This window comes from Urocampus carinirostris, chromosome 7 (assembly GCF_059441175.1).
Source record: "Urocampus carinirostris isolate Australia breed hairy pipefish chromosome 7, RoL_Ucar_1.0, whole genome shotgun sequence".
NCBI lineage: Eukaryota > Metazoa > Chordata > Actinopteri > Syngnathiformes > Syngnathidae > Urocampus > Urocampus carinirostris.
This window is the reverse complement of record NC_142355.1, coordinates 31,135,421-31,279,599: the sequence shown is the minus strand read 5'-3', so window position 1 is coordinate 31,279,599 and position 144,179 is coordinate 31,135,421. Positions and strand designations below refer to the sequence as shown.

At 39.5% G+C, this 144,179-nt stretch overlaps 1 protein-coding gene and 1 non-coding gene across 5 annotated transcripts; both read left to right on the top strand.

The window, feature by feature from the left end:
• The first annotated feature begins 37,627 nt into the window (after positions 1 to 37,627).
• Positions 37,628 to 130,330, top strand: mef2aa (myocyte enhancer factor 2aa). 4 transcript variants are annotated; one of them, XM_088340557.1, is made up of 11 exons: positions 37,641 to 37,774; positions 49,370 to 49,405; positions 71,093 to 71,358; positions 80,080 to 80,283; positions 102,022 to 102,153; positions 102,223 to 102,357; positions 105,152 to 105,368; positions 116,447 to 116,631; positions 125,238 to 125,367; positions 125,449 to 125,572; positions 126,142 to 130,330. In XM_088340557.1, exons 3-11 carry the CDS (start codon positions 71,305 to 71,307, stop codon positions 126,521 to 126,523), a joined length of 1,563 nt encoding a protein of 520 aa, XP_088196683.1. In that variant the 5' UTR covers positions 37,641 to 37,774; positions 49,370 to 49,405; positions 71,093 to 71,304; the 3' UTR covers positions 126,524 to 130,330. The 4 variants fall into 4 exon arrangements, with proteins under 4 accessions (XP_088196682.1, XP_088196684.1, XP_088196685.1 ...); XM_088340556.1 differs by lacking the exon at positions 49,370 to 49,405 and having other exon boundaries at positions 37,628 to 37,774; XM_088340558.1 differs by lacking the exons at positions 49,370 to 49,405; positions 102,022 to 102,153 and having other exon boundaries at positions 37,628 to 37,774.
• trnai-aau (transfer RNA isoleucine (anticodon AAU)) lies at positions 113,206 to 113,277 on the top strand. Its single transcript has one exon. It is a non-coding gene; the product is annotated as a tRNA-Ile (tRNA).
• Positions 130,331 to 144,179: the final 13,849 nt, after the last annotated feature.

The window sequence follows — 144,179 nt, the reverse complement described above, 5'->3', positions numbered from 1 at the left end:
TAATAGTGCTCTGTGCAGCCCTTTAAAACGTTTTGTGATTAAGGGCTATATAAATAAACATGGCTTGACTGACTTGACTCTCAATGTTAGGGCTGCACGATTAACTGAAATCGAATCAATATCACGATGTAACGTAGTGCAATCGTGTAACCGCAAAACACTGCGTTTTTTTCAAGGTATTTTTTGAGTGATGGAGTGTTCGGCCTACAAGAATTGTCACTTTTTGTGGTTTAACAGCTCCGGCCAATCAGGCGCAGGTTTTACTGACACCAGCCAATAGAGGCGAGGCAAAGTTTGCAAGACGTGTGTCCGCGACTTTGATAGGCTGGTCATTCAAACAGGTCTTGCACAAATGTCTACCAAAACAAACGTGGCTCGTTACATTGAAAATAATTTCATTAATTAGATCAGCCTCCGAGGTCTGTCAGAGTCAGACAAAAGTCTGAAAGGCAGAAAACCGATTGCCTGCGGGTGCTGCCTGGATTTTTATCGTGTCTGGGAATTACTGAGGCGGCATCAAAAAGGAAAGATAACAGCTAGGCTAACAACTCTTGAGCCACAGCTGCCAAATCTGGCTAGTCACAAACGCCTGCACCTACACACCAGCAGGTTTCTGGAGGTCCAGATGGCGTCCTTGATGGCGGCGAGAGTGAGCCAGTCCCTGGCAAAGTCGTTCCGAGACCTCCTCGACCGTCTCACCCCGTAAAGCACGTACTGTGCATCAGGGACCTCCCCTGCTGGCAAGTCCGGGAACTTTCCTAGTTGGTCGGCCATTGTCCACAAGACCTCGGCAGCGCTGCACTCACAAAAAAGGTGCCTCACCGACTCCTGGGCGCCACAGCCAGGTCGAGGGCACGTCGAAGTCGCTGACATTCCTCGGTGGTGCATTACGGCTCTGACTGGGAGAACTTCATGAGCCACCATCCATGACAAGTCTCGTAGTCTGTTTGGGAGGGCAGGATGATTCACATTGCTCCAAACCGATCCATTATCCACAAAACGGGCGACTACTCGTGAAAACCGCTACATTTGTGACTCGAGTATTTTAATCAACACGAGGACCTTACAGAAGTCTTGGTTACCTGACGCTAGCCTGAAGCTAGCTAGCCTTTCTCTAAATCGTTTTCTTACACGAAACGGAGTAACCCTCCGATTTCATTGTACGTTTGTATAATGACAATAAAGACAATTTATTCAACTGGAATTCTGGTTTTATTTGTACATCTGCAATTATTTTGCTATAGTCGTATTCTCCCAGTCTTAAAGGACGTCATCTCAAGGTGAATTCGCATGCCACTATGTTGAAGTACAGAAATGCACTTTTCTTGTAAAATCAAAAATTGCATCGAAATTGCACTACAGGTCTGAAAATAGCAATTAGGTTTTTTCCAAAATTGTGCAGCCCTATGTAAATGTATAAAACCACAGAAATGCTTTACAACACCTCACCAGTTTATCATAGATTGGACAAAAGTCTCCAATACCACATCCTATGACAATCATCTTCAAAAAAAAACCTTTTTTACAATTTCAAAATGACATCGCCTACTTCTCAGGAAGCCCTAACTCTCCGTGACCTGCGCCATGGTCTATCAGAAGTGGCGGAATGCATTGACTTGATAGAGCAAGACAGGCTGGGAGCCCAAAGCAGACCCAGAGTGGAGAGCTGGGATTACTTGTGACAATAATTTATGGTCCCCTCTGATTGAAAGCGCTAGATGAGGACAGAGTGGAGTCAAGGCAGCACCTGAAGACAGAGTGCGAGACCCCAGCTGCTGTCAGGTCCACCTCTGGAGGCCAACGACCAAACCAAAGATTTCCTTTAGTACCGCTCATCTGTCTGGGATCTCGTCCTCCCTCGATGTAAAGGACCAGTGCCGAACATTGCAATGGTTTCCGTGCCGAAAAGTCTTTGGAGAGCTGCTTTAGCAAAGGAAATATTGTAAGATATTGGAATGTATTCTGAAATTGTTATTATATAAACATTTCCTCCCTCGAAAGTTTTTTCCCATTTTAATAACGTTTTGAGGAAAGATGGAAAAAAACTGATCACGGAATGAGGAAAAAATATCTTAACATGCAAATCAAGCATTGAAATCTTACGAAAGGACACTGGAAAAAAGCAAATTTATTAAATTTAAACATAAAAATATATATATGTTTTAAGTTTTACATACGTGTTTTATACATGTATATGATTATAAACATAAATAAATGTATGTAAAGGAAAAATGATCTCATTTGTGGTGTGGCTTTAGCTGGTGGAGTCGAGCAATGAGTGAATGTGAAAGATGGCAGATTCAAATTAGAAATGATTTTACACCTTTCATTTGGAGGATTGTCATGCCATTAGGCGACTTATTTCTTAATTGGCAGATTGTCAATTGGTTATGGCCATATTCCTTGTCTGAATGTGTTTTCTTCATATTTCTCAATCACCATAGAAACAAGCTTGTGATTATTATGTTTTTGCTTCTCCCTTTAGCATCTCTGCACTTTGTGTCCATTCTTTTGCAAAAAAACAACAACAAAAACAACCTAATTCCAAACATGATCCCTGAAAATATGAGTAATAGATACCAATTTATTGCTCAAATATTGTCCAGCATGTTCTTTGTACAATCAACAAACCAGAAATTGATAAATTATAAGCAATGTAAGTCATTCCTTTCTTCCACCTGAATCAACGTACTGTATATTAATAAGACATCTGTGTGATATGCCTGAGCCATGCAACAGCTGCGGCACCAGGGCGTGACGTGACGTCTGACTGCCACATTATCTAGTGTGATTCTTCCCACGACATATTTGCTTTATTGTCCTCAAACCCCCAAATTATGATTCAAATCTCAATTGGTTGGAGATAATGTCAAGACAAGAAATACATCTAGAACTTGTGACGAAAACGCTCTTTTTGATGGACGTGATGGAACGTAATTTTTACTGGACGTCCTGTTTTCATTTGTGGTTGAGCGACATCGAGGCAGTTAGCCGTGCTTTGCAGCATCAAAACATGTCAGACTAAACAATGTGTGCCTTCTACTTGGCAACAAACAATGAGTTTAAGCATTCTCTTGAGAGTGGGAGGTCACCGCAGCTTCGCTGAACACAGGAACTCAACTAAGGATTACGACCACCTGAAGGACTTTCCTGGTGGCCACAATGCCACCCTGAATTCTTTTCTACAGAAAGTGATGCATATTTCTCTACCTCTATAAGGTCATGTCCAAATATTCATTTTTGGAAATAGAAATCCACTATCCTCCGTGTAATAATTTAGGAATGCACACTAATTAATAGGCTGATAAAGACCAAACATAATGTCAGTTATCAAGTTATGTTTATTTGTGATGCCCTTAATCACAAGGAGCCTCAAAGAGTTGTTTAGACCACAGACTATTGCAAACTACAGACCATTATTACACCATCCCCTGATCTAAAACCTGTATGAGGGCAAGGAAAAACTCAATAACTTCAAAGTGAGGAAAATGAAGAAACCTTGAGAAGGGACCACACATGAGGTAATCCTGCTTCCAGGATGACCAGGCTGCAATGGATGTTTCAATAACAAACAATACAATTTACCCAATTAAACTTAGACATAACTTTCTAAGCATTTATGTTCCCCGTTAGAATATATGTTTTTTTTTTTATTGAAGAAGTAGCACAGCTTGGTCGCGTCTCCTCTCAATCTCTTCATGATGTGGGCGAGGGACCGGAGAGCGTGGCCATAATCAGACGCATGTATACAGGCTATTTTCTGCACTTTAGCAAGTACATTTGAGTTTTGTTCATACATGTTTTCTCTTGTTTTATTCATTATTTATCTAAAGAACAGACAAAGCATATTATAATGAATCTTGGTATATTCCTATGGGGAAACAAACCTACAAAATCTATTTCATGGGTGTTTTTACTCTTTAAATATAATATTTTACTGTCAAGCACAACAATATTTAAAATGAGCAAAATGCTTTACCATAGCAGAAAATTAGGCCCATTTTAAGTATTTTTTTAATAAGAATAACAAATGCAAATATTGTAATCTTTGATTGAGTCATTTGAAGGATTATTTTTCCGATTTAAAATCATTACCTACATTTCAAAGAATTATTTTTGTTAAGATGCTACGAGAAAATACTACTTTTCTTATTTCTCCTTAAGAAATATTTTGTTCAAATATTTTTTAAAAAGTGTAAATTTTATTTATAAATTTTAACTTTGAAAAATAAATATAAAATCTCAATTACTAATAAAAGATAACTATGGATTTAACTTGTTGTTTAAACCAATAAAAAAAAAAAAAAAATAGTACTTAGAAAAGAGCTTAAACATCTGATATGGCACGGATTTTGGTCATTTTAGATATTTAACATTTTAGTCAAATTTAATAGTTGAAAATGTATGAAAAAATTGTTTTAATTTAATATATATTATACAGTGTACATTATATTATATACAAAATCAAATTATGTTTTTATTCTTTTATTTTGTCTAGGAAACACCATTGTTTTATTTAATGTTAATATCGGGTCAGGGTGACACAACACACTCTTTTGTTCAACAGCGGGGCCCGACAGCTTTCACTGGTTTACCCCTGCCGCATCATAAGGGTGCCCTACCCATCCTTTAGAATGCGTCCAAAACATCCCACTATCCTTTCACAACACTTCACCACTCTTTCCGATCACCAACAAGAGCTCTCACTTCCACTATATTTACACCTCTTTCCTGCAGTGCACTCATAACACCATCTATCTACATCAATCGCGCCCTTCCTCTTGGTCTCCTTCCATTTACTTCTGCTCTGTAGATCCTCTTCAACATTCGCTCCTCATCTATCTTCTCCATGTGTCCAAACTAACCGAGTAGTCTCTTATCCACTCGCTTGCTCAGTTCCACAACTACTCCAGTTCTGTCTCTCACGATTTCATTTCTCAATCTATCCAATCTTGTCAATCCTAACATACTCCTCAAACACTTTATCACAAAAACATTTACCTTCTTTCTCGAATCTACATTCAGGCTCCAAGTCTCTGCACCATACAACACTGTCGGCACAGTCACACTCTCATACAGTCCCCTCTTAACGGCCATACTTTTGTTGCTCATCACTCCTCAGAGCACCCAAAACCTTTCTTCCTTGATTCACTCCGTGCAATTCCTGGCACTCCATTGCATCAACTGCAGCCACATCACAACCCAACTACCTAATGCTCTCAACTTCCAGCACCTGTCCTTCCAATGCCATGCCCACTCCATCACTTGAACACTAACCAATAATAGCTTAATTTAAATAAAAATAATCTGCAAAAAATAAATTTGTCTTTTTTTCTGTCAGACTTTGTCAAAAACACCATTGTTTTCTTAACTGTCTGTATGATATCATGTATATTATATAAATGATAATGACTAAATTTGAAATATAATCTGCAAAACATACTAAATTTATGTTTTTTCTTGTGTTTTTATCACTACCAAAGTCTTACAGAGACTTTGGTATGAAAAAACATTGTTTTTATTTCATTTCTATATTATACAATGGATATATAGTATTTATTATAACACAATTGTTTCCCTTGTAAGGTTTAACAGGAATAAAATCATTGTTTTTATACGTGATTATTGTTTTATCCACTAATCTATTAGAAAAACTGCCTGACACTTGTGCACGGTGGTCGCTCATGATTTTTTTTAACGAAGTAAAGGTCAAACTTTTGCAGCCCCCTCGCTTGAGAATCTTTTCTCTCTCTTAATCTCCCATGATTACGCTGCGTCACAAGGTTGTGGTTATTAATCCCTTCTCTTATAGAGGCTGACAATAATTCTTGCACTCTGTCCTGGAGACAACTCAGCCATTCATCACTCTGTCACCTCTCACGAGGGACCCGCTGGTGTACATTTATCTGCCTCACAAACTTACGGCTCTTGACTGGAGGCAAAAGGAAACAAAAAAGAACTTGAAGCCTAGACAGTCCACTGGAAACTGGCGCAGTATAAACGGCGCTATGTATGCAGACATCAAGGCAGTTATTCATATCGTTTTTTATTTAAAAAAATATATATTGCGCATGGATAAAATCGCTAGTATTATGCTACCAAAGAAAGGAAAGGGAAACCTTCAATTACAGTATGCTCTAACTACAGAACCATCAATCTCATCAGCCGTTCAATTAAAGGTATAATAAGCATCCAACAGAACAGACTCAAACCACCGACTGAAAACATCATGGCCAGAGAACAGGCAGGTTTTAGGGAGGGAAGATCACCACAGGACATATATTTAATCCGTACATCCTATGTGAGAAGTTTCAATAACATCAGAGAAACATCTAACACATCGTTGAGGATTTCAAGAACAGACACAATATAGCAAGCCCCCTTGTAGAACACTATGCGGAAGTACAACATTGACTGCTTTACGCCAATGCCAACAGTGTGGTCGTGATCAATGGTAGCTTTGGAGCATGCTTTCAAACCACAGTCTATGTAAGACAAGGCTGCATTCTCTTTCCATCTTCCTGGAAAGGATCATGACCAAAGCCCTGGACCAAAATAAAGGTACAGTAAGCGGGGGGCATTATGTCACTAATCTCTCTTTTGTTGATGATATTCCTGGGCTGGAAGGAGAAGAACAGAAACTCAGATATCTCAAACGCCTGGACAAAGCACTAACCAGGTATGGGATGGGAATAGGCATATAAAACAAATGTAATGACCAACAATTTACAAGGCACAACCACAAATTTCACCATCAACAACCATGAGCTTGAACCTGTCGCTAAATTTAAATACATTGTGGAGGTGTCATATCAAAACAGTCAGAACCAGAGCCAGATATTATGTTTTCTTCTATCTTACTCCACCCTTGCGAGACATGGACTCTCACAGCAAAGCTGGAAAGAAAAATCCAGGTCAAAGAGATGCGATATTACAGAAAACATCTAGACGTCGGCTACAAAGCCTAAAAGACAAATAAAACAGTGTTCAACACCATCATAGCGCGCCTTGGACCTTACAAGTAACTGTTGACCTTTGTGCGCAGACGGAAACTGCAGTAGTATGGTCACGTCACCATATCATCAGGACTGGCCAAAATCATTCTCCGTGACACAGTTCTAGGGGGCAGGAGAAGTCAAAAACAAAAAAAGAACTGGGTTGACAACATCAAAGAATGGAGTGTTGCCAACCTGTCCGCAGCCCAAACTCAGGCCAAGCACTGTCAGCCCCAAGTGGTTAAAGGATCCGCGAACTGTGAACCGTGAAATGTAGTCTATCATTTTCTAGATTGGTAATATCATCCATGGTTTGGTGGAATTCAGATTTTTACAAACAGAAGTTCCTCCCACTGTGTATGCAGCGCCGAGTTAAAAAGCGCATTTGTATATTTTAGAAGCTGTTGCCCGTCTGAGCGCTTATTCTCCAGAGACCCGTTCTCTCCCAAGTTCCCCGTGTAACCCAGCGGAGTCATTAGTCTGCTTTCTGTGTTGAACTCTTTAATCATTTGTGTGTGTTACTTTAAAAGAAGACTATTCCTATGCGACAGTATCGTCAAATCGCTCGGGTCTCCCTTTGATGTGCGAGCAATGTTGTGCAACGTTGCACCATTTTCTCTAAGGTGAGCCAAAATGTGTGTGAGACCCCCAGGGCTAGCGTTGCTTTACAAACATATCTCCCTGAGTTTGTTTTTATGCTGTAGCATTGTGTGTGAGAAGCAATACTATACGAAAATTGACAAAATATTATAATTCATTATAAGATGACAATTCATTATTAGATGACCAATGTAAGAGTTTGAGTTTGTAATTTGTAATTCATTTAGGGTTTCCTCCTTGATGCTAAAGATTCTGCATGTTTTCCTACTGTATTACATCGTGATGATAAGGATTACTATCAGGCTTTTGTGGATGCAAACCAAACGTTTTATCTATTACAGTCTTTCCCTGCCATTTGGCATTTTACAATAGTAGATCTTTTTTCTATTGAGTTACACAGATAGATATGGATTTTGTGAATTTCGATGCTAGTTTCTGGCGCACTAGTAAGATGATGCTTGTTTTTAGTAAATAAGGATAGTTTCTGGCATACAATATAAATATGACACTACTGTAGTATCCAGAATGAGAAAAAAAAATATTTTTTGTTACTTTTGAAGCAAACAAGTAAAACAAGTTTGTGATTTTACACACACACACACACACACACACACACACACACACACACACACACAAAAAAAAATATATATACATATATATATATATATATATATATATATATATATATATATATATATATATATATGTATATGTGTGTGTGTGAGTGTGTGTATATTTAAATATACAGTGAACTCTTGTTTATTGTGGGGGTTGCATTTCAAAAGGAACACATGACAGTCAAAATCCATGAAGGAGAAGCCATTTTTTTTTACAATTATTATAAAAGAATATGCTTTCGTCCCTCCAGATGAAACAGGACACTAGAAAGCGGCCATGCCACTCGGGTAAGGGTGACACAACACACTCTTCTGTTCAACAGCAGGGCCCAACGGCTTTCATTGGTTTACCCCGGCTGCATTATACAGGTGCCCCGACCATGCCTTAGAACGCGTCCAAACATCCCACTATCCTTTCACAACACCTCTCAACTTCTTCCTATCACCAACACGAGCTCTAGCTTCCACTACATTCAGAGCATGACCAACTTGGGTGCCGAGGTGCTTAACTTGTTTGGGTGTTGGCCATGATCAAATTTTGGGTGCAACTTTTTCCTTTTTTCTTTTCTTTGTTTTTGTGTATGTGTTTGTCTTGCTGTCGGTTACCCTTCTCGAGGGATATGACTCGGGTAGAGACAAGAAAATAGTCGCTTATACATATAAATCAAACTCTTTACAGGCCCAATTATTGGTTAAACAAATATGAGTACTGTACCTGTTGGGATTTATTTATGTTCTATTTGCAAATATCTACTCTCTTAGGGCCCTGTCACACAGCCGTTTGCGTCTGTATCGAGGCTGAATCACGGCCAAAAATTTCTGCCTGTGAAGCGGACGCTATTGGACGCTTTGAGATCGCCATACAGACGAGATAGAGCAGTGCTTAACACGCGGTCGGAAATTCACACGCGGTTGGCTGCGTGAAAAAATTTTGCGCTGCTCAAAACTCTAAGGCCCGGTAACACAGCCTTTCACGGGCGTATCGAGGCTGAATCACGGCCAGAAATTTCGGCCCGTGAAGCAGATGCTGTTGGACGCTTTGAGATCGCCATATAGACGAGATACAGCAGTGCTTTACTCGTGGTCGGAAATTCACACGCGGTTGGCCGCGTGAAGATTTTTTGCGCTGCTCAAAACTTTAGACCACGTGTTAACCGCGGGCGGCACACGTGGTACACACGAGGTAATGACGCGGAAATGACGCGGAACGACGTGCTATGGCCGCGGCCAGGGCGTGGTTACACGTGGGTAGGACGCGAAATTTCAGCGGGTAATCGTGGGTGGAGCACGGTCATAGCATGTTCTGCGCCTGTATCGCGGTGTTATTACGTGAAATTAGCGTGTTAAGCGTGTGACGCCTTTCTCCGCGTATATACAACGCGATTTGCCGAGCACACGTCAGTTGTGCTCGAGACGTCAAGGGGTGAACATGGATCCCCGTCACCGTAGTGACCTCGTCTTAATCCATTTTTATTTCTTGACATTTATTTTCATTTCATAACAAGATAATAAAATCAAAATGAAAAAATATTACAATAATAACATATTGGCTTCTTCGGTGCCATAGCTTAAAATCTTGATCTTCACGGGACTGTGTCTTGAGCGGTTATGATTTCTACAGCCCGATGTTATGCCGAGAAATGCATCCCTGCCGAGATTTGCATCCCCTCGCTACTACAACCACTTTTACCTTGTTTTTGGTAGAGTGCATAACAGTTTCAATACGAGCGATTTGAATAGAAAAAGGCAAAATAAACATGTTACCTGCTCAATAGTGATTTGTATACGCGTGCATTACCGTTCAATTACATTCACAACAAATACAAAGACGGAACGGTTTAAGTTGTATTACATTCCCAACAAATGCAAGACGAAGTGGTTTTGGTTATATGTTCGCCATTAAATTCCCTAAAAGTGATATAAAAGTTAGATAAAACGAGGTAAAAGTGGCTGTAGTAGCGAGGGGATGCAAATCTCGGCAAGGATGCATTTCTCGGCATAACGCCGGCTCGGCAGCTTTTATACCCGTGGTCCACATGAGAAAATGACGCGGAAATGACGCGATGAGGAAGCGGAACAGTCGCCGGCGTCTGTTTTGCGGGCATACCACCGATGAACAGTGGGTTGGCCAATTTTGCGCATTTCCCATCGCGGGCAACCACGGGCAAAAAAAAAAACGAAAAATTTTACTCGCAATACAGACGCAAACGGCTGTGTGACCGGGCCCTTAGGCTAATCAGAATGCAGAACACAAAAGAAATAGAAAATACGTGAAGTAGTGTGACTGTGAAATGTGAACCGCATTAATGCGAGGGGTTACTGTAAATGACATTGCAGTAACAATAAACTAATAAAAAATAATCAACTCTTATAGTCCATGAAATCCTGCCAATACATTGCATTTAAGGACCGTCTCCTCCAAACTGTGATTTACAATTGTTATAACTTTTTTACTGCTGCATTGCTAATTCCTTTATTTACTGGAAAGAAACAAGATAAACATTTGAATTTGTAGCTCATATCCAAGTGTGCATTTTATCTGCTGCATGCATGTCCTTTAGGGATACAGCAAGCCTAGTTGCCGTGGTATCGCGTTGTACTTCAGTCTGACACAATGGCGAGGAATCGCCCAGTGGCGGCAGACTCGAACAATACAATTATTTTGCACTCCAACTCATCTGTCAGCTTGGTCAAGCTGTACAAACTGCATTAGGTCTTGCAACACTTCCTCCTTCCACACACACAATGTGAAGGTAGTAGGTCAAGAGCGGCAGGAAATAGAGGGAAATTCCCAGCGTGTTATGATCATGTGTGTTGGTGGAGATCGGACAATGCACATATTTATTTTCTGAGTTGATCCACTGGGCATTAATTATGGATTTGAAACCTAGATTTGCTTTATTTATTGGTGCATAAGGCACTTTTTTTTACCTATAAAGAAAGTTAGTGAATAACCGTATTTGTGAAATTATCGATCATTTGAAAAATATCACTGACTGCAATCATAAAATATTGAATGCAACGGGAATCAGACCCAGGTCGCAGAGGTTAGAGTGCCGAATCCTAACCACTTGACCACATAGAAAAAGTCATTAGATCTTATGTCATCATCACACTTTTTACTCACAGTTACATCTAAGGATCAAATCATACACATTCTCACTTTAAATCTGGTGTGTTGTTTGGGGTGTCATGAAGAAGTTGAAAGTTGAATATTTCCAATCTGCTTTTTCTTACTTTTAGCACCGCTGTTCCTGGATTAGCAAGACATTAGGAAGCAGGAAACAGGGTGGTGGAGGAGCGTAGAGTGATTTCATGCTTATTCTCATTTTTGTTAGTGTAGCCTGAAAATGGTTAAATTAAGGAAAAGTATTTTTCAAATGTACAGTACAAACCCCAACCCCTTAAAAGATGAAAAAAAGTACCTTGAGTACTTGAGGAATAAGGTGACTGAGGCTGCGATTGTTACTTTAGGCCAGGAGATGGCAAAATTTCAAGTTGCGGACACATTTAATGCTCATTTAACTGCATTTTTAATGAAATCCAAAACGTTTACCTCCAGTAGCTTTTTCTTTAGTATTTAAAAATCCAAATCTCAATTATTCTCTGCTGTATCTGTGTAAACGAACTCTACTGTCTTTTTCAATAGTGTGAAATAGTGGGTATTTGGGCATTTTCACAGTCTACTATTAGGGAGTGTAATTGTTCCTCAGTTGTTGTTTTTTTCTTTGCATTATTTTGCCATGGCAAGGTTTGGCGGGCTGCTGAAAATGCGACGTTGACCCACTTTTCGGTTGCAACCCAGAAGTTTAGAAACTATGCTAAACTCTTCATTTAAAAAAAATGTCAACATTTAATCAGTGCAGCCCTAGGCTTGTAGCTTTATTTTTTTTGTTATATTTGGTCCCTCCATCCGTTTGAAACCCCTGTTCCAAAGCATGGCTGCACAGTGTTCTGTATCAAACCCTGCGAAAAAACTGTCACTAGACTACATGGCTACTTCATGACTACAAGAAGCTTGTTTGATGTTGAGGTCATGGTGCAGGTTTTCAGCAAGGCAACATGGAATTCTTGCAGGCAGCTTTTCTATATTTGGAAACGAAGGAGGGCAGGCAGCCAGATTTTATTCAAGCTTTCAAAACGCCGCAGCACTGCAAACACTCGAAGCACTTGGATGTGTCCGAAACGGAGTGGGCCTGCCTAACAACTCTGTTATTTCACACACCCGAGCGTATGGTGCCTCTCTGATAGCCCCAATTTGTCAGCCAAATTTGATATAGTTTTGCAAACATTTGCCCAGGCACACATCAGTGGCGTTTGCACGGCGTGTAGGAACAAACAAACCGCAATGGTGGATGCCGAATGTCTCAAATGTTTAACAGTGAGCCCAATTATGCTCTTCGTGTAACCGACCCTCTGCACTGAAAGAATGCCTCTCTGGATGTGTGTTCTATTTTTATTTGTTATTTTTTTTGATAGACTGTTATTTGCACTTCTTGACCACCTTAAGCTATTTTTGAGGCTCTGCGTGGCGATGATTTTGCCACGCTCCTGTGGCCGGAAAGTATCGAATCCTGTGTGAAATCACACACTGAGAATAAGATACATTGATTTCAACGGCTCCATGTAGATGTTGTTGATAAAGTGTGCATTATGTTCCGGACCCGTTGACTCGATGACATCACCCTGTCAACTGTGACTAATAAAAAATCGATCTGATTTTGCAGGCAGTTTTTCTTGCAATGTTTACAAGTAGCCTGAGGCGAATTATACAGGACTTCTTTTTACAAATTTACATGACAAGTCTGCCTTTGAGGTCTAATTAAATGTGAATGTCAAATGAAATAAACATACGCAGTACCAAATAAATATGCTTATTAAAATCCAACACAGTTTTCTTTCTATGTACGATAAGCAATATCAGTGAATAAGGTAGTATAGAACACAGCAAATTAATGTATGTTTGCCTAAAAGCTCACTAAACTATAGAAAAAGTACATATTTACAGCATGACATGGAAAACTTATGTATGTTACACACTGAATATCATATGTGTGTCAATTGACTCCAAAAAGAAAAAGAAAATGTCACACTTTAATAGCTATAACATAACAATGACTGCAGGAAAAATTAAACAGTATTCAGCGTGCTATCTTGCTTGGTCGTCTTCTACGCCAAAAACTAAAATAACAGAAAATAATGGGTCATTTTGCTTTAACAACCCTTCAAAATTGAGACGGTTTATAGAAAAATAATCAGAAAGCAATCCACCTCTCTGAAAAGTTTATTCAAAATAATCCACTGAGTAAAAAGTGGTTGAAAAGCCTTTGAAACATTTTTAAAAAGCTTTGGTCCAAAAGACGGTTTTACTTGGTGGACCATACACTGTGGACCATAATATCTTACTAGAACGGTTGGAAAAATGGATTGGTCTCTCAGGAACCGTCCTCTTATGGTTTTGTCTCAGGAACCGTCCTCTTTTGGTTTAGATCCGACCTCTCAGATAGGATGCACTGTGTTAAATATGGTGAAAGCCCTTTAGTGTTACCTGTGGTGTTCTGCAGGGTTCAGATCTTGGCCCCCTTCTTTTCAGCATTTACATGCTTCCATTAGGTGATATTATTCGCAAGTATAATATCAGTTTCCAATGCTACACAAATGAGACTGAACTATATCTTCCGATGGCAGAATCTGCCATGCTAAACTGTGGAAATTTGGAAGCCTGCCTCACTGAGATAAAAGAGTGGATGTCACTCAATTTCTTGCGTCTTAACTCTGAAAAGACCGAAATGTTAGTTATTGGTCCATCTAAATGCCGTGACTTGTTCTCAAAAACTGTTCTGAACATTGACAAATGTAACATAACCCAGAGTGACTCAGTCAAAATGTACAGTAGGTGTCATATTTGACCCCAATCTGTCCTTTCAAACACACGTTAAGAATATTACTAGAACAGCTTTTTTTCTATCTTCGCAACATTGCTAAAATTCGCCCTATCCTGTCTTAGTCAGATGTGGAGATTATAATTCACGCGTTTGTTACCTCATGTCTCGATTACTGTAATGCACTACTCTCCGGTCTCCCTAAGTCCAACATCAAGAGCCTTCAGCTGGTACAAAATGCTGCAGCAAGGCTTTTAACTAAGACAAGAAAGTTTGATCACAATACCTCGATTTTACCTAACCTGCATTGGCTCCCTATTAGTTTAAGATGTGATTTCAAGGTTCTTATAGTATGATACAAAATCATGCATGGACTTGCTCCCTCATATCTGTCAGATTTAACTTCCCCCTATGTACCGGTCCGGAGCCTTTGCTGTGTAAATTCTGGTCTACTAGTGATCCCAAGAGCCAAGAAGAGATCAGCAGGTTCGAGAGCGTTCTCCATTCAGGCCCCAGTGCTTTGGAATGCTCTTCCCCTGAGATTCAATCTGCAACCTCAGTGGAAATGTTTAAATCTAAGCGTAAAACACACTTTTATTCTATAGCATATGAATAACCTATATTTGATGTTGACAAGATCTGTGTATTATTTGTTATTGCAACATCCATTGCAGCCTGGTCATCCTGGAAGGGGGATGATCTCATGTGCGGTCCCTTCTCAAGGTTTCTTCATTTTCCTCATGCAGAGGTTTTTGAGTCTTTCCTTGCCCTCATGTAGGTTTTGGATCAGGGGAAGGTGTAATAATAAACTGTAGTTTGCAATAATCTGTGGTCTGTGCAGCCCTTTTGAGACTCCTTGTGATTAAACTTGACTTGGTGCTTGATCAAGTACAATAGAAAAACAAAAACGGCATCAACTCAACGTAATTCTTGATAACAGAGCAGGTTGCATTCATTTCCACGTGAGCAGTTCCAGATCAACCAACCTACGAGACCAATCTGACACTCACCAAACCCAGGGCCCCACCTGCTTACCAGCCCCCCGCCCGCCAACCTTCAAACCCCTCACAGCCGAGCGCACCCGGCACGTTGCCGTCGCCATAAATCAACCTCAACAAAGCCGCTTTAATCTGTGACGCTCAGGCCTGACATGCAAATGTATTACCTGTTGTCGGCAAAAGGGAGATTGCCCCCGCTGAGTGGATCCACCGTTTACCTTTGTGGAAGCGGGAGGATACCGTCCAGACAAAGTCGTGCACAAAAGAAGTGACGCCGCAATCGAGGAGACAAAAGCCGCTCGTTCCCCGACGCGCCCGTTGCCTTTTCATCCCGGATGACATGCTACTGCGACTTTGCCAGACTAGATTTAGGGATTTTTCTTCGGCACATTTGTAAAACACGGATAGCAAATGATCTTCTGTGAATTGGAGTTTGGATATGCTTGGATTGAGTCACAATGCGCACTTCTGATGTTTTGAGTAAGAGGTTTTCAGAAAGGACAACTTTGTTGGGAAAATGTCAAGTATGAGTCTTGATAAAAGCTAGCTTTCAAAAGTGCTTGGCTAAACACGATGCAAGATTTGGTGTTTGATACCTTTCTCGTAAAGTTGTTAAAGCTGTCGCTTCACAGAAAAATGTAACTTTAACATAACTAGCCAAAATGGCCCTAACTCATTCAGTGCCATTATTTGCAACACTTATCCTCAGTAGGGCCGGAGGGATGCTGGAGCCCATCCCAGCCATCTTCGGGCAGTGGGCATGGGACACCGTGAACTAGTTTCCAGGCAGTCGCAGGGCATACAGAGACAGACAACTCACTCGCCCATTCACACCTAAGTACAATTTGAACTGGCCAATTAACCTGGCATGCATGACTTTGGAATGGGGGAGGAAGCCGGAGTGCCCGGGGAGTACATGTAAACTCTGCACAAGAAGCTTGGTAGATGGATTTTAACCCATGACCTCAGAACTCCCGCGTACGCGTTAACCACTCAGCTGGCCTGCTGCCCTCAATCAGTGCCATAACTTATAAATACGTTTTCCGATGCATTGTCCCTGAGTGCTAAAACATAAAAACATGTTGTCTTTTTTTGGTTCATTTTTAAAAACAATTCTATTAACTCTGCTGATCAGTAAGTACCAGGCCTTCGGGAATGAGTTCAGTTTGATAATTCACCACTAGGTATCAGAAAATGGCATTGATCAGATTTTTTTCCACACACCGAGGAGCCCCCACTTCTTAGTGTTGCTTTGCTTCCTCTATCCACCGATTGAGAGTGTGTGGGCGGTCCCAGAGTGACCAAAATCGTGTAGTTACGTCACTGAAAACATCAGGTGCTGAGAAGTTCTTGCAAAGTTTATGCATAAGTTTAGTGTTCTTGCGCGTGTTTTTATAAAAAGCATTGTTTAGCTATTGGAGGTATTACTAATGCAAAAAGGAAATGATAATTGAAGCGAAAGTTCTGCATAAAATGCATACTTTCACAAAAAGATGTTTTTCTCTGAAGATTTCTTGGAAAAGAGTATTTTCAAGAAACTTAGTAATGTTTAATTGTTTTAGACTAAACAATGGTAAAAGCTAGACACATACTTTTTTCTCAGGAAGGCTGAGGGATAAAAGTTTCTTTGTATATGTCCTTACCTATATAGGCTTTCAAAAATGAGTCAAAATGGAAAAAATTGGCCGCCACCCGCACTTCTCATTTGAAAGAAACATATGGCCCTAAATTAGTTATTTAAGTTAAAAGAGTTGTACGGAATTTGGAACTTATTTCCTCTGAAGCCATCTCCTGCCTTATGTCATCATTGCTTCCCGTATCGGCTCGTTTGTGATGCGCGTGCAAGTACGTGCATTTTTTAGATGTACTTTAATAAACTCGTCTAACTTTAAATGCTACTTTGACTTAAGTCACTGACTTACTGGCGGCTAGTTAAAGCTTTAAAACTGCTCTAAATTAAGTTAAAGCTTTAACTATCACGCAGTGTTCTCGTTTGCCCGCGTCCCTGCGTCCTGGACGCATAATTTTGGCTGGGGACGCATAGTGTCAAATCAACCTGCGTCCCCGGGACGCAACTTTTTCGACACATAATTGTCATTATTACCCGATTACTTTTTTTAACAAAGATTTACCGCACTCCAAACTTTTCGTCAGGCAGATTGTTGTTTTGGTCTCGCGGTTTGAGTTTTCGTCTGCACGCTGATCTCGGCAAACAAGATCTCGTTGCTTCGGGATTACGTCATTGTTGTGGTGCTTGTCGTCCAGTTAAGGTGAAAATCAACACAAAATTGGTAATTTCCCCACAATAAGTGTCAGTAATAAGTCGAAACATAATGCAGAAACTGATAACAACGGCAATAATTCCGGCACAAAAAAACGGCGGAGAAATTTTTCGGAAGATTGCGCAGACTAGAAAAACGTGTGCTGAAGCGAACGACTGGACGAAAGAAAATAAACAAAAGAATACTCCTAGCAAGAAAAGGACTTTTCTGCCAAAATGGACTAAATTATATTCCTGGTTACGCTATGAGAAGGATGATAATGGATTGGACCTTGAGAAGGCATTACAACTGTGGCGGGACCCCCCATTTCCCGTAAAATAAAGGCTTGTGTGAGAACGTCACGCGATTGGGTCCTGATCCTGTTCTGGCAGGTATTTTGAGGGCATTCTCATTAATTAAAAACACTAACTCTTAGTTTTGGGGGGGTTGTATAAATTAGGTATTATAAACAATGTACACCCTACATGTTCAAGAATATTTAGTAAACTGAGTTATTACCTGCGTACAACTCTAGTGCATTCAGTTTGAGAACAAACTGCTACCAAAACTAGGATTTTATCAGTTTATTACACCAACTTAGTTTGGTATCTAATTCACTGATAAAAGTATTACTGTCTTTGTCGTTATTTTATGAATAGGAATTTGCAATGTGTTACTTTGCTTGTGAGCTGAGCTACTTTTTCTTCCATTTTCTGCTGTGTAACTGTTTTTAACATTGCCTCTTCTTTAAATGTTTTATGATGCAAATTTTTAAAATCAAAGCAGTCCGGCAGTTTATTTTCTCTCTTCGATTGCAGAAGTGTTTTAATCATCCCAAGAGGCGTTTAATGACCATTCGTACGGATTAAAGTCTCCAGGAAGTTTATATGGAATCTGATAGATTGTTTAAAATTTCAAGTACTGCAAAACACTTGAAATGTTGTGAGTCAAGAGCGGTACATAGTTGGATTTTTCGCAGTACAGTCTGACAAAATACATTACACAGCAGAGTATTAGCTTGATGTGGAGAAACGGATAAAATGTCACAGGAAGGCAGAAACGAAATCCGCCCACAAGTTCCTCCAGGGCATTTATTCTTGAATGTGCTTGGCCCCTGTGTGGAATTTTTTATTTTTTTCAAACACTGAGGATTAACAGATGCTACCTGATGCCTGTTGAACTACATCACAAGTCGATGATGCAATCATTCAGTCAGATGTGTAGGAAAAAAGGCAATGGTGATGAAATGTTTTTTGTCAATAAAGTTTTCTACTTTCTATAGAATGGAATCGTAGGATTTTCATGTTCCGTACATTTTGGATAGTCGTGTTCCTTGTTGCTCTTTGTCTTAAAGGTATAACGTCAGAATATGTTTTTTGGAATGTAAAATGGCACTTAAAGCTGTCTGGTAAATTGGTTATTTCAATGTCTCTGCGTTGTGGCTCCCTCACTTTTATTATACCCACGTGTGGAGCTATATGTTATGTTAATTGTTCATGTAATGTAATTGTTAACTATATATTAAGGCCATATAATCGTGTGTTTTTTCTTTCATGTGCTTTTAGGTTATAGCCCTTGACCCATTTTCATGCCTGAGGGTGGGTTCGCCATATCTCGGGGGGCACTGTGTTGTTTTCTATGTCTCCCCTACCTTCTTCATGCCTTTTGTCTGGTAAATTCTGTATTTCATCATCTTACCATCATGTCTGAAGCCCCACTCATACCGAAATTCTGGTCTTAAATGACAATCATTACGTACGGGTTTGGGCCGGACCAGGCTTCTCTCTTGCTGACTTTTTAAAGAAATATTCCACCTGTCATTGTTCTTTGTTACTTTTTCATTTTGAAGGATCTGAGCAATGGATTCTATTCCCTTCTCGCACAGTTGTGAACAGAATCCATCGCGCGCATACCCCATAAAGATAAAGAAACAAAAATAAATGACGGGTGTATAATCATTTTAAAAAGTCAGCGAGAGAGGAGCACTCCTTCTCCCTCTTCACACAGATAAAGTATGAAAATTCACGTTTGCTTCGGGCTCGGCCCCCAAATCAAGTCAATTTGTCGGGCTTGGGTTGGGCAAGGCCTTACTACCTGTGGGCTCCGGTCGTGTCGAGCAGGATTTTTTATAGACCGGATCTTACCTCTACCCCCGTGGCACTCTCGTTATTGTTTGATATAAATATGAGTAAACGTTCTGCGTTCTCTTACTTTCATGTTTTCTTCAGTGAGATCTAGTTCGTGGTCCAACACATCTTATGTTGTTTTCTTTCACGTTTTGTTTAGTTAAAGCCAGTTATTATTCCGATATTATGTTTCATTGTCTTGTTTATTATACTTGTTCTATCCAAGTATGTGTACATATTCTGCGTCGTCATACTTTTCGTATTTTGTTGAGTTGGAGCTGGTTTGTTTGAGATTTCCTTTTTCATATTTTGTGTAGATTAGAGCAGGTCAGTCCATCCATCCATCTGCCACGCGTATCCTCAGTAGGGTCGCGGGGGTGCTTGAGCCCATCCCAGCTGTCCTCGGGCAGGGGGCATGGGAACACGCTGAACTGGTTGCCAGCCTCAGGTTACACAAAAACAGTCAGGGAGAACATGCAAACTCTGCACAGGAAGGCTGGGAGCTGGATTTGAACCCATGACTAGAATTTTGCTGCCCATGCGCTTACCACTCATCTGCCATGCCAAGTAAGAATTCCAGGGATAATTTTTAGTCTTGTCAACATGGCACTCCTGTTATTGTTCAATCAACATTTGGCTACTCCGTTTTCCCTCATTTCACATTTTATTCAGTTAGTGTTAGTTGGTGTCCCAACATATTCTTCATTGTCTTCCTTTCATGTTTTTGTTTTGTTAGCAAGTTGGTTTACCAACATACTCTACGATGTCTCTTTTTATGATTTTCTTCAGTTATAGTAAATGTTCCACAATTTTCTGCATTATCTTTTTTCATTTTTCCTTCAGTTAGGCTTCCTACAATCCCCGAGTGTTCATCCCTCATGTTTTGTTCAGGTAGAGCAATTTAATCTTCCAACATATCTTGTCTTGTCTTTTTCTTTTTTCTTGGGTTCGGTTACAGATAGTTAGCGTGCCTGCGTCTGCTACTTTAACGTTTTTTTGGCTTTCTTTCATGATTTCCTTCAATAGTCCCTCAACTTATCCTGAGTTTTTTGCTTTCTTTTTTCATTTACTGGCTACTTACTGTGCCTGTGTATTCTTGCTTTTATGTTTTGTTCGGATCTAGTTATTCATTCATTTTCCAGCCGCTTATACTCTCAAGGATCGCATGGCCCCTCACACGCCCAACACCGTTTGCCAGCCAATCACAGGGCACACAGAAAACACACACTCATTTCTAGGGACAATGTTGACTCACCAATCGACCTGCCAAGCATATTTTTGGTACGTGGGAGGAAACCAGAGTGCTCAGTGAAAACCTATGCAGTCATGGGTAGAACATGAAAACTCCACTTAGGAGTAGCTGGAATTGGGCCCAGGACCTCTGAACTGTGAGGCAGACATGCTAACCAGATATCCAACGTGCCGCCCATTTATCAGGGATGCGTAGCTGAAACGTGATGTTGTATGTTTCTTTGCACACCTGATACTGATTCCTCCTTTGTAAATCAATCATCTTCTAAACTCTTATTCCTTATTTTTTGCAATCATGAGATCCACTTCTTTTGCCACGCTGGATCGCAACAAGGACTTTGTCCCTTAAAATCTTTTCCCTGTAACTTTAGATTAATTTGCTAATACGAATGAATAACTTGTCATTTTTCGTGATAAATTAAAAAGTAGTTGGAATTACTGATCAAATGAATAATGGCCAGCCCAGCTTCATTCCTGACCTTGCTCAATTTTTAATGAGTTCTCTACAATGGAGATCCATTTTTATAAATGAAGCTAGTGACTTGTGCGAGCCGTGGAGATAATTAAAGATTGTCTCCTTATTAGTCAGATCATTGTACATCTGCGGGTAAAGTAAAACCGGTGTAGCTCACAGATGATAAGCGTTGAAGGAGCACGGCAAACACAAAGATGAATCTATCAAAACACTCTCGAGACTCGAGTCGTTTTCCCTTGAGAAATTGTCACACAAAGACCTTCTCATTGCATTTTTGCCTGGGGAGGATGTCAAAAGTGTCTGTAAAGTGGGAGACAAACACTATTCTTATATCTTCCAAAACAATATTAAAAACTCACTCCTGGTTCTCAAACATATTATGAGTTATATACACAAAACAATATTCTACGATATTTAACAATGAGCAGCACGGCGGCGCAGTGGTTAGCGCATGTGCGGCACAGTTTTGAGATTGTGAAATCGGACCTCCTGTGTGGAGTTTGCATGTTCCCACCGTTCTTGCGTGGGTTTCCTCCGGGCACTCCGGTTTCCTCCCACATTCCAAAAACATGCATGTCAGGTTAATTGGCCGGTGCAAATTGTCCCTAGGTGTGAATGAGCAAGCTAATTGTCTGTCCCTGAGTGTCCTGCGACTGGCTGTCAACCGGTTCAGGGTGTCCCCTACCCACTATCTATCTATCTATCTATCTATCTATCTATCTATCTATCTATCTATCTATCTATCTATCTATCTATCTATCTATCTATCTATCTATCTATCTATCTATCTATCTATCTATCTATCTATCTATCTATCTATCTATCTATCTATCTATCTATCTATCTATCTAACCTTAACTATTACAGATTTTCATTTGAAATGTGTAAACCTGCAGAACATTGAATTGAAAATAATGCTGAACCCGATTGGATTCTTATGAAGCTGAAGAATACTTCCCTTTTCAAGCCCATCCATCCATCCATTATCTGCACTGCTTATCCTCAGTATGGGTCGCGGGTGTGCTGGAGCCTATCCCAGCAATCTTCGGGCAGTGGACACCCTGAACAAGTTGCCAGCCAGTCGCGGGGCACACAGAGACAGACAACTAACTCGCTCATTCCAACCTAGTGACAATTTGGACCGGCCAATCCACCTGACATGCATGTTTTTGGAATGTAGGAGGAAAACTGAAGTGCCCGAAGGAAACCCACACAAGCACGGGGAGAACATGCAATATCCACACAGGAAAGTTTGATCCCATGACCTCAGAACTGGGCCGCGGACGTGCTAACCACTCAGCCGCCATGCCGCCCCCCCCTTCAAATCAAAAGGAAGACTCAATCCTAAAAATGGTCTGGCATAAAGTAGACAAAACCTGCAAAACTTCCCAGTTCATTCACGCTCCTAACTGAGGGATCTCTTGGCAACTAAGAAAAAGTAGCTCAGCTCACAAGCAAAGTAACACATTGCAAATTCCTATTCATAAAATAATGACAAAGACAGTAATACTTTTATCAGTGAATTAGATACCAAACTAAGTTGGTGTAATAACAATCTAAAACTACTGATGCGCTTTATTTCTTCAAAGAGCTTTTATCAATCTTTGAACTAGAGCTAGGGAGTAAGGAGGAGAATGGTGGTCGGAAACCATGTGTTTGATTGATTTAAATACACTTTGTTTAAATGATTGATAGAAGAATAGTCCCTGATAACCCTTGCTTCAACCGGTCATGTCATTTAGTTTACTGGTGATTTGTTAGTTTTGTGATGTGTTATTTGTTGCAAAATGATTGAGAAGAAAAAAATAAAGGTAAAAAATACAAAATACTATCCCCCCGTCATATTCGTCCGAATGGATTAATGTTGGATCCAAGGGGTCTACCGTAGCTTGGAAACAAGCCAACACTTTATAAATGAAATTAGACAAAGTGTTAATTATTAAGGTGTTTTTTAAGGTTAGCAGTTGGTCATTTACATGAAACAGGCCCGCCAGAGTTACTGTCAGTTCAAATAGTTTACGGTCCATAAGAGGAAAACACGCTGCTGAGATATGGCCTACATTCGTGCAGACCTTTGGAAACACCTGTAAGGCAACAACAGTTGATTTAAAAAGAGGAAATAAAGTAAATCAGTTTTTATTAGGGTAACCATAACGTGGATTCTTGGATCGTTACCAGTATGCGGATGATTCGAATGTCATTTTGTCATTGCTTAACAGTGGTGCGTTATTCTGGGCTGACAGCAGGTTGTCTGTTATGATATAATTCCAATTCAGAGATGAGTTGCAGGCTGGGAGAGTGGCTGATTTGGATTCTCTAATTTTAAATTCTTCCCTATTTTGGGATTATTGTGATGTCAATGTGTGAAGTTTGCACAAGCTCAACCAACAACCAATCACAGTTCACCTGCATTCTGCAGCAGAGCTATGATTGGCTTAAAAACTTTGGTTTCATCATGCCCTCTAATTCTCTAAATGGCAACCCACTGTGAAGGATCAAAAGCATGAGTATTGCTTTTCGACTCATATCATTTAAAGGTGGTGTCCACAACTTCAAAATTTTAAACAGGTTTTTTTTTTTGGACCATTTTCAGGCTACACTAACAAAAAAACGGGCAGCACGGCGGTGCAGTGGTTAGCGCGTGTGCGGCACAGTTCATGTCATGGGAACCTCCTGCGTGAGTTCAAATCCAGCTCCAGACTTCCTGTGCGGAGTTTGTATGTTCTCCCCGTGCTTGCGTGGGTTTCCTCCGGGCACTCCGGTTTCCTCCCACATTCTAAAAACATGCATTTCAGGTGAATTGGTCGGTCCAAATTGTCCTTAGGTGTGAATGAGCGAGTGAGTTGTCTGTCCACGTGTGCCCTGCGATTGGCTGGCAACCAGTTCAGGGTGTCCCCTGCCCACTGCCTGGAGATGGCTGGGATGGGCTCCAGCCCCCCGTGACCCTAATGAGGATAATCGGTACAGCTGATGAGATGAGATGAGATGAGATGAGACTAACAAAAAAACCCCAGGAATGAGCATGAAATCACTCTCCACCCCTACTCTTGCCTCCTCTCTCTCTCCTGCTTCCTTATGTGTTGAGTCCTGCAACAGCGTTGCTCAAAGTAAGGTAAAAGCAGATAGGCAGAATGGGAAAAAAATCATAAAGGGTCTATGAACTCAGTTGGGCATTGTTAACACATACTTAATTGGGGAAACTGTTCTACTTTCTACTTTTTATAGGCGCCTCAAACGACGCACTCCACTTAAAGATATTCTAAAAGAATGTTAATGAATCATTTGGGTTGACTTAGCCTTTGACTTGTTATTCAAATGTATGGTTAGATTTGATAGTAAATGTAAACTCTAAGGAACAGTGTATTATTTAGTGCCTCTTAGTGGTAAAATACTACATTCATAGGATAAAAAAAAAAAAATAAGTATTCATATAATAGGCAAAATATCATATAAACATGCATTTTCTAAACATACCCCTAGCAAGAGAAATTAGCATTTTTTGCATTAGATTAGCCTTACTTAATGGGGGATGACATAATTTTCTGCCACCATGCTGCTATGGATACCCAAAAACTCATAAAACTCTGTGTCACGGTTGCTCATGGCGCCCAATTGGCTCCGCCCGTTTGGCGCCGGCTGCGGCGCATTGACTGATTGGCTTCCCTCCTGTTTAAGCTCAGTGATCTCACTCACCCTTTGTCTGTCCGTCAACGGACCTCTGCACCCGCAAGACGCGGGTTTTGACTCTCTCCGGCTTCCTGCTTGTGTTTCCTGTCCGGTATCATTCCCGGCTATTTTGTCCTGTTTAATATCGATCACCTGTGTCTGGTAGCGTTCCCGTCTAGTTTGTCCTGTTTAATTTCAATCTCCAGTGTCTGGTATCGTTCCCGTCAATCTCGTCCTGCTTGTTATCGGACTCCAGTCTCCAGTGCCTGATATCAATCCTGTCTGTCCTCTCCTGTCCGGTATCGACCCCAACTGTCCGATATCTGCTCGTGCAATTGGTATCGATCTCGTCGGCCTCTGGCTTCCTGTCATTCCACGACAGACTGCTGCCTTGCGTCTTCCGCCCAACGATCGCCGAATCACTGGCGTTTGGGTTAACGTGCATGTCTGCCCCATTTCCTGTAAAATAAAGCTTGTGTGAGAAACGTCACGCATCTGGGTCCTTCTCCGGTTCCGGTTTTTGACACTCTGGGTAGAAAAAAAGCGGAGTAAAATGGTAATTTTTTGTCACCTCAAGTCTCAGTCGTTGGTATTCTTTATTGTGCTTGTAAGCACTCCTTTTCAGGTAGACTACACCAAACAGCAACGTGGCATATAGATCAAATGACACAAATAATTTTACTTTGAGTCCACTATCCATACCAAAGATTACATCTTATTTTTCTTTATGCATGCATACATTTTATCAAATCTATAAGTGATGAATTGAAGGATGGCATCATGAAAACTAAATCTTGTTCTATTGACAGTAATAGATGAGTAAAGGGTTAGCGAGGGGCATCGAACACCTTTTTAGAATGGCACAGATAACGAAGTGTTATTTAAAAGTGCGACTTTAGCGAGAAAAACGTGGCGTGACTCATGGATTTTTATTGTATGAAATAAACATTGATGTCCTTCTCTGCAACGCTGTTGCTGATCAAAACAGAGTAACGCAGCCTAATCAAGCTCTCTGTGTTTTGGTATATTTTTTTAATTGGGGGAGAAAGAGTGTCTGGGTCTATTTGTGGTGTGGCGGGGAATTGGAAATGCCAGCTGTCATGTCACGGCCTTGCTGAAACAAACAGTGGAAAACTCCACAGGACTTGTTGGAATATGTGAGATTGTACTTGAATGTATTTTGTTTAAGTTATATTTCTTTGTGTTTCTGTGGTGCATTGGTTAGCACAGTCCGGGTGGAAAGATACGTTAGCCTGGAGAGGAATTTACTTGCGCAAGCCACACCATAGGAAATGGTGCCCCTACGACCTTGGTGGTTGCAAGATCCTACAGGCCAACTTATATATAATATGGTACCAGACATTCCGGTATCCCTACCATGCTTCAAAATTGCCAACATCATCCCAGTGCCAAAGAAACCCCAGATTTTATCATTCAACGATTACCGGCCCGTTGCACTGACTCCTATCATAATGAAGTGCTTTGAGAGACTGGTTAAAGAGCACATCACCTCCAGTCTCCCCTCCTCATTCGACCCCTTTCAGTTTGCCTACCGGACAAACCGCTCCACCAGGGATGCCATCTCCTCTGCGCTTCACCTGAGCCTGACACACCTAGAGGAGAAGAACACCCATGTGCGGATGCTGTTCCTGGACTTCAGTTCAGCATTCAACACCATCATCCCACAACATCTGGTAGACAAAATGAGACTCCTGGGTTTCAACACCCCCCTGCGGAACTGGCTGCTGGACTTCCTCAGTGACAGACCCCAATCAGTGCGGATAGGTCAGAACATCTCAGATGTCATCTACCTCAGCACGGGCTCCCCCCAAGGCTGTGTCCTGAGCCCCTTGCTGTTCACCTTGATGACACACGACTGCGTCCCTAGGTCCGCCACAAACCACATCGTGAAGTATGCTGACGACACAACAGTGGTGGGCCTCATCAGGGACGACAACGACCTGGCCTACAGAGAGGAGGTGGAGCAGTTGGTGGGCTGGTGCAGGGACAACAGCCTGGTCCTGAATGTTGACAAAACTAAAGCGATCATTGTCGACTTAAGGAAAAACCAGCCCAACCATGCCCCACTTTGCATCAACAATAAGGCTGTGGAGGTTGTCAGCAGTATCAAGTTCCTAGGGGTGCACATTACAAACAAACTCACCTGGTCCGTGAACACTGCATCACTGGTTAAGAGGGCACAGCAGCGCCTGTACTTCCTGCGGAGAATGAGGAGAGCCCACCTGCCCCGACCTTCCCTCATCGCATTCTACAGGGGCACCATAGAGAGTATCCTGACCAGCTGTATCTCTGTGTGGTGTGGAGGCTGCAGCGCTACCGACTGGGGTAGTGTGAGGAGGGTAACGAGGACAGCAGAGAAAATAATCGGGACTACACTTTCCTCCATTCAGGACATTGGCCAGAAGCGCTGCCTATCCCATGCTAAGAACATTATCGGGGACCCCTCTCACCCCCATCATGGACTGTTCACTCTGCTAGCCTCTGGGAAGAGGTACTGCAGTGTGCGGTGCAGGACCACCAGGTTCCGCAGTAGTCTAGTCCCCCTGGCCATTAGACTGTTAAATGGTCAATCTAACATATAGTTAACCTAAATCTAAACGGCTGCTAATCTGACTTTTTGCACTACTGGCAGTTCTTTATAGCTTGCCACTCCTTGCACATTTGCTCTCTGCACTATTGTACTTACAGCGTTATTGTTACAGTGATAATGTTACTGTTTACCTGACTTGTTAACCTGACTGCCCATTTTGCACATCTGGTTAGCTACTCCTCTTGCACTATCGGCACTATGGTAAAATACTATACGTAGCCATAATACAATACAACTTTTACTTATATCTGTACATTCAAGGAAACTGTGTGGGTCAGATGTATCGACATTTCGTTCTGTATACACGTGTACTAGAATGACAATAAAGTAGATCTGAATCTGAATCTGAATCTGAATCTGAATCTGAATGTCAAATGGCCCCTAAAGATGACCTGCTGACTGAATGTGTCAAGTAGTAGAAAACTGATAAAAATGTAAAGGAGCAGCATCATCATTGAAGGGCAAACCCTTACATTAAATCTATCACCATCAGCTGGAGGAGGTGGCTGACATCAAGAAATCCTACCACTGGCTGGAAAATGCAGAACTGACTGACAGCACGAAGCTCTTATCAAGGCAGTACAATAGCAGGCCATAAGTACAAGAGTCATAGAGGCAAGGATCAGACCCAAGATGCAGATTGTGGAAAGTAGACACTGAAACAGTCCAGCACATCATTGTGGTGTATACTATGGTAGCTAGATTGGTTTTCATGGAGAGGCAAAGCCAAGCATCTATGATAGCATACAAGAACATCTGCAACCAGTATAGCATAGAATTACCTAAATCCTTTTGGGCTATACCACAGAAAATCGCTTAGAACAACTGGGCTCATGTCGGGTGGGACTTCAGCTTCCAGGCGGACAAGCAGCTCCTGGCGAACCAATTGGACATAGTGGTGGCTTGCAAAGAACGAAAGAGTGTGGTGATAATTTATGTGGTGATCCAAATGACGCCAACATCAGGAAGAAGTCAAGTCATGTTTATTTGTGACGTCCTTAACCACAAGGAGTCTCAAAGCGCTGCAGAGACCACAGATTATTGCAAACCACAGACTAATTTTACACCATCCCCTGATCTAAAACCTACATGAAGGTGAGGGAAAACTCAAAAACCTCTACATGAGGAAAATGAAGAAACCTTGAGACGGGACCGCACATTTTTTTTGGGTTTGAACAAATTTATAGAATAGAATAGAATAGAATATACCTTTATTGTCATTGTTACAAATGGGCTAACATATTGTGACAACGAAATTGGGCATGACACTCCAGTTTTACACATAGTGAGGGTATGAGCAAGAAGATAAAGGAACAGAGAAGATAATGTTATAAAACAAGGGGAATAAGGCTATAGTTATAATTTACATGGTATTTACACAACAATGTCAGCATGTGGGATGTTACATACAGGGTTGTCGTGATAACGTTGTATCGTAACGGTTGTGCAATATTGCATTTGGTGCAAAGTCATCATGGTGCAAAAATAGTCCGCATATACATTGGTGCAAGCATAGACATCATAGTGCAAAAAAAGGAAATGGTCAGACATTGTGCAATTTGAGCATTAAACGTAGTGCAGTCGACATGTGCAAGAACAAGACTTGAGTAACATTATTTTCGTATGAGGTAGTGTGGGCACGAGTTTTCAGTTTTTGTGCGGTGTCTGTTGAGCAGTGAACAAACATAGTGCAGACAGCATGTACGTGAGTACCATTTTACATACGTGTGAGGTATTTTTTTTTTTTTTTTTTTTTTTTTTTTTTTTTTTTTGCAACAGTTTTCAGTTGTTTGTGCGGTGTCTGTTTAGGGTGGTAATGGCTGTGGGGAAGAAACTGTCTCTGAGTCTGTTCGTTTTTGCTTTGTGTGACCTGTAGCGCTTGCCGGAAGGCAGCAGGTCGAAGAGATGGTGGCCGGGGTGAGAAAAGTCCTTGACGATGTTTTCTGCTCTGCTGAGGTAGCGAGAGCAGGCAATGTCCTCCAGACTGGGCAGAGAGCAGCCGACGATTCTCTGGGCTGTTTTTATGATCCTCTGGAGCTTTTTCCTGTCTGCTGCTGTGCACCCCGCATACCACACCGTGATGCAGTATGTTAGGATGCTCTCCACTGTGGCTTTGTAGAAAGACACCTGCAGCTGCTGTTTTAGGTTATTTTTCCTGAGCAATCTCAGGAAGTGCAGTCGCTGCTGGGCCTTCCCTACCACCGCTCTGGTGTTTGCAGACCAGGAGAGGTCGTCGGCGATGTGCACGCCCAGAAATTTGAACGAGTGGACTCTCTCTACGCAGTCTCCTTTTATGATGAGTGGTGCTGGATTCCTGCTATTCCTTCTGAAATCCAGAATCAGTTCTTTTGTTTTTGTTGTGTTCAATATGAGGTGGTTTTCCGAGCACCACGTTGAAAGTGACTCAACCTCATCCCTGTATGCCGCCTCGTCCCCTTCAGAGATGAGGCCGATCAAGGTGGTGTCGTCAGCAAACTTAATAATAGTGTTTGTGGGGTGGGTCGGTGAGCAGTCGGAGCTGTAGAGGGTGAAAAGCAGGGGGCTCAGTGCACAACCTTGGGGGGAGCCAGTGTTCAGTGTTAGGGTGGGAGAGACGTGGGTACCGAGTTTCACCGACTGTGGGCGGTTGGAGAGGAAGTCCATTATCCAGTGGCAGATGGAGGGAGAGAGTCCTAGGTGTGCAAGTTTCTCCACCAGGATCTCCGGGATAATGGTGTTGAAGGCTGAGCTGAAGTCCAGGAAGAGCATTCTGACGTAGCTCCCCCGGTGGTCCAGGTGTTTCAGCACGGTGTGAAGTGCTGTGTTTATGGCGTCGTCAGTGGAGCGGTTTGCCCTGTAGGCAAACTGGTGGGGGTCCAGTGTGAGTGGCAGGGAGTTTTTGATGTGCCGGGACACTAACCTCTCGAAGCACTTCATGACCACAGGCGTGAGAGCTACAGGCCTGTAGTCGTTGAGGCTTTCCACTGCTGACTTTTTGGGGACGGGAATGATGGTGGAGGTTTTGAGGCAAGGTGGGACGGTCGCCTGTGACAGGGACCGGTTGAAGATGGTGGTGAAGACCCCAGCCAGCGGATTGGAACAGTCCCTGAGTACTCTCCCTGGTACTCCATCCGGGCCAGTTGCCTTCCTGGGGTTTATGGTATTCAGCGCACGCCTGACTTCGTGCTCCTGAAATGTGAGGGAGTTGCTGCTGGTTGTTGATGGGTGTGATGTTGCTGTATGTGGCCTACCAGCTTCAAAGCGAGCGAAGAACTGATTAAGGTCCTCAGCTAGTGAAGCCTCAGCCTCAACAGTTGCCAGGTTGTGGCCTCTGAAGTTGGTGATGTGTTGGAGGCCCTGCCACATCCTCCTCGGGTCATTTCCAGCGAAGAGGTGCTCGATCCTCCTTGTGTAGGCTGATTTTGCTTCCTTGATGCCTCTCTTCAGGTCAGCCCTGGCCACCCCGTAAAGAGCCTTGTCTCCAGACCTGAAGGCGGTGTTGCGGTGTTTGAGGAGGGTGCGCACCTCGCTGGTCATCCAGGGTTTTTGATTTGGGTAGTTTTTGACTTTTTTATATACTGTGACTTCATCCGTGCAGTAACGGATGTAGGATAAAACAGTGTCAGTGAATTTCTGGAGGTCATGGTGTTCAAATACCTCCCAGCAAGTTTGATCAAAACAGTCCTGCAGCTTGGAGAGGGCTCCCTCAGGCCACGTTTGTATTGTCCTCGTTACAGGTTTTGTTTTCCTTCGGATGGGGGTGTATGAGGGGGTAAGGGATAGGCATATGTGATCCGAATTTACTAGGTGGGGGAGGGGGGAAGCTTTGTATGCGTTTTTGATGTTGCTGTAAACGCGGTCCAAAGTTTTTTCACCCCTTGTTGCACAGTTCACATGTTGATAGAATTTTGGAAGAACAGTCCTTAAACATGCATTATTAAAGTCGCCAGCGATAATGAAAGCTCCGTTGGGGTGTGCAAGCTGTTGAATGTTTATGGCAGCGAGTAGAAGGTTTAGCGCTGTGCTAGCGTTAGCATCCGGAGGAATGTAAACAGCTATCACAATGAGCACAGTTAGCTCTCGCGGTATATAGAATGGTCTACACGATACCGCGAGAAACTCTAGATCGGGCGAGCAGTGTGCATCAATAATTCTGCTGTTATTGCACCACGCATTATGTACGTAAATGCATAGTCCCCCACCTCTTTTTTTGCCGGAGTCTTCGTTGCGGTCGTATCGGTGTAGCGTGCGTCCTGTTAGCTGAACTGCAGCGTCGGGGATCCGCGGGTCAAGCCATGACTCCGTGATCACAAAAATGTTGCTATTCCGTACGAAGTTGTTAGTAGCTATCCGCAGCTCAAGCTCACTGATTTTGTGTACGATGGATCTGGCGTTGGTCAGGAAGATACTCGGAAGCGCTTGTCGGTGTGGTAGTCTTTTCAGCTTCTTCGCTAGGCCTCCCCGAGAACCTCGTTTTTGTTTACGTTCCCTCCGCCGTCTCCGTCGCTTGTTGGGCGGGCAGGTAACCCAGGGAGATCCCGGTGGTCTTCGTATGTCCTTTGGGATGTTGTTGTTGGTGTTGTAATCGTGAAATGAGTCGAAATCTAATCTTAGACCCAGGTTAATAAGTTCCTGGCGACTTAAGGTGATAGTTGCCGAACAGGTATTTATCAAAGAAAGAATGAGAGATAAAAGAACACTTAAAGTAAAAAGATTTACTGGAGAGCCACGTGAAGCCGCTGCGTATAGTCGCGCCGCCATATTGACACTAATAACAGAAAACAAACAGTGTGAGGTCTGAATAAGGGACACGATAAACTGGACAAGTACTAAGCGTTGAAGACTAGTTGGAACATATGTGGTAGTGGGGGCACTCTGAGCAGTAACCCCCAAATTGAAACAGTGGCTCCAACAGATCCCAGGAACAACATCTGAAACCTCAGTCCAGAAGCGTGCAGTCCTGGGAACAGCTAGGGTACTGCGCAGAATCCTCAAGATCCCAGCCCTCTGGTATAGGACCCGAGTCTGAGGATGATACAGACAATCTATCTCGCTCTTAGCCTTTGTCACACGCTTTTTCACTCTTTGTCCCTATATGTTTCTGTCTGTCTGTCTGTCTGTCTGGCTTTTCATATACAATATTCATAGATACACTAAGAACAACAATCTCTCTTTCTCTCCCTCTCTCAATCTCTTTCTCACTCACTCTCTGTCATTCTCTCTGTGAAACCGTCCTGTTTTCTGTCTTTAACTTTATTTAATGTGTGAAAAACACGCTACACCGTAGAGCAACAATGGTATGTCAATAATGTCCGGCCTGAAGTAGGTTTCTGATTCGTTCAAGTCGATAAGGCTCTTCCAAGCGGGGCCCGTTGTAGTTTTTGGAGCGTTTTAATTGACATAAGCAACATAATACCGTGTGTGCCCTGTTCAACTAATACCTGACACATGGAATTTTTGCTTGCCATAATATTGTCCTTGCACGGCTCGAGTTTGCACAGCAAAGCAAAAGAGGATGAAGAAAAACTGCAGGAATAGCCAGTCCGTCTCGCCCCCGTGCCGGCCATAAAGCAAACGCTCGTTTAACCTGGACTGCTACGTGGCTAAAAGCCAAGAGCAGAACAATGCAGACACGGCTAGTTCGCCTGTAACGCTCGTATGCTGCTTTTTGTTACCTGATACTTGCTGTTCAGTCCATGTGCAAAACAGTCCTGCCTCCCGGCCATAAGGTATACATAAGATTTCAGAAGCAGTGTCCCCTTAGTGCCAAAATGTAAAAAATATGTATTTTTTGTTTTATTTGAAAAGCCATTACATCGGATTCGGTACAGCTCATCAGCAAGTATCAAGGCTCTTTGAAATATTTTAGTTTGATTAGATCTTGGCTTTGATTAGATCTTTGTCCACACATCAAGGAAGCCCCTTCTATGTAGATTCAGATTCAGATTCAGATTTACTTTATTGTCATTCGTGTACACGTGTATACAGAACGAAATGTCGATACATCTGACCCGCACAGTTTCTTTGAGCGTCAGCCGGGATAGATGTAGTGCTGCTTCCTGTATTCAGCAAAAGAAGTGTGTAGGTGGCCCCCTATGGTAAGTATAGGTGTGGTAAAGCAGTCTGCTTAAAATTGTGAATATTTAGATAGGTACAGACAATTAACGCTTCAAGCGTGTTTTCTTTTTTAAGAGATAATGAAGTCCAGGGGCAGAGAGGTATTAAGTTTCGGAAACGTTCGCCGGAACGCAATCGCCGTGGTAATCAAAATCGCGCTGAAAAGTTATTGAAAAGTTCATGTATCGCTCATGAAAAGGTTCTTGGAATTAAATGTTATTTTGCAAACAAAGTGCCCTTGTGTTTATGGAAAGCATTGTTTTGATAGTGGAGGTATCACACAAGCCCCCTCAAAAAGCATATAAGTGTGTCACGGTTGCCTATGGAGCCCAATTGGCCCCGCCCGTTTGACGCCAGCTGCAGCGCGTTGACTGATTGGCTTCCCTCCTATTTAAGCTCAGTGCCCTCACTCACGCTTTGTCAGTCCGTCAACGAACCTCTGCACCCGCAAGACGTGTGTTTTGAATCTGTCCAGTTTCCTGCTTGAGTTTCCTGTCCGCTATCATTCCCGTCTATTTTGTCCTGTTTGATATCGATCTCCAGTATCGTTCCCGGCTATTTTGTTCTGTTTGATATCGATCTCCAGTGTCTGGTAGTGTTACCATCTAGTTTGTCCTGTTTGATTTCGATCTCCAGTCTCTGGTATCGTTTCCGTCTGTTTTGTTCTGCCTATTATCTGACTGCAGTCTCCAGTGCCTGATATCAATCCTGTCTGTCCTGTCCTGTCCGGTATTGACCCCATCTGTCTAATATCTGCACGTGCAATTGGTATTGATTTTGTCAGCCTCTGGCTTCCTGTCGTTCCACGCCAGACTGCTGCCTCACGTCTTCTGCCCAACGATCGCCGTATCACTGGTGTTTGGGGTTAACGTGCATGGCTGCCCCATTTCCAGTACAATAAAGCTTGTGTGAGAAACATCACGCATCTGGATCCTCCTCCTGTTCCGGTTCTTGACAAAGTGAGAGTTCTGTTGAAAAGTAGCCTTTCACAAAAAGCTGTTTTTCTCAGAAGTACTTTCAAGAAACTGTTCTACTGTTGTCTACTAAACAACAGTAAAAGCTAGAAACATACTTTTTTTACTGCTGAAAGATGAGGGTTCTTTTGAGATGCCCTGTGCCTGTATAGCTACAGTGCTACATTTTCTGTAGGCCTTCAAAATTAGTCAAAATGGCAAACATTGGCTTGCATTTGAGAAGAACGTCTGGCATTGAAAGAGTAAATAGAAATGTTGAGTAATTTAAATAAATTCTACTGATTTAAATCTTCAATACTACAATTTCTTTCTACTTTGCCAAGTCAATAAAGCATATGTTTACACAGGCGTCCTGCCAAGTATACGGGGGGACTTTTTGTGTATATATTGAAATAGCACTCGAATTAATCAAGAATGTGTCCATCATGTCCCATGACCGGCGTGATTCAGTCTCATGATGTTAAGATGAGTGTTGAATGTGAACATTTGGGGGAGGGACTCATGCTAAGCACATTACTGACAAATTGCATTGTACACACACACACGCATTAAGACATCATATATATGCAAAAAGTGAAAGAAAAGATTCATATACTGTATATAAAAAAAAAAATTAGACTGAAACGTACTGTATTCTAACCTTTATTCCTTTCTTTCCCGCCAGTTGCAACCGTCTTGCCTTTATCTTCATTTCATTCCTCCTCCGTTCATATGTGCTTTTTTCCTTCCTTCCTTCCTTACATCTTTCCTTCCTTACTTCCTCCCTTACCCCCTTGCTCCCTTACTTACTCAGTTCATTTCTTGATTATTTACTTTCTCCCTAACTTCTTTACCTTCTTCCTTGCTGTACAGTATCTGTTTTTCATACTTTACTTGGTCTTTATTTCATTCTTTCCCGTTTATATTTCCTTCCTTCCTTCCTTCCTTCCTTCCTTCCTTCCTTCCTTCCTTCCTTCCTTCCTTCCTTCCTTCCTTCCTTCCTTCCTTCCTTATTTTCTGTCTGTCTTTCTTTTTTTCTTTCTTTCTTTCTTTTTCTCTTTCCTTATTTCTTTCTTTCCTTGTTTCTCTCTTTCCTTGTTTCTCACTTTCCTTACTTCTTTCTTGCTTCCTTTTTCTCTTTCCTTTTTTTTCTTTCTTTCTCACTTTCCATCTTTCTCACCATGTTTTAGCTTTTGGCTAATACCCTACTTATTTTAATTGAATTTTAGTGTTTTGATTGAAAATACGAAACAAAATTAATATGGCAAGAGTTTTTACAGCTTACCTGGCACAGACAACAAACTTATACCTGTTGAATTGCTACATTCATACTTATCACCTTTACCCTTATACAATGGCACCACACATGCACTACACCAATCAACAGGCACCACACCACTCAAAAAGCATACATTTAACAAGCATACTAACCAGTCAATCATAGCCGTGCCACTTTTTTCCAAGCATTCAGCAGTACAACCATCCAACCCAGGCGCCTTCCCCCTTTCATTTCTTTTACTGCCTCTTGCACCTCCCATGTTTCCACAGACTTCACCTTTAAATTACCCGACGCGGAAGTGTTAGTTGTGTATGATGTATTCCATGATTTGGTTTGATATTACCTTTGTGCTGTGCCAGAATTTAAAAGGAAGGAATTAGCCATATGTATCAGGTTCAGGGACAGTTTCTTCCCTGAGGTCATCACCACCCTATACAACCACACAAGATTGTAAAAAAGGAAATATGTAGCTTGTCTATGTGAGGGAAAATATATATATTCATATCTTATTTTGCAAATATGTCTCCCTCATATCTTTCAGATCTGATTTCCCCCTATGTTCCGGTCCGAAGCCTTCGTTCTAAAAGCGCCGGTCTACTGGTGATCCCAAGAGCCAAGAAGTGTTCCGCAGGTTCGAGAGCGGTCTCCATTCGGGCACCGGGCCTGTGGAATGCGCTTCCCCCTGAGATCCGATCTGCAACCTCAGTGGAAATGTTTAAATCTAAGCTTAAAACACACTTCTACTTTATAGCATATGAATAACCTATACTTTTTGTGGACAATATCTCTGTATTATTTGTAATTGCAACACCCTTTGCTGTCTGGTAATCCTGAAAGGGGGATACCACATGTGTGGTCCCTTCTCAACATTGCACAACCCTTACGATACTAACGGTATCACGATAACACTGTATGTAACATCCCACATGCCGACATTTCTTGTGTAAATACCATGTAAATTATAACTATAGCCTTATCCCCCTTGTTTTATAACCTTATCTTCTCTGTTCCTTTATCTTCTTGGCTCATACCTCACTGTGAATGTGTAAAACTGGAGTGTCACGCCCAATTTCGTTGTCACAATATGTTAACCCATTTTGTAACAATGACAATAAAGGTATATTCTAGAGTTTTGAATAAAATGATCAAATTGAGTGCTTAAAAGAGAGAAGCATAAATATATTATATATATTATATGTAAATACACAGGATATTTAGCTATGAGACGCAATGATTAGGGAAGTGGGGTAGGATCAAAAAAGGTAATGCTTCTTCCTATTCCTTTTCGGACATGTTATGTTCACATTGTTTTTGTTTTTTGACATGCTTTGTTCATTTTGTTTGTGTGTTTGTTTTTGGAAAGGGATGAGAGCTAATAAGCTTTGTTTCTTCTCTCTCCTTTCTGAATATGTCTTTTGTTTTATCTCCCCTTGTTTTCTGGTTTATGTAACTTCCTCTTTTTTATTTCTATTTGTATAAAAGTCAAGTCATATTTATTTGTCTTCTATCTTTTATACTCATTGATCGTTGAGGTGTTGGATTTGAGACTTATTATTATCATTTTTTTTTTATCCGGGGCCAGCCCTAATGGCTTATGTTATAACCCAAAGACAATTGAGACTTTTTTAATCCTAAAATTATTTAGTTTTAGTTTTTTGTTGACATTCTTTTTAAGCGGTCAAATTAAAAAACGAATACAGTATATCGCATTTTTTTTCAGCCATTGCTTGAAATGCGCGTGCGCCAGAGTAGTAAATCCAGTAGGCGCGGACAATAATTGATGACGTCAAAGAAAAGGGCGGGGCCTCGCTGTCAAGAGGCAGCCTGGCTTTTTCTGAGTTTGTCAGCTTCACTCCTCCTTCTCAACACCCTGAAAATAGCAGCCCGGCGTGTTTAATGTCAACCAAATTCACGTTCTGTCCAGCGGAGTGACTCTAACACCGAACCGGGACCGAGAAAAAAAGGTGAGTGAACGTAAAAAGAAACATTTGCTGTTAAAAGAGTAGGCGGCGGTGGTCGACGAGAGCCGAGTTAGTGGCGGCAGGAAAGCGCCAGAGGGAGGCATGTCGTTCGGTTCAGTGGATCGATGAGATTGAAATAAAAAAACAAGAGAAAGTAACGAAAAACTTCTTTTATTTTTTGGCAAACGAGTTCAAAGTGTTATTTTATGAAAAACATCCGATACCCGTTCACTATTGCGTCACAATTCTAACCTGTCATTTTCTCCCGACAGTTGTGATGGCGAAAAACTTAGACCGTTTTTCCTCGTAACCTGATAATAGTCAACTTTTGAATCAATCTGTCGAAGTGTTACTATTTTCTTTTTTTAAAGCTTCCGTCTCACAAACTTCAAGCCTATTTTCTTTAATTGGCACATTTTGTACGTTGCGCTTTTGTTTTTCCAGGCAAGAAAAAAATAAAATAAACTGCCTTACACCATTGCACATTATTGTAGCCATGAAATGATTATACTCTTTAAAATTGTATTTTACACCATATTATTGACTACAGTATATTTCACAACAGTATGACATGTACTAACAGTGCTCACCACGTTCTTCGTGCGTGCAAGTACACAGTACAGATGGTGCTGTGCATTCTTTTTCTTTTATAACTATCATTTTTTTCTGTCTCTGATGTATAAAGAAACTAGGCATCAACTTGACTATATATTGTATTCGGTTTCTTTAAAAGTAAAATCAAATAAAATTCAATTTAATTGTCTTTGCATAAAGATAAGCATAGTCTACCATGGTTTGAAGATTAAGGATAAACATTTAGAAAAAAGCCTAAAGAGAAAAAAATAAGATACAAAATAGTACTTTCACAGGGGTTTACTTGTAGACTGGCCTAAGTTGGAAGTGCAACAAGTAATGTTTATTTGTATAGCCCCTAATCACAAAGAGTCTCAAAGGGCTGCACAGACCACAGATTATTGCAAGCCTCAAACTATAAGTGCATCATCCCCTGATCTAAAACCTACATGAGGGCAAGGAAAAACAAAAAAACCTCAATATGAGGAAAATGAAGAAACCTTGAGAAAAGTGCTATGCAAAACAGGACAACGACATGAGTAGCAACAACAACAAAAAAGGATAAAGATGTTTATTATGAATACAAATATTATCCATGAACAAGATCATTTTCACTGATACTTTTCTTGTGTGACTTTTGAACGGATGTTATGTTGTATATCCTTTGCAATTCTCACTTGGTGTCCTTCCTACCCAACAAAACACCTTTATTTGGTTGAAAAATGAAACTTAAAACCTCTTTAAATTATTTTTTGGGACTATATTTTGACCACATGGACAATAGAAACACAAGCTAATTTTAGACATCTTATTGGTAATTAATCAAGTCTAAAATGGAACGAAATTGGCCCTAAATTCAACATTCAAAGGAAATCTGGTGTTGGGTAGGTCATGATCAAAGAAAATACAAGTAACCACTTAGTTATTGGGTATAAATATGAGCTTGTATGTCATTTGTGCCCACTTGTTGTTGAGCCTCCCTCAGTTCCTTTTCCACACATGATTAGGCTGTGCCTTACCTTAATTTTAATGTATTTATTTTTAATTTGTTTATTTTATTTTAACTATTTTTGCAATTCCTTGTCTGAAATGTCGTACACAAATTGATTTTGATTCTGTCTTTCTGAAGTATGACAGTGCTCCTTTTATTTTTTAGCAGAATGGAGTGAATCCTTGCTGATGCTTTATTTTTTATTGTGTAGCGATGAGATAACATTGAATTCATTTTGAATTCAAGTTGAATTCAGGGAAGAACGTAGTGAGCGTGTAGGTTAGTCATTCATTTTGAAAAACGGAGTACTTGATAATATATAACATAGTTTTGCCTACAAGTCCCGTTTTTGATTTCAGAACTTAAAGTTATGAAATTCAAACTATTCTGATCCTTTTATTGACTGTTTGCTGTACGAATTTTATCTTTGTAACTTTATAGCTTTGATAGCTTTGTTTGCGTGTACATTTTATGTTCAGAGACACAAATCAAAGCATTTCTAAAAAATGTAACTTTATGGATAGTCTGCTGCATTGACTTCTCAAAGAAAGGGGAGTTAGGATCCTGATCTTAGACCAAGTATTCCTATGTAGTAAGTCAACCTGTGCTTTTGTTGCTATTTTATTTGCATTTGTGCATTTGATAATTGCCGTCATGCAGTGGTTTGCACTTTTGCCTCACACGCAAAAGGTCCATGGTTCGAGACCGGGTGGAAACATTTGTTGGCCTGGAAAGGGATGGGTGACACATGGCTGTAAGATTGTGTGACTCTTGAATCACTGCCTTTTACATTTTGGCCCTTTCGAATTCTCAATAGCGATGACGAAGGAACAACAGCAACAACTTAAATGAAAAATATCACTACCCCAACAATGAGAACGCTCAAATGAATTCTTAAACCCTGGCTGGTTTGACACTGCATGAAAGTGACATATTTCAGATTGTAATTACCCCTCACAAATTGGGACATATGTCATGGCAGGTTGAATTAACCCCAGCACCTCGCTCGATCAGGGATTAGATGTCTTCTTTCACATCGGGAGTGTAGCATTAATGGTAAAAAAAAAAAAAAAAAAAAAAAAAAAATATATATATATATATATATATATATATATATATATATATATATATATATATACTGCGATTGTCTGGCAACCAGTTCAGGGTATCCCCTGCCCACTGCCTGGAGATGGCTGGGATGGGCTCCAGCCCCCCTGCGACCCTAATGAGGATAGGCGGTACGGCTAATGAGATGAGATATATATATATATATATATTTATTTATGGGCGGCACAGTGGTTAGCGCGTGTGCGGCACAGTTCTAAGGTCTTGGGAACCTCCTGTGTGGGTTCAAATCCAGCTACCAGCCTTCCTGTGTGGAGTTTGCATGTTCTCCCTGTGCTTGCGTGGGTTTCCTCCGGGCACTCCGGTTTTCCTCCCACAATCCAAAGACATGCATTTCAGGTGGCCGGTCCAAATTGTCCCTAGGTGTGAATGAGCGAGCGAGTTGTCTGTCCCTGTGTGCCCTGCGATTGGCTGGCAACCAGTTCAGGGTGTCCCCTGCCCACTGCCCGATGATTGCTGGGATGGGCTCAGCACCCCCGCGACCCTACTGAGGATAAGCGGTGCAGCTAATGAGATGAGATGAGAGATATATATGTGTATGTACACACTTGGAGCACATTTCTTCCCAAGGACATAAGTATGGCATTTATCTGCTTATATTACCCTCATATTTACATTCCATTTCACAATACATTTCATAAATAGCCACAAGTGTCAATGTGTCAAATTATATTAAAAAATTATATATTTAAAACCACTGTAATAAAAATCTTCAATTTACAGGCCACACAGATTTGACTGTATTCTCTTTTAAAATAATTGTAGCTATATGGGGTTTTGGGGTTTTTAAGGGTTATTGATCTATCTTCGTTATTCATTATCCATTATCCGTTATCGGTCAGTTCATAATACGCTACAAAGCCTAGGAGCCGGGACACTTACTCTCAGCCAAAAGGCCAAGCTAAGGTCCTAGCCCTAAAGCCTTGCTGCGATCATTGCGAGTGCACCGTTCCCGGAGGTACTGCAATACCGGGCCGATGCGTGGAGTGGACAGAGCAAGCTCTTATTACAGTTAAATGGCAACCTGGATCCTCGTTTAAACTTGTTATTTAAGTATGCAAGCCTGTTGTTATATTTGGTGAGTATATATGTCTTATACATGGTTTGCCCAATTTCGTATCATTTTGCGGTGTATTGACTTAATTTGCAACTACAGTATTCCCTCTCAGTTTCGCAGTTCGACTTTCGCGGCCTTGGTTCATTGCGAATTTCTCCTATTCACAGGTTCCATTTACTTGGCAGAATCACTTTACAGGCCCCTTTGCACTCGAACCAATAGGATACCTACATTATTTTATTTGGACGCTGATTGGAACAATCTGAATTAATTGTTTTTATGATGAGTGACAATTGTATAACCCCTTATACATGCTACTTGCGGGCATCATCACGCAAAATAGAAGTTGTTAGCGTATTGAACTTTTGACATTCAATAAAGGATGATTTCATTTATGTCACTCACCAAAATCAAAGTACCATGCTCTTTTGCTCTGGCTTCAAAACTGTGCCTTTGACATGACTTAGGCAGCCACTATCTATATCCAGTATGGATGTCTATTTACAACTTTGAAAGTTTTGTTGTAAGGGCAGAAAATAAAATGGGTTATGTCCCAGAGAAATCAAACACAATACAATGAGTTTTTTAAGTGAGTAAACCCATAGTTTATAATGTGTTTAGTGGTATAAAAAAACCTGAATGATAGGAACTGCGCATACTTTGTGGAAATTCACTCATAGGGGTGGTTATGAAACAAATTAACTACGGAAATTGAGCGAATACTGTATTGGAAAATGTATTGTGTGTGTGTTTTTTTAACTGCGCACCCACGAGGTACGCTAACCTCTTGGTGGAAGTCGTGGTCAATCCCTCTTCTCAACTGTATTTGATTCCCGATTCCCAGGAAGAGTTGATTGTTGTCATTGCGGTCGTCTGGTATTTGTCTATGATCATGATGACCGTTTGAGCACATCTGCGGCCAGCTGTTGGCTGCTTGGTTTTGATGGCGAAGCAATAAAAGGGCCTCATATCTGCAGTCATTAAGGCGCACGTGCCGCCTGGGGGCTCAGTGGTAATGTTGCTCATGATCTATTGTCACGTGAGCTATTATGCATTATATGCATACTAGTTGAACAATTAACAAGCTTGTTATAATGTCTCATCAAGCGGTCAATTGTGTCCCGCAACGTATCTGCCACTTCATGATGGGAATGCATTAGACCCCCGGGATACTTTGTTCTGACTCTGAGCTAAGGATCTTAACGTGAAAATATCATAGAGGTAGGGAGATAAACATATATTTCCTAGCTAATGTGTTCCAAGCCCAATGTACACATATTAAAATAAAAAACTACTTATGTTCTGCCCCCTGAGATTCAATCTGAAACCCCCTGTGGAACTGTTGAAAACTAGGCTTAAAACAAAACAATACAGGTTACTTATACAAGCCTTGAACATACTTGTATAAACCTTAAACATACAAAATATAGCACTGAAGCAACTTACGAACAAATTCAACTTACGAACGATCGTCCGAAATCTCGTTCGTAAGTCTGGCAGCGTCTGTAGTCCATAATTTTATGTAATCTGTACAGCCCTTTGAGAGTTGTGGTGATTAAGGGCTTTACAATTAAACATGACTTGACTATTGTGTTAGGTAATCCCTTGCTAAAATGTGGTTCACCTTTTAAGGTTTTGCTGCTTCACAGATTTTCATAATGCATTGTGTTCTGCATTCTAAAGGGCCGATTGGTTATCATAGGGATCGGGAACGTTTTTGCCTGAAGAGCCATAAAATCAAAAATATAAAAACATTGAGAAAACAACACAATATATTTTAAGACAAAATACAAGAAAACTGCCAGACCTAATCTCCAGACAAAGGCCAACTCTTCAGCACATTTTATTTCACTGCGTCTCATTTGATGATTTGATAAAATCTATGAAATAATAATTAATGCCTGAGCCTGTGTCCCAATATCTACATATATAAAATTTGTCTCCCTCCCTTAGTTATCTTAGTGTTAACTCATTTTGACTGTCATTTTTTCCATAAATATTGGTTTCAAAACAAGGTCAGAGAAATGTATTTGCCGTTACTGCTCACCCAATCGAATTGCTTTCAGCGGTTTGCTGGCGTTTTCGAGTGTTTACAATTTGTTTTGTGGGCTTTCATCATAAAATATCTCAACAGTGAACATAAATAGTTTAAAGAGCTTCCATTTAAAGGGTTTCTTAGCGACTTACTGCCACAAAGCTATGTGTTCGTAAAATTTTGTCTCCGAGCCATATGTACTCATGAAAGGAGCCATATATGGCTTGTGAGCCTTAGGTTCCCGACCCCTGGGCTAACACGATGACAGTAGGTATTGGTAAAAAACAAAAACAAATGCATGTTTACAAGTAGTTATACACATATATTTGTTAAATAAAGGCTTGGACCTGTAAAAGCCTTGTTCTCTGGTTTCAGTGTATAATAGAGTATTTAATTGTATACAAATTGTCAAAAAATAAAGGTTTCTACATCATTCGCATCCTATCTACAGCAGTTTTGCCCGTTACGCCACGGTTATGAGGGTTCAATGTATATGAGCTCAGCCAACAGCATATTGGGATTTTCATGATGGTGTGATGCAAACTCATAGCAGAGCAGCATTTTATAGGATTGCGACCAATGGCAGACATGCATTTTAGATACGTAACTCTTCATGCACACACACGGCAAAATTTGAATTTAATTTGTTTTCGGGCACGTTAAATAATTGGTTGTCTATGTCGTATAGTTAGGGAAAAGCTATAGAAGGGGTTGAAAAAGCAATCCATACCGTAAAGTAAAACTGTGGTAAGGCAGTGTCCAGCTCGTCTAGTTTTTTCTTTTTTCTTTAAGTTCGTCTATCCCAGAGGACAGCATCTAGTTATGTTCATTTAGAACTTGTCAGCATATTTACCCAAGTTCTTAATTAAAATGGAGATACAGGATGTGTGAGGAACAGGGCAGCTGCAACATCCTCTCATCACACTCAGTCCCCACTTTTATCTTGGCGCTTTAGCGTTCTCCTTGCACCGCAAATGTGGAGTGCGTGGGCGGATGAATCTGCAATTAACATCGGTCGTATGAAAGAGAAACCGGGCGTTTAACACAGAGCAAAAAAAAGACCTTCTCCTCCGCTTTTCTGCTGCCAAGATGTTGTTCTGTGTGAGGAACTTTGGAAGCCAGAGTGCTTTGGATAAAGATAAAAAATATAAGGTTTGTGTATGTGGTCTGTTACTATTTTCCTATCATGAGTCTCCCAATCGTGACCAGAATAATGAACCACGTCAGAAATGTGCTGGCCTACACAAAGTTGTTGTTAGATGTTTTTCTTCTGTGGTTAAATAAACTGACGAATGATGGAATTTTCTTTTACTACACAGGAAAACAACCTCAAATCCTCAGTAAATACTTGTCCCCCTTTCATTGAGAAAGCTTTTGGTAGAATGAGTCATTGTTTATGAGTTTACCATCATCAATATGAAGATTCCAGCATTCTACTGTGAGACCTTGAGGTCGCATGCAGAATCTTGAGCCTGGCAGATAGTCTTTTACAATGCGGTTGAGTGGAGGCAAAAGAAAACAAATCCCATAAAAACAAACCTGTTTAAGTCATCCGGTTTGGAGGAGTCTATCCTGTTACTCAATAACAAACAATAATGATATTTTAATGAACATATAAATACATGATGTGTTTGGATTGATGGTAAATGTGTGCAGTGTGTCATACAAGCTCAACATGCTTTGGTGTATCACAGCAAATCTTCCGGGAAACTTCATTAATCTGTTCTGAGGTCGGGATGGAAATGTAAAATTGCTGTGAAAAGGGGGGGGTAAAAAACTTATGGCAATTAGCCCCATTCCGAGATGAAAACATCAAAATACAGAATTAACACAGTAAGACCTATGTGTAATATACATAAATATGATAAAATGACATTATAAATAGATAAACATGTAAATTAAAATATTATTAGTTACCTTTAGTGTGACGTGACTGATAAGGTTGGTTAGAGTCTATGCAAAAGGGATTAGGTGACAGCGGATTAAGAATGAAACCAAATCAAAACTTCCTCTTGCACGGATTGCCTTCCCATTTAGGATTTTTTTTTAATCACCACCATAATTTTATCAAAAGTCCGGATTGTCCATTGGTTACTGCCATGAATTTGTGTGCCCTCATTGTGTTTCTTGATAATCGCAAGCTTCATTTGGTTATCATGGTTTACTTGTCCCTTTAGCATCACTTGGGACCCATAGACAATAAGTTGGTTACTTGGATCCCTTAACCAAACTGGCCGTAGGGGCACCATTTCCTGTGGAGTGTCTTGAGCAAGTACAGCCTGGTGGCGACCATCCCTCTCCAGGCCAACACGTGTTTCCACCCAGTATTGAACCGGGGAACTTTCGAGTGTTAGGCGAACGTGTTATTGAGAACAGTACAGCAATTGCAGTTGTGTATCGCACTCACTCACAAACTTCATAACTTAAAGAAGGGAAAGGCATTGTGGGAGGTAGTCAGCCAGTAGCTTACCTTTATGATACTGTGACACAAATCAAAAGCAGACCAGAAATGAATATGATATTGACCAATAGCAGATAGGTATCTCAGAAACGTAACTCTACATGTGCACTTACACAGCAAAGTTTGAATTTTATAAGATTTGGAAGAATTTGAACTATTTTTTTTTTGTAGTAGTAGAGTTCAGAAAATCCTGTAAAGACGGCCGAACAATGTCTTATTCCACACTGCTCAATGAAAATGTCAAAAGGAGGAGTCACTGTTACAATACTACAATATTGTACAACAAAATTGTACAACCAATCGTTTTGTCGCTTCAAAAAACAAGAGTGATGCCTCGCAAGCGCTCAGTTCCAAAATGTCAAAATGCTGCGATAGTAGCTCTTAAAAGCAAGTTTTCCAATAAGGTTTGACGTGAACTGTAATTCTCGGAGAGGCCCTATTTGTTTAGCAAGGAGGCGAGCCTGACCTTTCAACTGTTCTGACCTTGACTGAGACCTCTAGTCATAAGCCACTTGCTTTGGTTCACTCTGCACACGTGCTGGTGAGCAGGGAAGAGCAGCTTAAGGCCCAGGGTTGCTTTTTTTTGTTTTCTTTATCCTACAACCGAACATGACAGGAGTTCTGGACTGGACTACACTTCTGAGTTTGTCTGGTTGATCCTGGATTGCTACTGCTCTTTAAATCTGCTCTTTCCCTTGGCGCACTTCTGCGCCGATGTCAACATACATTGGGATTGAAGATTTAGAAAAAGCACTGTATTCTTTAACTATTTAGTCAATGACTACTGGTACATGCAGGCAATAACCCAATTAGAAATATTGGATTTTTGGAACTATCCAAATGATTTGTTGACATGCTTAAAGACCAATGGATAACTGTTACAAGGTTGAAGGTGGTGCGACATTGATACGCTTATAGACGGTTTCTTTGCATTTAACTTTTGATGTTAAATAAAAGGTAGTTCCATTTACCTATATGCACAAAATTCAACAAACGTACCATGCTAGTTTCGTCCACGATACAAAAGGATACGCCATTGAGTTTTTATCAGATGTGCTTATACAAGGCTATTCAAAAGTGTAGACCTACACTAAATACGAATGGATACAACTGTATCATCCATTACATATACAGTTTAGATGGATAGTCCCTTTCTCCGTGTGCAAAATGTGCCAGAGGAATCAACCAATAGACATGAGAAGTATTTTAGCAAGTAAGCCATAATTTGTATTTATCATTTGTCTCTGTACTACAAATTCCACAGTGTTTTTGTGCAAATATTCCAGATGGAAGACACTGAGTGTGCGCACCAGCATTCGTATCACGAAAATATGTTTGCATATACAGTAATCCCTCGGTTATCGCGGTTAATGGGGACCAAAACCACCCGCGAAAAGTGAAAATCCGCGAAGTAGCGACGCCCCTTCAAAAATGCTTAAATTTTTTATTTTTTTATTTTCATTTTTTAATTATTTTATTTTATTATTATTATTTTTTAAACCCGGTTAATGGGGACCAAAAGCACCCACGAAAAGTAAAAATCCGCGAAGTAGCGACGCCCCTTCAAAAATGCTTAAAAAAATGTATATATGTTTTATTTTATTATTATTATTTCTTAGACCCGCGAAGCTCTGTACCCGCGAACGTGGAACCGCGAAGTAGCGAGGTCCCACTGTACGACTAATCGGAAAATGTAAGGACTAACCCAGCCATTGCGACGGAAAATCAGTGGGACATTAAGACCTCAATCGTACTATTCTACTTGTTTATATGGCTTTACATTATCTTAATACTAGTAATACTCCGTTTCCAATCAGACCATTGCCTGAATTTCAATGTAACCAATGTAAAAGGCACTCTAACCAAGTTTGAATTTTACCTTTTACCTTCTTTTCCAAGCAATAGTGAGTGCGGCCTTACGTGGTTGGTCAATCCATGGTCATAGTTACGTTCTTTGTTTTGACTTGTGGTGGAAACTTTGTGACGTGCGGACTTTGCAAAATCATTTAACACCTTTGTGAGATGTCACCTCCTAGTGGTTCACAAATGAGACCCACAAGCCAATATCTGTTTGCAGGTTTGCATCAGCATCACAGATAAGTCATGAAAAGGTTTTTTCTGGTGGTATTATTGAGTAATACATTATGTCATTAACACAAACTCTTAGAACAAGAATTAAAAGAGACATCTATTTGCTGAGTTTAACGGAATTTTAATGAGACCAGAGAAAAAAATATATAAATCAAAGGAATATATTCTAATCTCATTTACTACATCAAAAGATCTGCATGATTAGTAATACATCCCACTGTTCTGAGTTCCTGATTCCCGACCACGTGGATAGTTAAAAGCATCTCACTTTGGAAATTTGAATGTCTGCTTTGTGTCTGATTGTAAACTGAATTATATTCAAGGATAAAAAATGGATTATAAGTGTAAAGAGGTTTTACAAAGTTCTCCCATGTTCTGAGTGATGGAGTTGTTAACAGTCAATGTCCAACAATCAATCTGATATGGATTTAGGCCTTCCTCCATACAATCGTTGCTTTTTGACCGTTTGCGTTTATATCTAAAATGTTCACATTTACATTATGAAGCCATAAATTACAGGTACAATCCAAAATACAACCTGCTTGACATGCTTTCAACTGTACTTAAGGCCACGGCCATCAGATGCTCATTTTTTCTAGCAGATCCTCATTTTAAATTCAGTACCTGGCACAACAGCATGTAGCATCCTGGCAACGCATACGCCCATTTTCACAGCCATCTAGCACAGCAATCTACCACTACATTCCGTTAGTAGTTTTTGCTTTTGGAGCGGATGCAGCCATTGTAATAAATTTCTGACTGGTTTGTTGGAACCGATCCCTGTTGTAAATCGGATGTTACCTGTAATGATAGCAGCCTGACGATGCATTTGACAATTCTGGCAACCAGGTGGCACAGCAATTTACCACCACACTACTAGATACAGTCTCAGCGCCATTCCAATGAGTTTGTGACCGTTTGGTTGGAATCCATCCTGGTAGTAAATGGGATAATACCTGTAATCCATTTTAGCAAATGTAGTTTGGTACTTGCATGAGTAAAACCAGATTTAGTTTTGCTTTTTAAAACCAGTTATGAGAATAACAGTCAAGTGAGACCACGTTGGCACCACTACATCACCCTATCACTACAGCTTGTTCCCTTTTTTGTCACCACTAAGTAATATTCACATTCACATTTGTCAAGCAGCACGTAAATATTCCAATTGTTCCTACACTAATCCAATCCAGTAGCTGCGGTAAAAAAGTAGCCCTGCAGGAAATGCCCTGGCTTTTGATATCCCTTTTTTTTCTGTCTGTCTGAAGAGCCTTGTGAACCAAGACAGCTGGAGGCGGCAGGAGGTAAGCCGAGTCCAGGCCTTATTCAGCAAAACACATCAACCATTACAACAGCAAAGGGAAGTGATGCCCCCACAATCACACACACATGGACCAGTTGAATGGCTGGAATTTGACTTGCAGTCCATTGGTGTAGGCCTCTTCCGTTGAATGTTCCTAATACCAGTACTACAAATCCAACTCCTGATTTAGAGAGAGCAATATGGAGTCAGATTAGATGATTCTGTTGTCGCTCAGCTCACGGCATTGCATAGATCTATGGGGAACGTGATTCTGGAGCAAAGTGTTGAATCTGCCCGCTGATTGCTCTTCTGCCTGCCTGCAGAGGTGAAAATGGTGTCTGCTTTTCCGGCGGCGAGCCGTTGATGGCTTGCAATCACGTCAGATGGTGTAGCTTTGATTTAGTCTGCTCTTCGTACTACAAGTGCTAAGGTTGGCCAGGAGATAATACATCATTTGATTGTATTTTAGGCTTAGCATTGGTTTGAAAGAAATTTTCTTTTTTTTATTTAAATACAGTGAACTCTAGTTTAGTTTGGCGGGTATGTTCCAAAACCAACCCATTGTTATGTGAAATTCATTAAGTAGAAACAAATTTCCAATAAATACACTGACACTAAAGAACAAGCCCTCTTTACAGGTCTAAGCGTTTATAATACAAATAAAAGTAATGTAGGAAGTTGTTTTTTTAAATAACTACTGCACTGTTTAATAATAGATTAAATAATCACTGTGAACTTTCTGCCCAATAAGAATCCAGAAAACAATGCACAATGCAAATCATTGAAGTAGCGAGACTGTGAAAAGTGAACATTGTTATAGCAAGGGTTGTCTATAAAAAGAATAAAAGTAAGAAAACTAATCGACCATAGTGCTGGAGGTTTTATCAATATTTTGTATTGCTCTCGTTTTAATTAGTCAATTAGGGGGTGGGAAGTAACATTGCTTTGTTTATTGTCTGAGGAAACTCCTGTGTTTTGGGAGGAAACTAAATGCACCACCCGTTGTTGGAATAATGGTTGATAAGAAATGTACAACAAACTCCGGCATCTGGAACTTCATTACGTAATCTGATGACGAACCATAAAGGTTTTAATAATGTGTCCAATTACATTTTCAAGGACTTGTTTACTTCAGATTTGTGGCTTTGTTTATAGTTTTTGTCTGCATGACACATTACTTGAACATATTTAACAAAGTGCCCAGTTCCTTTTGTCACTAAAATATTTTCAAAAAGGCCCCTGGGACTTTTATTGGTTTTATCTTTTTGTGTTCTTTCTATTAATCTTTTAGATGGTAAAATTTAGTTATTATCACTTATAAAGGTTTTTGGCTCCGTACATTTTGCAAGTCTTAAGTACAGTAGACCCATCAGAATACAGCGTCCCTGCAATAGACTTATCTACCTCCACAATGCCCCCCTCTCTTCATTCTATGCAGGAAAAAGTCTTTGTAATTTGGTGAAACAATAAATACTGTTTACAAAAAGCCTGCGATTATAAAGCCATATGAAGGAAGCATGTGAATCGCTACATTTGTCAAGATTATGGTCTTAAACCGTAAAAAATCTTGATTATCATTGACAATTAAGACTTTTGTGTTTGATTTTGAATTTTGAGCGGGAATATATATATATATATAATATATATATATATATATACCGTATTTTCCGCACTATAAGGCGCACCTAAAAGTCTTATTTTTTTCAAAAGCTGACCATGCGCCTTATAACACAGTGCGCCTTATATATGGCTTAATATTAAATTCGCAAGGTCTCGCAACTACGAGAAACAGCCGCCGACTCCATTTTTCGCGCTGTGCATACTGGGAAATATTAAACGATTGGTAGTTGCCGGGGCTCGTGTTGTATTTGTTTACTAAGTGGCAAAATGGCTACCCCATTAAACTGCTTAATTCATATTCAACAAATACAGTATTTGTCTGAATCCAGGGTTATGACTGGTGAAGATGTAAAGCACAATTTACCTTAAACAAACTCAGAATTATTCAGAATGTCACGTTTGAGAGAGAGAGAGAGCGAGAGAAAGAGAGAGAGAGAGAGAGATTCTCTTTCATACGTGCATTTGTAAAAAAAAATGGCTCCTGTTAAGAGACACGCGTACAACGCCGAGTTTAAACTCAAAGCGATCAGTCACGCAGCACAACACGGCAATAGAGCGGCAGCGAAAGAGTTAAACTTAAATGAATCGATGGTATGGAAGTGGAGAAAGGATGAAGATAAGCTCCGCCAAGTAAGGAAAACTCAACAAAGTTTCCGTGGCAATAAAGCAAGATGGCCAGAGTTAGAGGAGACACTTGATCAGTGGGTTGTTCAACAAAGAGCGGCAAGCAGAAGTGTCAGTACGATAACTATACGTATGAAGGCAACAGCGCTGGCACAGGACAACAACACCGGACGTGGACACAGCAGAAGAAGAATTCGAGGGATTCGTCGATGAGGAGCTTATAGAGTGATCTTTGTTTTTCTTTTGTGTGTTTACGTTTTACATTTTACAGTTATTATGTTATTGCTTTATTGTTATTGTTTTGCACTCGTTGTTTTTGCACATTACGAGTGTCACTTTATTGCGATTGCACTAACGTTTCATTTAAAATAACAGTATCAGACGTTTTTTTCTTTGCGTGTTGACTAAATGGACAAAAAATAAAATGATATGTCGATGTTGTTCAAAGATGTTAAAGATGTGTCACGAAAATGCTTTACCTCAGAGAAAATAATAAAACGGCTGTTTATTTATTTTGGGAGTGAATGGAGTTGTGGAAAGCTTGTTTGTTAATAAAGTTAGACCTTTTTGAATGTTTTGTTGACATTCCCTTGAGCGTGGCAACATCTAGAGGTTGCATAACGTAACTACATTCTCTACTGTTGTCAAGTCGTCACATTTATTTACCGTAAATAGCCCTTAATCCCAAAAATGTCTCGAAGGACTGCACAGGATTACAATTACAAAATTGCACAATTACCTGATCTTAAACCAGCATGCACTTATAGCGCCTTATAATGGGGTGTGTCTTATGTATGGCATAAGTTTTAAAATATATCATTCATTGAAGGTGCGCCTTATAACATGGTGCGCCATATAGTGCGGAAAATACGGTAGTCTGTATCTCATTTTTAGAGTCTATAGAGTGGAGACCAGAGGTTACCAGGAAACAGCTTGATGCAAAAGATTCCCAGTGAGGCGAGCAGCAGGGCCTGTGGGGTTTTTCCTCTTTCTCTCCAGCTCCTTCTGTCTCCGTCTCACTGCATCTCTTTTTGCCATGGTGTTTGGACACGGTGTTCATGTGACAGTAAGATCGCATCATCTGATTTGGGCGTGGGGGTGTGGAAGAATCTGCAAGGACAACTGTAGCCGTTGCAACAGGCAATTCCCTGCCTACTGTTCTGTTCTGGGACATAAGATTTCTGTCAGAGTCACGCTAAATCGCCTGAAACATTGATTTAATTATGAAATTCGTTCTGTGTGGTGTAAGCAAGAAACTACTGAAAATAGATTTTTGTGATCACAACTTTCTATTTCTGTATGTGGGGAGTTAAGCATGAGATGGGGCCAAGACACCACAAAGCATACTATCACAGATTATTTTTTTTGTATGTTATATAATTTTAAATTCATAATCTCACTAATAAGGAAAGGGATTTACGCGGCAATACATATTTGACCAAAGTCAACCTTTTGATCTCTAAAATTGAAAATGTGTCCATTGATTATCACAGTTCTCGGATCCCTTAACCGCATGGGTCGTCGGGGCACCAATGAGGATGCAACTCGGGAACGCTTTCTCCACTGTTGATGTTTCCTGGCCTGTTTTTGGGTTGTGGCAAAGTTGGCACCTATCCATTCCTTAATGTTATCGGACCAGTTATTTGTTGGTCTTCCCCTCCTCCTGCCCCCTTGGACTTTGCTCTGGAGAATTATCTTAGCCGGTCCTGATGATCTTCTGACGTGATCATACCACTGAAGTTTCCATCTGTGTACAGTTTGAAGGGTCCAATGTGCCCTCTGATGGTGTTTCATTTGTCACATGGGCTAAGCAGCTAATGCTTAGAAGATTCCTGTAGCACCGCATCTCCATGGCCTGGATTTCCTTTTTCAGTATTGTTGTAAGAGTCCATGTGTCGGAGGCGTAGAGAAGGATCGAAGCAACCAGCGCTTGCATGAGTCCAATCTTTGATTTCACCGCTATGTTCTTGTCCCTTCAGATGGGTTTAAGTCTGGCAAGTCGGCTGTGGTTCGAGCTATCCAAGGATCCCACACCATACATGTGCTTGTTGTTCTCCACTATTGTAGAAAACATCACCCTCATCAGTTTCCATCTATTATGTAGAGTCAAAAAATCATTTTGATACTCTCTCGCTGTTTTTTTTAAATAAGTCATTCAGTTATTAATAAAATAATTAAATATAATTTCACAAACACCCCATAACATTTTTAAGTGCATCTTAATTGAGATTGTATTATTTCTATAATTATATTAGTTAATATAACGTTTATTTAGGTCAACAAGACATACAATAAGTATATCATTTTAAACCAGGTGTCCGTGACGTGGTGTCCGTGGGCATCAGGTAGCCCACGGACACTTACAACACCTGTGTAGTCCGCGGACTGTAACCCAAAAATGGCTCACCAGTGAGGTGTCATTGTGCTTTTCTAAGAGTTACATCTAACTAGCATGAAAAATCATTGACAGAATCAGTGTCTTCAAATCCTTGATTCATTCTCTGTTTGTTTTATTTCACCTATAATTCTCATCTCATCTCATTAGCTGCACCGCTTATCCTCAGTAGGGTCGCGGGGGTGCTGGAGCAATCATCGGGCAGTGGGCAGGGGACACCCTGAACTGGTTGCCAGCCAATCGCAGGGCACACAGGGACAGACAACTCACTCGCCCATTCACACCTAGGGACAATTTGTACCAGCCAATTCACCTGAAATGCATGTTTTTGGAATGTGGGGCAAAAACCGGAGTGCCCAGAGGAAACCCACGCAAGCACGGGGAGAACATACAAACTCCGCACAGGAAGTCTGGAGCTGGATTTGAACCCACGCAGGAGGTTCCCATGACATGAACTGTGCCGCACATGCGCTAACCACTGCGCCGCCGTGCTGCCCTCACCAATACTTGATATATGTAAATACATTTTAAACCTTACTTTAAATTATTGCTTGCTAATACCCAAATAATACCATGATAACAACATAGTAATAAATCTGATACGTCTTTATTTTAGAAAAAAATATAATAAACTAGTAGGCATTCAAACTGATCAGTAACAAAATTGTAACTCACAGCTTAAAATACGTTGGTGAATGAGGGGTGATTTAAACCATCTCACTGTAAATTAAGATGCACATTAGGGAAGAGTTATGAAAATAATGTATGTTGAATTCATAAATATTTTTTTCATTTTACAACTTGTCTTTTTGACTTTGGAAGTAACACAAAGGTCCAATATCATGATGCAAATTAAAAAACATATTAAAAAACATAATAAATTATACAAAAAGGGATTTGAAGTCTGACCAGCAGAATTGATTTATTTCAAACTTTCAACAGTGATCCGTTTAAAACTTAACATTTCTTGAGAGTTGTCTCAATTGACACTGTGCCATCACTGCCTGGTAAATGCCAACACAATCTGAGATGCGCTGTATCTATTTTCTAGGAAACAAATTCATTGCTGTTTGAATTTGTCCTGCTTGTGTGTATGACTAATGGCCCACCCTGGTTGGCCAGATTGCATAAAGCTTTTATGCAACGTCGTGTAGAAAGAGGCATCAAGTGGAAGATAAAAATGGGAAGAAAAAAATCGAATATTTATGACTACCTTTTCATTTTTTTCCTTTTACGGGGAAAAATGCACTTAAAACAGTATAGGGAGCCTTTGTGAACTTAAAAAAAAAGTTATCTTTCCCCTCCTTTCATTTACTCTCCAGCTTGCCGGTTTGCAAACCACATGGACACAGCAAATATCTTGAATCAGAGCTTAGTTTGATCCTCGGTATATTCAAACCTAGCTGTGAGATTGGCGTAAACACTTAGCAGCTACTGAAGACGCATTATGCATGACATCCCCTAATATCCTTCCACTGTGGATTCCCCTGGAGGAAGATCTCGGTTCATCATCGCTATTTACCATTTTGGCGTTGCAGCGTTCGCGCAACATCAAAAGGCTGCAGCTTACACTTAACACAGCTCACAGGCTTCCTGGGATGGTTGGGCACCGTTGCTCCCTATGGCGTTGGCATTATCATTGTTCCCCAATGACGAGTCCATCCGATGATAGACAGTCATGCAAATCAATGCGCCAGCCAGCAGCACTGAACCATATGTTCTAGGCAACGACACCAATCACTAAAAAGTGATTGTTAAGACACTGCTTTTTGTTTTGATCTATGAGGGAACTCACCTTGGTCCTGTCACTATGTTAACATGCAGGGAATGAATCATTTACATGCATAGAGACAAACAAATAACTCAATACATCATATTTTCCAGGCTATCAGTCTCTAAGGAGTTTTAGTCTCACTAGCCAAATATGCATAACTAAGAAATAACAAACATGAATAAGGCTAAGTTCACACTGCAGAGCTTAATGCTCAATTCGGATTGTTTTTGTGAAATTCAATGTTTTTGTGAGGTTCACATTTCAATCTAAATGCAGCTTGTATGCAATCTAGGTCTGTAACAATTAACCGACAAAATTGATTAAAATCGAATATTAAAAGCATTGGCAACTAATTAAATAATTATTTTTGATTTGTGAGCCACTAAGTACGTTAAATCAACGCAAATACTACTGCACACAATTCCGATGTGATGCTGAAGGTTGTAGTAGCGCTTTGGTCTGGCAGAGGGCGCCAAGACTTTTTTTTTTAAAAATTAACACAGAAGTTATTTTACATTTATTAAGTTATTATAACATTTTTTGAACATTGCATCATTACAAACAAAATTAAACTTTTATTAAAATGTTTCATCATGAAATAAAGTAGCAAAACTTGAAATTTCTGAACTACATAGGGGAAAAAACGGTAAACTAGTAAATAAAATGAATAAAGTAAAAGGAAAAATAACAATAATGACATGTTTAAATCTATATAAGGAACATATTATATATCAGGGATGTGATTTTTCCGCTAATTCGCGGAATTCCGCTTTTTTTATCTCCAAAAATAAAATTTTAAAATTTCCGGTGTTTTAATTGGTAAAAAAAAACGATTTCGTCTCGACAGCATGCCATTTGAGTGTTTCCGTAACTGAAATGAAACGTACTTGCGATTGGTTGAAGTCTCGTGTTGACCAATAAACGCGCTTGTTATAGGAGTGTGCCATTGTTCATTTCTCACACGTTTTTGCCGGGTGTTTAAAGAAAGATGTCCGTGATCGAACGCAAAGATGCTCCGCGAGCTAAAGAAATTGATAAGATTGTAAAAAACAAGTTTCGATGGGACTGGTTGGAGAAGGAATTATCTACGAATGTTGGAAAGAAGACTGTGACGAATTTGTTCAATGACTTTATTCGGAAGATCGATCGTGCCGGGAAAGCACTTTGCATTTGGTGTCATGATACCATCGACTATGGTGGGAGAGGTTTCAAAGCTCTTGAAAGTCACGCAAAGAGCAAAAAACACGTGAAAGAACTCCAGTCAAGAACGACAAATTATTCCATCGCTGGAAGTTTCGGTGCCCAAACGAAAACTCCAAAACTTTACGGCCTCCATCCCTTATTGACATCACAATCGGAAGCGGTAATAAAGAGACGTGATCCACCCCAACAACCTGTACCAGTTGCTGATAGAGTCGTGAATTTTGAGGTAGGTGGTAAACTTTTCAAATTTATTTGACAGTTTTCCCATTTTTTTCGAAAATATTATAACGTAATAAAAATGGCCATAAATATTTAACAATTACAATAATAGATTTTCATGTGTACATTACACCAACACTTTACTGTAGGGCCTATACTTATTGTACTTTCATTTATCAAATACTTGGATACGCTGCTATTAAAGAAATAAATTATTACATTTAAAATATGATTTAGGAAATTTAAAAATATTATTAAGCCTAATAGTAATCAAAACTATTGTCAGTATTTATATTTTTTAAATTAAGTACTTGTATGATATTCTACCATTGATTTTCTTAATGGCCACGATATTATTATGGTACATAATTTACTTAATATTAATAACATGGTTAATCATTGACACAAACTCAAATGAGGTCCTACCTGGTTTCCCCCCCCCCAGCTAGCAATCACCCCCCCCCCCCCCGCTAATTTTCAGATAATTTCACTTTGGTCAAATCACATCCCTGTATATATCTTTTTCATATTAAGAATGTTTAACAAATTTAAATATTTAACCCCCCCAAAAATTGACAACATTTTGAAATATGGGTTTAAATGTTTGACTTCTTTTTTGTGCATAAAAAAATTGATGAATATGAAATGTATTACTTTCTTTTTTGTTTGATATGATCTTTCGATAAGGACGTAGGAAAAGATTGTTACATATTTGCAGGTGTATATAGTTGCATGTAATTTTGTTTATTGTCAAGTTCATTGACACTTGGATCTTTTATTGTTTTTATATTATAGAATATTCTGTTGTTTGTGCACTATTTTTCTATTTGTCCATTACTTCAATATTTGAATAAAGATGAAAAAAAATCAATTTTATCAATTAATCACCAGATCCATTTAACATAATTGTTAGTATCAGCCCTAGAACAATCTCCTGTGACTTTTCTGCATCTCTTGTATGAATGCTACAAGTCTGCCTTATGCGCAAAGGCGAACACGTGACGTCACATGCAATGCGGCCAGTGTTTAAGGAAATACACATGGATGCTAACGGCAGAGTGTATCAAGCAGTTTTAATTTTTTTATTTAAGTTATTGTGCTACCAGAGACTGAACAGAGTTGTGCCCCCAACTATTAATCTAATCCAAACCTAAATTTTCCGTTCGTTGAATGCTTTCCGTGTTTTTGTCTGCCATGGCTTTTGAGTTCTACGCTTCCTCCCGCCTCTTGATGACGAGCAGGTCGCATGAACTGTTCACACAGAAGTCTCATTCCAAAAGATCAGATACGCATCTGACTTGGGACCACATATGAAAGTGGCTGGTGTGGATTTTTGCCGTTCAGACGCTCTTTAACAGATCTGATACAGGTTACGTCTTTGCAACACAATCAGATTTTCCTGCAATGTGAACCGAGCCTTGGTCACATTTTGGAAATTTAGGAAATGTATTTGATAAAGTCCAACACCAAAAAACATACATGTCATCTTGAAAGGAATTATAAAATTAAAATAAAATATAGAATGCGGTATACTAACATTACATGTGCGTGCATATCTTGCACATCAATAATGACGTATTGAGACTTACTCTTAACTCTCACATAAAGAACCCGTTTACCAAATTATCAGCTTTCCTTCAAATCACTAAATCCAATGAAATATTCATTCGCTGTGTCACTTACCTCTAAACAACTTCCCCCACTCGGATGGTAGTAAAAAGCTGCTACTTGACTACTTCCTTCTGCTTCCATGTCTCTGTCAAGGTTGAAATGATCAACACAGGGCTAGAGCGCCCTCTTGCAGTGTAGTGTGAAAATAACATGTGAAGTGATGTAACAAAAATTTAAAACTCAATGATATAATTATGTGTAAATAATTTCACATATGTCTCACTGGATTTTAATCCCTGGCCAAACTACACTCATAGTATGTAAAATACCGTTCATCGCTTTTGCGAGTATTCTAATTACAAAAGATAAGTGAGAGCTTCGCAATTACGTGAAAAATGTAGTTTTCTGCATTTTTATTTTGAAATTAAATAAATGATGATTTAATTCATATCATTCATCAAATTCAACAAAGTATGGTGCTTGTTTCCTCCAACAACTAAGCTCTATTGCTGCATCCCATGTGTTGACAAGGTGTGCTGATACAATGCTTCCCATAAGTTAAGACTGATATTAAATAAGGATGCGTACAATGGCGGCCTTCACTTTAAAAAGATGGATACATATGTAGTATTTTCTCCATAGGGTCATGAAATTATATTGAAACTTCCTGGAGGAATCAACCAATACACATAGGGCTTTTTGGACGAGAACAACAAATATAGTACCCTGAATGGAGGAACTGCACACAAGCAATCAGATTACTAATATTTATTTACAGTCAAGAACATATAGAAAATAATAAAACCGATTTGGAATGTTTTTCATAGTAGTATGTTTTGTAGTGCTGTGGTTAGCATATTTGCCTTACACACGAAAGGTCCCCAGTTTGAGACCACTGGGTGGAAACATGTTGGCCAAAACACACCAGAGGAAATGGGTTCCTTACAACCCTAGTGTTTAAGGGATCCAACCAACCAACCAGCCAGCCAGCTAGCCAGCATTTAAGAGCGCCACTTTTAGGTTGAAAGTGGTTCTTGAAATTATCACTTCAAGAAACTGAAGAAAACAATATTGATCATTGCTAACTTAATTTTACAAACTTAATATAAAAATATCTATTATATTTTCAACAATCCACACAATTGTAAAAATGAACCTTTTCCAATTCAAAAATGAACATTGCTTGGTATCTTTTTTGTCCCTTTATAGTTTTATAGAAAATGTGTATTTAGTAATTTGCTTTTAACTGGCGTAGCAAGCAACGGTACATTATTTGTATTCGCTAGCTTTGTTGTTTATAATCCAGTACAGGAGTTCAAAATTATCTATGTTGTAACTGTCCATATCATATGTCGGTTAGGGGAACACTGTTCCAAACATAGCTGTTGATGTTATTTGTAGTGAACCATGTCAAGACATTAACTTGTTATAGAGGCCTTCCCCATTTAGTTAACGTGATCTGCCTCATTAGCTCCGTTATTTGTCAATTACATTTACTATAGAAGGGGCAACACGAAGGAATAGTCGCAGAGGTCGGAATGGCAGACCTACTTTGTATTAAAACTATGTCAAACAAATTGTGGCTCCTAGAAAACTTGAATACTGAATTTGAAATTTGATTTCTTCATAAAACTCTAACCAGCTAGTTAAAAGATGTCAACTATTTCTAAGTTGTGTACATAGCCGTGTTGTCCAAAAACTGTATAGCTAAATGTCAACATTTACAGATGCTTATTTTGCTCCCAAGTTGATGCACATTTAGATAATTTAGACCAATAACTGATTTTTATTCCTTTTTTGAGATGCAATTTGAGAGAAGTAAAAATCACTGGTATCCTGTGACAGACGGATACGGCATAGACCGTAGAGTTTACTGTTGATCTGTGGCTTAAAGAGGTTCGAGAGGTTCGAGATGATCCCCCATTTGTTTAGAAGAAAACCAGATGCTTGGCTTTGTGTGGTTGTTTAAAAGCGACAGAAAGTGGGGCAAACCAGGAAACTATACAAGCTGTGCTTTGCGTCCGACTTCTCATTTGCATTCATTTTTAATGAGACATAAATCATCACCCCGCCGTCGCATCAAAGAAGTTGCCATCCGGTAGTCTGGTAAAAGTTTCCGCCGAGGGATTTACCTTGAGAACGAACGAAGCGTCTTCCACGTGAAATGGATCCTACTGTTGGGAGAGGGTCATCGCTTTATCCTTGAGAAACTGAAAAGGCATTTATTGGCTGGGGCCACAAGAACCTGACTGACACAAATGGATCATTGGGAATAGAAGTGTCCCAGCAGTAATTATATTACTACACAAGCCACACACACTACCTCTGAGGTAGGATGGCACTGCTGCGGGATGCTGCTTTTAGCCTTGTTTCTGTCTACCATAGCCCTCTTTACTACTTGTAACTCTTAGAATATCACTTTCACCTGATATCGACACAGGAAGTATGCCAGACAACATTTTAGATTGAACATTTTTCTTATCAATATTTTGAAACACGGGGTTCTTACAGGTACTTCAAAATGCATCAATTTTAATGTGTTTTCAAGGTCAGGAAAATGCCTAAATATTGTGTGAAGTTGCCATGTTTCTTGGCAGCCTAACTCCATATAACATGCAATAAATGATGAATCTTTTTTTTTTTAAAAGTCCTTAAAAATGACACCGACTTGTCTGCTCTGGTGGCTGGTCATTAGGTTGTTGTCATGAAAAACGTCACCGCCCCTTATTGGTCGCACCCAAGAGGACAACTCTATATAGAAAACCGGCTCGGCTCACCTCAAATTTTTTTGTGTCTGTTTTAATGGTATTATCAGTAAAACGTCATGCACCAAATTATTTTGTAATTAGTAATTTCATACTTTTTGTTGGAAATCCCTGAAAAACACAGGACGTATAAAATAAAATATTCACAGATCTACACTACTATGATTAGTATTTTGTATTTCTAACATAAACCTGCATTTTTATTTTTCAAAGTGGATGTCAAGTCAAAAAGTTATTTTTTCATATTTATTATATTTAATCGAATGTTGGGTTTGTGGGAGTATTAATTCCTTCTTTTTTTCCTATCTTTGGGGGCTGCCATGTTTACACTACTGCAACCTGCTTTTACTAAAATATAAAAAGTGCCCACATCTTGCCTACAGTAAAGCAAAGCATTAACTTAAATCTGGTTTAAAGTGTTGCCTTAAGAATTAAAGCAAATTGGAAGTTTTAACTTTGAAAGCAATCAAGTCAGCAGGTTTCCAACAAAATCTGGCAGCCGTTAGAAAATAAATTATAATGCATAAATTAGCCGCATAATTGCATAAGCCGCAGGGTTGAAAGCTTGGTAAAAAAGTCGTGGCTTATAGTCCGAATTTTACTGTAATCGAGTGCAAGCGATGATATAGAATTGAATGGTGGAAGAAATCGGGGGTGAAAGCTTTTAATTTGGTGGCACCTGCTCTCAATTTAAATCTACATTACCCACTGCCTGCACAGAAGTGCTGTCAAAAATTAAAGCTTACAAGCTTTAACTCGATTTGGCAACCCGAATGTTAAAAACTCAAATTTTAAAGCAGATTGGAGATTTAATTTTAATATTCATCAACCTGATCAGCAGACGGAGAAACAAAATTAAACTGTGGAAGAATTGAGTATGAAACTTTTAAATTAGCATCACTAAAAAGCGTATCGATCTGGAGAGTTTGATTTTACAGTTTTTATATAAGTGTTTGAATTCAAGCATAATCACTGTTTTTTTTTTTTTTACAAACTATAATATGATCTTTCTTTTACCTTGTCTACATTCATTTGTATTTTCCAAAACCTTGCTCCGTGGTACTTAGTCAGTTAAAAAAGAGACATGAAATTAATGTAGTGTCATCTTCTCGTGAAACCCTAGGGCACTCGGTCAAAGTCACCTTGCATAGTCCTCCCTTCCCCTGACAGTTGCACGGGAGTGAGATGGAGGTGTCTGCGCTCTGGCGCTCCTGATGTACCATGTTATTAGTTGTTGGTAAGGCTGCAACTAATGATTATTAAAGTAGTCCACTAATCACAACTATTGAAATGATTAATTGGGTAATTGAATAGTTATTATTACCTTTGTAAATTTAGGATTACATTGAGTAAATTATTCCTGGACCCTGGCTATTTCAGCTGAAAATGAAAATCTCCATTCTGATCCCTGCATATGCTCTCTTTGAGAGCAAAGTATACGCGTATAAAATCCTGACATCAAAACCGTATTCGATCAAATGTTTCTTAAATCTTACTGAGCGGAGTCTGATTTGTTTTCGTTCAACTGTCCAACGTGCTTTTTAAATGTTCTTAAAATGTTCTGACTTACTAAGTAGTGTTTCCATTGGCCGTATACAGGCTCAAATGCCCCTAAACTTAGATATTTGGGTACGCGTACTTGATGTTGACGTTGCCATTATTGTATGTTTATGTGACAGCTCTAGACGCTATTGGGCATGAGCGACTCTCAGGTCGTTTGAAAAACGTGTCTGGCGTTCCATAGATTTTTGCTGACAACGACGACCCACCATTGTGGACCTAGTTGTTAGTAATTGTCATGGTTTTTAGATTTCTTTTGTTGTTGTAAGCAATTCTGAGATCTGCATGGTTTTCAGACGGCGTTGTCATTTGGCCACGGGTGAAACATTTCCTCCCTCGTCTGGTAGGGGTTTCCATTCCTTTTGATGTCATTTTGTAGGTGATAAGTAGCTTCCCGGCTCGCCATTCCCCAGTTCGCGCAAGGTGCGAGCAGCATGAAGGATTGTTTGAACTTGCATTGATTCAGTGAGGGATTACAGCTGGGTCACTGGAGAGTTGGGTCGAGCCGTCGTCGTCATGGTGGCAGATTAACCGCTCGCTGTCTGCTCGGCTGCAGTTTTGGGGCCTGTGCGCTGGTTCGGGTCACGCTCTCCTTTTCAACTATAAATTTTTATACGCCATTTGATTGATTTTTCTTTTAGGCTCTATCTGAGGCTTCGGTTGGGTAGAATACGTATTACTTTATCGAGTAAGGCGAGGAAGATATGCTGTGACCTTTAGTGTCACTTTCAAGTTTCCTGTCTTGTTAGAGTCTGCTTTAACTACTTTAGAAAGTTGTTTTTAAATTCAGGGACACACTAAAACTGTGTAAAATATCTCGCCTATGCATAAGAAAATGTATATTCATATTTTATTCTAATATTTTGCACAACGTTGCTGGTAATGTCCATTTTTATGTTACACGGTCTTCCGATGCTCTTACAACTTTTATGTATATGTATGTAAACACGCATCATTTGTAACATTGCTTATTTATCCTAAAATTATTTTTCTTTTTTTTTTCTACGTATTTTATTAGATATTTAACCTGGAGTGCCACATTTATCATCCTCATAAACAATCTACAGTACGTGTTTTTTAATCAATGCAATCAAAACCAATCTAATTCGGATACTTTCCATCAGGCGAACAAGCTCCAATAATAAAAAGTCTGCTTTTTTAACAGCATGAAACATCATCAAGTGCTCAAATAAATAGTTTTTGATGCAGTCAACCGAAAATGTTTTCTTTTCAATTATACAATAAATACTGTTCTATTATAAATTCAATAAAAAGATTCCCCTGTTTGCCCATTTTTGGGCCAGTTGTTTTTCACGTGTATTCATAACTAATCACACAAAGAAGAAGCCAAGATACTTTTAAGCAAATGAGAATGAAGAACAAAATGCACCATGCAAATCAGTAAAGTAGCAACACCATGTACCTTTGACTGGGTGGGGCTTTTTTGGATGGTGCACAATTCCATTATAATTGTGTATACATGTGGGAAGAATTAGTTTTTCTTTTTGCTCAGTGATTGAGACTCTCCTTTTCCACATGTGAGGGCATCATAGTACAATATGTTTCAAATTCTTGAAATCATAGATTTTCAGAATTATTTTGTTTTTTTATCTCTAATCTACTGTACTTTGTGATAAAGCAGGGCTACTGTTTTCTCTGTTTTGATTTTGTTCTGCATTCAAACAATTACACTTTATATCTGCAATCATCCGGTTTTGAGGGGGCGGTACTGTCTCGTGTAAACAAATGACTGCTAATTACCACATTTATCCTGTGTGGTGTGTTAAAACAAAAATATTTGTCGTTCCTAGTGGAAAAAAGTAAACAAAGAGTTTTTACACTCAAATAATTAAACTTTTTTCATCATAAAAACTAATGAGTTTTTATTTCTCTTCCAAGCCGGTTTATCTAGTTGGACTCCTTTCAACGATTTTTTTTTTGCCAACGCTTCGTTTTTTTATCCTTTAGTTCTTTGCACTTTCATAATGGCATTAAATATAACTACTTCTCATTAGTTGCTGTGGAAACTGTGTTTGGACTGACATAGACACAATATTCACTCATCGAAAAGGAAGATTGAAGAAGCTCCGGGTAGCCGTTGTTTGTTGAAGAGGGATCAGCCCCCTCTACTAGATTAGCATCAGGAGACATTAACACTGGTGATGCTGCAGGGGCCACAATCCTTCCTTTTCACCACTGGAGAGGGAGATAAGCTCGCAAAAAGGAGGTTGGAGGGGAGTAAATGAAGTGGGGTGCGGTGGTTAGAGTGTGGCGGGATCAGGCTGGCTTGTCTTTGCTTCCCTCAGGCCAACAACCCATTTACAGGTGCGACAACTTCTGATGAAAGCCAAGAACAAGGAGATGGTGGAGAGGATATGTTGGCCCATTGCATTGCTGCAACATGATATTGTTAACTTGTCTCATTCTGCTTCGTTTGGGCTTTCCTATGAATGTAATCGATTTGTGTTAAATTATGACTTAGTTGACACTCAAAATAAGGAGAGAAGACATCAATGGATTTTAAACTTGCAGTGAGACCAAGGAAAAAAGCCTTCAGATACTGTTAGAATTGTCCATTCCCCATCCGGAAGCACTCTCCGGGGTCCTCTTTTTATTTAATCTTCAACGTTACAAAAACAGATCTTCCCTATGGTTTATGGAACTCGAAAGAAGAGTAACATGATTAGCCGATAGCAACAATGATGTAATAGTAAAAACAATGAACAACAGTGCACAATAAGTCAAAAGAAGGAACTGACATCATACGAAAAGTCCTTTGCAGTTGTCCAATACTAATAACCGAATGAATTTATCAGTGTCGGTGGGCTTCCCTCCAGAAAATACAGAAAAGGAAAAGCTTCTTGGATGCATATGAATTCTAATGTATATCTGTACCTCATTTTTGTGTAACTGGACAGATGAGTAGTTTTGCTAAAAAAAGATCTACATTCACCAAGTGTAAGCTTGTGAAAGTCACTGAAGCTGTTTGATTAACATCCTAGTAAACATAATAGTGGGGTTGCAACTAATGACTATTTTAATCGTCACCGACTACGAAGACGATTTGTCAAAAAACGATTAATATTTCATTAAGTTGATCTACTTATGAGGAAAATTATGATAAGCACAATATAATATGGTACGATTAAAACTAAATCCTTTATTGAACACAATGCGGATTCGTGCAAAAAATTACATCAAAATGCTGTATCCTGTTGGGCGCAGTGCTCTGTCACTAGAGACAATAATAAGAGGATAAACTTCAGTCCATTTTTTTTTTGGGTAGACAAACAAATAATTAGATACAATCAAGTAAACATTTCTTTTATCCCCGAAAAACCAAGTACAAGCTCATTAGCTGCAGTCGAACAAATACTATGTGCATTTTAGTATATTCATTATATGCGTATTGACTTGAACGTTTCTTGAATCATATTGAGGCGAGTCAGACTCCATTTCGTTTGGCTGTCTTATGTGCTCTATTAGTGTTGGTTCTCACCGAGCTACTGCCATGATATACAAGGTCTGCTTTGCAAACTTTTGGAGTAAACTTTTTATTGGCCATATCTAGACTAAAATGCTCCCAAACTTTTGAAGTATTTGATGTTAATTGCGTCATCTCTGTATGTTTTTGTCACCAATTGAGAAAGGGGCACTATTGCGCATGAGCGACTCTCAGCAGAAATTATATACTTGTAGAGATGTCTCACTCCTTTGGAAAATGACTATGGAATTCATTGTCTACTATTTCTGTTATCAATTTTTGATGACAACATTGACTGATCATTGCAGCCCATGTGAACATGCATTCCACCACATTATTCAAAGGCATATCTGTACCCCATTCTTATGTAACCGGCCAGATGAGTTGTTTGGAAAGGAAAACAAATCTTCACTGACCAATTGTAAGCTAGCTTGTGCATGGATGGCACTGAAGGTGTTTAATCAACCTTCCACTAAACTTAATAGTCCAGCAAAGTGTAGCCACCAGAGATGAGCCCCTCTGTGGTTGTTTAGTCTCACACTAATCATCACAATGGTTTTCCGAAGGGAAGGGTGTCCCCAAGGTGGTCCCTCCCTTTCCTTCTCTCCGGCTTTTGCCTTTGACTGTGGAGAACATGCAGACTTGCAGAAGAATAACAGGAAGTGGACAGGGAGGAAGGGGAATCTTGTCTACCCGAGGCCTGCCTTTGGATTGTGAGGATAAGCAGTTGGAATCCGTTGTAACATGAGCCAGGCTCATGTTGGCTCCACTTCTTATGATTTCCTCTCCCAATAATGGTTTCAAACTTTGCCCCAACCGACAGCTTCATACACATTTTTGCTATTGATTTGTTGCCAGAAAGAGGTTCTGTTTGATACCTGGCTGTGCCACCTGTTATATTTCTATGAATGTCATTTGTTATACTTTTACGATATTTTTTAAATCAATTGTTTTTATGGCACCGGCAGAATATTCAGATTACAGTGAATCCTTGTTTCGGAGGGATTACATTTCAAAAGAACCTGTGATAGGTGATATCAGTAGAATAAAAACCTTAGAAACGCAGGATATGACAATAATCCGTAATGAGTTGTGGATGAGTAAAATTGCGAGGATTATTGGCTAATTCGTTCCCAGATAATTAATTAATTCAATTCATCTAGCATCACTACTAGTCTTGGGACTCGTAATGAATAAAAACAGTATGGAAATACAATATTGTATAGCCGACACGCAATGGAGAGACGGAAAGGCATTGTGGCAGGTATTTCTGTCCATAGCATATTGGCATTTTTATTAAACCATAATGATAACCAAAAGCAGATCAGCCTTTTATTGCCTCTATCATGAGGAGCCAGGCATCTTCGAGACGTTTTTTTGGCATATGCACAAGCTTGGCAGAGGTTTTGGGCACGCCCAATAATTTGTTGTTGACGTTGTATAGTAGGAAAAAAATTCTATTAAGAGGTGCCGCAATAATAGATTCTACCAGACTGTAAAGTGAAAATGTTGTAAGGCCGGGATGTAGTATCCCAGGGGTCTAATGTACATTCAAAACAGAATCCGTTCCGAAGGCACTTGCAGATAGTTCCGATTACTGCACAGCCTGAAACGTGTTTGGTGATGAATGAATAACCGGTCACCTGGCATATTGATCCCCGTAATTGTTTTCAAACCCCATTTGTATTCCGTAACGCGATCCTGTGTAACAGAGGTGTTTCAGTTTGCTTGTTCCGACTAAAGATGATTACATATTGCAATCAGTGTCTCTGGAGGCTGATCAAGGAAATCTAGCCAAATGCCAAATGTTAAAATAGAGATACCTGAAAATCTAGTATGCAAGCATGTGCACATCATTATGCTGTCTGTCACAGCAGGACAGCTCCAGACTGGAGGCATAATGGACGCTGCCATGACATTTCTCTTACACAGATGTGAAATGACAAGCAGAGAGAAAATTCAGACAGCAGGTGTGCAACTCTCTCAATTTCTTGCATACACTGAACAAATCTTAGCCCAAAGCTAAGGTGAAGATGGCTCTATGGGACATATCTAGAAATCTTTAGCCAAAATAGGTCTTTCATAATTATTTTGATATATCGCTTGATTGTTAATTTTTCCGTTTAATTTTCGACACATTTTCCCTGTCCTGGCACGTGCAAACAATTGTACCTGCTTCACAGGGTGATATCGCTCAGGTTATCCCTGATCCAGAAAGCCAGACACCATAATTTCTGTTCATCTGTAAGCCGTAATGACTGTGTGCCACTGGAAAGTAGTCATTTTCTTTGACCCTGCCAATTGTGGCCCTGGCTTTCTTGTTTCACAATTACAAACTGCTTGTTATTGTCACAGTTACTAACCTTTTGAATTTGTCTTCATAAGGGAGGCATTGTTTTTCTTTTTCTCTTTCTTTCTTTTTTTAAGAATTTGCTCACAATAAGTGATTGATTTACCAACAGTCTGGAGCTATAAATTCTGAGGCAGTTATAATGGACATGTATGTTCCCAAGGGAACAGTAGCTAAGTTACACATTCACACACACACACACACATACTAATGTATATATAGAATATTATATATTATATACATTTTATATATTATACATATTATAGATATGTATACTGCCACCTCTTTCACCTTTGTGATCGCCCTTCGAACCCATGAGACTTTTACCTATGTTAGCCTGGGACTTGGTGCTGTCTTCATCATCTTAAGAGCAAAGTTGGCATCGTTGTGAGCTTGGGAAGGTCAAAAGGATGACACCACTAGAGTATAGACATTTCTGTGCTCGCGGTTCAAACTTTTAATAGTTCCATTTCTACACTCTCTGAGTTAATCAATTTAACATCAATCAATTCAGAGAGTTAGAGCCTATAAGAGGTTTGCAAGCTGGGTTGGTTAAAACTGGGGTCATCAATGTGGTGCCAGTGGGCAAGAACACTTGAGTATCCAGTGAATCTGTTCTGAAAACAGCTCACCAGTGATGGGTCATTTTGACTTTCTAGGAAATTGAATTTCTAACTGGCATGATAAATCATTGACATGATCAGCGTCTTCAAATTAGCTTACCATATTTATTGGTGTATAATGCGCACTCCTATTAATTGATTAAAATCTGCATTACATTTTTTTTACACCTTGTCTCAGGTCAAACTTGGAATTTGGCTGCAACGGTAATAAAACCCGGGTTGCATTGGTAGGAAGACCAAATCCTAAGCACTGGACCACCAGTGGTATTGGTCACATATGAAAAGGCATTCGGGGTTATCGCATCATCACACTATTTTTCTTAACGGCGCCAGAGATGAATGTTAATTTCATTGGTTAATTCACATGTTACAATGACAAAAAAATATCTGTTCTTCTAATTTATTGTAAATTGTCTCCCTCCTCGTGCTTTTTTGCCTTTATTTATACCTTTCAGGACTACTTTTTGTTTTCTATACATTTTCTAAAATTCATCTCTGGTACCGTGACAAGGAATAGTGTGATAATGAGATAAAAAATAATGCCTTGACGTATATCATCTATATTACTGGTGCTCCAGTGGTTGGGATTTACGGTCTTACTACCGCCACGACCCGGGTTTGATTCCTATTGGTTCCAATGTTTTGTGATCGTGGTTAGCCATATTTTTTGACTTATTAATTATTGCACAAATACTTTAAAACCTTGTGAATATAAAAAGATGTGTGTTATACACGAATAAATATGGTATAATTTATTTATATGAATTACTCAGTGCTTTCATAAAGGGCAAGACTTTTGATGTTTGATCTGATTTTAACCCTTCTAATAATTACAACTCTGTTATAACATTATAATAATTTAGTAACAAATTAGTAATCTAAGTTATTTTAGAAATTCATATCAAACTGGTAGGCCTATGCGCGTATCACTTAAAAACATAGTTCTCAGCGTCAAAAAGGTCGATGACCGTTGGTCTATAATCAGCAATAACATATAACATGGGGCTCTTCTAAATGCTCAGACAGAATCTGAATCCTGAATACAACTCAAACATGTTCTATTCTTCTATCAGTCTTACACACAAGTGGCCAAAACATTCCTTTTGAAAAATTTACTGCATTAAAAAAAAACAAGAGGGGTCATTCAAAATTGAGGGATGACAAGAAAAATTGACATAACTGACACTCATCCATTTACTTATTTAAAAACTTTTATTCATTTGTCGGTTTTTGTTCCCTGCATGTCACAAGCTGTCTTTCATTGACTTCAGCTGTGGCTCACATGAGGAGATAAGGCCCTGAAAATGTGGGTTTCATACTCCCAATGACATTGAGAACAGAAGACACTTGTGCTTTGAAGTGCCTAAGGAGACATTACCGAGTGTCATGTTAACTCTGTTCTCTCTCTCTGCCTCGCTCACTCACTATGGCTGTTTCTCTTTCTTTTTTTTTTCTTCTAGATTGTGCTGGGTGACTGCTGAAGAGCATATGGTGCGTGCAGACCAGTGAAAGAGCGGATAGCAGAAAAAGGACTCGCGCAATGTGCTAGGAAAAGCGGTGGACGCAAAGTATTTGTGGGTTTGTGTGTGCGTATGCGTGCGTGCATGAGTGTTGTCGATTGTCCAATATCGTCCGTGAAGTGTCAAGGAGACGGGGAAAAGGACGAGGAGCCATGGGGCGGAAGAAGATACAGATCACCAGGATAATGGATGAAAGGAACAGACAGGTACTCACTCAATTAGGGGGAACAGATTTGATGTTTATATTTTTTTGGGGGGGGTTTTCCCCACGTGGACTTGTAATGTTCTATTTAAAGTTGCTGGAACTTTGTCCAGTAGACCCCTGGGTTACAACATGAATCCTTTCTTAGGTGGTGATTGCTCTGTGAATTAACCGTATAGCGGTGGAAATAGAAACATGATTATTGGTTAATGTGTTCCAAACTCCATGTTAATCATTTACTATGTACATACATATTGAATATTAGTAACAAAAGAGCTTTCAGAAATTAATAATTACATTACAATTAAGTGTATATGATTAAATGTCATTAATACTTAATTTACATGTTAAGGGAAAATGAAATGTATTTACTTTTGGTGTGACGTGACTTGAGCTGATACAGTGGAGTTAGTGGGTGGATGTTGAGGGGGGAGGAATCGACAGACTTAAAAGTGGTGGGGTGCCTCTTTTGAGGTGCCCTTAAAAAGTTGAAAGTTAAACATGTTCTCTATTATGTGTTAATAATGCCCAACTGAGTTGAAAGAGACTATGGTTTATTTTTCACTGTCTATCTCTTTATCTTTTACCAGTGCTGTTTGGGGCAGAACAGGTTAGGTTCAAAGAATGGGGGCGGGGCGCAGTGCTGGAAAGTGACGTCATGCGCTTCCCTGCATGTTTTTAAAAAATATTTATCTAATGTAGCATGAAAATGGTGGAAGAAAGTACAGTCCCAACGGCTACCCGAACTCCCCAAAATTGGAAAGAGGTTATTTGAGCGCTTTGAATAGATGCACGTATTTACACACACATCATTAATGAGTTGAGTGAGCACGCAGCGTTCATGACTAAGCCAGGAATTGGCAGTAGAAAATTACCAAATTCCAAATTGTGTACTGCTCCTTAAATTTAAAACAGATCTCAAAATGTCCACTGTTGAGGATTGTCATGCCCTAAAAATACATTGTTGCTTTAATTCTCTCTTTATTCTTATTTATTGTCCTGATTGTTTATTCGGTATGGCCATGCAACTTAGCCAGAGTAATGATTTGTCAAGTCAAGTCACATTTATTTATATAGCCCTTAATCACAAAAATGTCTCGAGTGACTGCACAGGATTACAATTACAAAATTGCACAATCACCTGATGTTAAACCAGCATGTGTTTTTGTGTGCTTTCTCCATATTTCTTTCTTTCTTTAAGCTTTGTTTTTATGGTTATCATGTATTTGCTTCTCCATTTTTCATTATTGCAGGTCTAAGGACCCATAACTAATGGATATAGTATAAAACATACAATATTATATTGTCTTCTAACTATGTATAGTGTTTGGGAAGCACACAATATTATGAATTGACAAAAGAGAGAGAAAAAGGCATTGTAGGAGGGATTTCAGTCAATAGCATATTGGCATCCTCATAATGCCGTGACGCAAACCATTAGCAGAGAAGCATCTTATGACGTCGACCAATAGTACAGGAATCTTTGAAACATATGAGGAATGTTACTCATACAGATATACGCACAAGAACAGCAAAATTTACATTTTTGGGCATGCAAAATAATTTATTATTGATGCCGATGACGAGGAAAAACAAAGGGCTGAAAAAGCCTTGTGATTAAGGGCTATACAAATAAACATGATTTGACTTGACTTAAAGTAGAAATACCGTTAACCAGGGCTTTTACATCAATAATATTTACTCAAGTTGCTCATAGTCAGAGGAATACACACCAAAATATTGCAGATTATACAAAAGTAGGTTTTATCTTTGTGTTTTTTCTGGATCAAAGCAGATATAATGTAAATATTTCAGTTGTCCAAAGCCTGACAGTTGTATTTGGCCCTGAGTGCTGTTAATGTGCTTGGTACGATGCTGATGTGATTTCCAAAGTGTCTCTGTCATCAAAATGCTTTTTCCTTCCTACCTACATCCCAGCTTTCCCCTGTGCCTTACTTCCATCCACACTCTAGTCCTGTCTTTGTTTGCATTGATGTAAAGAGACATTCCTCCCTCAAGTCTTATCCAGTTCAACAAAGACCATGACATTTCTTTGTCATATTTACAGACGCGTCTCCTATGCCATCCGGCAATTTTGGCCAGGAAAATTGATGAGGCAGCATGAGTGCTGGGCGGCAGCGGTTGTCATCCTAAATCCTTCCCGCAGCTTGGGTAGTAGGACGGGCTCCCCTTCTTTGTAATGTCATTGGTAGCAATTAGGAGTGGCCGCCGCACCGCAGCACCCTCTCATTTACAGGGCGGGTCAGTGGGGCGCTCAGCATCCTTCTCGGCTACTGTGGTCTAGCCTACCCGCAGAGCTGGATAGAATTCACTCCCGTCTGTTTCTGCAAGTCCAACAAATCAACAGTAAACACCTCATTAGTTAACGTTTCAGTTCTTTAATGTATGAATTTAAAAAAACATTGAACTGGGTGTAGCCATTCATGATTTTTACACTCAGGCAATGGTCATGGATTTTTGGACCAATCCGAATGATTTTCATGCCTGGATACAAATGGCTATTAATGTTTACAAAGCATCTATGAGTACAGATGCTGCCCCAATTACGAACAACTGTTCGTAAGATGAATTTGTTCGTAAGTTGCTTCAGTGCTATATTTTGTATGTTTAAGGCTTGTATAAGTAACCTGTATTGTTTTGTACTAAAAATAGGTTAAGTGTAACTTTTGGAAGATGTGCTTCAAAAGGTCATCCTCCGTAGTAAAAAGTGGCCGGAAAAAAGCGTTCCGACCATTTACTCAACCGCATCAAGCTTTCTTATTACACTTTCATTTCAAAAGAAACGGCTCCCCTCTTCTTAACACTTTACGCCAACCATATTGAACTGATGCTTGAGATATTAAACAATAAAAGCGTCAAAGTTCTGAGCGTGCTGGAGATTCTGTACACGTAGAACTGTATGTTTACAGACGAAGGAGATTTTTTTTTACATCCGGGTGGATGCTGGGTGACACAACACCACGCGCCTGTAGAGGCGGAAAGAAGCACTACAATAAGGTCCTGTACTCAGAAAAAGGTGCACACAATAAAAAAATCTAACTTTCAGCAATATCCGGATATTTTTCGGATCTACCGTTTTACATAAGTCAAACGGTTGTACGTAGGGGAGCGTCTGTATTCTGTTTACAAGGATGAAGCAGGGGAGGATGTCATTGTTTGCGCATTTAACTTCTGACTAGAGGTCAACCGATTATCGGGTGGGATGATTATCGGCACAGATATTCGGGAATTGGTTGGATATCGATATTGCGTTATTATAAAGCCAATATTAAGCACAACACCGAGCAACAGCCGTGCCGAGCCTTAATTTTCCTCTCCTGCCTTCTGTCTTTGACGCCACCCACATTGTGCCTTCTGATTGGATAAGAAACCGGGGAGGGAGCCTCTGAAGCAGGAAATCCCCACTCTGCACTCTCCGCAGTCACAGACTAAAGCGAAAGTTAGGGCTGTCGCAAACATTTTTCATATTTGCGAATACTTTTCACATTCGCAATCGGCGTCTTTTTTCTCTTCACCACCTTTGTGACCTACCCCTGACTGAAATGTAGAGTAAATGTCACTGTGCAGCAATGCACACACAGGGGCCTAATTCTGACTCCCCTGTAAAATATAACACGCCTTAACATTCACACAAACTCTGATTTTCCTATGCTTCTCAGTGCTGGGAGTTTTGCGATCACAGACCGTATAATGTATTTATTAAGAAATATTGATTGGCGTGATAAAAACAAAAAAGCATTTGTTGTCTGTATAAAGAGTTCATTAGGACATTCACGCGAACGTCACTAACGTTGGAGGCGACCCAATGTAGCTAAACGCTATAATATTTTTGACCGGGGGGTTAGGTTTAGAGCTTTGAGGGTGATAAGCACCCAGAGTTTCAAATCACTCTCATTTTTCTCCAACAGCGCCATACAAACATATTTCAGTTATTAAACATATTAATTCAGTCATTTAAATAAGTAATAGCTATTGAAATTATGAATAAATAATCGACCTCAGTGTTCCCAAACACGGGCTATTTTATTACCAAGAAGATGGATATTCAGTCAGTATCAATAATAATTGTTTTAATAGTGAGTGGTTTCTACATAATCCATCAAAATGTGATGATATTGTGTTCAATTGGTAAAGAGAAAATTCTTTATTATCAGAATACATCTTAACGATGGTTAGAATCAAATGGACTGAACAATTTTAAGGCATTAGAGTGATTTAGACGCTGCGTCGTTCAAATTGTTGTTGTTTTTTTTCCCCTTTTTGTATTGTTTATGTAGGGTTTTTTCATCATATTTAAGCTTGTTCTGTCCTATATTAAGGAAGAGAGAATTTTAAAAATGCTAAATTTTTGGCGGAGTTTGGGTTGAATTTTGGGGGTTCTCCAAAAACAGACTGGTTGACATAATCTGAATACTAGCACTGGTTTTTGTGTGTATGTAAATGTACTGATTGTTCTGACGTGGGAAAGTGAAAGTTGGAGTTTTGTTGGAAAAGTTCAAAGTATTCTTGAAGAAGATACTCGGGCTACCTGCTGCCTTTCACAGCGGCTTGAATCCTCAAGTAAAAGTACTTCAATTGATGTGTGATGGTCCTGTACGAGGTAACATCGCAGTCATCAACCTAGCTTGTCACACTGATTGCCCTTGAAAGCGAGATAACGACTGTCCATCAGCCTCTGCAAAGCTTGATTCTTCTTATTCACAGTGTTCATGAATTCGACCCCAAGAACAAACAAAAGGTTCAACTTCTTCCAACTTGGATTTCTGTGGGTGTATACTTTAAAGATTTGAGTTTTGAAAACTGGGCATGACATGGACTCAAAATTCACATTCAGTTCAGTTTACCATTTTATCGTCATTCCCACCCAGGACCAGACTTTATCACCTTTGTTTATACACATGGAGATCATTAGGGCACTTTTGTTGTTTCCAGCATAGATGATCCAGACAGACAGCCACAATGCAGTGTGCACTCCAGGAGCCAGAGGGCCTAGGACCCTCTGCCAGCTAGCGCTAGGGTATCTTGTCTCTCTTGTTTTAATTCTCTTCTATTTATCTGTGTCTCTCAATCTAAAAGTCGTCTATCTGGGGTGACACTAGGTTCTAATAAGGTTTCCAGCTTCTAACCCCTCTAAAGGTGTTAGCAAGTCTGGTGTCTTCCGCTATGGCTCAGTCAGAGCTGCAATCACAGCCCCAGATATCTTGTCTCTTTTGGCTCCTCTTTCTGAGAAATGACATTGATAGACCCCTTGACTGGCACATAAACATTCTGTGTTTCTGCATATGTGTGCACAAAGGAGGGGACATTAGAGTAAAGCTTTAATTGAAAGTTTATGTGTAGGTCCATAGCGTTATAGATTATCTGTGTATTACAATTTCTAAATACTGTCGAACAGGAGTCATCAGCGTGGTGCCTGTGGGTCATCAGCGTGGTGCCTGCGGGCTTCAGGTAGCCGCTTAAGTACACCTGAATAGCCCGTGGACTGTTTTTAAAATTAGCTAACTGGCATGGAATATCACTGACATGAAAAGTGCCTTTAAATACCGTAGAAATTTTTCCAACATTCTTTTCAAATTAGTCGATAATTTATATAATACATAATTACTCGGTGTCCTTATTCATGGTAGATGTTTGGTGACCCCTGCTTGAGAATTGGTGGAAATTACCTTAAAGGAAAGATTACTATTCCTGATGATACATTTTATTTTGGAAGTACTAAATACAACTTTCCAAATGTAACTGAAATTTTTTTTTACAAGTTAATCCTCAGACACCAAAATTGTTTTACATGTTCCAAAAAACAGGGCATATAACCGTAGTTTAAACTGAATCAAAAGACCGAAAGCCCTATTTTAATTTTGGTTTGACGCTGGTAGTCTGCGGTAAATTTTAGGCTTGTACATTAACATACCTTTTTTGGAAATTTATTGAGTCCCAATTTAGAGAAAATATCTGAGACAGATGGCTGATGCTAACTCTGTTGCCAAGCTTGATAGTTATTTATTTTATCTATTTGTTTATTTAGCCTACACCATTTAGTGTTGGTCAGAGCACAGTGTCATGATAACGTCAGAAGTTTCTTTTGATTGAAATAGCCAATTTGGACAGATTCCAAGGATGACAGAGCAAGCATGTTTTTGGGTGTAGTTCATAGCTCTCACTGTTCTCTACTCCAAGAGTAATGCAATCTGGTCGTAAATGTGAAAATGCACCTCTCATCCATCCACATATTAGGAGACTAATATGACATCCTTTCTCTCAAGTAAGCATAATCTGTGTGGTTTACCATTTGCCCATCTGATGTTTGGGTCTATTCCTCTGCTGATTCTATACATGAATAAATAAATTTGATTTGTCGAAAATAATATGTTATATGTATTCATAAAGTTGAGAAAATCGACTTTAAACATATTAGTTATGTAATGCTGTAAGCAACAACTCACTATTGAGTCTGATTTTGAATAGTGAATTGAAATGATGCACTCAAAATGAAAACCACAAAATTGTGATCACCCAAAGAGCTGTAGCCATCCTTCTCTTACAGCAGTGTTATTGTGTCATGCTCTTCTCCGTGGCTTAAAGCCCAGCCTTCATCTGCTAAAGAGCGGACAATTTGTTAATAGTTTTCCCACTCATGTGAATCGCCCCTTTAACACCACGCTTGGCTTAATTGAGAGAGCAAACAGACGACGGGCAGATGAGTGAGTGGGGCTATTTCTCTTTCTAAACCGCGGAATACGGTGGATAACATTGGAAATGCTTCCAGTATTTATTCATATGCGATACCATACGAGATTTTATAGAACACTACCGTAGTTATGCAATAATTGATCAATCCAAAAAACATCTCTGACCAAAAACCGCAAAACATTGTATGCATAGGGAATTGAATCTGTCACGGCGGGGAGAGCGCTAAAACCTAACCACTCCACTACCAGTGATAAAGATGACATACGAAAAGGCATTACATTTCATCTCATATCACACTATTCTACACACAGTGCCTGAAATGAAAGTAAGAGAATGGAGTAAACAGAAAGTTGGATTGAAATTGAAAAATAAATAAAATGTCTGATTTCACTTCAGACACAACAAAGAGTTGTTTCCCTTGTGGTGCTTTTTTTTGCGTTGATTTATGCATTCCAGGATAACTTTGTTTTTTCATATTCTCTAAAGTTTGTTTCTAGCACCTTGAGTAAAAATTATGTAATACAGAGATGAACTATAACTCCGTTTTGAATATCATCTGTACCACTGGTAGTCTACAGATAAGGTTCGGGGCTTTAACAGTCACGACCTGGGTTCGATGCCCATTTCATAGAATGTTTTGCGATTTTAGTAAGCAATATTAGTAGTTATCATTATACTAAAACATATAGCTCGAGTGTGTAAAATGTAGCTCTTTCTGTAGCTTTAATTCCATGCACCTAATATCCCAGTGTTCCTTACATATGAAACATAAATGACAAAAGACTATTTTTGGGGTGCACCTTATTAGTTTTTGCGTCTTACAGAGCGGACAATAGACTAATCATTGCACACTTTTGCATACAAATGTGGAGATTTGTAAAATTACTATACTGGAAATGAAAAGTCACATTTGCATCGCACAAATTCAACTGGAAAGAGACAGGACATGGTCACTTTGCTTGGGGGGCATTTTGGTGTTGGGGGGAAGGGTGGTTACATTACCAGCTGGAGTGATGTATGACCTGATGTCCCATCCGAGGGCTCGAGTTGCAAGACTTGTGCTGCGCTCCACAGATATCTTTCCGTATATGGAGTCAGCGGCAACAGTAATGTATGGACGCCTCTGACTCAGCTCGCTGACTTGAGTGTCTTCACTGACCTCTTAACGAGAATTGTTGGTAGTTGGACCTATGCCATCCTGTCCAGTGGGCGACATGCCTTGTTGGCTGTCATGTCGCGCTTCTAAATAGGACTAATGTTAAGATGCATGCCTAAAGTAAAGGTCTGTCACGATCATAAAACTTAAGACTTAAAGTGAATTTGTGACTAAACAATGAGGTGGTACATACATGGACAAGTGAAATACACTATTCTCTTTATTTTTCCTGTTTATCCATTTCAGAACGAACTGTATTCAGTGCATTTTTGTTAATTAGGTCAATTCTTTTGGCAAGCCGCATATAAGCACAACTTGCTAACAGACGGGCGAGGCAATAAAGTAAAATTTTGTTCATTTTGGTGTGTGTGATATGAATAAAATTATCCTTTATTTAATATCAAAAGTAAAAGTAGGCAGTCTAAGCTCTCAAAAAACTCAAGTTTAACTGCGCATTATGCATGAGGTTTTACTGTATTTGTGCAACAATTAATTTGTCAAAAAATATTGCTGACCACCATCGCGAAACATTGGTTGCAACGGGAATCAGACCAGCGTCGCGGCAATGAGCACGAATGAATCCCAAACACTCGACAATCAGTTATACAGAGGACATACGAAAAGGCATTAGACATTATGACTACACTTTTTTTCCGTCACTGTGGATTATGAGATGACATCTGATGCATTTTAATGATTCATATACATCACTGGTGGTCCAGTCTTAAATTTTGTTTAGGTGAGCCTTGTTGTCAAGAAAATACGATAGGTCAGTTCAGCTTTTCAGCTTCTATTTTGTTTGAGTTGCGAGTTTTGTAAATTTCCATGAAACGGGTGTCATGTTTCTCTTTCCTTCAGGTTACGTTCACAAAGAGAAAGTTCGGCCTGATGAAGAAGGCCTACGAGCTGAGCGTGTTGTGCGACTGCGAGATCGCGCTCATCATTTTCAACAGCTCCAACAAGCTGTTCCAGTACGCCAGCACAGACATGGACAAAGTGCTGCTCAAGTACACCGAGTACAACGAGCCCCACGAGAGCAGAACCAACTCCGATATAGTGGAAGTGAGTCATTTTTGTGTGCTTGTGTTGGGGGGAGAAAGAGACAGCTTAGCACCCCTCCTGAATATTTATCTTCTTTTTCTCGTGTTGTGGTAGATTGCTTTTACACGGAATAATTACTTTTGTTCTGTGTGTATCCCCTTGTTAACACTCACCATCCAGATATTCAAACTGTGTTGATGTGTTAGGCAGATGTAAAATTTCCCCTCTTTAGTGCAGGTCACAGAGTACTGCATAAAGTGATAAGGTCATGTCAAATAACTGGTGAGGAAACCTATCTGACAACTGTAACAAACCTGTTTCCCGAAAGATACAGTCCCTGTTGTCACTGACATGTCCTCAGTCTGTGTTTAAGTTGCTGTTAAGTACAGTAAAAATTTAGTGTTTGCTCATCGAGCTTTTGAAAGGTTTCTGGCAGCGATTGTTTGCCTGGCAAATGGCAGGCTGTCGTGCACAGAATGCCTTGCAAAAAAGAGAAACCGTACGCCAATGACATTAATGATTGTGAAATCTTATTCCAGACATTTTTAACAAGATCATATCCTATAAGCAAGACCCTTGACAATTGGGAGCAGATACAAGAGAGAGAAAATGACAATCCAAGATAATAGTTAGCACTTTAGCCTCCCTGTAACAGAATTTAATAGAATACTTTAAACCTCTGAGAAATGGCTTTTATTTGTTCTGAGGTGGAAATTGCAACATGAAATTATGAAATGATGGGGGATAGAAACCTACGGTAAATAGCTAATGGGTTCAGGTAAACACATTCAAATTTTATATGCATAGTAAAATATTAATTTACCATTCATGTGATGTGTCTTGAGCTGGTACAGTGGAGTTGGTAAGTGGATGCAGAGGGGGAAAGATACATCTGATTTTTAGCCTTCGACTCGCGAGGATTTGTCATTCCCATACAAAACTTGTTGGTTTAATTACCTCCTTGTTCTTAATATTTGTTCCCATTGTCGATTGGTTATAACCATATTCTTTAGCAAGGCTAAGGATGCGTGTGCCTTTATGGATTTCTTTATAATCGAAAGTTTTGTTTTAATAGTTTTTATGTTTTTGTTTCTCTGCACTGCAAGTTTTGAGATCCATAGCTAATAAATATAGAAAAACACAGTATCGTATCGCAGTAAGTCTTTACAAAACTCTCAGAAATTTACACTAAATGAAGCAAGAAATAAGGCGTATCAGCATAATATCATGACATTAGCAGATTACAATTTTATATGATATCGAGCAATAACAGACTGCCATTTAGTACTGTCATATGCACAAATTCATCACATTTTGTAGCATGCTAAATAAATTGTAGTTGATGTCATATGGTAGGAAAAGGCCGTAACAAGGGCCTGAAAAAACATTGTAGTCCACATTGTAACGTGAAAAAATCTTAAGGTAAGGGATGCCATATTCTGGGGCCCTACTCCAATGCCATATTACTGCAAATCAATAATCTGACAATTTCTGAGTATTCTTTTTTTATGCGGGATGCATTGTAAGGCAAAGTGTCTTTTTTAGCTCTCAAGTCAAAGCTGCACAATTTATTTTTCTCTTTAGCCTGTTAGCAGTTATCAGGCTTCTGAGTGAGGGAAATCTGCCACCCATTTCATCTTACGGAAGGCTTTTAGTTTGTGACATTACAGACATTACATAGAGTGAAGAAGAGTCAGCTGTGGCCCATTATCTTTTATTCATGCCCCTGCTTGTGAATTACCTGCTTGGCAGAGCTGGAGAGTGCTCTTTGGCAAGTTAGCGTGTTCTTTCATCGAGGCCCCAGTAGCAAAACGAAACAAAAAAAAAAACAGCTGGGGCTCCCCTTCACCACTTATTAAGAATTTTATTAAACGACTCAAGTTAGATCAGTTACTTAAGACATTAGAGAAAGTCATCGTTAAGATTTTAGATTCAAAACCACAATGCTTGTCTTATGTAATTTTCATTTAATTTTTTTTCATTTCATTTCATGTAATGTACCGTATTTTCCGCACCGGGTTAGGAGGTATATGCAATTAAAACTACAGTAAGAGCTACCGTATTTATTTGTTGCACATTTTGTTCACGTACGGTATTTAATAGTGCAATGATTGATCAAACATTTTTGCTGTCCAAAATCGCAAAACATAGTATGAAACCAGAATCAAGCCTGGTTTGCGGCAAACCTTAAATATTACTCCAAACGGGATTAAAACGATTGTTCTATCTCATTTCCAAACTATTTTTACTCACAGTTGGAAGAAAGAACAATGTAAGAAACTGGACAAAACAGAAAGTAGTACTGAAAGATATAGATAAACGCAAAAAAGCACAACATGGCAAACTCTTTGGTTTATCTGATGATAAATCATACTTTGCATTTATTCATATCTTTCAGTTTCTTTATTCTCTAACTTTCCTCTCTGGTTCTATGAATATAATAAGTGTTAAAATAAGACAAAGGTTAATACCTTATCATGAGTCATTTGTATCACTGGTGGTCTAGTGCAGGTGTGGCGAACAAGTTTGACTCAAAGAGCCGAAATTTTTAACTGTAAGAGTCAAAGAGCCACACCAGGCACTGACCTGCCATGACAGACAAACACGCACAATTAAAAACATATTATTTCCCACAACACACTCCTCTCTTTACAATACAACAAGTATTGTTCTTGTGTTGATTTAAAGGAAAGTTTCCACCCTCAATACACACAATAAAAAAACTATGCATGAAACAAGGCAAAGAGCCATACAGGTAGTATATTGAAAATATGAAGAGGCAAAGAGCCGCATTCTTATTGGCCAAGAGCCGCATGCGACTCTAGAGCCACGTGTTCGCCACCCATGGTATAGTGGTTTTTCACAGCTCTCGCCGCCACGACCCAGGTTTGATTCCCCCTTTATACAAGGTGTTGCGGTTTCTGCAAGGATGTTATTCGATGTGATATATACCGTAAAACCTCGTCTTAGCACACACAAATAAATACTGTAATCATTTCCAATCTCATCCATCAGTATTTTGTGAGTTTAAAGGCATACCTTCAAATTACTGGCCAGGGACTGGGGCTTTTAGGTGCACCTCATTGTACGGAAATTATAATAAACGCAACACATTCCATCCAGATCCAAGCTGACCATCAACACATACCAAGATATCTCAGTATTGTACACAAGTCAGGATTTTAACAGATTGTAACCTTTCTGGCTTTTCTGATGGAAACTTGCAACACTTGTGCGACAACAAGACCACGTTGTCCCACACAAAACGAAACCCTAGCCCCTATGCCATCCCCCCATCTGCCTACCGGCTACATGGTCTGCTCTGAAGTGAAGAAGCAGAGCAGCACTAATCTGCAATTCCACTCCACAGCATCACCACACACAACATCCCTTTACTCGTTGCTCTCAAAGTTGGCCGAATGACTGCTGTAATTTGGTGACCCCGCACCTTTGTTTACCATTTGCACACAATTCTAAGTCTTTCGTGTCATCCCTCACTCAATTATCACAAGAATCCAAATTCCAAAGTCCCGATCAATGGGTCTCACATGGGAGAACTTTCGTTAAACACAAGTTTTTTTGAGGGGTGTTAAATCGTATTAAGGCTAACAATCATGCCTGTTTGTCCACTGCAAGGAGGTTGCTGGGTCAATGTAATTAGTAACTTTATTTTTTTTATTTTTTATTTTTATTTTTTTACGGGAATTGTTTTCCATTTAAAAAAAAAACTTGCTCTGCTGTGAACTTTAATTTGAGAAATTGAATCAAAGAGAGATAAAATAGTTATGGACATAGCCCATCTAGTAGATTCTTATTATTGTTTTATTGGCACACTGGCATGTGCATGAGTTCTAGTGAGTTACTTCAAGAGACTTTAAATGAATGATCATCTTGTACATGATAGCTTCTATGTACGGTGTGGTTATTGTTTGATCCCATCTGGCCATCCCAAGAGTGTAAAACTGTGGTAGCTACTTAAATCTTTTGCATTCTATGGTACGTTCCGAATGTGCCAGATCAGTTATTCGAGGAAAGTTGGCTGCAGAGTTGAATCAAAACTGATTTAAAAGTTCCACTTGTGAGGATTGTCATCCCCCTAGAAGGCTTTGTTTTGCTTCAACCACCTCCCCTTTTCTAATTAATTGTCCTGATAGTCGTGGCGGCAATACTTTAAATAGCAAGGGTAACGATGCATGCACTTTCTTCGTATTGTTTTATGATCGAAAGGTTTGTTTCCATGTTTATCATATTTTCGCTTCCCCTTTTGCATCATTGAAAGTCCTTGGTAACAATAGCTAATACATTTTGCACAAAAAATACAATATTGCAAATAACTCCCAGTCATACGCATGAACACCACAATGTTTAAAATTTTGGGAAGGAATTTTTAGTTGTTGAATGGTGGGAAAATGCTGCACCTAGTGCCCAAAATAACATCTTATTCCACATCATAATGGGAAAACTTAAGGTAAGGACACTATAACTGGGGGTGTACTGTACTGTCTATGTCTCATTTAGATCTAGGGACTTTGTAGAATTGTAGTGATACAAGATGTATTAGAATGCAGCCGTTTAGCGGTTTTGAGTGTCTGCCATCTCAAGTTAAGTACGTTGTTTCTAATTTGGTGTCAAAGTTTTAAGAAAGCTTTGTGAACCAAATCTTTAAAGCCCCAGTGTGTTTGACTACTATATGGCACTGTCGTGTCTAAAGCAAACCAAAACTAATGCCACAGAGCATAACTTAGCAGCAATTTATAAGACAAACATGGCAGCAACCTTAGGTAAGGATTCCACTTGAAAAATAAATTACGCCTTCCCGATCTGACTATTTTTTTTTTAATAAAAATAAATATTGGTATGGTAGTTCAGGGATTTTTGCCTCATACTCAAATCAAGGGATTTTTTTTTATTTTTAATAAAGTTTTTTTTTCTACCCATAGAAATGATACGCCTTGTCCATACTTTTCAGAAAGCAGGCCAGGTTTGGTAAGCTGAATACATGTAAGGGCCGACGATTCAGCAGAACATATTTTGAACAGTCTTGATTAAATTCACCCTCCGTGAAAGGTTTTACAGTAGAATAGAATAGAATAGAATATACCTTTATTTTCATTGATACAAAATGGGTTAACATATTGTGACAACGAAATTGGGCATGACACTCCAGGTTCACACACTCACAGTGAGTTAAAAAACCCAAGAAGATAAAGGAACAGAGAAGATAAGGTTATAAAACAAGGAGGATAAGGTTATAGTTATAATTTACACAAGAAATGTCGACATGTAGGATGTTGCATACAGTTTGGTATCATAAGGGTTAGTGCAATATGCATTTGGTGCAAAAATAGTCATCATAGAGCAAGAAATAGTCAACATACGCATTTGTGCAAGAAACATAGACATGAGTACCATTTACGTTCGTATGAGGTAGTGTTTTTGCAAAACAATTTCAGTTTTTTTGTGCGGTGTGTGTTTAGGGTGGTAATGGCTCCGGGCCCAGTGCTTAGGGATCAGCGTCACAACCTTGTAGCTTGCCTTTGTAGCATTTTCGTTTGACACGCAGGTTCTTGTAAAAAAAGCACTGATGTGCCATTAAAGCAGCTTTCCTCTGGTGAAATAATAGGCCACGTCTTATTAATCTTATGCAGGCCAGTAAAAATTTGACCGCGTGCCGTAACTGGCCCCCGAGACTGACTTTAGACATGCCTGCTTTAAGGTGTTTTTGAATGGTTTAGAAGTGCTTTTACAGTTTTATCAAAACAATATTTTGTTTGTCTTTTGTCCCTTGGTGTTGTCCCGAAATCGGGAAAAGCTCTCATGACTAGTTTTAACTCCACTGCCCCAATTGTCTTCCTTATTGAATTCTTTTTATGCCATTAATGAAAACGCTGTGGTTGCTCATTACATTAATCTAATACTCTTCAGTCTTTTTGCTGCCTTTTTCTGGTTCTCTCCCCGTGTGAAGCTAATGAGATTTTATCCTTGCTCCACTTCTAATCTCACACAATTTGATGGTGAGCACAGAGGATTGCCTTTATGTCACAGGCAAAACCTTTTGAATTGCAGAATACACTTGGTTTGGCCAGAGGTTCCTCATGACCATCGAGGTACATGTCGCATCTCGGACCTAATCCATTTTGCAATCACTTTTAGTCAACATTAAATCATTTAGAAATTAGGCTCCAGTGAATGGACCTTAACCCAGTTTGAGTCAAATACCAAATAATCTGCAGTGACAAATGAATAGCTTTCCCTGTTATTCAAAGTATTTTATTTTGCACTCCATGGCTCGTTTGCATGTCCTGTGTCCTGATGAATTGTGAACGTAAACAAGCAGCAATCATTCATAGGGAAATTTGTCTTATCTTTCCTCCTGATAAATAGGCCGAGCCATTGTTCCTTAAAAGAAAAATGGACAATTCCTTCTCTTTTCATGAAATATCTGCCTTTCTGTCACACGACCTCTACAGTAAGAGGAAATGAGAATATAATTATCAGGCAGCTTCCATTAGCGCTCATATCATGATTGCTATCAAAAAAAAATGTTCTAAATGGACTTGAATGAGTCATTCAACGTAAAATGTAAATTCTGACCGTTGGAAAATGTCAGCCACTTTTTAGCTTTTTTGGCCTTCACTGAGCATATTTTATTTATGTTGTGTTACTTGGTGGGCAGCACGGCGGCGCAGACGTTAGCGCGTGTGCGGCACAGTTCTGAGGTCATGAGATCGAACCTACCTGTGTGGAGTATGCATGTTCTCCCCGTGCTTGAGCGGGTTTCCTCCGGGCACTCCGGTTTCCTCCCATATTCAAACACAGGCATGTCAGGTTAATTGGCCAGTTCAAATTGTCCCTAGGTCATAATGAGCGAGCGAATTGTCTGTCCCTGTGTGCCCTGCGACTGACTGGCAACCAGTTCAGAGTGTCCCCTGCCCTCTGCCCGAAGATAGCTGGAATGGGCTCCAGCACCCCCGCGGCCCTACTGAGGAAAAGCGGTTCGGATAATGGAAGGATGGATGTTGTTACTTGGTGTTTTCTTAAGATTTAAAACCCATAGCTAAACATATACATATTAATATATTTTTTTGTTTTCATAATTTTATTATTATTCATCTTTTTAAAAAAGTTATTTATTCATTAGTGGTATTTTTTAGTTATGTATTAAAAAAAATCCTAAGTAGAAAAAAAAAATCAAAAGTATTTCAATTAAAAAATTAATTGGTAGGAAACGACCTTCTGCGAAACCTTTAGGAAAATAAGTTAGAAATGAATAAACCTTTTTTAAATGTCATTTAGTATTTTTTTTGTTTTGTAGTTTTGTAATGGAATTATTCATTAAGTTAGTAAGTTTATTTATTTATGCTGTTTTTAAATGAGATGCAATGTGACCTGGTATTAAGAATCCAATATTTATCCATATTCAGAATTGTTAGATTTTTGGAAAATAATTTTGAAAATCATGTACTTTAATTGTATACTTTATTCAGATTCCTGTTCTTTCAAATGAGTTATCTATTTACGTAGTGGGTCCATCCATATATTTCAAAATCACAGTTATGATGCAATGTGACCTGGTAACAAGCATTGCAATACTCATCCCGAATTTTTAGCATAATGGTACCTCTTCTTACGGGCTCAATTTATTCCAAGATCTTTCTTGTAACTGTAATGTCTCACGTTGTGTGTGTGTGTGTGTGTTTTATTAGTTTTTTTCCCGCTTAACTCCATGCCAGACGTTTCACTGACCAATTTTTGCCATTTTAACTCTGTTTTGAAGGCCTTCAGAAATTGAAGTTCTGTAGCTAAAAAGACATAGGACATATCAAAGAAAGGTTGAAAGTTCAACACTGCCAAATTTCTTGAAAATGCTCGATTCCAAGAAAGCCTCTGAGAAAAACGACTTTTTGGGAAAAGATGCATATCAGTGCTTTTGTTTGCATTTGTGATACTTAATATATATGAGCAATGCTTTCCATTAACACAAGGGCACATTGCTTGTAAAATAACATTTATTTGCAAAAAACAGTGAATTGATGCATGAACAATGCATAAACTTTGAAAGATCTTTTCAGCGCCCGGTGTTGCATCCTTCTCTGCTCCGAAGATGACAATGAGAAAGAAAAAGCATTAACTGTCTGGTCTGATCCATATTTTCTTTACTCTCACCATGATGCCTTATGACGCATACTGGCCATTGGGCCATCACTCTCAAACGCTGGGTACAGGAAGCAACAATAGAAGTTCAGGGCTTTCTCTATGTGTGGACAAAGATCTGATCAAATCCAATCCTGCCATCTATTGTTGATTTATCATACTGACATTATTACCAGAGGCTTAAAACTTATCTACGAGCTGCACCAATCCTTTATACATGTTTGTTTTTAACTTATCTTTATATTTTGGCACCTATTGTTCCCTAAAAAACGTATTTACACTTTCTGGCACGGAATTTGTATAAAAAAAGAGTATCTCGAATCGGGAGCAATCGACAGAGATTGACAACTATGAGATGGAGAGACTGCTGAATATACGTAAGCACTTACTGTACAGTGTACACTTAAAATTAAAGTCACCATAGCTTTAAATTAATGTACACAAAAAAAATATTCAGTGCTAATTTTTTTAATTTTTTTTTTGCCTGTTGTAGTTTGAGAGCGCAAACTAGACGAGCTGATGCTGGCAGTCATGAGTAGTAAGCGGTCTCGAGTGGTAGTCTCTAGAACTGTTTGTAAACTGGATTTTACTCCATATAGATAGATAGATAGATAGATACTTTATTCATCCCCGTAGGGAAATTCACTCTTCCAGCAGTCTACCCTGTTGTTTATTAACAGATGAACACGAACATGATGCCCGAGGGGTGCTTGTAGCGAAGTGGATGACGTCACGCCAGTCCAAAAATTCGACATCCCTGCGGCAGATGGAGAACTTTTCTTTGCGAAAATCCAGGGATACACCACCTCGTGTTAGCAAGTCCGCCTCCTCTCCGATTCCCCCCGGCTTTCGTGTCTCTGTTTAGCGGCGTTGAAGCCGGATTGCTCCGGGTAGCTCCGGGTGGCTACACGTTAGCGTCCGGAATGCTAAACGTGAGCGACGTTTCCGCAAAACACAGCAACTGCGCTCCCTGTGCGCTTCGATGTTTTCCAAAAGCACTCGATGATCTTATTTGGTCGTGAGTTCGCATTTACCATGATTACGGATGGTACCGAAGACTTATAACGCCGCTAGCCGCTTCGCTAGCTCCGGCTTTCCCTCCACGATAGGCCCCTTCATCACGCCGGCACGAGAATTCTTAAGGGCAAGGAGTTGGAAATCCTTGAATACACACATTTCTTGTGCGTTAAAACCCATGTCCATAGGATAGAAGTAATCCATAGTGTAGTTGTCAAACGGGAAGAAAAAACACCGAAGATAGGAGCAAACAATAAAACAATAGGGCAGCTGCTGGAAAAGGCAGCCGCTCGTGGCAGCGCCGCTTTGATTGATATAGCGAGGTAGATTTGTGTTTAGAGGTGCTTGTATAAAGAGGTACCACTGTAACCACACGGTTTTTTGCATATTGCAAGAGTAAGATTTAAGAAAATACTTATTCAACCAACCATGCTGATTGTGCATTGTGAAGGCTTATGTGGTGTCAGTGGGCGAGGGGTGGGGGAAAAGATTGTCAATCAAATCCTCAGCTCCACAGTGATTAGGGCTCATTCCTGACTTAATGAATGCAAATTGCCACATCTGCTACGGTGGGCTAGCTGTCCGTACTCTTCAATTAGTGTGATTGATCAATTATCCAAGCGCTGGTGGCTCGGCGGAAATGGAAGCTGTTGAGAAGGCTGATCTCAGGAAGAAAATTAAAGGGGCAGGGTTGAAATGAAAGACCTTGAAGAAAAAAATGCAGTTCAATGGAATGGTCTCAATTTCTAATTTAATTTGACAAATATGAAAGAATAGGAGCCCATTCTTTGATTTTTTTTTCCTGAGTAAAGCAGTACAAGAATAAGCAATCCCACTGAGGTCTTAATATTATACACATTTACATTTAGATTTGAAATTCATACCACCAGAGTTACCATTTTCTTAGTATTTTCAGCCGAATATTAAGAATAAGACGTAATTTTAAAAGACATACCTTCAGCTTTCTACTTTTTGCGTTTGCATCCTTATTCCTTGTGTCTTCGACTCACTGCCACAACAGTGAGAGAAGCCTGTTTTATCGAAACCAAATATCATTGCTATTGACTTAATGTTATTGCCTTGATGTTGATTTAATCTGGAATTGACTTTTTCTTCCAGCACATTTTTAATAATCTTTTTGGCTCCTGTGATTTATTGGAGATAATAAAGGAACTTGGAATAATTTTTGAATATACAATACAGTGTTCCCTCAACATATGCTGGTTTGACATTTACGTCCTCAGTGTATGATTTTTCACTATTAGTTCTGCAGATTTTTGCGTACATTTTAAGAGTATACTACTTTAAAACCAATCTGAGAACGGCCTTTTTCGTGACTGCTGATCAGAACAATCCAAACTAACAATTACATGACTAGTGACAAATTAATAACCCCTCTTATTATACATGTCGTTGTAAGAAAGCCAATCAGGTGGACAAGCGCGGGTGACTTTTTACGCAATTGGTAGGTCTCTGCATTTCTGTTTACAAAGTCTGCTATACATGGTACACAGCATAGACGTATACTACATATGGATGGATACAACGATTGCACCTACTATATATGGATTGTAGCATTTTCTTTCTAGGGGCAAAAAACTAAATGTAAATGTCCCCTCAAAAAACAACCAATACACATCAGGTAAACTGGACATAGCGTGTAACATCCGTCTCTGTACTAAAAGTCCCACAGTGCTTTGCAGTATGAAAATACTCCAGATGGTTATTGAACGTATTAGCCCAAACATTGAGTGAATATTGTATTTCATTAGCTGTTTTTAGAGTTTTCCAAAATCTTGACATAAGGGAAGTCAAATGTACCTCTTAATCTGTCGACATAATTTTGCTACATGATTCAAGAGACACAATTCAGATCTTTTGTTTGTATTATTTGATTAGAGCATCTTCCAAGCCTTAAAAATAAGACAAGTATAAATTGAAAAGCAAATAGATTTCGGTTCTGTTTTTTTTCCCAGACTTTCACTTGGTTCTGTCGTTCTGATATTAGGTATTTTCTTCTAATGTATATTTAATAGAACAAGGACTCCTGTCCCTTTGGGCTTTTGTTGAGAAAAAAAAACTCTCAAAACGATTCAACCGCCTCTTGTGTAGTCAGGACAGGGCAAAGAGACAGTCATTGGGTTGTCCATGTCCATATTCCACAAAACAGCCTGTGGAATGAATGGTTGTATTTACTCATATTTGCAAAGATACAGTATCTTTGTGCTTGTTCCTTTGGAAACATTCTCTTTTGTTTTCCTAGGTAATCTTTTTGGACTTTTGCTGTTTTTGGATGCTTGTTACTAGGTTACTGTTAAGAGATTTCTGCTCTTGGCACACACCACGCTTCATTTACGTCAGTAGACCCTCTCGACTGTGTTGCATATGTCCGTTTTCACATGGGTCTTTTTGCAGATAACATGAACAACAATTCAGAGTGTTTTTTGTGTCACAATTAATCGATTTTTTAAATTTTATTTTAATTGTCTAGATTGCCATTCTTAATCATGTAAAGAACATGATGACATTGGATATGGCACTCCAGGGTAATAGGTAATAAGAATATTGTGACAAATAGGCACATATTTACAAGGTAAATCTAGGATAGTCACATGAAATTAGAAGCACTACATTTCTAACACAAGAGAGGAGAAATAAAATATAAATGTACCATAAATTCCGGACTATAAGCCGCCACTTTTTTCCCAAATGTTCAGCCCTGCGGCCTATTCAGTGAAGCGGCCAATTTATGTAATTTTTCTAACGGCCACCGGCGGCACTCGAGTACAAAAGATAAAATTTAGACCGGTGGAATTGTGCGCTGAGGTAGACTGCATCCTCTTAGTTTATGTTCGAATTGTCCGTATGACAGAGGACAGAGGTTCGTTCCATTTATGAGGAAGACGCCCTTGATGGCAACAGTTATGAGGAGAAAGACGAGAACGGTTTACCGTGATTTTCGCAATTACGGCTTTTTTTAACAGCTACGCTCTGTGCGTTGCGAGCGTGTTAGGAGTAACGTGGTGGCCTTTCACAGGCACGGTTTGGAATGAAAGTTATATTATTATTATTAAAGCTTTGAAAACTCTCTCGGTGTACCGTCTTTCTTTGTAAATATGTGTAACCATGTATAATATGGATTTGCAACTGTATATTTTTGTAATGTATTTATTTTAGAGACTTATTGTGATGTTTTCTATGAGCGAATCAAAAAGAAGGGGCGGAGCAAACGTGGGCTGACGGGAAGTGGGGTAAAGCTCAGTTAAATCTCTTTGTTGTTGCAGCGGACAATAGTGGATATATATTTTTCCCACCCTTAACTTTGGAAATATACATTTTTTTCGTTGGATTACTTTCAACGGGACCTGGACTTTAAAGGTTTGCATTAAATTCTAACTACCGGTATCATTTTCCGTTCACGTTGCGGATTGTGGTGGATGGATTGTGTACTATATTTGCAGTTACAATCGCGGCCCCCTAAAGTCAAGTTTGTGACTGTGTTACATGTTTGAATGTTGGCGCATGCGGCTTATATACAGGTGTGGCTTGTGTAAGGACAAAACCAACAATGTCCGCAAAATGAGGTGCGTGCTGCTTATAATCAGGTGCGCTCTATAGTCCGGATTTTACGGTACATTTTTGCAGACCTGTGTAAGATTAGTTTTTCTCAGTCTAATGTGTTTGTTTAGGGTGGTGACAGCCTTGCGGAAAAAGCTCTCTTTGAGATTGTTGGACATTGTTTTCAAAGATCTGTAGCGTCTGTGAGAAGGCATAACGTCAAAGAGGTGGTGGCCAGCGTGAGAGAAATCATGCAAACCGGCAATGTTTTCCAGACCGGGTAGAGAGAAGTGAATGATTTTTGGGCTGTGGTAATGACCCTCTGTAATAGTTTCCTGTCTGCTGCCTACACCCAGCATACCACACCTTGATGCAGTATGCAGGTATGCTCTCCCAGATGCTGTTAGTCTTCCAGAGTGGGCAGAGTAGAGCCAATTATTTACTGGGCTGTGATGATGACCCTTAAGGTTTTCCATGTTTTTGGTTGTTTCAACATATAGAACTACTTCATACTGTTATTGTCAGGTCATCTTTTGAGATTGTCGGCAGCCTCCCACTAATCGCTTGGGATCTGTACTAATTACACAATCACACTCCGAGCAAGATCCAACAATATAAAGGATGGATAAACATGTGTTTTTCTGTATTGTTTACAGAACAGAAACACTGGGCATGTTCAACACAAGCATGCTGGAAACTGCAACAGTATTGTGTGGTCTTGGAAGATACTGCAAATGTTTTTGTTAGATGGTGGAAATTAATTGCCAGTCATAAACCTGCGTGTTCTGATCCACATGAAATGGGTCAAGATCCGGCTGACCTGATTTCATTGGCTTTCGTCGGACGCCCGTGACTCGGGCAAAGCTGTTAAAAGATCATTAAACCACAAGCCCCGAGTCCACCCTTGTGTTCTTCGGCGACCTTCAACTACGGGCTGGAATACACAGCGGTGTCTTTTGAGTTAGCAGCAACCGGTTCGCCCTTGTGGCTCCCTCCTCCCTGTGTTCCCGCTTGGTGGCCACTTCTTCTTGCCTAGGAGCGAGGACAGCGCGAAACCTACTGGGATGGGCTGGCACAATTCCACCTCTCTACCGCCTGGCAGCAACCTGTACAGAGAGTGGCCAAAAAATAGAGGTTGCCTTAGATTGATGAGGGAGAAGGGCTGCGGTCAGGGTGTAGAGTCTTGCAGAACAGACGCCCTGCTGGCATTTTCTGCGCTCTTTGCTGCCCATCACTCGCACACCGTATTCACTTTGTCAGAACTCCTAATAGTCCTTATGAATATTTTAGAGACTGGCAAGGATTGAAGTTCAGGACATGGTTTCAAGTGACCTGGCAGAAAATTAACCACTCAATGACCAATGGAGAGAAAATGGAGGGAAATAGTTCAAATAAGGGTGTACTGATTTATCGGTCCTGATTACCTGAATTTTGGGGGATCGATAATCAACCGTTCCCTTCTTAAACGGGCTATTACAGTATATTTCATACATTTGCTGTGAAAGTACCAAATGTTATACTTAAATGTGGGGCGTGTTGTTTGAGGTGTCTTTAAAAAGTTGTGAGTTAAATATTTTCTCTATTAGGTATGTGTTAAACCCTGAGGGTTCTGATGGCCCGCCTCTGGCAGCCGGACTTTTGATAAACATACGTATCTGCACATAGTTACCGGTCACTGAAATATGTCATGCTACATATAATTGGAATGCTTGAACTCCTCTGATTCAAGATATGATTACCATTTAAACGTATACTCATCACAGAAACATTGCAATTAATCTGAAACAAGATACCCAAGAACTATAAAGCCGGCATAACTTGCCGAAGACGTCGTCTTGCAGCCATCAAATTTAATGAAAGTACGCAACCATGGCCTCCTTAGATCTCCAACAGTCTAGTGAATACAACAGTGGAAATTATTTACTCCACAACACACGAAAATGCTGAGAGTTATTTAGAAAATCGCCTGAAAGCGTGTCTGCTTTGCTGGACATTTTTTCCTGAAATTTGTTAGTATCGCTCAAAAACTACCCTTAAAAAATAAACACTCCAAATATTACCAGTATGGTAGTTACCATCTCCTCTTTCAATTGACACATCTCTCGGCCAATAGCAGGCTTTTTTCATGGTCCACAGTCAGCATTAGCCTTCACGGATGATGATTGACACATTGGTTAGCCAATGAAAATATAAACATAATTTTATTCCATTTTCTGAGCCAAAAATAGCATGCGTAATGCGATTATTATTTCTTTAATACACCATTATTAAACGCAAATGTGCACAATCTTTGATTTGACTTCTGCAAAGAAAAGTCAAACATTTTCAACTCTTTCACAATGTCTAAAAAATGGCCAAAGTAAAATACAAATTTGCAAACATTCTTGTGTAGTAAAGTGGTAGTCTCCAAATAGCCACTTTTGGAAACGCCTAAACACATACCCCTAGAAAAATGTGTAAAATACAATGTATAGTTTTCCAGATTGTGTTCAAATTGGAAATAGTACCAGGTAAGGCTTTAAACTATTCTCTCGCCTGTTTTCCAGCTAAGATGCCCATGTTACACTCATCTGTAGGCATGTAATTACAAGAATAAAAACCTTATATTTCTGTGTGTTCCAACTCAGATTACTCAAAATTAGTAGCACTTGCAGTGATTTATTTCAGTTTTGGGAAAAGGCGAATTGCACGAGAACGTTAAGGGGTCACCAATGTCCAATTTAATTCAAAGGGCCCTTCTTCAAGTAGAGTACAAATGCCAACCCAAACCCCAAGAAAGATGAAAAATAGTTTATTCAAGAGTGTCTCTAAGAAATACTAGCACTTGCAATTAATAAATGAGACAGGGCATGAGAGCCGGAAGTAAAAAAAAAACATCTAAATTCTGTATAGCTCCACTAAGTTCCGATTCCCGGTTATCCAGGTTTTTAGCTTGATAGGTGTTTTACTAGTTAGTCTAATATCTCTGTTGAATATCGTGTTTGTTAAACAGAGCTGTTAGTTATTTCCGCTACAATGGCAGATCACCCTTCTTGGAGCCTCGATCCACCAAGGGTTTCTTCATGCAAGGTAAAAAAACTACTTTTTAAAGAAGATTTTATTGGAATTTTGGAATGTGCATTGAACATATTTGGAAAGTCAGTACCTCAAGTTCAGAACTTTTAAAGCTCATTTATCAAGACAATAGCACAGGCCAAAAAGAAAGGACTCCTGCATCATATCTTGATATCTCTCCACTTGGTCATGCGTAAGCACCACAAGATCCAAGAGATAGTCTAGCAATTTTGTTGTTGTTGTGTAACAGCAACAAAAATGTGAGGTTGGCCTTGATATGCTTTGCCCTGAAGACCAGCGACTTAAAAAAATAAAAGCTGTTTTTTTATTTAATTTTTAATTTCCCTAAAGTAACGACAGCAAGGCTGTGAGGGGAATTCGGAACACTGTTCAAGTGAAAGTCTCTTAAGGTGTTATATAAGCGCGGCAATGTTCCTTGGCAAGATAAAAGTCTCCTATCAGCTGCCTCCCGAGCGGCTGATTTCCGAGTGCCTCCGCATTCAAAGGAGCTCTTTGATAAGCCCATTAGACGGAACCACCCGGACACAATGGTGATGTCATGAGGATTAGCATGCTACCTTTGCGAGGCCTGCTACCCGAGGCCAATTCCTGGCTCTGCTGGGTTAAAGGCTATGTAACATCAGCCTGTCGATAAGAACATGCTTGCAACACGCACAGAAATAAAGCAGCTATCACTGGTTTGCAGACCTCCGCCAAGGTAAAAATAATTGTGCTTGCATATGAACAAAAAATATTGCGTTTTACTTGTACCTTGACTTACAAGCTTAATTTGTTCCACAACGTAGGTTATAGCTTTCCAGAAATATCACAAAGTACGGCTGCATGATTTTGAAAATAATCCCATCGCATTTTTGTTTTCTGTTTCTGAATATGGTGATTAAAATTAAATGTTTTTTCCCACGCCATATATTTCCAAATATAAAATGATACGGCACAATAATTACCAAAGTATGAACTTTTGTTATGATCATTATGTAAATATTGCTGGAAGCTTGTCTTGTTCTCCACCCTCGTAACGCAAAAATACCTGCTGCTTTTAATGTTGTAGCGTGATGACAAAATATTATTACAAATTTAATACCATGATTTCATGATATCATCATATTGCTATTAGTTTCCTCCTTAGAACATACCAAAAGCAATATAGATGGATAGCTACAACATCTGATTTATAAATACAGTGGTGCCGCAGCTTTTCAGCTTCATCCGTTCCTGGTTGGTGATCGAGGTCTGAATTTCTTTTCCATTAGAAATAATGGTATACTCATTATTCCATTTTGGCTCATTGTAAAAGTCCACTTTTTAAACAAAAGATATATCTAATCAGCAATTTTGTCCTAAACATACATACTTACATATCCTTAATTTTAAAAGTATTCCAAAATTTCTTATCGGTCATGGCCATGCAACTAAGCAAGGGTAGTGATCTGTGTGCTTTCATTTATCATCACAAACTTTGTTTCAATGGCTCAGTAGCCTAGATGGTAGTGTGCCCGCTTTGAGACTGGGAGGTCGCTGGTTCGCGCCTCGACCGAGACATACCTAATTGGTATAATGGTGGCGCCCTCTGGCTGCGGCTGCATCGACTCGCTACAACGGGTCAGATGTATCGACATTTCGTTCTGTGTACATTGTTACAAAGAATGACAATACAAAGGAAGTTATTATTATTATTATTATTATTATCATGTTTTTGGTACCCCGTTAAGCTTGGGACCATAACAAATAAGTACAGTACAAAAAATACTGTATTGTATCACACAAACTTGCAAAGACTTTACGAAGCACACAAGATTGTGAATTTAAGGAAGAGAAAGAAAGACGTTGTGGGAAGTGGTTCAACCTATGTCGTATCTGCATTCATTGCTTTCACGATGCTATGACGCCAACCAATAGTAGACAAGCATTTCATAAGACGTCGACTCATAGTAGACAGCCGGGATGTAACCCGAACAGTCATACACACAAAACGGAAAAGTTTGAATTTTTTTATGCTTTTTGGCATGCTTAATGCTGTAACGAGGGGGCGAAAAAACAACTTAATAACCCGGTGAAGTGAAAATGTCCTAAAGCAGTGACGCCATATACACAGGGTCTACTGTGCTTGAAACTGTGGGTGCTCACCCAACATGCTAATTCATAGTGCAAAAGATTTTCATGCTTCACCCAACAGCCTCAGCCGTTCCTACAACTTCTAGTCAATTACATCCTTGAGGATGCCTCAGCGGGGTTAACTGAAACCATTTTATTGATGAACTAATGCACAGCAGCTGTCTTGCATATGCAGAACTTTGATTCACAGTTTTATATAGCCTTTTAAAGCTAATGCGCATTGCTGTGATTGATGTCGAACATCTGAGCGCAACTACTTGTCCTTGTATCTTGTTCCTCTGCTGTTTAGCCCTCCTTACAAGGCCCAGGTGTGTGGGCATGCGTTGCGAAAGAGCCGCCCGGTCTAACACAACGTAGATATTCCCATATTGAGAAGGATAGCGTTTCGAATGCTCAGGTTCACATCAGAATTTTTGGCTGACGAGAAAAGAACGCGCCTAGTGGAGGGCTAGAAAAACACACAGGCCTTTAGAGGAGGGCTGACTATAAAGACCGTTTGCTTGGTAAACAGGAAATGAAGCAGTGAGGCGTTGTCTCAGGACCAGAGGAATGTCACCGCTCTGTACCACAGTGGTCTGAGTACCAGTGTGGTTCAGTCAGACCCAGTCATTATGCGGCCCAGCTGTATCTCGCTCTTATTGTGAAAATGCTAGTTATGAAAACCTGGGTGTGATTTGAAACATTCAAGGCTAACCAATCTGCAGTATTTCTTGTGTTCACTAGACCTCAAATTGGTGTCTTACAATTGGTTGAATCCAAAGTTGAACTGAAAAATACCCCATCATCGAACAATACTGCACCCCAATGAGGGTTTGATGCTTGTTTTTAGGGCAGGGATTGGATTTTTATTGACAGTTTTAGAAATTTCAGTAATTACAGTGTTCCCTCGGCATATGGCGGTTCGACAGTTGTGTTTGGCACGGAGCAGTCTTTGGCGCATAACAGATTTTTTTCAATTAATTTAATCTGTAGATTATTTCGTACAATGTGGAATTTGGGTTGAACATGTTCTGGCCTGAGTTGGTGGCGTTCTGTAATGTTATGCTGGATTTTGCAGATTGTGAGCCATGTTTTTTTTCAAAATGCATTGATATATAAAGCCAAGTGATATTTTTTTCATGCAGTAAACGAGAAAGAGCTGCAAGAGTTTCCGTGAAATCTGTATTCAATATTTTGCAGGACTCTCATCAAATGAGCCTCAGGAATTTTCAGAATGATCATAAAAGGGAGTTTTTGGTGAGTGCTAGGAGGTTAGGCGCTCGGCATGTGCAGATGAGGGATGTTGTCACATTTCCATCGAGGGTTCTGACGTTCTTTCTGTATAATCTCACACCAAACTCTCAACCAAAACATCACTCTTTTCTATACTGCCTGCTTGTTTCTCACACACTCTCACTCCGGTTTCATCATTTCGACAAAGACAAGAAGCCGAGCGTGAGGTCTCATTAGTGTGTGTAGGGGTGGTCTTGCCGTGACCCTGATATGTGGAGGAGTCTGTGACCTTCCTGTAACTGCGCTAGGCCTACATCCTTGCATCCCCCCTGAACCCGCCTCTCGGATGCCCGTCTAGGCGCGAGAGGCTCCGTCTTCCTGGCCTGCAGCCGCCCGATAGAGAAGCCTTGAGAGGCGGCCATAAATCATGTTTTGATGTGCGGACGCCGCCATATCACAAGCTGTCACAGGCTGTCAGCCTGCCTTGTTAGCGCCGCTATTCACAGCGGTAATGAGGAGCAGTGCAGCACGTGGCTTGTTTTTTGTATTTTTCTTCCTTTGTAAAAGTGCTTTGCTTTCATTGCAAGCACAATTTAGTACAGTACAGTGGGACCTCTTCTCATCTTTCCAGGATCATGTAAAATGCATATTTTTTAAGATATAAGATAAGTAAAAACGAATTAGTCCGCTCCTGTATAGCCCTGTTCACAAGAAGTCTCAAAAGGACTGTAAAGGGTACAGACTACCATTACACCAATCCACTGAGCTGAAACCTACATGAGGGCAAGGAAAAAACATTCAAATAATAATTAAACCTAAAAAAATAGTGGGATGAATAAGATTAATGTAATAATATGCAAGTTTACGTATATTTGTGTGTGCTGCGGGGGGGGCAAGGATGCGTCACGGAGATCGTATACCTCATACGTTTTCCCCAAGTTTTTTGATCATTTCACATTGTTTACTCCATATAATTCTTTTCTTTTTTTTGTACGGGGCTAAAAAACGAAAAGAGACTGATCTCGTCTTGCCCAATTCGGCTTTAATCCAGATTGTCTCTGCCCCTACTAGCTGACAACAACCTCAACGTAGATTGCCAGTATTGTGGTAATGTTGGCTGTAAGCATTCACGAGCAATCTCTAGTGGTAGCCAATGGGACTGCTCATGAACTGGAATAACCTACAAAAAGCGAGAAATATTTTTGCAAAAAAAAAAAAAAACACGTATATCGAGGTCCTCATGTTTCTAAGTTATCGTATAAAGAGGTACCACTGTACTGTACTTGATTTTCATTCCCACAAATTACAATGATTTGTTTTCCTTCTTAACAGCACCCAATAATGATGTTACATGAAGTTGAAGCGTGACCTCACTCGCAAAGAAATCTAAGCACTATGACTGCTTTATAGAAACTCTTAAACTTAGAGGGCTTGCTCTTCTGATAAGGGAAATGTATGAAAGCTCTAATCCCAAATTCAGAGAAAAGGAGAAAACAAGAATGGGTCAAAGGGGCTGGAATGGGATAAATGAAATGAAGAGGGAAAGTATATTTGGGGCTCTGGAAAGCGTTATTCACATTATTTTTACTGAAAGTTTGGTTTAAAAAAGTACTTCACGAATTGCCCACAAGTAACTATGAATTGTTTTCTGTCAAAGAGGTTATTAATAAAGAGTTCCTAAAAAAATAATGCACCACTCAAAATGCTTTATGAATAATTTGAGGTATTGTGTCCTGTGAGACTTTGAGTTTGTGAGCATTGAGAAACCATTAGTTTTATTTTTATTAATACATTATTTACATGATCTATAGACCTTAAAAAAAATACTGCAGTTTGGCTAACCCACACCGATTCTGATCACTTTATTTCCCAAATGTTTCCACTAAAGCACAGGTCATCAACATAGTACCCGCGGGCATGCTAGCATGGCAAATGTTTCTCCTTAAATACATGATTAATTCTTCCAAAATTATTTTTGCCCATAATACATTCATGTTAATAGCTCAGTGCCCTTGTAGAAGGCCTGGTAATAACACAATACTATTGTAACAACACAGTAATAAGACTATTGTTACTGTTGTTATTTTTAAAATGCATATCAAACTGGTTACCACTTTGCTCATCAGTAACAAAAAATGTAACTCACAGCTCTGTTGACCACTGCAGCAGAAGGTAACTTCCTGGATGCTTAAGGCCAATATTAGGCCAATATTAGTTTCAGTCAAAAAGCAATTTACAATAAACTGTCAGTGTTCTTTGTTAAAAATAACTAAAGGTTATTCTTTGTTTGGTTTACTCATAATTGGACAGTGCAAGCATTGTAACAACAAACATGAAAAATTGTTAAAAATAAGCCAGAATTAGCCTGAAAGTACCTTATTTTCAGTTTTATTTGACAACCCTCAGGAAAAGTACAGTTGCAACCAGCTTTCAGCCAAACTGTTAGCTCTATTTTAGGCCAGTACTTGTTCCAGGCCTTGGGACGATGTCTTTTGGAGGAATCAGTTTGAGTTAAAACGACATAAAGTCTTCCTTTAAGACACACTGTTCACTCTGTTGTTCCAGCAGACCAAGAGAGGTGACTTGCACGCCGTTGTTTTTATTTCCCAATTGTGCTTAATTTCCTTTCAGAAATTAAGAAACAAAGGCCATAATGACTGTGCTAGCCCCGATCCAGATGACTGTTTCGGGCACAGCCCCCTCACCGACGACCATTTCGGAAAACTAAGCGAAGAGAGCGATTTAATGTACAAGCGCTGCGGTGTAAGTACTTCCTCCTGTCCCCTGCTGTTTTGTGTTGATGGTTTGTCTCTATGTCGATGTTCACTACAGGCGCTAAACAAGAAAGAACACCGTGGTTGCGATAGCCCGGACCCCGATGCCTCATATGTCCTCACTCCTCACACGGAAGAAAAATATAAAAAAATTAATGAGGAGTTTGATAATATGATGAGAAATCATAAAATCGTAAGTACTGTTAAAGAAAAAACGTTTTTTTTTTTTTAGTTTTGCTTGGCTTTGTGTGCCACAACAATTTTTCGCTACTAATTTTTGATTTAACGTTTTTTTTTTCTCTTTTCGTTAACCCGGCCACATTCTCTCCAAAAAACTGCCGTCTATTATGAATAGTTCCTTTACTTGTGGATTATTATATTTTGTTTTTGCTGCAGGCAGGCCATTGATAAGATCACATTATGTTTAAATATATCTCAGAATTCTATTCTTAGCTGCACACAAACTGTTCTCATCACCTCAAATAGTGCTGTATAATTAAATAACAAAACCCTCTTGTTTTGTTACTTCTATTAATTAATTCTCTACTATCGACATCTGTAGACGTCAAAAATCTATTCTTTCATGGTGGCCATAAACTACTACGCAATAGACACGAGAGATCATTTTTTTTAGCTAGGATCCCATTTATGGTTTTAAGAGTCAAAGGTCCTTTTTAGCTAGGCTGCCATAGACTAGTATAAACATAAAAAAAAACATTTTTGAGGGGTTTGCAGCGAGTGTGTTGCTAATACTTATTTATTCAAACTCTTAAAACATTTAAACAACTCTTTTCCACCTAGCTTACATGGTTAGTGGCAACTTCGATGGTTGTATAATATTCGAATTGTATTTAACCTGCCGAGAATGACGTCTACAGTGTATCTAAAAGAGAGGGACATTTTTAAAGTAATTACCAAGCTAGCAAATGTCGTTTTGTAGTCAAAATGTTTTCAAAGTTTTTATGGTCCGAAGACAATTTGGAGTATTTTTGAACCAAAACAAAGTTGTGCAACTGTTGAAGATACTTAATTTTTTTGGAGGTAAATCTTAACTTGACTAGCTCTAGTAGATACATGCAGTACTATCCTTTGCATTATATACTTTGTAAAACACATTGGATCTCTGGTGTTTTTATATTTAACACCTATATTTTACACTAATATAATTTATCATTTACTTATTAATTACTGGGCTGACAATGAAACATAATAAGAGAGTTAAAAATCAGCTGCCAAACGTTAACATTCTATTTCCGGTGCTTTCTTATATATTTAGCACCCAAGTCTATGTATGTATAATGGCTATTTACTAATTATTTTGGTAACGAAGAAACAAAAAAACTTAACAAGAGGGTTGAAAATTAGCTTTCAAAGAGTTTTTATTCAACATTTTGTTCAACTGATAGTGATTTTGTGTGATCTTATCACATACGCCTCTACTTCCGTTGTTCCCGACGCACCAATTTGCCTTTAACAAAATTCACCGCAACGTGCCAACTGACCTACTGGATGAAAATGCTGTAAAATATTGTAATACTCATACTATACACACAATCGTTGCTGCCTTGCACTCAGCACGTGGACACTAAACGTATCACCATACTTCTTTACGTCTTTGCTTTGTTCACAAACACCCACACGGATGCTTCAAAAGGCAAAACACGCACCTGCCGTGCTGATCACCAGAATGCATGTTGTTGTGTCTGTTAATGTCTATGTATTATAGAGCCGACAGTTGAGTGAAACGGATTTTTTTAAGCAATGCAGAGTATTATTACTATTTCATTTTAACATATTTAATTTACCCAGAAATTAATTTCAGGGTCCACGGTATCAGTATCTTGTGGCCCTGTTATGAGCTGGAATAAGACTAATTTCATGTACTTTTAATGGGTACATTTAATCCAATGAAACAAATAATGTTAATGTATAATTGTCTACTCAAGATTTAAACGTTAAGTGCATTTTAAAGTGGAAGTCTACCTAAAGGATATCCGCACAATACTATGTTTTATGGCCCCCCAGTAGTTTAAACCCACCGTTTTGATTCATATGTTTAAAGATGGTTTTGAAAAGCAAAATCCACAGGAGGTAACCGTTTTAAAAGTTGGTGTAGAACGGTCCAGCTAATGACCAATCACAGTTCACCTCCATTTTAACTTGGATGTGCTTTATTCAATAGGTGCCAGTATTTTTGCAAAACATTGGTTGCAACTTGATCTGATCCTGGGTTGCGGGGTTGAGAGTGCCAAACTATAACCACTGGACCATCAGTGGTATTGATAATAGACAAAAAGGCATTGGGTTTCATTTTTTTATCTTAAGTCCCGGTGCCAGAGACAAATGTTAATTTTGTTGTGCATTTCACATGCTACAATGGAAATAAATTTGTCACCTACAATGTCAGTTATAAGGCTTAGAATAGAAGAAAAGAATAGGTTTTATTGTCATTGTAGCATGTGGAAAGTATTACATATTTAAAATCAGTCTCTGAATACTTTAATGAGATAAAATATACTGCCTTTTCATATGTCATCTAATCTACTTGTGGTCCAGTGGTTAGAATTTGATGTTCTAACCCAAGCATCCCAGGTTCGATTCACGTTTCATCCAACCACAAACTTTGAGGTAAGAATATGTGATCTAACAATAGGTGTACGTGGTTCAAAACAAGTGCGCGTTATACATGAATAAATATGGTAATTGAAGCCCGGGTAAAATCGACGTCATCATCCCTTGACACCAACTCAAAATGGCTGTCTTTAAAAAACAGGTGAAAATTGCTAATTAACCATTATTCTGTAAATATTAAAATATATTTTAGACAAGTAGGGGGCCATACAACTTTACACTGCTAGGAAATCCTTTTGTTTTGACTTCAACTATTTTTTGCACAAAATGTTTTGATATATCATAAAACCCTTTCTTGTCCAATCGATATTTTATGTTTGTGTGTAATCATCTTGTTATATGTGTCCATCCGACAGCCCACAGCGTTGCCTCAGCAGAACTTCTCCATGCATGTGGCCGTGCCCGTGTCCAACCCCAATCCCATGTACCAGCCAACGGGCGTCACTCTGGGCGGACAGAGCTTAGCGGCGGCTGCAGCATCTCTTGGTGGCGGCGGGATGCTTTCTGCTCCGCAGGTCTCCTTGCATAGGAATGTGGGATCCAGTGGAGCCCCTCAGAGGCCAGCCAGTGCAGGTTAGCGGCTTGTCATTGCATTACAATCAAAAACGTGGCGAATGAGGCTTCAGGTGGGAGCTCTATGTTGACACTATTGCTAAGGTATTTTCAGATTTTTTTCAGACATTTCAGAAATTTTCAGGTCCAGGTAAAGAACATACTTTATAAAACATAAAGTAGCCAACACATTACGCTTCACAAAACAAAAAAACAAAAAATGGAAAGTACATTTATTTCACTTGAGATCAACAGTGGCTCCTCAATTCTAACGACGGGCCGTCTTAGAATCAGTATTACTGTCTTTTCACGATGTCACAAGTCACTGAAATTCTTCATACCACATTGGAAAGCTAAAACTCTTGGGACTCGAGATATGTACTCATCACAGGAACAACATGATCAGTCTGAAACAAGATACCAGAAAACTATAAAAATAGAATAGGTCACCCAAAAGTCTTGTAATATTCCACAATCACGAAAAGTCCAGTGAATCCAACCTTGCAAAATGCATATTTTGTTAGGAATTAAACTATATTATAAATTTAGCGTTTACCAAATTGTTCGGATTAGTTATCTGACTCCATTAAACAAACACAAACTTAATCCTCCTAACAAATGCATGCTCGTTTTCTTAATTTAGGGAAACATATTGACAAGAGACAGGCTTTGCACACGGGGGCAGATTTATTTTCTTAATTTATTATTAAGTGAATTGCATCAAATTTTGCCAAATTTTTATCGAATTAGTCTAATTAGTCTTGTCGAGCCTCTCATCTCTCGTTCACCGATCCTGTCTCATGTCTCTCTGTTCCGTGTTCCATCCTTTTGATACGTCGGGGCATCGGCCCCTCCCATGGGGCGGGCCAGGTGCCAACGTCACCTCCTCCTGGGCAGGCCAGGAAGTCCTCCCCCCATGGACGCGCCGCCTCCTCCTCGCCGAACGACGTCGCCACGTCTAGAGGGCTCACAACAAGAAAACTTATCAGCTCAAAGAAATGCCAAAAACAAGGCCTAATTCCCTTGTCAGCGCCCCGCTATCAAAATTCCCCAGCCAAAACACTCTACACTTCGAACGGCGCGACCTTCAGCCTTCTGTGAAAAATCCCCACTGCATTCGACAAAATTTAATTTGTATTATATTAAATCCCTTTTAGTCAGTTAAATAAAATAAAAAATCCTTCAATGCCGTCAGATAAAAAAAAAAATCCACCTAAAAGCATTGTTAGCCGATTTTTGTTGTGATCCGTCTGTTTGGTTCCATTAATCCCCTTAAAAATAAAAGTCATCACATTATTTTCAAAACTCTGATTAGCCCCTGAGTTTTTGAATGACACCACTCTTGGCCAAATACAAGCTTTTTTTCACAGTCCTTAGCCTATGACAATCTATGAGGGCCTGTATTGGAAAAACAAAACCATGACCAATTTGGCTTTAAAAATCTTTGACCAATTACATTTACTACTCTCTCATAATGTCTAAAAACTGGAAAAAGTACAATACATAAATGCGAAAACTAAAGTTTTTAGGGCCCTGAACAGGACGTCTCCAAATGGCCACTTTTAGAAACGCTAAGACCTACCATTAGCAAAATGCGTAAAATATACTATGTTCAGTTTTTAAGATACTGATCAAATTTGACAAGGTACTAGGTAAGGCTTCAAGCTATTATCTTACCTGTTGTCTAGGATGTCTGTGCCACACACTTGCAGGAACTTGATTTGAAAAAAAATCAGGTTAGAATAAAAAAAATTTTTCCGTGCATTCCAACTCTGATTACTCAATGTTAGAAGTACTTGCAGTCATTATTTAAGTTTTCTACACATATATTTATTTATAATGTCATTACATCATATACACATATGTAACACATAAGTAGTACTTACTATATACTGTCTTGTCATTTTACTGTTTTTATCTGGGGCACCGGTTGTTCAAGACCCATTAGCTACATATTACCATGGACTTCTATCTCCCACTATATTGCATTTTTACTTTGCAATACGCACCTCAGAAAGGGTTAATGCCGTATCTATGGCGTCTCAAATATATAAATTGTAGTAAAGTAGAAGAACAGATGACTGTAAGCAAGTCTTGCAAATGTAAATGTGTTTTTTCTACTTTATAGTGGTGCTGCTGATATGCAAAAACTCCAAATGAATCAGGAATTAAAAGTAAGATGTTCCTCCCAAAACACCATGCCTGCTTTATATCTTTCTGCCTCTTGACATTTTTTTATAATCTTTACAGTAGAGTGTTGCATAAAAACCAAAGGGCTTTCGCTATGATTTCTGTGATCTTGAGGGTCCAGATGGCTTTGGCTACTCTGCATATGACACGAGTACATGCAGCAAGGCGTGAAATGCCTCGTTCCGACGTGACTTCATAGCATCACTTTCTGACACCTTGTCCTTCCAGTTGGCTTGTTTTTTTTTCCACTCTGGCCGGCCTCAAACCTTTTAGTTTGGGGCTCTTTCAAGAGAAACACTTGCGTGACGGTTGATTCGCCGCACTTTGATTTTTGTTGGACTCTCTCGGATAAAGCCTCTCCCGCTTAATAAAATTTTTAAGAGCGGCCCTTATGAATGCTTTATTTTGGTAGAATGCGGCCCTTTTCTATAGGTCAATTTCATGAGTTTTTTTTTTTCATTTGTATGTCAGTATTATTAGTGGTTATTTAAACGTCTTTTTGGAGGTGGAAAATATCTTCAACTCCATATTGATTCCTTTTTAAAACACAAAGCTTAATTTATTTTACTGTGAAATAAATGATTGTTATATTTGTAGTCTGGTAAATTAAATGCCTTATTTGTAGGGATGCAAGATAGTTAACGGCAAATTATGATGTCAGTTATTGGCTTGATATGAAAAAAGACCTGGTAATATATTTAGAGTTTCTATAGAAGTAAAAGCTCATTGTTCGCAAGAATCTGCTGATACTGACTGGAATCCATGCGACCTTCAACTTTGACAACAGCATGATGGAACCACCACCACATTTTACTGTGGAAGCAAGTGTTTGTCTTGGAATGTGGTGTTCTTCTTCCGCCCTCCATACCGCCCCTTGTTATGTCCAAATAACTAAATTTTAGATTCATCAGTCCACAGTCAGTGTTCTCGTTTACCCGCGTCCCTGCGTCCTAGACGCATCATTTTTGCTGGGGACACATAGTCTCAAATCAACGTGCGTCCCCGGGTCGCAACTTTTTTGACACAAAATTGTCATTATCACCCGATTACATTTTTTTTAAACAAAGATTTACCGCACTCCAAACTTTTTGTCAGGCAGATCCGGCAGATGTTGTTTTGGTCCCGCGGTTCGAGTTTTCGTCTGCACGCCGATCTCGAGTTGTGTGGTGAAAAGTCCGTCTCTTTTTAGAGAACCGGCTTTTTCGGCTCAACTTATTCGGCTCTCAAATGTTCACTTGCTTTGATGTATTATATTACGAATTATCATGTTGTATAAAGAAGTTAAGAAAAAAAGGAAGTATGAAGGGAGAAAACTAAAAAAAAAAAAACTGGTTTTTGGTTATCCCTTTAATCTGTATATTACCAACAATAATTTGATGCAGAAAATGAATTCATAATTTGATGATTAAAACTGAATGAATATATAGATTTGTATTATATATTTGTCACCGATTTACAATTTCAACCTCGATAACTCTAAATTTTGGGGACCCATAGATCTCTGTTGGGACCCATAGATTTTTGAGCATCCGAGTCCCCGGGACTCATCACTTTTCAGAAGTAAAATGAAAACCTTATTCTAAAATGAAGCTGGCTTGTCTAAATGTACCTCAAGCGACTGTGTTTGTGGCATGTGCGCAGAAAAGGCTTCTGCCGCATTACTTTCCCATACAGCATTTCCTTGTGCAAAGTGCATTGAATAGTTGAACGATGCGCTCTGACACCATTTGCAGCAAGATCAAGATGTTGGTCTTTGGAGGTGGTCTGTGAGTTGAGTTTGACTGTTCCCACCATCCTTCGCCTCTGCTTATGAGATTTTTCATGACCTGCCACTCCGGGCCTTAACTAGAACTGTGCCTGTAAACTTCCATTTCCTCACTACAATCTTCACAGTGGAAATTGACAGCTGAAATCTCTGAGCTAGCTTTTTGTATCCTTCCCCTAAACCATGATGTTGAACAATCTTTGTTTTCAGGTCATTTGACAGTTGTTCTGAGGCTCCCGTGTTGCCACTCTTCAGAGAAGATGAAAAGAGGAGAACAACTTGCAACTGGCCGCCTTAAATACCCTTTCTCATGATTGGCTTCACCTGTGTATGTAGGTCAAGGGTCAATGAGCTTACCAAACAAATTTTGTGTTCCAATAATAAGTGCTAAAGGTATTCAAATCCATAAAACAACAAGGGTGCCCAAATGTATGCATACGATTGTGTGTGTGTGTATATATTTATATATATATATATATATATATATATATATATATTTACCGTGAGCTCTCCAAAGCAAAAATTGGCACGATAGGAGCAAGCTTGATGATGTTCATGTCAAATCCAGAACCCTCAACCCATACACTGCTCATGTTTTCCCCACTCTTTTCATTTTGCTGTGCACAATCGGTGCAGATGGTTAATCATATCACTCTATGCATCTCGTTAGGTGGCCTACTTGATAGCGCAGAGCTCTTAGTGCCAAGCGGCGTGGGCTCCGGCCCAGCGGGTAAGTCCTTCCCAAAGAGATTTACACGCTCTGTGTAGTTCTGCCCACTGGACCTCCCGCTTAGCACTTGAGCTGGATGCTTATGTTACCCATCTGTGATTGGTTCAAGGCAAATAGCACAGGGATTTGGAAGGCCTTTTTGCACGGCGTTGTAGTCACTGCATGTACAATGCTGCATTTTCGGACTTTCTTGTAATATGTTTTAAATGCAGTATTTGTTTTAAACCCTCTCCTACCTTAGTGCTTCTGTCCATTTGTTATCAGGTGCTTCTACCATCACAGGCCTTATACAGTAAGGTTGGCTAGGGCCCATAAGATGGCCAGAGCAGCATAACCTCGGAGGTATTTGGGCCATGATATCCCTCTAAGTCCTTAGTACACAATGACCGGACAGCTTGTCATGGCTGTTATGTGCTGTGTGAGGGCCGGTGGCAGGTGGGCTTTTAATGCTTTACCTGCCACTCATCTCGCCTGGCGCTGAAATGGACTCTCTTGTTTGTTAGAATAATATTTTAGCCTGTAATGGAAAAATAAGGTTACAGTGTAATCTGCTATAGATTTACTTACATTGATTTAAATATTTTTACGGTAATTAAACGGCTGATTACTTTAGCCAGCATATCATTTTTGTTTGTTTTTATTTTCATCAGTGTTTCATTTTCAAGCGACAATGTCTAATATTTAGTGCATCCAAGTGGTTAAAAAATTTAATCTTTCAAAACAAAACGATACCCTTTTAAATAAAGAGCAAAAAGTACATAAAATTTGTTGCCTTGTGAAGTTTTCCGAGGATAAGTTTAGTGATGGCTATGCCAGTTTGGAGTTTGTGGAGGACCAGACCAAAAATCTCCATATATGAACAATCTCATGTATCATATGAATATATTTAAAAAAAAAGAAAATTAATTCATCTGTGTTTTTATTTTACTAAACACAGCCCTTATAGGTACAGTATGTATTATTTAGTGACCTCCTAAAACAATATTGATTTAAATAACAAAAATACATGTTTTTTTTTAAAAACCAATAAGGGGCTGACAGGATTTTCCACCAGGTTGCTGCTATTTACTACCAAAAACAAAATTTTTGTGAAAGGCTTGGCAAAAGGAATTTGTAATTTGTATTCTTCATTGTGCTTTGTTGTACCCGTTTTTAGTTGGACTACACAATACTGCAACATGAGGTCATCAAATATTAACTGTATAATTTTAAGGTTTCTTACTATGAGGCTTTTGGCTTTATATTTTATTTTTGATTTGTATTTAAAACATTTAAGTTTGTATTTTATAAATATTATTTTTTTTAATTTCCATTTTTTTTTTTTTTTTAGATTTAAGTTTACTGTAGCAGCACGGCGGCGCAGTGGTTAGCGCTTGTGCGGCACAGTTCATGTCATGGGAACCTGTCGTGGGTTTCCTCCGGGCACTCCGGTTTCCTCCCACAATCCAAAAACATGCATTTCAGGTGAATTGGCCGGTCCAAATTGTCCCTAGGTGTGAATGAGCGAATGAGTTGTCTGTCCCTGTGTGCCCTGCGATTGGCTGGCAACCAGTTCAGGGTGTCCCCTGCTCAGTGCCCGGAGATGGCTGGGATGGGCTCCAGCCCCCCCCCCCCCCGCGACCCTAATGAGGTTAAGCGGTACGGCTGATGAGATGAGATGAAGTTTACTGTAAAAAATGTTTTTACTAAATTACCAAAAAAAAACAAAAACAACAACAACCTAGTTTTAAGATATTTTGGTCCAAATTGTTTGGAAAAAAATGGTTCAATAATAACAATAATAAAGAAATTTTGAAATATTGTAGCACGAACAAAAGAAGGTGAAGGGGTTCAGCTGTTGTTGTGCCGTATGCAAACAATGGCCATCTGTCTCCATGACGAAGGTGCGCACGGCGGCGTGAAAAACAATTGTCCGCTTAGTGATCGCTTCGGGTTATTAAAGGTTTCACAGTAACAGCCTACTTGACTTGCCTTAAGGCGCTTCAGGTCTCCCAGGATTGGAGAGTGGATTTGGCCCCACCCATGAAAAACATTTTTCTTGGGAATTAAACTGTACTGCCAACACTTCATCATCCATATTCAACCGCCTAAAACACATATGTCAAATTCATGGCCCTCAGGCCAAATGTGGCCCGTCACATCATTTTGTGTAGCTTGCTAGACAATGCTGAGAGAAGCACAAGAGAAAGGTGAGCCACAATGACCTCGGGTTTTAAATATTTCCACTGGATGTCGCCAAAGCCAGGAGCTACTCAACAGAGCTGACTACTGACTACCATTAATCAACCAGAGAACATTAAAGAAACCCAGGTTATTTAACTTAAATAGAAGTCACAGAAGTCCCGTGTAAAGCGATACAAAACAAAATGATTAAAAAAAAGCACCTGTGTGTCTCTGCAAAGTTTGAAGAAGCTTTTTACTAAAGATTAAATGTTAGTGAAGAAACAAAATATTGAAGAAAAACCTTTTTATAATCATATCATACACCCCTGAATCAAAATTTAACTGTGAGCCACCCAGCTAAGACACTTTTTTTTTATGCCATTTCATTTTCTAGTCTGGCCCCCAGAAGAATATTTTTTCTACCATGTGGCCCCAGCTAAAATGTATTTTACACTCCTGGCCTGAAACATCCATCCATCCATCCATTATACGCACGGCTTATCCTAGTAGGGTCGCAGGGGTGCTGACGCCCATCTCAGCCATCATTGGGTTGAGAAGTGGGCAGGGGACACCCTGAACTGGTTGCCAGCCAGTCACAGGGCACACAGAGACGGACAACTCACTTGCCCATTCACACTTAGGGACAATTTGGACCGGCCAATTAACCTGACATGGCTGTGTTTGGAAATGTGGGGGGAAACCCACGCAGGCACGGGGAGAACATGCAAACTCCACACAGGGAGGCTACGGTAGCTGGACTTAAACCCTGAACCTCTCCACCATGGGACTGCGCGCTAACCACCTATCCCCGCCGTGCCGTCTGGCCTGAAACATGTAGAATCATTATAAAAATAAAAAATGTTGGTTAGATCTTTGACATTCACAAAAACCCAAGGTTATTATTACAAATACACCATAATATATATATATGTATATATATATATATATATATATATATATATATATATATATATATCCTTGTTTTAAGGGACCTGTAGTGACTGGAAAGTGTTTCCGTAGTGCAGTGGTTAGCACATTTGCTTAATATGCGAAAGGTCTTGGTTTGAGACCGGGTGGAAACAATTGTTGGCCTGGAGAGGGATGGGATCAACCAGGCTGTACCTGTCCAAGACTCCCCACCGCAAATGGTTCCCTTACTACCCTAGTGGTTAAGGGAAACCACTGACTATTATATAGAATTACCGACTGTCCACTCTTTAAAAATCTGCTAGGACTTTGTTGTTGTAGCATTTTCATCTGACTGGAATCTGCGTCAAATATAATAAGCACCCCCATAAATGTAGGATTATCGATCAGACCGATGACACGTCACGCATTTATTCTCATGCACCCAAAAAAGAAATAAAAAAGGGATGAAATGTGCTATAGCACCCCCGTTGCTAGTAGTATAGAGCACCATCGCGCTTATGCCCTAATGGCTTAAAGAAAAAGAGAAAGAAATAAATCACCAGCAATGTATCACATACATACTGTACATCACAAGTCTGTGCAATCTGCTGTAAAACAGCAACACCCTGCCATATTCACTGCCTCTCCCAAAATGATTCATATCTTGTATCACTCATGGACTTTTGTTGTTGAATAACTCTGGTGAAGTTTTTCAAAAAGCACTGCTCATTGTTTTGCCGTGTCACTCAATTTTCCACATTGGTCACGCCATGTCCATTCCCAATGGCCAATCCCCCCCAGTTGAGACACGCCTGTCAATTGTTACATGATCAAAGTCCCAGCTGACAGCTGCTAGTGTACATATTGTTGATTCTGATGTAAGATACCATTGTTGCCTTCATAACTGTTTTGAGTCGGGATTGTCACGCCGTCCTTATCGGACGGCTATTGTTCCATTATGCTCCTAAAGCAAAAGAGCCCCCCTCCTCTACACCAATCACCCTCGTCACTCCAACCCTTTTTGTTAAAACGGCTCTTGTTAACTAAAATAGGTGTCATATTGTGGACAAAGGTAGAATGCTGGTCAGTTATTACGTTTTGTGTGGATGCAGTATGTTAAACCCGTAACTATCTGGGAGAATAGAGACAAAGGGTCTTTTCATCTCCTATTTCACCATAGAAACTTCTTCCTCTTTGGTTATTTTTTTATAGTCTTGGCATTACTTTGTTCTGGATATGACGTTTTGAATCCAAACCAAACGTAATCGCTGTAGTCAACACAGGGACCAGGAATTTCAAGTGTGAGTGTAAGTTCTCATGTTTTTGTAAAATACATTTACCGTTGTATTCAAGTATTAAAGTATGGAGGGTTTTTGAGTGGTGTGAACTTTTGAAGTGTATTGGATTTCAGAAGCTAGTTTTCTAAGTGTATAGTTTAGTAGACAATCAAAATAGGGAGAGAAGACAAAGATTGATTTTAAACTTGTAAGCATAACAGGAGTAAGCCCAAACCACAGATAAGTAATTCCAACTGTTCTGGTCTGCAATTATATAGCGCTTTTCAAGTCAATGAAGACCTCCCAGAGCACTTTACAATGTGCTTCACACTTTCCCTTATACACATACTAACTCACCGATAGCAGCGTCAGCCATGCAAGGCAATTACCAACTTATCGGGGGGACTAGGGATTCGGTGTCTTGCCATATAACACGGAGGAGCCGGGAACCGAACCTGCGACCTCTTGAAAACGAGTGCTTTACCTTCTGAGCTATTGCCGCTCTGACCTGTTCTAAAAGCTCTTTCATCAGCCCTTAATATGAAAGAAAATCCCTAGGTCAAAAAAATCATATTCCCTCTCGAGGATCTGGGACGCAAAGAACGGCAACATGATCGGTCGATTGTGATAATGATGTAAACAGTACATACAAGTTGAGTAATGCATACTAGTCAAGACAACAGACAACAAGTAAGTATTGCAGTCAAACTAACAAACTGGCATTCTACACCTATGCGATTTCCTTTGCAGGTGTCCAATATTAAGCATAGAATAAATGACTGAATGAATTAAAACTTTTTTTTTCGAACATTATAAAATAAAAACAGGACAAAAACAATGACTCAACAACACAAATAATGTTAACATAACATGTTCGAAAAGGGGTAGTAAGAAGCAGATGCTGATTTTCCCTACCCCTTCATCTTCCCTATTAAATACATTTTACAGGTAGCTCCTCTTGTGTCTAATATTACGAAGTCACACAGATATACATACTACATAGGTCAGATATCAATAATTATAATAATAACAATAGTCAGATATTTTATACACTAATCATCATTTTCTTCATCTCTGTATTCTGCCAGTAATGTTTTTTTGTATTTATACTTGAACACATGAATAGTTGGACATTGTTTGATCTCATCTTGTAAATTGTTCCAAATTTGACTCTACACACAGACACACACATACTTGTCCTGGTGGTTCTCACCTTTAGGATTTTAAGTTTACTATAGCCCCTTAAGTTACGTATCATTTAAAGAATAAACAATGTATTAGCTAAGAAACCTTTAACATGAGCGTAGTATACTTATTTTTGTAAGTCAACAAGGAGAGTATAAGAATCAACTATGGAAATGTTTATGCTTGCTTTTTCCTGAAGAGACATTTACACTACCCAGCCATTCACAGAGTGAATAAGAAGGTTAGAGACAATATTGTCACTTTCAAGAGAAAAAAATTAACTTAGTAAGGTTTTTTTTCTATTTAAATAAAAACTTGTATCCCAAAAGTATATTTTGGAGATTTTTCATCCCTATCTTTTAATATGACATATTAAAAAAATGATTACTCTTAAAAACTCCTAATTAAACTATTATGGGTCATTTGAGATAAACTAAACATAAGAATTTGAGAGATTATTTTTTTCTCCCACACAACAGCAACAATAAGACATTGGTAAACGTTTTTTTTTTTTTTTTTAGATGTGAGCAATAGTGAGAGTCCAATGTGCACTTGTTTGTTGTCTTTTTCGTTTAATTGTTTTTATTCGGCCGTAATGGTTTTTAGCCATTTCTTTGAAGCAGTCACGGTACATTTAGCCAGAAACTGCCCCGTGTCTCCAGACGAGAAAAGTAGTCGCTTGAATGTAATCATTCACTCTAAAAACAAAAGGCTCATCAATTTTCAAATGGGCATTTTATTTTTGTAACTTCGGGATGATTATCCACCGCCATTAAAACTTCCCAGAGGGTTGAAAACACTCGGTCGACTGATGACAAGTTTAGCGGTCACCCCGCCACTTTTTGACGATGCGTCTCTGTTTTTGTGTCTGGCTCTGCAGGGAATGGCTACGCCAACCCCAGGGGCTCCCCGGGCCTCCTCGGTGCACCCAGTGGCAACGGACTGGGTAAAGTGATGCCCACCAAGTCACCGCCACCCACAGGAGGGAGCATGGGGATGGGAGGCCGCAAGCCGGACCTGAGGGTTGTCATCCCGCCGTCCAGCAAAGGGATGATGCCTCCACTGGTAAGTACATTCATTCTTAATATGCACCACATGCATGCAAGTATTGGGCTATTACAGATACTGTCATTAGCAAAACGCTACACAAGTCGTTAGTCAGTACATGGTGCACAAGCACAATGGTCTCACTGAGTGTAAAAAAAAAGAAACTGCAGCCATTTAGGTGATAAAAAGTTTGAAAGGTAGATAAATCATTAGGAAGGTAGATCGATCATCATGTAGGTAGATCATTACATAGGTAGATGGAGCATTCCATGAAATATTATGTAGATAGGTAGGTCGGTATATCGCAAGGTAGATAGTTGAATACATTGTTAGATATGATTAATTGTTGGATACATCATTTGATAAATCATTACATCTGGATCGTGAGGTAGGTAGGAATGGTATTGTTGGGTAAATGGTTCGTTGGGTAGATAGGCCGGTAGGTCATCGTTTGATCTGTCATTAGATAGATAGATTGTGAGATATATGGATCAACAGGTATGTAGATATTTAGACAGATCAGTTGGTAAATAGATTGTTAAGTAGACAGGTAGGTTGATTGTTAGATGAAAAAATAGGTGGTTAGGTAGATGTGCACTGCAGGTGTATTGTAAAGTAGGTCGGTTGTTAGTTCCTTGATACGAAATATCATAGATACAAATATCATACATCATAGAATACATCGTTAGAGAGACCATTAGGTAGGTAGGTAGATGGAAGGGTTGCTAAGTAGGTAGATAGTTTGATACATAGTTGAATATGATAGCATTTAGGATACATCATAGGATAATCGTTACTTAGGTAGGTAGATGGATAGATTGTTTGATAGGTAGATTGCTAGGTAGATATGTAACTAGCTCATTAGGAAGATGGGTAGATAGATTATTAGTGAAATGGATTGTTGGGTAGTTAGTCAGGTTGGTTGATTGTTGGGTAGGGATTGAGGTACATAGATTGTTAATTGGGTAGGTAAGTTGTAAGATTGTTAGATCGTTAGATACATCATTCAGAATGATAGTTTGCTACATGGTTAGACAGATTATTCGATGCATAGTTAGATCAATTGTTGAATAGATAGATCGTTAACATTGTTTTAAAGATTGTTAGATACATGGATCACTAGATCTTTATTACGTATGCAGAAGTCTAAATCAGAAGAAATGCAAGCCACAATAAAGTCATGAAATGACCATTATTAAACAAGATAACAATAAAAAAGCAACAATAAAAGTAGTGTATGCAATAAAAATATATTACGGTGATGGATGAAAAAGTACATGAATATCATGAAAACCCCAGCGATCTTCAAGAAAAGACTTAGTCAGTCAGCTTATTAATTTATAAATCAAATTTATCAATATATTAAAAACAACAGACACTTTTGTTCGTTTTGTATAACATCTTCAGAGCTCTATGGTATTTTAGCTAAGCTGTTTTTGTCCCTCACCGAGACAGCGTACTGTGCGAGCACTGCACCACTCACTCGATTATTCACATTTAAACACTAGGCTTTGTCTAATCACAATAATTAAGATGGAGAGCTCTCTGACTACATGGAACACCTGAGGCTACACAAGATTTTTTTTTTATTTTCCTCAATGGCACTTCACTTCCAAGTGCCCCATAGCATTTAATTTCTCTTTGTATATGGAATCCCGTTAAAATAACAACTTGTTTAAACAAAACTGTACAGACATTGCCCTACTTACGAACGATTGTTCGTAAATTGAATTTGTTCGTAAGTTGCTTCAGTGCTATATTTTGTATGTTTAATGTTTATATAAGTATAAGTATGTTTAAGGCTTGTATAGGTAACCTGTATTGTTTTGGGCAAAAAAAAATCTTTCATCAAATAATATGCTCTATAATGATAATTAAAATGAGGTTTAACTTACTCTTGGGATATGCCCTTCAAGAGGTCCTCCTTCGTGGTAAAAAGCGTTCTGACCATTTTCTCAACCGCATCAAGCTTTCTTATTCCACTTTTGTTCCAAAAGAAAGGGCTCGCTTCTTCTCTACACTTTACTTTACACTTATTATATAGAATGGATGCACGAGATATTAAACAATAAAACAATAAAAACGTCTAAGTTTTTTGCGCACTAGCAATACAGTACATGTTGTCATGATTACACACGAACCAGGAAGTAGAAGCCGGATTTCTTCTTCAGGATGAATGCTAGGTGACCTCTCACAGCGCCACCACAAGCCGTTAGCGGCAGAAAGAAGCACTACAGTACTATCGTATACTCAGAAAAGGTGCACACGATACAAAATCTAAATTACAGCAATGTCTGGATATTTTTCGACATCCCGAAATTTTTTTTCGTATCTACCCTTTTGCGTAAGTCGACTAGTCGTAAGTATGGGAGCGTCAGTAGATTTTACTAACAAAATACTTATTGGCATTCAAAAATTTAAGACTGTCAAACAAGAGACATCAATCAACTCCCCTGTTCTCCTACTACAATAAAAAGGTATTCCCTAACGTGCCTTGGTGACATTGTGATCTTTTTTTTAGTAATGTATTTTCTAGTTTTAAGATATTAAATATTTTAAAATTTTTATCTTTTGAAAAAAAATTGTCCCGATTTTTCTTTTTCAAATCATCAAATTATCTAAATTGCTAATTTTAAGACATATTTTTGACCATAATGAGAAAAACAAACAAAATTATATGCCAACTGCTAGGTTCTTACTGTATTTTAATTATAACTTTTCTTAGTTTGACATGTTTTTAAAAAAAATAACTAACTAAAAAGAGAGAGAGAGGCATTATGGGAAGGAATCTAGACAATTGTATATTGTCATTTTCATAAGCGGTGACTTAAACCAATAGCTGAATAGCGTCTTATGATGTCGACCCATAGCAAACAGGCATCTAAGAGACGCAACTTGTACAGTCATACGCACTGACACAGCAAAGTTTAATCATGTATGTTTTTGGGCATGCAAAATGAAGGGTTTTTGATGCTAGACAGTGGGAAAATATCGAATCAAGGAGCTGGAAAAAATTCTTATGCCACATTGTAATGTAAGGTTTGGCCTGAACCTCAGCCAGGTTTTTTTTAAAACTCAAATGGTCGCTATACTAAAAATAAAAATAAGGAGCCTGCATAATCTCATTTATCTATTTGCTGGATGCCGGAAAGATTGAACACACCGCTTTGGAGCCTTGTTCTGCATGATGCAAAATAAGTCTGTCTTATCTAATACTATACTATACTGTCTTAGTCACCCACACAGGGACTGGGGCAACTCAGCCTCACCATTATGCCAATGTGAGACTTATTGGTCTTAACTAGTTCTATCTGGACTATATGTGCAAGAGCGATTTTGGATAGTAACACATCAAGCATGAACAAGCAACAACAACCTAGCTGGTTAGCTCAAGTCTTCGATCAAAAATTTACAAGGCGTAATCTATCAGTACAGTGAAAACATTGTATGGTACGTATGTCGTAAGCTAGGGTCTACTGTACTCAAGCTTTATTCAGCCTCATGATTGTGCCAATGTGGTTCAAACTGGATATTATGTGCAAAAGTGCTTTTATATTGTAACACTTCTCGCAAGACAAGACCTGGCAACCTTGCGGGTCAGCTCAAGTCTTCTATTTAATATCTGAGAGGCCTGTTCTCACAGTAACGTGAAAACAATGAAGGGTAGGTACACCGTAACCTGCTGGTTTACTGTCCTTCTAAGCAAATCAGGGTTGAAAAGAAACAAATGTTACAAATCTCCATTAATACTTTTTAATACTGTGCAAATTAACACAGAGCTTCTGTGTTACATATCAAATTGAGTCAGGTTGCGTTTGAGGAAGGAAGCCCGGCTCATCGGGCCTCTCACAGGCTTTTCAGAGGTGGGTGGCTGTGGCAGGTCGGCAGACAGCCTGTCATTATACCGTAATGGTATTAAATTAATCACGTCTCGGCATGACAAAGTGTAGATGAAGACTTAATCAGGGGGCCCAGAGTGCGAGTCAGATAATATCTCGTCGCCCTTGTCACGTCTTACTCATGCTATTGATTGAGTGCTTGTATTAAGGCAACCCCAAAGAAAGAAAGGGAGCAGCCGCGCAGTCGGAGAAAAACTCGCTGCCGTGTTTTTGCAATCTGCGCTGTTGTTTGTCTCCTTGGAGCTCGAACGAGTTTGCGACTCACACCCCCGCAAGTTTTTCACACAATACACTTTTGCTTCAGCAGCGCGACAACAGATGAAACGCCTGCCGTAGCACTTTGATCAACTCGGTGTGTTGTTTTCTGCACGCGTTGTAATTGTTTTCCGATCTTTTGCTCTGTGAAGGCCAGTCAGAGGAGTAGGGAAGGCCTTTCGTGAGTCTTGCCGCGGTAGATTGGTTGAATTTGAGGCATCTATTCTGTTAAAAATATATCAAGGTTCCAGTGGATCCTTGAAAGTCTTAAAAGAATTTAATTCATTATTCTAAAAATAAGGCCTTAATTGGCATCAAAATGTCATAAACCCAATTTTCAAAAGTCTTAAAAATGCGAACACAAGATTCATATGTGTTTGAACAAAAAAGATTTGGTAAAAAAGGCATTTTTTTCATTATTCGTTATAAGAATGCCAATCAATGGAATTTGTAGATGATCCATGATTTACTGAAACATCCTGTCAGGACCAGAACGGAGACGGGACCCACTTGCGTTATGTTTCTCTCAGTTTAATTGAAAGTTAAGGAAAGGGTTGCACCCACGATCTGGTGATCGCTGGGCACGGGAAGCAGGTCGCTCTAAACGCGGAAGTGGGACTTCCGTGGCGAGCGATGGCAGTGTCAGGAACGGAAAAACGGGTCAGTAGCTGGGACAGGAGAGCAAAAACGTGGTCGGGGTCGGAAACGAGTCGTAAGCCAGGAGAGGAGAGTAGACGTGGTCAAGATCAAAAACGGGTTGAAGCCGCGCAACAGACGGGAGCAAAAAACAGGTGGGAGTCCGGGTCGAAAAAAGCTTGCCTAGTGTAAACTGAGGTTCGCAGACGGACTGACAACAGGTGACAGAAAGGAGTGGGTTTAAATAGGGACAGGGAGCCAATCAGATTCCGAGGCAGTTGGCGCCAAAGGAGCGGGCACAGGTGTATCACATCGGTAATCATGACACATCCTTTTAATTTACTGTTTTCTGTGTCTGAAAACTTTGGTGAGAGAGAGAGCTATGTTTTTCAGAGGGGACCTTTTCAAATGGACCAAAATATGATTACACTCTGGGGGGAAATAAAAATATGTTAAAAATTGCCTCCAATTCATGTGGTGAATTTTGTTTTTTTTGTATGTTTCAATTGTGTTATTTTTCTGTCGACTTAGTCTTAAACTTGATATCAAAAGGCAGAAAGAAAGAAAGAAGTCTTTAAAAGCCCTGAATTTAACTTTCAGCTGTAGGAACCCTGTATATTTACTGCCATAGATGGCAAACATCTTGAAAAAAAAAGATTAATATATGAATAATGACTTCCAAATTGCTGAATTTATGTTTAGGCTCAGTAGACTTGGGGATAGGGCGCTTGCTCTGAGACTGGGAAGTTGCTGGTTCGAGCCTTGGTCAATACCCAAGACAACATTGGTATCCACTGCCTCCCTGCTTGGCGCTCGGCATTAGGGGTCGGAATTGGCGTGTTTCTTCACCCAATGACTCCCAACGAGATGTTGTAACACATCAGTTGGGTTGAGCGAGGTGACTGGGAATCCCTCCCTCTGTATCAATCTCCCAGAAAGAGTCGAAAATGTCAAGGTGTTCTTGACTCTAGCCACCTCCCACTAGGGGAATATGGCGCCGGTGTATAGAAATAAGGTTGCATGGACAGATGCTGGAAGAAGTTGAAAGCTTTAGGTACTTGGGTTGTGATGTGGCTGCAGTTGGTGGAATGGATTGCGAGGTATTGCACATAGTGAATCAAGGAAGGAAGGTTTTGGGTGCTCTGAGTATAGTGATGAGCAACAAGAGTATGAGTATGGATGTTAAGAGGGGACTGCATGAAAGTGTGATTGTGCAGACTGTGTTGTATGGTGCAGAGACGTGGAGCCTGAACGCATATTTGAGAAGGAAATTAAATCGACAAAATTGGATGGATTGAGAAATGAAATTGGGAGAGACAGAACTGGAGTAGTCGTGGAACTGAGCAAGCGTGTGAATAAGAGCGTACTCTGGTGGTTTGGACACATGGAGAGGATGGATGAGGAGCGAATGTTAAAGAGGATCTACAGAGTAGAAGTAAATGGAAGGAGACAAAGAGGAAGGCCGCGATTCACATGGATGGATGGTGTTATGAGTGCTCTGCAGGAAAGAGGTCTAAATATAGTGGAAGCGAGAGCTCTTGTTGGTGATAGGAATGTGTGGAGAAAAAGGATAGTGAGATGTTTAGATGTGTTCTAAGGGATGGGCAGGGCACCCGTATGATGCGGCAGGGGTAAACCAGTGAAAGCTGTCGGGCCCTGCTGTTGAACAAAAGAGTGTGTTGTGTCACCCTGACCTGAGTGACGCTTTTCTTGTGTCCCGTTTCATCTGGAGGGACAAAAGCATGACCAACTTGGGTGCCGAGGTGCTTAACTTGTTTGGGTGTTTAGGCATTTGGGTTGGCCATGGTCCAAATATTTTTGTGTGTGTTTAATGCTACTTTTCCCCTTTTTTATTTTATCTATTTTGTATGTGTTTGTCTTGCTGTCGGTCACCCCTCTCGAGGGATATGACCAAGGTAGATAGATAGATAGTATAAATACATATACATTTCAAACAAGTAAAATATAATAAGACGAATTTATCATTTGAAGAAGAATATAGCGACAGGTAAAAATGAATTAAAATTAAAAAGTAATACTTGAAATACGCTCATTTTTATGTTAATGTTATGTATTTTTGCAGTGGATAAAAAGCTCCCTAAGCGGTCCATGGAATGGCTCTTAAAAAAAACGCACGAGTCATTGGGATTTTGTAGGAAGTTTTATTTCTAGCTGGCATGATGTTTGAGTGGTTGAACCTATTTTATCCAACTTCTTATTATTATTACGACCTGGTAATCTAATACTAATAACAATAATACAGTAATAACATGATAGCGTCTTCTTTACAAATGGTAGCCTTTCGTGTTAATCAGTAACAAAAAGTAGCTCTCAGCTTCCAATAGGTTGGTAACTTCTGCCATATTGTATAAAAGGGAAGAAATCGGTATGTCTACAGCAATTACAAAATTGGCGTCTATAGCCGTCAACAGCACTGAATGAGTTAAGAAGCGCCTGCATCGGTTAGTACATTGCCTTTTCGCCATTGCATGTTTTGGCTTGCGAAAATCGCCTCCGCCTGTTCAGTTGGCTCCTCTGCAAAGACCGTTGCGTGCTGTTCATTTATTTTTGCGTGAAGTATTTTCAGGACAACACGATTGTTTTTTTTCCTTTCTCCCATCAGGAAGATTGAGTGACGTAATCTAGAATGAGGTCATTGTGTCAGATTCTAGTTGAAGTCATCTCGTTGTAGAATTCTGGAACAATGGGTGGAAGCTGTCAGCATGATGTTGAAACCATTCTGTGGCAGCTGCACACCTTTTTTACATTACATGTCTGTTATTGATTTTTGCTGCATTTTTGGGTGTGGATTACCCTATTCAAATATAGATAACGTTGCTTAATCCGAGCCACTGAATTAATCAATCCGTCTGGGAATACACAACAATGCAGAGCATTTCACTAAAAAGTTGAAAAGTTGAAAGAGCTGTATGTTTATATTGGATTACATGAGAGCTCTACCAAAGCAAAGTCAAGTTCTACAGCGCCACTGTGTGGAAATTTGACTAATGTGACAGTATTCACACAACCTTCATTTCGTATATGCAGCTTTTATAAAAGATTTTTGATGCATGCGATTCATCCCCAAAATTTCAGAGGTTTTAAGGGACGAAAAAGACATGCGTATAAAAATTAATAATTGGCCTATTTCTTCTCTTTAATTCCTAATTGTAAAATAACCAAACTGGTCATAAGATGAAAACAATACATAAATAGAAACTTGAGTTGTCTTTATAGTCATTGATTACAACGTTAGTGTACAATGTATACTGTACATTTTTTACAACAAGATTACCAGTATACGTGGCATTCTAGGAAAGACATGTTAATAAGACTTAAAATATTAAAAATGAGTAATAAAGTAGATCAGTCCAATGTATTTATTTGTACTTTAATAAACAATATAATGTAATTAAAGTTAGATGTTTTCTTTCCTGAGTTAATAAAAAAAACAAATGTTTTAGCGGTTTATTGAGCCCTTTTGAAACCTTGCTTATTTAATTTATACCTGGTAATAACACAATAATATAATAACAATGTAATACTAATAATCATAATAATTTTAGAAAATTGTTAGGCTTACACATTACACTGTAATAAAATAACTAGCTCTTAGGATCAATTACGTAGGTTAGTGAGCCCTGGTTGAGATCATATCATATAGATTTTTTTCCATTGAAATGCAAATAAGAGTGATTTTAAGTGGTTCACCTCCAACTTTAATCATTTTCATGACCCAATGTCATAATCAGTAATCAAACCATATGACAGCCATGCACATTCAATAGTACTACAATCCTCTTATGTGTTTTTGTGATGTTTTTCTTCTTGCAGAACACCCAAAGGATAAGCAGCTCCCAATTGACGCAGCCACTGGCCACTCCGGTGGTCTCCGTCACCACACCCAGCTTGCCTCCACAAAGCCTGGTCTACTCTGGGATGCCCACCTCCTACAATCCTGCTGGTAAGTCCCGCAAAACTGATAACCATGATTTTTGCTACTTTTCATTTGAGGGAGTTCTACTTGTTTTTGTTGTTTTTGCAGAGTATTCCCTGAGCAGCGCGGAGCTCTCCTCCCTGCAGGGTTTCAGCTCTCCCGGGCTCTCGCTGGGCTCCATGTCAGCATGGCAACAGCATCAGTTGGGCCAAGCTGCACTAAATTCTTTGGTGTGAGTAGTAAACCAGTCAGCCAAGAGACTATTGCAATGTTTATGGTCAATTGAGGTCCCAAAAATGTAATTTAAAATTGCATGCGCTGTGCAGCATCCAGGCTTTTCTTTTTCAAGTTCAAGGAAAAGAGAGTATGAAGTCAAAATCACTCTTTAGAATACAGGGATCAGAATTTTCCGCGGATCCGCGGATTTCCACTGTTTTTGAACCCCAAAGGCATTCTGACTTTTTCACTTTTTCTCTTGCGTAGCAAACAAATTCAAAATCCGACTGTCTCACTCTTTCCTTTATTGCTCTGGCGCACCCTGGCGGCCGTTAGAAAAATTGTGGGGGTGTGGGGGGGGGGGACTCCGCCCTGTTTTATTCCTGGACCCTGGCTATTTCAGCTGAAAATGAAAATCTCCATTCTGATCCCTGAGAATAGATAAAACCACTTTCACTGAGGTTGCAGATCTTATCTCAGAGGGCAGAGCATTCCACAGTAAAGGGGCCCAATGTGAAAAAGTTCCCGAATCTGCAGATTTCTTCTTGGGTCTGTGTAGTTGACTAGTTGAATTTATCCCCACAGAAGCGGCGGGGGGCACCTACCTCAAGGTTCCAACCTTTCTATCAACACAAGCCAGAGCATCAACATTAAGTCGGAGCCCATCTCGCCGCCAAGAGAGCGCGTCACCCCGTCCGGCTTCCTGCCGCATCAGCAGCCGCCACCGCCGCCACTGCCACCTCATCCTCAGCAACAGCAGCAGCCGGGCCCTGGCCGCCAACAAGAAGGCCTGGGACGCTCCCCAGCCAACAGCCTCAGCTCCTCCTGCAGCTCCTATGACGGCAGCGACCGTGAGGACCACCGGGTGGACTTCCATTCGCCCCTCGGCATGGGCCGAGCGCCGGCGCCCAGCGATAGAGAGAGCCCCTCGGTTAAACGCCTCCGCATGGACGCGTGGGTCACATAAAGCGGCTGAACGGCTGGCGGCAAGAGCAAACGGTCCTTCAAAATATCCATTACACGACAACCGGTTTGTAAATGGAGCAGGTACTGACGAGAGAAGGTCGGAGACAACATGTTACAATAGATCGTTTGTAGTCACCTGACAGCTATATTTCGTCGTTGCTGTTTCGCTGTTGTGCTCGCAAACAATTCAAGGGCAGGCTGAGGGCTGCATTTTTTCGAGTTATGCTGTAAAACACACTTGTATATTTGCATATGTCAAGTGGCCTCTAATTTATTGATGCCTGGAATGTAGAGGAAAAAGATCATCAAATGAAGGAATCTGTTACCAAAACAGGGAAATGATAAAGGGGACATAATATGAGAACTGGCTTGTGCAAGACCAATCCCACAAGAATAACTGATTATATTGTTAGTTCAAAAGTAACCCAAACTGTGGTCCAGAATCCTAATTATTAAGAGTTAATCATGCAACTTTTCAAAAATACTTGGTATTTATAAACCGGCATGAGTCAGTTAAAGTACCTGTCCACCATTGGTACGTTTACATGCAGGCAATAGTCTTATTGGAAACAATCTGGAATCAATCTCTTACAAGCCTAGATTCAAGCGAATAAATATGACGATTGAAAGTATTCCGATTAAAAAGCAGAACCGAGAGTGACGTCATGTCAGTCACCAAAGCGAGTTCCATTGCTGCGTGCCATGTGTATACAAGCTGTGCTTGTACGTGGCTTTCCCGAAACAAAAAACCTTTAAACTATATTTGAATGGATAAAATCATTACACCCAATTTATATGGACTGAATCTTTTTAGCTGTGAGGGCAGAAAATAAAACTGAAATGTTACTGAGAAATCAACCAATACAAATGAGGCTTTTTTTCTCGAGTAAGCTGAAGTTTGCCTTTATCAATTGTCTCTGTACTACATGTCCCACATGCATAAAAAATATCCAGGATAATGGAATATTCGTGTGCACACAAGTAATCGGATTACTCAAATGTGCCCACACACACAAGTAAACGGGAAAGGACTAATCCAACCATTGCAATTGGAATACAGTACTCCTATTTGGACTAAGACCTTTACCAGATTACTCTGCATGTTTGCATAAATGGAATACTGGCAAGGCTCAGCTCCAAATATTGCCTGCATAAAAACACATCCAGTGTTAAAGCCCGGTCGAAATGGCTTCCGAGTACCGCTTCAGACTAAGATTCAAATGTAAAAAGATAGATTCTAAAGCGTCATGAGTCTTCTGCTCATGCACAGCATTGCGGGAGGATGGCATTTTTCTGTTGGCTATCAGAAGAAGAAACTTCCACCTTCCTCATGAAATTGGTGTATGGTCCTCAGTAAACTCATATCTAAAAAAAAAAAATAAAAAAAAATCCCAAATGGCACTTTTTATAAATTTGACTAGAGGGCAGGAGCCCGAAGGACTCCTAGGTTTTTGAGGAAAAATATTAATAAAAAAACCTTCGATTTTTAACAATAGAGAACTTCCCTTTAAAGCCCTTTATCGGCAATTCTGTATCCCTCTGATTTTTAATTGTCATTTCTCATTTTCAATAATGATACTTGGCTGCGGATTAACAATAACTTAAATAAGGACTGGAAATAATTAAACTTAGAAAAGACGTACATTTGCACAACCAAAATGAAGTTGAAAAAGAGAATGTGAAAATAATTGCTGTTATTCATGGACGGGGGTTTGAAAGGAATACTATGTCCCCTTTAAAAAGAATAGCTGGAAAATGAAAAGTTATGTAGGAAAAGAAACAGTCAGAAACGCAAGTCAAAGCTTTTTTTTCAAATCCCCCCTCAATGCACACATGACTCGGCGTCAACATCACCAGGAGATGGCGCTCTGCATTGGCCGTGCGCTTCACACTTTAAGCCAATCGTGCTTGAGGAACGGCCCTACCGTGAACTATGCAGTTTTTGAGCAAACCGAGGAACCGCATATGATGATGTCAGAGCATAAAGGGGACCAGGATGTGCCACCACTGAATAAATTGCAATTACACCGTCTAAATATGAAGTAAGACAATGAAATGACCTCTTTTTATACACTCCTACAATAACATTTAGTCACTTGATTCCACTAATTGATTTTTTGCAATTCTAATGTACAGTAGAGCCCTGGGGTATGATATTAATCCAAGGGATCTTAAGCTAGGATAGAAACATAGCAGCCTATGGTAACGTGCACCTGGTTCTCCAGATAAAAACATTAAAAAAAAAAAAAAAATGTGTACAGTAAGTACTAGTTATGTGTTATAATAATAATAATAATTTCCTTGTATTGTCATTCTGTGTAACAATGTACACAGAACGAAATGTCGATTGCATCTGACCCGATGCAGCCGCAGCCAAGATGTACGTATATATGATATATATATATATATATATATATATATATATATATGATTAGATAACATTGAATATACGTGTAAAGATAAAAATTACATTTTATTTATCTTTGGTATGACTTGACATGGTTTTTCTTTTAGCATCACAGCAATCCTTTCTTTGGCGCTATAGCAAACAAATGCAGTACTAAAATACAACATGACTCGCAAAATCTTTACCAAGTACACGAGATTCTGAACTGAATGAAGTAAGATAAAGGCATTGTGGGAGGACTTCTGACAATAGCGTATGGAATTTTTATGATTCCGTGATACTAACCAATTGCAGACCAGCATTTCATGTGACGCCGACCAATAGCAGACGGGCAGCTTGGAAATGTAACTCCTCACATGGGAAAAATTTGTGCCAAGTTTAAGACTTGTAAACGCAATATAGTTTGATATTGATGTTATATAGTGGGGCAAATGCCGTATAGTGGGGCAAAAAACATTATTCCACAGAGTGAAGTGACAATGTTGTAAAGCGGGGACGCCATATCCCGGGGTCTACTGTACCTTCAAATCGGACTGTATCGGCACTGTTAATGATTGTTGTTATCGCGACTCACCCAACACCGAGCTTAATGTAATTGATATAGTGTGTTTTATATTTTTCCCATTGAATCCATTTTAGTTCGTGGTTCCCTCCGGCAGCATTCAACAAGTTCATGGCAGGATGAACTAGCAATAACTCCCAAAATACTAGCACACCCCTTTTATAGCTCTTGATGCTACTTACCTTCAGGGAATTTTGTAGTATGCACATGTAGTAAAATGCCTTATCCCAAAGAAATACAACGCCACTCTGTTTTCTCCGGAAGAAAGCGCACGGCCAACCCAGAACCGCACCTTTCCTCCACCGCGGATGACGATTGTGAAAGGAATCACACTTTGCTTCGCTTGCTGGCTTTTTTATAAATATATATTTAAAAAATAAAATAAAACACAAACGTGTGTGTTTGCTCAGTGTTTGTAGTCCGAATTAGTTGAGGTAAGAAAATGAAAAAAGCTGTTTTCTCGGTTTGACTGCTCAAACCGTTTTGGCGGCACAAGCTGGACTTTGTTGCCAATAATGAAGTTATTTTTTTGTTTTTGTTTTTCCTTAAAAAAATTAAGTTAAACTGTGTTTTATTTTATGAACATCCTATAATGAAAAAATATCCAAGTGAGGTTTTTATCAAACGATTTAAATACGATGCTATTGAATATTTGTTGTACAAAATTTGTATTTTCAGAAAAGTACAAATATTGGCTTTTGATGTGACGTTTAGGTTCTATCTTTTCTCTTTATGCGTGTATATAAATATAAATAGAAAACATGACAGATGCTGAGATGTTTTTTTTTTTTCGTTGTCAAAACACACAACTTGATTAAACACATCAGTGTATGTTAAAATTTGGACGTGGTGCCTATTTTTTTCTTTTGATGTTACCCTTAAATACGTATACTGGCCTGGAGCACAGTCTTCTTGCATACTCACAAAAGACATGGTTAGACAAGATTAGAAAGCGGGCAGCGGGGCAGATGAGTTGTTATCGCGTTCGCGGCACAGTTCTGAGGTCATGGATTTAAATCCAGTTACCTGCTTTCCTTTGCAGAGTTTGCATGTTCTCCCATGTTTCATGGGTTTCCTCCCACGTTCCAAAAACACGCATGTCAGGTTCCTGGCCGGGTGTGAATGAGCGGTTGAGATGTCAAGTCGTAGCTGGGATGGGCTCCAGCACCCCCGCGTCCCTACTGAGGATAGGCGGTGCAGATTATGGATGGATGGATGGATGGATTAGAAAGTGTGTTCTATTACTTTGCTTAAACTGACAGATAATTGACTCACCCACTTTGTTCATTGGCCTTAGTTTTAGGAATTTTATATCATTTCAAGAATAATTGATTTAGTGACTATCAAGTGCTGTTAAGATGGAAGGAAATATAAATAAAAAGGGCCCACCAACCATTGTAAAGCTCTTTTTATTGCCGATTAGCGCAAAAGGCTTACTATCTTATGAGAGAGTTGTAATTCTTAGAAATAGCGATGGACTCATTCTTCCACTAATTCATCGACTATTATAAGAGCACTAAATTATGTACATATATAAACATGATGTTTTAAATGATAAGGATTTCTTATGCCTGTTAGAAATAGAATTTCTTAAATAATAACAATGTCCCATCAACGAGGCACAAATACATTGAATATCTATAGATGTGGAACAAAATGTAGATTTGCTGTCATATGGCACTCAGATAATTATTTACGGTTTAGTTTATTTAGTGCAAACTGGATCTGAGAATGGTGACAGCTCTTGGGAGAAGCTGTCTCAGTTTTTTGGCTTTGGCTGTAATGGCTCTTTAGCGCCTACCAGAGGGCAGCAGGATGAACAAATGGAAGCCAGGCTGTGTGTAGAATCGGTTATAGTTGACAACCCTTTTCTTATCGCAATTATTTGTCATACTGTATATCATTTGTGTTCTAATTTCACTTTTTTTGCTTATATAATTTGGAGGTCGAAGTCTGAATTTATTGTTCCCATAAAAAAAAAGTTATGGATTATGTAGTTATAAAAGGGCAACTTGTTATTACTGAGTTATTACTATGTTATTACCATAATGTAATAATAAGAAATCACGTTAAAATAGGCCCTGTCAACTACTGAGTAATTTACACATTCACATTGTAGTCTAATTTTAGAAATTATTTTGGAAAAAAATCATTCATGCTTTTAAAGATTCTATGTCAATGATTTCTCATGCCAGTTTAAAATCAAATTTCCTAGAAAATCACAAGGACTCTTATTGGTGAGCTATTTTGAGGAACCGTGTTCATGTATTTACAGATTTTATTTGTATTTTTACAGAAACCAAGGTAAACTGCGACCAAATGGAATCTAACGTACACATTCTCAAAATACTTAGCATATTTTTAACGTATCTCATGACCCTTTGCACACACGTGCGACCTAACCTGTGACGACACCATGACGGACGGCGGTAAACCGTTGTAAACGGTGGGTGAGGACGGTTAACAGGAGAAGACAACAAAAAGCTATGCTATTCAACTTGTTGGAAAGCACAAAAATCTCTATGTAGATAAATTGAGGACCAACCTATACCTTATCCCCCTGATATATTTACACATCTAACCAAATTGTCCTGACTTCAGTCCACACAATGTGTACCACTATATTGTAAATGGAGTATACCCATACACCAGTGCTGATCATAAAGCTTATAAAAGTCCGGATGTTTACCTGTTCTTCTAGCTGGTACGCTACGAAAAATGAAAACCCTCGCGCAAATGTGACAAACGACTTTATATCTAAATTTTGGGGGAATGTTATATTGAGAATGTTGAAAATATTTATGTGGGCCAAATGATGTTATAACTTCTGAACGTTTGTTTCCCGTTTAATCTGTTGATAGTTTGACAGTATATTTCGGGGTAATAATTTAATCGGTGGATGTCAAGACTAGAACAGGAGGAGGACCCAGATGCGTAATGTTTACTCACAAGTTTATTGAGATATAGAGGAAAAAGAAACACCAGTGATCCTGTGCTCGCTGGACGAGGGAAGCAAGGCTCTCACGGGATCGGAGTGTGTTCGGAATGTGGAAGTGGATCTTCCGCAGCGGGAGATCGTAGCGTGGTCAAACGAGAAAAACGTGTCGATAGCCGGGACGGGAGTTTAGAACGTAGTCAGTGGTCAAAAACTGGTCGTAACCGGAGACAAACGGGTAATCAGGAACACACGAGTGGGATAGGGGTGTAAAAACGGGACTGATGGGAGTCAAGTCAAGTCATTTTTATTTGTATAGCCCTAAATCACGAAGAGTCTCAATGGGCTTCACAGATTATTACACTATATTACACAGACTATTTTTCAGCCGACGAGAAGAGTAGGTTATTCATATGCTATGTAGTAGAAGTGAGTTTTAAGCTTAGATTTAAACATTTCCACTGAGGTTGCAGATCGGATCTCAGGGGGAAGAGCATTCCACAGCACCGGTGCCCGGATGGAGAACGCTCTCGAACCAGCAGAACACTTCTTTGCTAATAATGTCTTTAGCAATTTCTTCCTGTATGCATTGAATCTTCTTAGTAAAGAAGACCATCAAGTCATGAGCAGAGTGCGTCAAACTATCTGCGATAGTCTGTTGCCTTGTAAGCGATGCTACAGTGTCAAAAAGGACTTTGGGATTGTTCTTTTGAGACGCAATCACCTTCGAAAGGTAGGCCGATTTTGCAGAGGCAAGGGCTGCTTTATACTTTAACAAGCTGTCAAACCAGGTTTGATGGAAAACCTCAAGCTTGGTAGCGCGCCATTTTCTTTCCAATTTCCTGCATTCTTGTTTAAGGGTACTAGTTTCATCAGTAAACCAAGGCGTGCGTCTTTTAGGACGTGATTTAAGCTTTATGGGGGCTATTGAATCCAGGACACTAGTCAGGGTAGTATTGAACTCATTCATGAGTGAGTCAATCGAGCCATTGTATGAAGGAAAGGACGCAACTGCTCCAGGAAGGAGTTCAAAGAGCTCAGAAACTGTGCCAGTGCTTATAATGCGTCCGCTAAATCCTTCAGCTTTTTTAGCACTACATTTAGCTAGCACCTCAAATGTAACTAAATAATGATCCGAGATAACGGTAGTACACGGTAACACCATAATGTTTGGGGTTAAAACTCCTCGAGTCAGAACCAAGTCTAGCGTGTTTCCATCTTTATGGGTTGGTAAATCAACCAGTTGATTAAAACCAAATGCATCAATTAGAGACCGAAACGCAATAGTAAGTGAACTGAGTGGGGAGTTCATATGAATGTTAAAGTCCCCCATAATTATAATTTTGTCTGCATAGGTTACTAGTTCAGACAAAAGTTCAGCAAATTCGTCTAAGAAAGTTGTGTATGGCCCAGGTGCGCGATAAATAGTTATTACATAAATTGACAATAGAAAGGAACGCATCACAAGAGCCTCAAAGGCCTTGGAATTATAAGAGGTACGAGGATTAAATTTGAGCGTTTTTTCAGAATTGAGCGCGACACCGCCACCCTTTTTCAACGTGCGTGCTACATGGCTACTTGCGTAGTCTGGGGTGAAGCATATGTTAGCGCTAAATACTCATCCGGGCGTAACCAAGTTTCACAAAGACCGATACAGTTAAGTTTATAATCACAAATAATGTTATCAACAAGTAAAGCTTTAGGAGCAAGCGATCTAATATTTAAAAAACCAAATTTTAGCTTTGCTGAATCATTTGACTTAGCTGAAGTCTTTGTAGTCTTTGTAGAGATCGTCACAAGATGTCGCCGTTCGTGAGCGTTGAGTTTAAAGCGTCGGTTGTCCGGCGAGGAGTAAATGGTGGAATTAGTCACCTCCTCGCGTCCGTCTTGCTCCTTCGACTTCGCACGCTTCACACATTTACCCGCACGGCAACCACGCTTCTGTTTTCTGTCTTTACGACGCCGTTGTCGTCGTTTATTAGGAGGAATAGTTGTCCACAAAGATGCCGGATCTCTTTGAAGTTCGTTCGGTATATCATAGGCGGTGTAAAAAGTGCCCGAAAAGTCGAAATTTAGACGCCCACCCAACCGAATAAGTTCGTCACTACTGTAAGTATTTTTGGCCACGCATGTGTCCAAAAAAGAAAGCAAAAAAGACAAGAGAACGGTAATAAATAGAAGATTAGCTGGAGAGCAACTAGCCGCAGCATCCATGCGCGCCGCAATGTTCAAACTGCTTGCCTTGCGTAAACAGAGGATCGCTGACGGACTGACAAAGGGTGAGTGAGAGCACTGAGCTTAACTAGGAGGGGGAACCAATCAGGTAACCAGCAGTAGCTGGTGTCAAACGAGCGGGCACAGGTGAGTTTAATGAGTAATCATGACAGTGGATCATATAACAATTTTCAATACTTGTGATACTGGGTAGATTACTGTTTCGAATTCCGGGTTCATTGCAATAAAAGCAGATTGTTAACATATTAAATAATAGCAACGGTAAGACACTAACGTAGTTAGTTAGCACTAACTGACTTATGATATTGTGGTTATATTTGCCGATTATGTTGAGTGTCTGTCATGCCCTTGCCATAGAATTACTTGGAAATAAATCAAACATTCCCTGTAAAAAATAGTATGCTGCAAATCCAGGACAACTTCCTGTGTGGCAGTGTTGCGCCTCGGCACAACACGAGTCCATTAGGTTGATTTGCTGATAAACATCACGGTCTTCATCAAAAGGGATACAATTCCAAATCGGGCTTAAAAACTTGGCCACCAGGAAGAAAAAATAATCACCATGATAAAAAATGTTGGTTATGTTCTTCTGACGTCGTGAATTATTTCAACTCAAATCATAATTCAAGTGCTGACCACTAGGGTGCTTCCACCATCCGTCATGGCTCTCGTTCTACTGGGGGAGGCAACGAGACCACGTGCAAACGGTCAGGAGTTTGATCATATTTTTGGATAAATTTTACCTACTATTTATCAATAAATTAAAATACATGCATTGTATGTATTATTTTTTTTACAGGAATCAACTGAAAATATATACATATTTTTAAATTATTTAGCATTATATTTTGAATGTATGAACTATACTGTAGTATGATCATTTTTCGACGAATTACAAATCTATTCAGCTGAAATATGTATTTTTTAAAAATTCATTTATTTACACCTACTGAAATCCAGCGATTTAAAAAATATTTTTAACATATATAAATATACCTGTTTGTGTGTGTGTATTTATAATATATAATGTATATATACAGAAACCTAGCTAAACCACGAGCAAATTATAATATAATTGCTGGTAATATAAGCATATTTTTTTTTTAATGTATGTATCGAAGGTTGTTACAGAAAACACACACACTTTATTATACTTGGAGTAATCGGCCTGCAGGTGACGCTCTGACATTACAAATAATGTGGCCATGTGCATGCACTATACCAAAGAAGAATTGCGAAAGCAAAGGTAGGTGACATGGTCCTTCATGTAGTTCTCACTTTTTGGCACTAGATGACGCCAAATTAAGCTATCATAAAAACCGGAATTAATGACGTCTACGAAGAAAAATAACCAACACGTAAATGTTTACATATTGCTTGCCACTGGCAACCCCACCCCCCCCCCATACACACACACACTTTTTCAAAATACATTTTTATTGATTATTTATTTCCGTAAGCTTTAGTTAATTTACTAATCATTATCAGCCATGCTTCAAATGTAACAAGATATGAGTCCCAACCATGAGGACATTTTCAGGCAAGTCTGAGCTTATTGTATTAATCGGCCTGCATACTGAAAAAGTACTTTTGGAAATGGCTGACCAGGTTATTCAAGACTTTATACATGTTTTATTTACCGTGCTAAAATATACTTTACACATATTTATGCATTTATGAATAAAAGGCACCCTGAGCACAATACTACCTCCATAAACTATTATTGAATTTAAACACATGAAAACGCGAGCCATATATATATATATATATATATATATATATATGTGTATGTATGCATGTATGTATATGGCAGCACGGCGGCGCAGTGGTTAGCGCGTGTGCGGCACAGTTCTAAGGTCGTGGGAACCTCCTGCTACCGCACTTCCTGTGCGGAGTTTGTACGTTCTCCCCGTGCTTGTGTGGGTTTCCTCCGGACACTCTGGTTTCCTCCAACATTCCAAAGACATGCATTTCAGGTGGATTGGCCGGTCCAAATTGTCCCTAGGTGTGAATGAGCGAGCGAGTTGTCTGTCTCTGTGTGCCCTGCGATTGGCTGGCAACCAATTCAGGGTGTCCCCTGCCCACTGCCCGATGATTGCTGGGATGGGCTCCAGCACCCCCGCGACCCTACTGAGGATAAGCGGTGCAGCTGATGAGATGAGATATATAAATACACACTAGTGAGTCTTTCTAAACTACCTGCTTAAAAAAAATCATCTAAGAACCATTAATATTGTGATGTTAGCAAAAGTGGATTCAGTAGTGATTTAATTTATGGTAAAATGATAAAAAGGATGAACACTAAATGTGAAACGTGTGTCAAGTCATGTTTATTTGTTTGGCCCTTAATCACAAGGAGTTTCAAAGGGCTGCAGAGACTATTATTACACATCCCCTGATCTAAAACCTGCATGAGGGCAAGGAAAAACTCAAAAACCTCTACATGAGGGAAATGAAGAAACCCTTGAGAAGGGACGGCACATGAGGTAATCCACCTTCCAGGATGATCAGGCTGCAATGGAAGTTGCAAGAACAAACAATACAATTAAAAATAGAATACAAACTAATTAAACTGAAATATGAAATAAAAAATAAATTTAAAAAAGGATCACCAGGTTGCAATGGATGTCAACATGAAATATAAGTCATTCATAAGCTAGAGAATAGAAGTGTTTTTTAAGCCTAGAGTCAAACAATTCCACCGAGTTTGTAGTTTGAATCTGAGGACAGAACATTCCACAGCAGCAAGGCCTGAATGGAGAACGCTCTCCAATCTGCATATTTTGCACAACCGTTACGATACCAACGTTATCACGACAACCCTGTATGTAACATCCCACATGCCGACATTTCTTGTGTAAATACCATGTAAATTATAACCATAGCCTTATCCCCCTTGTCTTATAACATTATCTTCTCTGTTCCTTTATCTTCTTGCTCATACCTCACTATGAATGTGTAAAACTGGAGTGTCATGCCCAATTTCGTTGTCACAATATGTTAGCCCATTTGTAACAATGACAATAAAGGTATATTCTATTCTATTCTATTCTATTTCTTTTTGGCTCTTGGGATCACTTGTAGACCAGCATTTTCAAAGCAAAGGATCCAGATAGGAACATAGGAGCAAATTAGAGTACATGTGTGTTTTCATTTTGAAATATGGAATATTTTTACAGATTTTTGCTTGAATTTACACCTTAGCTGCTGGTTCGAGAGCGTTCTCCATCCGGGCCCCGGTGCTGTGAAATGCTCTTCCTCCTGAGATTCTATCTGCAACCTGAATGGAAATGTTTAAATGTAAGCTTAAAACGCACTTCTACTCTATAGCATATGAATAATCTATATTTTAGGTTGATAATATGTGTATTATTTGCCCTCATGTAGGTTTAAGATGAGGGGATGGTGTGATAATAATCTGTAGTTTGCAATAGTCTTTTATCTGTGCAGCCCTTGTGATTAAGGGCTATACAAATTAACACGACTTGACTTGACTTGTTGCATCCATAAATTTCAACAAGATATAAAAGGAAATAGTACAGTGGAACACCAATAACTGACCAACATTTGACAAGACAAAGAGCAGACATGCTTGTTAGGGACATAACTTGTTATACAAATGAACACTGCAAAGTTTAAACTTTATAAGTTTTTGGGCAATCTAAAAATGTTTTGTTAATGTTGTGTAGTGTGGAAAATGCTGTCGAAAGGGAGCGGAAAAGCATGTTATCATACACCGTGAAGTGAAAACGCTTTAAGGCGGGGATGCCGCATCCTGGGATTCTTGCGTAATTATAGTTCTATATCACTTTTGTTTTCAGGCTGACACCTTCACTCAACTCCAGTATTTGCTCAGACAAATAGTGTCATGCTGATACTGGTTGGACCAACTTTTGCCATCAGAACTGCCCCAATTCTTCGTGGCACAGGTCCAAATTGACCTGATGGCAACACCCTTTTGGCGCAGATTTGTCGGCTGTAAATCCATGATGCCAATTTCCTGCTCCACCACATCCTAAATATCTTCTATCGGATTGAGATCTGTTGACTTTAGAGGCCATTTGAGTATAGTGGACTCAAGAAACCAGTCTTAGAAGATTCCAACTTTATGACATGGCGTATTATCCTGCTGGAAGTAGCCATCAGAAGTTGGGTACATTGTGGTCATGAAGGGACATGGTCAGCAACAATACTCAGGTAGGCTGGGGCAGCGCAACAATGCTACATCGGTACCAAGGGGGCCCAAAGAGTGCCAAGAAAATATTCCCCACATGAATACACCTACCACCAGCATGGACTGTGGATACAAGGCAGGATGGATCCATGCATTCATGTTGTTAATGCCAAATTCTGACTCTACCAATCCGAATGTCGCAGCAGGAATCAAGACTCATCAGACCCGGCAACGGTTTTCCAGTCTTCTAATGTCCAATTTTGATGAGCTTGTGCGAATTCTAGCCTCAGTTTCCCGTTCTTAGTGGCATCCGGCATAGTCCTCTGCTGCTGTAGCCCATCTGTCTCAAAGTTTGATGAACTGTGCATTCAGAGATGCTCCTCTACCTACCCTGGTCGTAACAGACTGTTATTTGAGGCACTGTTGCCTTTCTATCAGCTTGAACCAGTCCGGCCATTCTCCTCTGACCTCTATCATCAACAAGACATTTCCAGCCACAGAACTGCCGCTTTCTGGATATTTTTTCTTTTTCAGACAATTCTCTGTAAACCCTAGATAGTTGTGAGTGAAAATCCCAGTAGATCAGCAGTTACTGAGATAGTCAGACCAGCCCTTTTGGCACCAACAACCATGCCACGTTTAAAGTCACTCCAATTACCTTTCATCCCCGTATTGATGCTCTGTTTGAACTGCATGAGATTGTCTTGACCATGCCTGCATGCCTTAATGGACTGAGTTGCCGTCATGCTATTGGCTATTTAGAAAGTAAGTGTTAACGAGTAATTGGACAGGTGTCCGTATGGCGAAGACTAAGATATTAAACAATAAAAATGTCAAAGTTCTTAGCGTGCTAGAGATGCAGTGTGTTTACACACGGACCAGGAAGTACTGTGGAGGTCAGATTTCTTCCTCAGGGTGGATGCTGAGTGACCTCTCACAGCGCCATGCAGCGGAAAGAAGTACTACAGTAATGTCCTGTACTCGGCAAAAGGTGCACCCAATACAAGATCTTACTTACAGCAATGTCCGGATATTTTTAGAAATCCTAACAAAACTGTTCGTATCTACCGTTTTGCGTAAGTTGAATGGTCGTAAGTAGGGGAGCGTCCCTATTAGATATCAGTACCGCTGCTATTGTGATTAATGCTGTGACAGTATGCCAGTTCCTCTTAGCCAATTGATGCCCTTATTAGTGATTGCCTATTGGTCCCTACCAATCTCTGTGAAGAAAAAAACAAACGTATAGCCATTTTTTTGTATTTGTTCTTTATTTAAAATGTACCTCAATGGTTTGTCAACAAAGTACCGGTAATTTAAAGAGTAGTCAATAGTTATTTATGTCTTATCCAACTATCTATCTACCCTGGTTGTATCCCTCAAGAGAGGTGGCCGACAGCAAGACAAACACCTACAAAAACAAATAAAATAAAAATAAAAGGGAAGAAGTAAGAAAAAACACACACACATTTTTGGGGACCATGGCCAACCCAAATGCCCAAACACCAAAACACGTTAAGCACCTCGGCACCCAAGTTAGTCAGGCTTTCGTCCCTCGAGATGAAACGGGACGCAAGAAAGCGGCCATGTCACTCTGGTGAGGGTGACACAACACACTCTTCTGTTCAACAGTAGGGCCCGACAGTTTTCACTGCTTTACCCCAGCGGCATCATACAGGTGCCCTGCCCATCCCTGAGAACGCGTCCAAACATCCCACTATCCTTTCACAACACCTCTCCACTCATTCCTATCACCAACAACAGCTCTCGCTTCCACTATATTTAGACCTCTTTCCTGCAATGCACTCATAACACCATTCATCCACGTCAATTTATGTCTTATAGTTGGGAAAATGCTGTGAAGAGGGGCAGAACAAACCTCTTATTCCACACCATAAAGTGAAAATGTCGTAATGTGGGATGTCATATCCTGGGGGTCTACTGTACTTTTTGCCCTCAGGTGGCTTTCCCTTTCTTGCAGTGGCTTGCTACAGCTGTGCAGCATTCAGGCATCAATCCAGTGTGGATGTGTAGAGTAACTAAGTGAGCTTTGGGTCTTATTTGAGTTGCGCGAGAAGGGGCTACGGGCCACCTGCCAGAGGGCCTTGCCCCGTTCCAATCCCTTCCCAAATCCCGCCTTTCAACCGGGAGCCAAGCCTGGGTTCTTTCATGTGGGCCTGATCCAGCGTTAAGACCTGGGCAAATATTGAACAAGCTTGGGCCTGGCTCAAACGCATCTGCTGTCATACAGTCTCACTCTGCTGGTGCTGTGGAATAGGGAGTGACACAGTTGAACACCGGCAGGGCTCTGGCATTATTTTTTTGTGTGGATGGGGAAAGACATAGTTTATACTTTGCAAACACAAATCATGAGTAAATAAGGAGGGGTAGGGACTTGGGTGGGTTGAGATGCAGCTTGGTAAACCTGAAATGACCACGAGATTCCAAATATTTCCCTTATTCAGTGAATTCCCGCAAATTAAAAATAATTTTCCATCGCACAATACACAAATAATCAATTTACTTCTGCACTTAACAGTGCACGTGCAGTTTCCCTTATCCAAGTTATAATTTCTCTGGCAACGTACTGTTGGACTTGTAGTACAGAGACCAATGATACACGTTAACTCTCTGCCTTATGCACAAAAAAGACTTATGTGTATTAGTTAATTTTTTTATCATGACCTTTCAATTTTGTTTTCTCCCCCACCGGTAAAATGCCACATTTGTATACATCCATGTATAATGTAAGTCTATGCTTCTGTCAGGCCATGTTTAAGCACAGGGGCTCACATTTGGAGCGCGGAGGGGAAAAAAATCACAGTACTTTCTTGATTATGGTAGTCAACATGAATACATAAATGCTTTATTTAATGTCAAAAGTTGAATACGATGTCTATTTGCATAATGACGTTGCTTATGCTTGCAATCCTAATCGGATTGCAAAAGGTATATTGACAGGTTTTTTTTTTACCTCTATAAGGGTTTTATTGTTTGTCACTTAAATAACACATTTTAATTTCTCCAAACAGCAGCTAGGAAACAAAAAGCAACTCTTGGATTGGTTTGAGTGTCATGACTCTCTTATAGTGGCACAGAAATTCAGCTATGTACGCAAAAATCCGAAGAACTTATTGAAAAAAATACAGCCAATGCAATGAGGGTGCAAAAGTAGAACCGCACTATAGCAAAGAAATACCACAAAAAGAAACTAAAACGATTGCTATATTACAATCTATATCATACGTACAAATAAGAAGTAAGTGTATAAAGTAGACACTCAATAATTAGTTCAGTCTATGATCTTTGGGTCAAACTAATAGATACGTTTATAGGTTACTAGACACTCAAAATTAGGAAGGAAGACATCAATGGATTTTGAACTTGCAAGGAGAACAGAAGTGCACCCAGACCTCAGATAAGAAATACCAAACTCTTCTCAAAGACCTCAACTGACACCATTTTTCAATTACATATCCTAGTTTGTGATCTTTTGGTCAAACTAATTGACAAGTTTATAGATTACTAGACACTCAAAATAAGGAGGGAAGACATCAATGGATTTTGAACTTGCAAGGAGAAGAGAAGAGCACCCAAGCCTCCAATAAGAAATATAGACGCTGCCCTACTTACGAACAAGATTCTGAACGATCGTTCGTAAGTTGAATTTGTTCGTAAGATGCTTCAGGGCTATATTTGATATGTATAAGGTTTATATAAGTATGTTTAACGATTGTATAAGTAACCTGTATTGTTTTGTTCTAAAAAATGAACATTTCATAAAATAATATGCTCTACAAAGGTAAATAAGTTGAGTTTAACTTACTTTTGGAAGATGAGCTTCAAGAATTATGCTATTTCCTCCGTGAAAGAAAGTGGCAGAAAAAAAGCGATCCAACCAGTTCCTCAACCGAACAAGCTTTCTTATTCCACTTTAATTTCAAGTATAACAGTTTGCCTATTCTTTTTACTTTACACCAACTCTATTAAATGGAAGCACGGGATATTAAACAATAAAAATGTCAAAGTTCTGGCGCCCTGGAGATACAGTATAGAATGTTTACACATGAACTTGGAAGAGGAACTGGATTTCTTCTTCGGGGTGGATACTGGGTGACCTCTCAAAGCGCCACCACACACCGGTAGCGGCGAAAAGAAGCACTACAGTTCTGTCCTGCAGTTGGAAAAAGGTGTACACAATACAAAATCTAACTTACAGCAATATCCAAGTATTTTTGGATATCCCGAAACAAATGTTTGTATTCACCGTTTTTCGTAACTCAAACAGAGTAAGTAGGGGAGCATTTGTCTTACAAACTATACCATACAAACAAATGAGAAATACGTGTATAAAGTAGACACTCAATAATTAGTTCAGTCTATGATCTTTGGGTCAAACTAATAGATACATTTATAGGTTACTAGACACTCAAAATTAGGAAGGAAGACATCAATGGATTTTGAACTTGCAAGGAGAACAGAAGTGCACCCAGACCTCCGATAAGAAATACCAAACTCTTCTCAAAGACCTCAACTGACACCATTTTTCAATTACATGTTCTAATTTGCGAAATGTGATCCGCTCTAATGGGTGTGGAAATCAAATACCTGCTACGTGATTTGCTGCTAGTTATGAAAATAGTGAAGAGTAATAGTCAAAATAACAAACTGGCATCCCATGCAATAGTTTTTCCAAGTGTCCAATATTAAAAACAGAATAAAAGTATCACTAATGAACAGGGTTGGGTAGGGTTACTTTAACTTGATTACTTTCAATTACTTTTGGATTACTCGAATACCAAATATGCTAATAAAAGACAAAATCAACTAAATATGAATAAATTATGACTCACAACACGTGGTAAGCTTTCTCTCCTGGCTTTGATCTCTTTGATCTCCGGCAAAACTAACATAAAATGCGACAGAAACAAAATGAAAATAAATCCAAACAGCTTGCCAACATCATTTTTGCCGTTCCATGTATTCCGTTACTTCCCAAGCCTGCACAAAATGTAGTCATTTTATTCATATTTAGTTTCTTTTGTCTTTTATTAGCATATTTGGTATAGGAGTAATCCAAAAGTAATTGAAAGTAATCAAGTTAAAGTAACCCTACCCAACACTGCTAATGGAATAAAGGCAACATATATTTTTTTATTGATGGTTGACTATGTTTTGTCTTCAAATGCCACAACATCCACTGCAACCTGGTTAACCTGAAAGGGGGATTACCTCACGGACTGTCCTTTCTCAAGGTTTTTCACTTCTCATGCTGGTTCTTTATAGTTTTTCCTTGCCCCATGAAAGTTTTAGATCACGGGATAGACTCTAAATACCACAATTTTGG

Bases quoted from the DNA above. Each gene is read 5' to 3' on its own strand.
- mef2aa (XM_088340556.1), top strand. From the start codon at position 71,305: ATGGGGCGGAAGAAGATACAGATCACCAGGATAATGGATGAAAGGAAC. The intron at 71,359-80,079 runs GTACTCACTCAA...TCTTTCCTTCAG, and splicing joins TGGATGAAAGGAACAGACAG to GTTACGTTCACAAAGAGAAA. The intron at 102,154-102,222 runs GTAAGTACTTCC...TGTTCACTACAG, and splicing joins TAATGTACAAGCGCTGCGGT to GCGCTAAACAAGAAAGAACA.